The 123,917-nt window shown below is 37.4% G+C and overlaps 1 long non-coding RNA gene across 4 annotated transcripts; it reads left to right on the top strand.

The window, feature by feature from the left end:
* The first annotated feature begins 10,248 nt into the window (after positions 1-10,248).
* Positions 10,249-76,254, top strand: LOC112661749 (uncharacterized). Of its 4 annotated transcripts, none has more exons than XR_003137930.3 (5): positions 10,249-10,448; positions 12,078-12,161; positions 14,983-15,009; positions 67,568-67,637; positions 75,261-76,254. It is a non-coding gene; the product is annotated as an uncharacterized LOC112661749 (long non-coding RNA). The 4 variants fall into 4 exon arrangements; XR_003137932.3 differs by lacking the exon at positions 10,249-10,448 and adding an exon at positions 10,462-10,697; XR_003137931.3 differs by lacking the exon at positions 14,983-15,009.
* The last annotated feature ends 47,663 nt before the right edge of the window (positions 76,255-123,917 follow it).

The raw sequence follows: 123,917 nt of genomic DNA, 5'->3' as shown, positions 1-123,917 counted from the left end.
GAGGGATTCTGTTAATAATGATAATAATAATAATAACGATAATGATAAAAATAGTATAATGAAAGAAGTCTCGCAATTTAGTCAAACCGAAAAGCAAATAAATAGCATATATTTTGGGACGCCTGGGTAGCTCAGTGATTGAATGTCTACCTTCATCTCAGGGCATGATCCCGGGGTCCTGGAATCGAGTCCCACATCGGGTCCATGCAGGGAGCCTGCTTCTCCCTCTGCCTGTGTCTCTGCCTCTCTCTGTGTGTCTCTCATGAATAAATAAATAAAATCTTAAAAAATAGGATATATTTCAACAAGTGATCATGGTCTCATACTGGATGGCTATGTCTCTCTGAAGATTTTCTATGTTGTATTAAAAAAATAAATCTGATTAATCAGCTAATACTTTATTATGCCTATAAATTTAGGAAATTAATATTCTCAGGAGTGGCCATAACAATGACTAGAGTGTGTGCATTATTATTAAAAGTTCTAAAAACACATGTCTGGCACATACTATCAAAACTTGAATTCACTCTGTCTTTACTAAACTAAATCCTTACACAGATGTTCACATAGCAGATTTAAGGAATACATTTTCACATAGATTGGAGATAGTGTGGGTCTTTTACATTAATGAATTATTGTTGGAAAACAACATAATACTCCTGAAATATGACAATCATTCACTCTAAGATTTGAAAACATTTAACTATTAAGATTGGTATAACAGAAATATATGTCTTTTTTACTCACAAATTAAGAGAATAAAGGAAGTGGAATTTTTTTCAGTGTATTGGGGAGAAAAAATTATTAAAATGGAATTGGAAAATTCCTAAAGATAAGGTGTGTCTACTTGGCAATTTTATCAAATTGGAACATGTCCTAATAACTTTCTGTCAGAGATCAGAGAAACTTTACAAAACTGCATCTCACAAACTGTGACCCCGTGGCAAGAGGATTTTGGAGTCTAAGGACTCCCACTCTAACCACATAACCTACCAACTGCATATTCATTTGCTTCAAAAGTAACTTTAAAATTGGATTTGTTTCCATGAAAATAGAGAACCACTAACTCTATGCCCCTGCTATAAAATTAATTCCCATGCTTCAGGCTATATTTTCAGGCACTAAATAACACTTTTATTACCTCCTGTGGGACCAGAGTCCCTTCTTTGGTCTCTAGGTGTCATAGAAGACAACAGTATTTTTCATCATATTTCCCTTAAAGATCTTCCTTCTGATGGAGTCAGGTCATATGGAACATACACACAGTACTTTGCTCAGAAATTGGGGAACTTTTCAAGTCTAACCAGCTGCAGAAACACTTCTTAATCATGTTTGTCTTTCTTGTTTGCAGCCACTAGCTATGATCTTGGTGTTAAGATATTGTAATATGGCTCCCATTTCCCATTCCTGACATACAGCTCCTAAAACACTTGGAATCTCCAGAAATAATAAGTGTCTTTTTGTATGTTATGAGATGACTAGTGGCTAAGGGCTTATGGATAGCCACAGGATGGAGGCTGATTGCCAGAGGACTATCCAGGTGATCAGAGGGTTGGAATTTTCAGCTCCAAACCCTGACCTTTGGAGAGGGAAGGGTAGGAGGTAGAGTTAATCATCAGTGGCTAATGATTTAATCCATCATGGTTATGTAATGAAGCCCCCATAAAAATCTCTGTAGTATGGCAGTACTTGGAGAGCTTCCTACTTGGTGAACATGTAGAGGTGATCAGAGGGTGGAGAGTTTGGGGAGGAAATGGAAAGTTTGTTCCCCTTTCTCTATACCCTGCCTATGCATCTCTTCCTTCTGGCAGTTCCTGAGGTACAATCTTTATAAACTGTTTACCTGAGTTTTGTGATCAGTTCTAGCAAATGTTCAAAACTGAGGAGGGGGTTGTGCTCGATTTGTAACCAAGTTGGACAAAAGTTGCAGCTAATGTGGAGACCCACCATTGTCAATTGGCACCTAATGTTAGGACCAATCTTGTGAAACTGAGCCCTTAATCTGTGGGATCTGCACTAACTCCAGGTACTTAGTGTCAGAATTGAGATACACTGTAGGACGTACAGCTGGAGTCAGAGAATTAGCTGACGTGAGAATCCCAGCATCCTCCCACCCCGCATCCTACAAACACACTTGGAATACAGAAGTCTGCTGTAAGGGTAGTCTGCTTCTCCTTTCAGACACAAAGAGACAACAAGCATAAGAGGTCACATACAGGGCAATTCTGTGGAAGAGTGAGATTTAGAACATAAATCTACTGAACCCCATGGCCTCTTTATTATGCAATTGTGTGCCCTTGGGAACACATAGATTCTCCTTCCCACCACAATGTTTGTAGAGCATCATTAGTAGCGTTCATCTCTCAGAGGCATAACCTACACTGAAGGAATTTTAGAGCCACCATTGTTAAAATTTGTAAGAGTGAGCATCTCTTAGTGCCCCCACAAATAGATGATTAAAATCCAACTGTCATGTAAATTGTATTTAATGGGATCCCTGGGTGGCTCAGCAGTTTAGTGCCTGCCTTCACCCTGGAAGTTATCCTGGAGTCCCAGGATCTAGTCCCACATCAGGCTCCCTGTATGGAGCCTGCTTCTCCCTCTGCCTGTGTCTCTGCCTCTCTCTCTCTCTCTCTCTCTGTGTCTCTCATGAATAAATAAATAAAAACTTTAAAAAAAAATAAATTGTATTTAATGAGGTTACTGTCAGTAAGTAGGCACCTAACCAGATTTATTTGATTTCTCCCTATAAAAATCGATTTTTTTTTATTTTTTTGATTTTTCCTATAAAAATCAATTTTTTTTTGATTGTAGAGGAGAATGGAGCAATGGTGTGTAGAAGAGAATGGAGCAATTTGGGAACATGGTAATTCATGGAAGTAAGAACTGAACAACTTTCCACCAATGGAGGTCTTGGATACTCTAGGGAGCATAGAGATGTTGGGGAGAACGTGGCAGAAATAAATATATTTCCTCAATTTTCCCAATTTATTGTACAAATTAATTTGGAGCTCTGGAGGCAAATCCATCAAAATACCAGTGAAAATTATCTTTGCGTAAGTGATTAAAGCTCAACATTACAAGCAAATTAAAGCAATAAACTCCATTTATTGAATAAATAGTCACATTTTGTCAAGTGTATAGATATGAATCAATTTAAGTCCAAATCTATATAGGTTGGGGTCTGCTTACATTGACAATCTCAGGCAAGACTAGATCTTATTTAGAATGACTTGTTAGGTGAAGCCATAATCTGATGCTTACCATCAGGGCTGGCTTCATGGGTGATTGGCCAGAAGAGTTGCACAGGACTTCAAACTCCAAACAGGGCCTCCTGTTTGGAATTTAATCCCTGCGGTACCATCTTGAAGTTCTTAAAACTTTTCTTAGTGTTTTGTAAGTGAAGTCCGAAGGATTAATGGAGTATGTGCTAAGGGGCTTAGAGCTTCAGCTTCTGTGTGATTCTGCCTCTCATCACCTCTTTGTTTCCCAGGACAGGTTCTTAGCTGCTTACTCTCCAGTCATACTTAGTGACCACCACAGCCCATTACCTAAGGCAGGACCCAAGACAAAATCTTAGGGACACGTGGGCCAGGAAGTCCTTGCCCCAAGTACAGGGTCACAAAGGCAGCCCAGGTGCTAAGGAGGGTCTGCACTCACCATATGAATGGTCTAATGACCAATAAGTACAACCTTAAGTGGCAAATAATAAGTATTACAGGTGGATTCAAAAATACCGGAAAGGAAATTTTTTTCTGATATTTGAACGAAGATATTTGACACATGAAATGTCATGGTTTCATTTTGTAGAGAGCCCCACAAATTATGTAGCTGGCCCTATTTACCATTTCAATAATGCAGCAACTATCAAATATTTTCAAAATTATCTTTAGAATGCCCCTTGACTATCTTTAGATGCCTTAATCTAAAGGGGGTATTGTAAGATATGAAATAATGTTTCTTCTTCTTTTGGTTAAACATTCTACGAATCTTTTCAGTTCCCTAATTCAGGAGAGACACATGGGTTACTGGTTCACAATCCTAAGACAAAAGTTACTTAGAAAATTAACACCTTCATTTTACATTTCTATATTTTAATCTCTGTGTGAACAATAAAACTATAAAATTGATAGATGGTACATTCTTTTGAAAATAAATAATCCAAATCACATACGTAAAATACATGGCCCAGTGCTATTTTATATAACTTAGGGAAGGGACTTGGCCAATCATTTCAGATTATGTTCTGAGGACATCAGGTTGACGTGGCAATTACAGTGACAAAAACAAAAACAGAAAATCAAGCCAAGGAGATAGTATAAACTGAATGATTAAATTATTAACAGCAAATAAAAGTAAATAGCAACTTACTTCTCCTTTATGATTAAAGTTGGGAACCAGATGGAACATTATTTTGATCCAATTCATAAACCCTGTGTTCTAGTGACTTTGCCAACAGTAAGTAATTCAGACCATTATCATTGATCTTGTTGAAATGCAAATCAGATTTCACTTATTCCTCCATATCACACGTTAATAATTCCCAATATTTTCAGATAAAATCACATACACATATCTTTCTAATTTAATCTTGCTTTTTGATCCGATTTAGATACCAGTTATTCCCTCTACTTTTACCCCATTATCCAGTTTTCTTAGAAATTTTGCATTCCACAAATACCTCATGTTTCCTTACTCTTATCTTCATTTACAAAAAAAAAAAAAAAAAAGGTTTCTTAATCAGTAGAAAATACCAGTCAGTCCTATGAGCTGGAGATACAATATCAGACACTGCCCTCTCCTCTGTCGCACACATACACATACATATTGTGTATACACAATCTAGGTAGGAAAACAGATATTAGCCAAATATTCACAAAATTACATAGAATTGTCAGTTCCAATAGATGTGGTAGATAAGGTAAACATAAGAGAAAAATATAGTTGAGACCAAGAAAGCAGCAAATGTTAGAGGCTGAGGGAGGCTTTTTTTTAAGATCAGAAAACATGCCATAGCAGAATTACATGGCCTTTCATGTATGTTTGCATCTATCACATGGCATTAGTTTTTTGCAGAATTAGCATTACATGTCCTTTCACTACCAACTATGTGTAATGCACTGTAATATATAATGTGGGTAAAATATATAGAAGAAATGTAATAGGGTGCAGCCACAGAAACAGAAATCACTGAAAAAGTTTAGAGTATGTTAGTTACACGGGGGGAAGGCAAACGGGTGGTGAACCGCACCATTGGGACCTGCTATCATGCCCTGGCTAGAGAGAGACTGAAAAGCTCAAAGGTCAAGATCTTCTACCCGGAGCTATCACCATTGTGATGCTTCCAGTCAGGATCTGGGCTGTGACTAGAAGAAGGGTCTGTCTGGTGGGCTTCCGAGTCAGGGAGAAGATAAAGATGCCCCAGAAAGGCAGTTAGGAATGGCATGTTTTCTTCCCGTCTCTGAGTGCTAGTCTTCCACAAAAGTGTTCTGGGTGATATCCATGAGCCAAAGGGCAAGGAGGCTTGGTGGTTAGAATTTTGGGGATGATAGCAAAAGTTATCTAAGAGTAAAGAGGGAGTTTACTAGCACCAAACGCTTTCTATATTTATAAAACTTGCAACCTAGTCAAGGAAGATCATTCCTTGCTAGTGATGATTACATACACCAAGGATGCAAATAAACATATTTTTTTTATTCCCACAACTCCTGTTACATGCACAAGAACTTTGAACTCACATCCACATTATAAGGAAAAGTCAGCTCTAAATAAATTGCCAGATGCCTGAGGTTCAGTTATAATATTTGATAGCTTTGTTTTTTTTTTTGTTTTTTTTTTTTTAATTTTTATTTATTTATGATAGTCACAGAGAGAGAGAGAGAGAGAGAGGCAGAGACAGAAGCAGGCTCCATGCACCGGGAGCCCGACGTGGGATTTGATCCTGGGTCTCCAGGATCGCGCCCTGGGCCAAAGGCAGGCGCCAAACCGCTGCGCCACCCAGGGATCCCGATAGCTTTGTTTTTAACTCATTTTATTTCATTTGAGTACACCAACTATTGATACATGTTGAGCCATTTTTGTATATTTGAAGATGTTCTCAGATCTCTTTGTTTTATTTAAGCAACAAGTTATACTGAGCACCTACTATGTGCCACAGATTATACAACATGCTACGTATACGGAGATGACAAAGATCTACTTTATGTTGCTGAGAAGTAAAAGCAGTAGAAGCAGCATCTCTAAAAATAGTCACAATACACTATTACTGAATATTACAATAAAAGTTTGAAGAAAATTCTATGGTGTCATAATGAGAGGAATCATGACTAGCTAATGTTTCCAGAAAAAGAAGACAAAAGTACTAGCTGGCTCTTAGAAAACACTACACGAAGAAGAGACAATGGGAAAATACTTCCCAACCTAAGAGGGTAGGACTAGCAAAGAGGCCAGTAAGATCTTGACATGTTTTAGCAACAGAGTTTTTAAAAGATTTTATTTATTTATTTACAGAGAGAGGGAGCTCACACAACTGGGAGAAGTGGTAAGCAAAGGGAGAGGGAGAAGCAGGCACCTTCCTGAGCAGGAAGCCTGATGTGGGGCTCTATGTGGGACTAGATCCCATGACCCTGGGATCGTGACCTCAGCTAAAGGCAGAGACGCTTAACCAACTGAGCCACCCGGGCGCTCCGAAACAGATCAACTTGAGGATTTTTCTGCAGCAGTTGAGGAGAATGGAACTGGTGGGGGAAGCTAGGTTTTGTTTGCCTGTAAAGACTGTGCATTTAATTCTATAGGACATTTTATAAGTCTACTTTTGTTATTTTTTAAGGTGCAGAAGCTTTTGTTTTTCTTAACAAAATCAAATGTTGAAGTACAGAAAAATGAAATTGTAGCTGCTTTGTTAAATGGACTTGAAGAAGCCTATAATTCCTTTTCACTAATTTTTTCTTTGCCATTCCAAGTTAACTAAACCGTTTAATTTGTGGGCAGCATTAGAAAATCACTGCTAGTTACTACAGTCAACAGATATATTTAAATTGAGAAATTACATAATTACAGGTTTTTTTCTTTGTTTTTTGCTTTTCACAAACAAAACTCTTTTGGCAGCAAGGAGGGAAAAGCAGAAGAGGAAGAGATCCTTTCATTAACTTCTTCAAAAAATGGATGTTTACTGAGCACCAGCCTTTTGCTAAGCCCAGAGCTGGACAGTGGAAATACTGAGTGAACAAGATCCACTTTCTGCTTTCAAGATGTTAGTTAAGGAGACATATGTAAACAAGTAATTCCAGTATATGGTACTAAGGACTGTGTTTGGGATAAGTTCAAAGAAAAATGGGCATCTTACAGCATCTTGAAAAAATCAAGGAGACTCCTGGGAAAAGTGACATCTACATAGAGATTGAGAAGGGAAGTAGGGTGGTCCCCCGTTACAGAGAGGTCAGAGGAGGAGAACACCTCCTGTAGATGGATAACAGAATATTCAGCAATAGAAATAAAAAGCATAAAAATGAATACAGAGATTTGAGAGAACTACTGTTTAATAAGAGCATACAGTCTACAAAGTTGGAGAGATGAGTTCAGAAAAGTAAGATGAGTTCAGAAAAGTTAGCCAAATCAGGAATTCTTGTACATGTCCTTTAGCATCATATACTTTACCCTTGGAGAAACGCCTTGTCATTAAAGCATTTCAAGCATTTGGGGGCAGCAAAAACAGTTAGTGCTACTAATGACAGGACTGTCCACATTTGCTGAGGGATATGGAAGCGATACTATTTCAGCAGTAGTATAGTATTTGAGTCCTTAAATTTTTTGTTGTTTTTACACATCAACACATTGGTTGTTAGGAAATGATGGAAAGTGAAGCTAGCTCCACCCAAAGCACAGATGGAGAAATGTTCTATAATCCCATCTTCTTCAGTCCTTGACTATCATTCCTGAAGATAGTCTTATTCTCTATTAGACCATTTGCTTTGGCCACTTGTATTTATTTAGGTATATTCTCTTTTTTTCTTTGTCCAAACCCAGGTCTTTTTTAGAGGAACTTCTCTCTGTTCAAGTCTTATGTTAATCTTCAATGCACTTCTCTTTCTTTGTTGATACAACTGAAAATTTCACAAATTGCTAAAATATTTACATACAATGGAGTGTGTTAAAATGTAGGAGTATAGCATAAGCTGAGGTTCCATTTAACAACAGACATTCTGAATATTTAAAATAAAAATTCAGTACGTACTCAATAAATGTTTGATACATTCAGATTATTTCTTTTTTTTAATTTACTGTTTTTCTAAAGGATGGTACATTTATTCACACATTTAACAAGCATTATTGGGTGCTTCCTGTATGTCAGATTTTTTTTCAGGTACAGATTATATCATTATAAATTAAGAATTTGTATTCTTCTATGAGTGGTAAGATAGATGATGTGTAAAAAAAATTAAATGTATATTTTTTTTCAGATTACAATAAAGTTCATGAAAGAAAATTAGAAAAGAAAGTAAAGTAGATCATGAAGAAATAGAGATATCCAATTTTTAATAGGGTAGTTATTAAGGATTTCAGTGAAAAGTTCATATTTGAAAGACAGAAAGGATAACGAATGAGAATGTGGTATTCTGGGAAGAGTGTTTTAGGCTGAGTGAAGAGCAATGCAAAAATCTCAAAAATGTTTGAAGAAAAGAAGAGTCACGGAAGTGGAACAGATCAGAGGAATAACAATGAGAGAAGGAATACTTTGTAGGACCTTGCAGACTATTTTCGATACTTGTGTCTTTTTCACTGTAAGTAAAATTAAAACCATGGAACAGTTTTGGGCAGATGAAGGGCATGTTCTAACATGTTGTAACACAATGGCCCTGGATTCAGTGATAAGAATAAACTATGAATAAGGAGGAACAGAAGAAGCAAGGACACTGGTTAAATGATTATTACAATAGTTCCCTCAAACATGATATTGATTTATCAAGGTCATGATGATAAGTTTTCAGAGAATACCAGATGTATTTTAAAGAAAGAGCTGAGTATTTACAGAAGGATTGAATATGGGGCGTTAAAAAAATAAATCAAATAAAATCAAATAAAACTCCAAGATCTGGGTCTGGAAAAATGGAAATAAATAGTTTCCATTAGCTGAAATGAAGGGGGAAGAAATTTAGAGGAAAAATTAAGCCATCTTCATTTTTAAATACCTCTTAAACATTCAAGAGGGCACGTTGAACAGACAACAGGGGTCTTAACTAGAGACATAAATCAAATACTCGCCGGCTTATAAAGATTAACCATGGAACTGAAAGAGATGGCCAAGAAAAGAGGTCCAAAGAAAGAACGCTGGACACTCCAACCTGCACAAGTCCAAGAGATGCGGAGAAACCAGAAAAGATGTCTGAGAAGGAACAGCCAATGAGACAGCAATTAACAGGGAGAGTGCAGAGTACTTGGATTCAAGAGAAGCAAGTATTTCTATGCCGAAGCAATCATCGCGTATGTCTAACATTTCTCATAAACCAAGTTAAGGATTGAGGTTTGAACATTTTATGACCTTGACAAGACCAGATAGTTTGGCTAGTAGAAAAATTCATTCTGGAATGTGTATTAGTTTTCTAGACTTATCTAAGAAAGTGTCATAAACTGGTTTGCTTAAAAAACTCAGAGATGTATTATCTCACTATTCTGAAGGTTAGAAGTCTGAAGTCAAGCTGTCGGGGCCATTACCCCTTGAGGGGAAACCCTTTTCTCTTCCTCGCTCTGGTAGTGGTTGACAATCCTTGGTGGTCCCTGACTTGTGTCTGCATTAGCCTTGGCCTCTGCTATCATGTAGCCTTCTCCCCGGGTATCCTGTGTTTTTTATAGGAATTCTAGTCACAATGGATTAAGGTCCCACCCTATTCCAGTGTGATCTCTCTTAACTAATTATATCTGTAATGGCTTTATTTCCAAAAAAAAAAAAAAAAAAAAAGTGCTGTGGGTCAGGACGTCAACATTTCTTTTGGGGAGAGAGACACAATTCAACCCATCAAAGAGTGTTTTGGAGGAGAATTGTGTAAAATGATAATGAGAATTTCTTTTAAGGCAAATATATGGGTGATAGCTGCAGGGAAAGTGATATTAACACATGATATTTATTATGAACTTTACATTTAAATTCTTAAAAAATACATATTCTTATATTGATGAGAACTACACCCCCCCCCCCCAGGGAGAGGACCAACAATATAAAAAAAATGGTGATTCAGGAGAGGGAGGGGAAATTTGAGGGAAAGAGAAATGAGTAGCTGAGACTGAAGCTGGTGAACCCCTGAAGAATTTAGCTAGTTTCTTTTTCTTTTTCTTTTCTTTTTTTTTTTTTTTTTCATTTAAGGAAAGTGGAATGCAGAAAACAATGATAAAGCAAAAGCGACAAAGGAGTGGAGGAGGCACCGAGAGAAAAAGGGCGATAAACACGTCCGCTGGTAAAGTGGGGAAATGAGGGAACAGAGAGGACTAGGGAAGCAGAGTCTAGGGAACGGCAGGCAGTGGCGTCGCGGCAGGGCCCGCGGGGTCGCCTGTCCTCCGTCCAAGAGGCCGGAGCGTCAGCGTGCAGTTTTCTAAAAAGCAGTTGGGTGGGCATTGAGGGCTATATTTAAATAAAAGGACTTACTTGACTTTATTATGTAATTAAAAAAAATCAGTGTATACAGGAAAACTGCGGGACCAGCAAAGTAAGGATTCTGGAGGCAGGGGTGGGAAGGGTCTCGGGAGGGGTGTGTGGGGTGCGGGGCGGCGGGGAGCGTCCCGGGGGGAGGGGAGCGGGGGGGAGGGGAGCGTCCCGGGGGGAGGGGTGCGGGGGGGAGGGGGTGCGGGAGGGGAGGGGAGCGGGGGCGGCGGGGAGCGTCCCGGGGGGAGGGGTGCGGGGGGCAGGGGGTGCGGGAGGGGAGGGGAGCGGGGGCGGCGGGGAGCGTCCCTGGGGCCGCGGGGGGCTGTGGCCAGGAGCGCGGGAGGCGAGCCTCGGGGGCCCTGGCCCGGGGTGGGGGGGGTGGGGGGGTGCGCCCCGGGGGGCGGGGATTGCTGAGCCGGTCTCGGGGCGGAAAGCTGCTCCGCGGCAGGGCGGGGGCCGGCAGGGGCCTTGCGGGTGGCGGCGGGGGGACTTGTGGGTGGGCAGGGGTGCAGGCGACGGCGGGACACCTTGCCCGGGGCGGCGGGGCGGCGGGGCGGCGGGGCCCGGGGCGCTGTAGGGGAAAGGCGGGTGGTGCGAGCTCGAGCCGCGGAGGCAGAAGCCCGGCGGGATTAGGGAGCGAGGTGGGTCGGGGACCCTGCCGCGCCGCGGACGCCGGGGCCCAGCTCCGCCCCAGCCGGGCTCGCCGGTGGTTGCCCCAGGATGAGGCGGGTGAAGACGACCCGGCGTCCGGTGGCTGTGGCTGGGCCCGGGCGGCTCAGCTTGGCCCGGGGCTGACCCTGGTCTCCGGACGAGGCCCCGTCGGGCTCCCCCTCCCCACGGGGCGGCCGCTTCTCTCTGCCTGTCTCTGCCTCTCTCTTTCCGTCTCTAATGAATAAATAAATAAATAAAATCTCAAAAAAAAAAATAGAAATTTTGATGGTTCAAAGGAAGGAAGAGGAAGAGGGAGGGTTTGTGATGTTTTGTTTTGTGTTTTTTAGGAAAGTGCAGAGTTCTGAAGTTCTCCCTTGACTTCTGACTCTGAAAGTTGGGAGGACAGAGAAGTGCTTATATTCCAACCTCTGTGACCCTCTCGGCTTATGATAATGGAGTGTATTATATATATATATATATATTTAATTTTTGTATTTAGAATACTTTGACGTTATAAAATATCTTTCTGACTTGGAAGAGACTGGCTTAGAAGAGGCCAACCAATTCTTTGAGATAGCAAATGGCCCACCTGGAATTGGTGATTGTGAAAACTAACCATTCTAGAGCCAAACCTACTCGACCTGGCCTATGCACTTCAGGAGATAAAATTCCTCTATGCGATCACCCTGGCACCGGGAACCGGGCAAGAGACCACACCTATGGCCCAAACTCAGTGGAATTATTCAAGCTAGCCAATTCTACACTGCTTAACCCATCCTGCCTTTTTTCTTAGCCCCAGCAAAGGCTCTGGTCTGAGGCTCTCCTGGGTTCCTGTCTTCATTCTCCTGACCACTTGTGCCCACCATTTCTAGGACACGTAAGCACTCATTCCCCCGCCCCCCAGCCTCTCCTCTGTCTCCTCTTGCGGCCACACCTGACTGACCATCTCACAAAAGAATACAAAACATGGGGTCAGCATGTATTCATTGCATTGCTTGTTTGCAAATCTAATAAATTGAAGTAAAAAAATTATTTTGGACTCTACCAATTTTCAGTGTTCACACAGACAAGGACTCTTGGTCTGACCTAACCCAAGCACTCATTTCTAATATAAAATCTGTCTGGGGCACCTGGGAGGCTCAGCCAGTTAAGCCTCTGACTCTTGATTGCCCCTTAGGTCATGATCTCAGGGTGGTGAGATTGAGCCTTTTCAACCAAACTACTTGGTTTTCCATCTTAAAATGAATTATGTTGACTCCTGCCTATGATCTATATGGAAAAAAAAATCTGTAAATTGCTTTGAGTAGCACTGACATTTTTAACAATAATTCTTCTAATCAATGAGCAGAGCATATCTTTACATTTATTTGTGTCATCTTCAATTTCTTTTGTTATGAAAAATTTATAATTATCTGTGTAATTACCAGGTCTTTTACTTCCTTGGTTAAATTTAGTCCTAGGTATTTTATTCTTTTTGAAGCAATTGTAAATAGAATTTATTTCTTTTTCTGATACGTTATTATTAGTGGATAGAGATGCAGCAGATTTTTGTATATTAATTTCGTATCCTGCAACCTTACTGAATTCATTTATTTTAATAAGATTTTTTAATTGTTTTTTTGAGTCTTTAAGGTTTCTATATAAAATATCATGTCATTTTTCAAAAAGTGACAGTTATAATTCTTTCTTTAATTTCCTTTTCTTGCCTAATTGCTTTCAGTAGGGCTTCCAATGCTATGTTGAATAAACGTGGCAAAAGTGTGCATCCTTGTCTCATTTCTAATCTTAGAAGAGAACCTGACGTTTGAGCATGATGTTAGCTATGGGTTTGTCATATAAGGCCTTTATTATGTTGGGGTACAGTCCCTCTATACCCACTTTATTAAGAATTTTTATCATAAATGGATGTTGAATGTTGTAAAATGCTTTTTTTATATATCTATTGAGATGCTCATAGGACTTTTCTTTCATTTGGAAATGTAGTTTGTCACATTGACTGATTTGCATATGTTGAACCATCTACGCTTCTCTGGAATAAATCCCACTTGATCAAAGTGTGTGGATTTTTTAATGTATTGTTGAATTTGCCTTGCTTATATTTTGATGAGGTAATTTGCATCTGTGTTCTTCAAGGATATTGGCCTGTAATTTTCTTCTCTTGCGGTGCTTTTTGTATCCTGGTTTTGCTATCAAGGTAATGCTGGTTTTGTGAGATAAGTTTGGAAATGTTTCCTCCTCTTGTTTTTTGGGTAAGAGGTTGAGAAGGATTAGTTAATAGTCTTTTATGATCCTGTGTATTTCTGCGGTATCAGTTGTAACTTTTTCTCTGATTTTGAATCCTCTTTTATTTTTCCCTTGTTGATTATAGCTAAAGGGTTGCCAATTTTATTTTTTCAAAAAGCATGCTTTTAATTTTATTGATCTTTTCTATTGTCTCTTTAGTCACTATTTCTTTTATTTCCACTCTGATCTTTGTGATTTCTTTTCATCTACTAACTTAAGGTCTTTTTTTTTTTTTTCTTATTCTAGTTCCTTGAGGTGTAAAGGTAGGTTGTTTACTTGAAATCTTTCTTATTTCTTGATGTAAGCCTTTAGTAGTGTGAATTTCCTTCTTAAAATTGCTTTTGTTACATCCCATAAGTTTTTATATGTTATACTTCCATTTTCTTTTTTCTTTTTTGGTAATATTTAATGTATGTATATATGTCTGTATATATTTATTTATAAAGAGAGAGTGCACATGCACACAAGCAGGGGTGGGGCAGAGGCAGAAGAAAGAATCTCAAGCAGACTCCACACTGAGTACAGAGCCTGATATGGGGCTCAATCCCACAGTCTTGAGATCATGGCTTGAGCTTAAATCAAGAGTTAGAGGTTTATCTGACTGAATCCCCCAGGGTGCCCCTGCATTTCTAATTTCATTTATCTCAAGATTTTTTTTAAGATTGATTGATTGATTGATTTTAATTTGAGGGGAGACTGTGTGCATGCATGTACCCAAGCCACGGGAGGGGCAGAGGGAGAGAAGCTGACTCTCTGGTGAGTGTGAGGCCCTCCAGGGGGCTCAATCTTATGAACCTGAGACCAAAACCTGATCCGAAACCAAGAGTCAGATGCTTAACTGAGTCACGCAGGTGCCCCTTATGATATTTTTTGATATCTCTTTAGATTTCTTCTTTGACCCATTGATTGTTCAGTAGCATGTTGTTTAATCTCCACATATTTGTGACTTTTTCAGTCTTCTACTTGTAATTGATTTCTAGTTTCTTACCTTTGTGGTCAGAAAGATACTTGATATGATTTCAACTTTCTTAATTTAATTAATACTTGTTTTTGTCGCCTAACATATGATCTGTCCTGGAGGATGGTCTGTGAGCACTTAAGAAGAATTTGTATTCCGTTGCCTTGGATGGAATGTTCTGGTGAAATCTAAGTCCATCTGATCTAACATGTCATTTATGGCCAATGTTTCTTCATTGATTTTCTGTCTGGATGATCTATACATCGATGAAAATGGAGTATTAAAGTCCTCTACTCTTATTGTATTGCAATCTATTTCTCTCTGTAGATCTCTTAATATTTGCTTTATATATTTAGGTGTTCCTATGGCAAGTCCATAAATATTTACAAATGTTATATCCTCTTGTTAGATTTAACCTTTGTCATTATCTAATGACCTTCTTTGTCTTTTATTACAGTATTTGTCTGAACGTCTGTTTTGTACAGTGAGTATGCTGTTTTGTGTGGTATAAATATAGTTACTTCAAGCTTTCTTTTGTTTTCCATTTGCATGGAAAATCTTTTGCCATCCCTATATCTTCAATCTGTGTATGTCCTTATTTCTGATGGTAGTATATCCATTAACAAATTTTTGTTAGTTATTGCATGCATTTGTCCATACTTTTAAATTGTGCATGCAGAATTGGTGAACTTTATTATAAATACATTGTACCCCAAAGAAGCTGATTAAAAATATTACTTATAGGATAAAGTATATGACAAATCATACCAGGTTAATTATTTTATCTACATAGAAAACTATCACTTTCCTTCATCATACCATATTCAAGAATAAATTTTAGGTAGATTAAAGAGGAAGAGATCATGGTACTAGGGAAAATAATTCAGAAGTATTTTCTTTCATCCATAAAGTTTTAATGAAAGAGTTGGAGAGCAGAGCTGAAAGTAAGACTAAAAAGACAGGAGAGAAAAGACATGAAGAAAATATGAAAAATAGGTTATATTATGATTGTCAGATAAGTGGATATTACAGTATGATTTGCCCTTTCTGTACTCTAAAATAGTAAGACTAAATAATAACAGTTCTACTTTTTAAATTAAAAAAAAAGATTTTTATTTATTTATTTGACTGAGCGATAGTGAAAGTGAGAGCATCAGCAGGGCAGAGGGCAAGGGAGAAGCAGGCTCTCCACGAGCAGAAGCCTGCTGCAGAACTTGATGCCAGGACCTTGGAATCATGACCCTAGCTGAAGGTAGACACTTGACTGACCAAGCCATCCGGGTGCCCCAATAATAACAGTTTTAAAAAGAAGCAAAACGAGGCAGAAGTACAGGTAAAAAGTTTGAAAATAAGTGTGACAGTTAAGCAGAGGAATACCGATAGCCAAACATAATTATTCATTTATTATCAAGGATTAATCCCTCTTGAAGGACAATAAATAATATAGGATATCATCATACTGTAAGTAACTATGTTTTTCAGCGAATTTCCAAGAGTAAAACAAATTTGCTGTAACAAATTATGTTTTCTAGCCATGGCCACCACAATATTTCTAGTCCAATATCACACTTCCTTTCACAGACAAATGGTACCTGTGGCCCCTCCTCTTAAATCTGGAAGGGGGCTTGTGAGTGCTCCGACCTGCAGAGCATGATGGAAGCCATACTATTTAAATTCCAAGGCAAAGTAATACTGAAGCTACAACTTCCCCTTGGGTAACTCTTGGACCGCTTTGGAGCCTGAGAAGCCACGTACCAATGCCAACTACCTTGAAGCTGATGTATTGCTAAAATACAAAGAAATAAAGAGAGATAACCAAGGAATCCTTAGCCATTCTGGTGCTCAGTCAAGCCTTCCTAGCCAAGGCTTTGTATCCCAGACCCTGTCGTGTGAATAGATGAGATTTTGAATGATTACAGACTTCAGGCTTCAAGCTGTCCCTGCTGATACAAAGTGGAGCAGAAACAAGTAGTCCTGCTGAGGGGCCAGCCCAGGAACCAGATCCAGGAGCAAAATGGTTATTTTACACCACTAAGTTTTAGGGTTTTGTGTGCAGCATTAGCTATCCAAAGCATTTTCCTAAAAATGGACGGTAGGTAGAATATTTAAAAGGAAATTCCATCAAATGAGGAAAGACACTAAGTTCTTTTTGGTAAAGTGTCACAGGGCAGTGGACATTTCATGTTTGTATCTTCAGACAACATATACATTGCAGAAGAGAAGCCCAGGAAAGCGATCCAGAGGAGTTGTAAATAGGGAAGACATTAGGTTAAAAATTATCTCTCAAGAAGGTGTATATGATGTACTTTCATATTTCCAAGAGGTGCTCACTCCTGACTAAACGTTCCAAATCATCTGGAAGGTGATATCAAACAGAATTCTTACAGTGTATTTTTGTTTGTTTATTTTCTATTTCCCATCAACACCAACCTACTTGTTCAAGTTAATGTTATCAATAATAATTCATACTTGTTCTGTCAATTTTATGTAGGATGTGTAACTTCAGGGCGGTCACAAGTTAAATGTTAAGTTGGAACTCAGAATGGTTAAACTGATCTTTTTCTTGCCTTCACAAAAGTGGAAGCTGTTTAATACAACTGTTTTTGAAGATTTACTTTTAAAGGGACACCTGGGTAGCTCAGCGGTTGAGCATCTGCCTTCGGCTCAGAGTGTGGTCCTGGGGTCCTGGGATCCAGTCCCACATAGGGCTCCCCACAGGGAGCCTGCTTGTCCCTCTGACTGTGTCTGCCTCTCTCACTCTCTGTGTCTCTCATGAATAAATGAAGAAAATCTGTATAAATCAATCAATCAATCAAAGATTTACTTTTAAAAAATTAATTCACAAATGTTCTCTGAAAACTTGCTAGATTAGGAGCCATCATGCAAATATTCATGATAGAAAGATACTGCCCTGAAAGATATAAATATCTAGAAGCAAGAGTAAGACATTTTAACCTAAAACACACATATTTAAATAAATAAATAAAATGTGGACCAGGGTATGGCAAATGTTGCAATAACATAGAAACTGAAAAATGATAGTATCTGTTAAGTCAATGAAGGAAGCTTTTCCATGGTATTAGCTTATAATATATAAACATTGTTGATTGACCAAGAGAATATTTTAGATAAAGTAAACATTTTAGATAGAATATTTTAAATAGAGTTTGTGCACACTCATAAAGTTGAAGAAGCATAGAGCATAGCTGGAAAGACTGTGTAGTTGAATTTACTTTGATAAGTACATGCATTCCGAGGTAAGAATATTAGATTTTATCTTTTGGTAAAATTTCCTTTGATGGTTTGAAGATAGAGTAAGCATGATAAAAACCGTATTTTAGAAATGTATACTTTTATATTAAGGATAAATCTGAAATCTAGAATAAAAATTTACAAGTAGGAGATACATATGTGTGTGTTTATATTGTGAATAAAAGTGGTATATGGTATACTTTCAGTTTAAAATCATGGAGTGAAGATTTGTTGTCATCTCCTAAACAGAGCTAGTGAAAATAAGGGAAACAATAAGCAGAGGTAATAAAAAACAAAACAAAGTTGATTTTAACCAGAATTGGGAAGCACCAGCGCCTGCAGCATCAATACATGAAAAATGTATTGAAAGAGCGTGTCAGACTTTGGCCAGGTTCACCAAGCGACTAGGTTTTCTAAACTACAAGGCACAAACTGAGGAGTAAATCAACTTATTTTGAACAAACAGATCAACAGATCATAGAATAGAAGCTTGTTGTAGAAATCTCCTGAATTTTGATTGACAATATTTAAGTTAGAGAAGAAGCCAGAAATCATGCAGACATTCCATCACTGCAAAAGCTAGCCTTTAGTGTGACAAATTAGAGAGACTAGGGGTTGCAAACAGCCTTGCTGCTGCCAATATTTGTCAGCTGAAGTTAAATAAGAACTTAATCATCCCCCCGCCCCCCCCCACACACACACATATGCGCACGCATGCACGTTCCTTTCCTCCCACCTAGCCTCCCTTGTCACAGGGGAATGATTTGGGCTCTCTAGAATACATTCACTCTTCTCCTCATAGGGATACTTTGGCGTGGGTGTCTTTCATTTGTAGTCTCTATGGTCCAGGTAAAGCTATTTCCATCTTTGGCTTTAGAGTTGAGAATGTTAGCCTGGCATCCCCTCCACCCCCATCTCCAGACATTGTTGTTTGTTTAGGAATGACCTATCACACAAGACAATAAATAAATTAGATTGAATTTCAGAAATTTTGTAAGTGAAAGCTAGGAAGTAAAATACTGTCCCTTTCTCATCTTGTGATTTGGGAATTTTATTATTTCTATGTACCAGATATTCAACTACAGTTTCTTAAGAAAATAAGGTTTATTTTTCTTTTGTGACTACTAGAGCATAAAAGAAAACAAGTCAAGTGCAAGCACAGTCATTACAAGACTTAGGAACCTAGGCTACAGCCAGCTCCATTCTCTGTTCTCCTTATTATGTGGCTCTTATGATCATAGAATGTTTGCTCCATCTGCAGGCAGAAAGAAGGAGGAAGGGGAAGGAGTTAAGACTTGGGTCAACTCAATCTATTCAGTTATTCCAGGAAAATAGTATCATTCCTGGACCACATCCAGTAGGAATCTTCCTTTTTCATTTTAAGAACTGGCTCATATAGTCACTCCTCAGGGTCACTCAGTCTGGAAACACAAATAATGCTCAACTGGACACATTGCATCTCTAAACCAAACAGCACTTCTATTAATAAAGGAGAAAGGGAAAATAGCCATTGAATAGTTAATACATTTTCTGTTGGATTTGGTGAGAGGAGTATTAAAGCCTAGAACTCATGCAAATAGAAGAAATCTAAAAGAAAACAGGACTGAGTAACCTCCTGATGCAGGCAGGCTGGGTTTCATAACCCAAAGGAGGGGTCCCACAGGACCAGCCAAGAGGGTCTGTGGCTTCATGCAGAAAATCTTCATTCATGATAGAAATCATTCATGATAGAAATCAAACATGAGCTGGAGGAAGTAGAAACAGAGTTTATTGAATAGTGCAGGTGAGGGATGCATGGGTGGCTCAGTGGTTGAGCTTCTGCCTTCGGCTCAAGGGTGTGATCCTAGGGTCCAGGATCAAGTCCCACATTGGGATTCCTGCATGGAGCCTGCTTCTCCCTCTGCCTATGTCTCTGCCTGTCCCTCTCTCTGTGTGTGTTTCTAATGAATGAGTAAATAAAATCTTTAAAAAATGAATAGTGTGGGAGACTCAGAAAGGAAAATGAGTCTCATTGTTGCTTGGAGCTAGGGCCTTATATTGGAAAAGGGTCTAGGGGATGTGTTCCTTCAGGAATCTAGCGTAGGATATAATCAAAGGCAAGGGTCAAGTAAACAAGTAAACAATAGGTACTATTCTGTAAATTACTGAAAGTAGGGATATTGATGCCAGTGTCAGCTGAGGTTTATCTGAAGATAATGTCCTGGAATGTGTTCTGGATCTGGCTCTTCTTAGGTCTTATCAGGTGTTTGGGGCCTAAGACAAAACTCAGAGAATGATTAACTTTCTTTTTTCCCCCTAGAAGTGGGAACATAATATCTTTGGCTTACTCAGAGGCAAAATACATTGGAACATGAGTGAATGAAGCATAGTAGAAAAACAGTAGAGTTGGAACCTTTCTAGAAATGGAGTCCCTTCAGCTCCCTTACTGCACTCTAACTCCAGCCAAGTTCTGATGACTCTGATAATCTGGCTCCTGTGTCCTGGTCAGCCCTACCATAGAACTGTCAGACCCTGAATAAGAGGAATTCAGATAATTCCTTAATCCAGTTGAGTGTGTATGTGTGCACGCACGTGTGTGTGTGTGTGCATGTGTGTGTGTGTGTATTTCCTTACAACTGGATAGGTCCAAAAATAGCAGACCCACATTGTGCTATAGACTTCTGCCTATACCAGAGTAGCACCAGGCTACACTGGAGATGCTCATGAGAAAATGACAAGGCTTTAAGTTCAATGTCCCTGGGTTTTATTTAATCTCTCATCACCCTAACTCACCACTCTACTTCCTACTTTATTGTAAACTTTTGCAAAGAGCTTTTCTTGGAAAAACTTTTCAGATTCATAAGAAGAAATAAAAAGAGCAGTATCATGGCAAAAATAATTGAAAATAAGATGTGAAAATGGGTTTAGCCTCCAAAAGATGTTTATGAACATACTAGAAAAATAATTGAAAATAAGATGTGAAAATGGGTTTAGCTTCCAAAAGAAGTTTATGAACATACTAGAAACATACTAGAGAGAGTATACCATAAAGCAGGTGAAATTCAGTGTACACATTTGGTCATTATGTTAAGCAAATTGAAGTAAATATCAATGAAACCTCTTTATAAAACAAGATAGCATAGTGAGATACAAAGACTTAAGAAAAAGTGAGACAATGCAAAGAAATGAAAGATTATGTGACAAAATTAATATATTCATGTTTTTATATGAATTTCATTGGAAGTACATAAAGGGAAATATATCCTCCTAAAAATAGTTAGGGAGATAAAGGAGATAGTTAAGAAAATTGAGCCAAGTGAAATGTAAAAGAAAATTTAAAAAAAAGATTTTGGAAGAAACTAATAATTATGTGTAATAGAAAAAGATGATCTAACAAAGGTATTATTGCCGACCCTATTAAAGAAAGCAAAATAAGTAGAATGGGATAAATGAAAGCAGAAACAAATATTTTTCAAAGAGACAATTTAAGAAAATTTGCGTAAGATAAATGAAAACTTGAAGCTACATACTGAAACTATAAGGAAGTTTAGGGGGAAAAAGTAGGGGAAAAATGAAGATCAATTAATATAAGTATACTTCAAAAAGAAAATATATTTTTTATGTCACTCAGAGGGAAAATGTAATTTGACTATAAGTTGGAATAAGGCTGGGTTCAGAGCACGTGTATAACAACATGACAATTAGAAAATGAAGAAGCATTGTTCCAAGGTCATCAGGGAAGTAAAGTGGAATTCTAAAAAGAATTTTAGATTGAGCTAACGTCTTACTCAAGCATGAGAACAACAGAAAACTTTAAAAAGTCAGGAAACCTGCCCCTAGTAAGCCAATTGAGAGGACAAGCTTTAGGAAAGAGATGAATTAGGGCAGCTTGATAAAATTAGTGAACTTTAAAATCTTTATTAATTCCAATTAAGCAACACAGTTTTGGCAATTAAGATGACAGAATCATGGTTAAGCATAGTTCTGGTGTCAGACTGTTCAGATCGCAGCCTGGGCTCTGCCCCTGACAGCCCTGTGACCTACTACTTGACATCTGCATAGAGACGTGTGCCAGGGGGTTCCTGCCACAGAGGGTTGCTTAACAACATTAGACTACTGAGTCAGGCACTTGGAGTACTTAGAACAGTGCTTGGCACATGTTATCCCCTGGAAAAGTAGTCTTAACTAAAATAGAGAGTAGTGTTTAATAGGTGCTAAGTCTCTAAGACTTTGTGGGTTCAAATCTTGGTTCATACCCAGTTCTTTAGAAAAGAGAATCTAACATTCCAGTTTTACGTCTTACTCCCTTGGAGTCTCTGAAATAAAAATAGACTTAAATTAACCCACTGATATGAATTATGCTATTTTTCTCCAACTTGGAATAAAGAAGTGACTACAAAATTATTTCTTAAACTGCATGTATATCTAAGGTGTGTGTACGTGTGTGTGGTTGTTTTAATGATATAAAGATCTTTGCCTTATATTACTTTAAAAGCCATTTATAATGTTCAGTGTATATTTCAATGTCACTAATGTTCTCTTGGATATACTATAATTTATTTTACTATGATCCTTTTTTGAGATCTTCATTCTTTGTGATTTTAAAGAATGTTGTAATAATCTTTTAGTGACGTTTGTAAGTCCATCCATTCTTACGTCTTTTGAATAAATTCTTAGAAGTAGAATTGCTGTCTCAAATGGATTATTTCACTGCTTTGATAATTATTTTATTTATTTATTTATTTATTTATTTATTTATTTATTTGTTTATGTTTGTATTTTCTTCCATCTTATTTTTTTACAGCGTAGAGAATGGTTAGAATATGTTAAATCTATGGTCTCTCTTTTTTTTTTAATTTCAGTTTGGAATTTATTTTCTATTCTTTTTTTTTTTATTGGAGTTCAATTTGCCAACATATAGCATAACAGCCTGCTCATCCCCTCAAGTGCCCCTCTCAGTGCCCATCACCCAGTCACCCCCCCCCCACCTCCCTTTCTACCATCCCTTGTTCGTTTCCCAGAGTTAGGAGTCTCTCATGTTCTGTCTCCCTTTCTGATATTTCCCACTCATTTTCTCTCCTTTCCCCTTTATTTCCTTTCAATATTTTTTATATTCTCCAAATGAATGAGACCATATAATGAGAGACAAGATTCTGTCAAAATCCAAGAGGAGAACACAGGCAACTCCCTTTTTGAACTCAGCCACAGTAACTTCTTGCAAGATACATCCACGAAGGCAAGAGAAACAAAAGCAAAAATGAACTATTGGGACTTCATCAAGATAAGAAGCTTTTGCACAGCAAAGGATACAGTCAACAAAACCAAAAGACAACCTACAGAATGGGAGAAGATATTGGCAAATGACGTATCAGATAAAGGGCTAGTTTCCAAGATCTATAAAGAACTTATTAAACTCAACAGCAAAGAATCCAATCATGAAATGAGCAAAAGACATCAACAGAAATCTCACAGAGGAAGACATAGACATGGCCAACAAGCACTTGAGAAAATGCTCCGCATCACTGGCTATCAGGGAAATACAAATGAAAACCACAATGAGATCCCACCTCACACCAGTGAGAATGGGGAAAATTAACAAGGCAGGAAACCACAAATGTTGGAGAGGATGCGGAGAAAAGGGAACCCTGTTACACTGTTGGTGGGAATGTGAACTGGTGCAGCCACTCTGGAAAACTGTGTGGAGGTTCCTCAAAGAGTTAAAAATAGACCTGCCCTACGACCCAGCAATTGCCCTGCTGGGGATTTACCCCAAAGATACAGATGCAATGAAACGCCGGGACACCTGCACCCCGATGTTTCTAGCAGTAATGTCCACAATAGCCAAACTGTGCAAGGAGCCTCGGTGTCCATCGAAAGATGAATGGATAATGAAGATGTGGTCTATGTATACAATGGAATATTCCTCAGCTATTAGAAATGACAAATACCCACCATTTGTTTCCACGTGGATGGAACTGAAGGGTATTATGCTGAGTGAAATAAGTCCATCGAAGAAGGACAAACATTACATAGTCTCATTCATTTGGGGAAGATAATTAATTTTTAAAATATTTCATTTATTTATTCATGAGAGACACACACAGAGAGAGAGGCAGAGACACAGGCAGAGAGAGAAGCAGGGTCCCTGCAGGAAGCCTGATGTGGAACTGGTTCCCAGGACTCTAGGATCCTGCCCTGAGCCCCTGAGCCAAAGGCAGGCGCTCAACTGCTGAGCCACCCAGGCGTCCCTTGATAATTAATTTTAGAATATTATTCATAAAAGTTATAGTAACTTATGTTCCTTTAGTACTTAGAGTCTCTATTTATATCTCTGCCAAAAATCACTATCAGTATTAGTTTTTTAAGTTGAAAGTGATATTTTATTACTTGATTTTGCATATCATTTGTTACCTATAAGACCATATAAAATAAATGTTAAACACAGGAGTTGAGAGCCAGAAATTTTTACATTCAAATCCTGGATTTGCCAGTTTCTGGCAATGTGTCCTTATGTAAGTTAATCTCATTGATACTCAGTTTCTGCATCTGTGAAATAGGAAAATTATTATGCCTAAACCGGCCAAGTGGTTTTAGAAGCTTTCATTGATATCTTGCATGTTGAGGTACTTGTACATATGGTATATGATTAATAATTTGTATCTAATGTAATGTATCATTCATATATTAATAATAGATATATTTTAGGTAGAGGGCATTATTCATATTCATACTTTTTTAATGAGGTGTTTGTCGTACCCTCTTCTCTGTTTTTGTTTGTTTTTAGAGGGAGACTTGTTCTATGCAAATTGACCTCCAGGAGATTGGGTTGCCACCTGCTAGCTTTCAGTTTGCTGTGACTTTTTTTTTTTTCCCCCCTATGGCTCCCAGAAAAACTGCTTTGGGAAACCTCTGTTGTCACTGCCAAGCAGTGGTTGTTTCCCACATCTGTGCCTATCCTGGCTTTTCCCTCTTCTCTGCTTATTCCCTATAATCCGGCTTTCTCTGGGAGGGCAACAGTGAGTGTGGCCTCACTGTCTTCTTTCTATCTGGTCCCATCTGTACTGCATCTAATGGAAATTAATCCATATTCCTGGCAAGAGTATGCTATTATTTCCTAGTTCCTAGTTCTGATGTGGATGTCTTTCTTCCAGGATTGGTTCATAAAGAACTTGTATTCATGTTGATACCTAACTACAAGTTAATCCAGGAAATATATTCAATCAATGTTTATAAATACTGGTTTTGTCAACTTATTGACGTGTTCCCCTCCAGAGAAACAATTAATTTGGCATGAATTCTTCAGATATTCTTGGCTAGCATCCAGGTGTTTAAAAATAAGTAGATAAAAATACGCAGAAGCATGTTTAATTTTGTGTCATCTTTGAACTCATTTATATGTTCTCTGTTTAACCGACATTCTATTGAGTGTAAATCTTTTATTACTTTTGTTTTTCTTTATCAGAACTAGAAGAGAATGCTCTTATTAGACATTTAGTTCTCTACCCAGAAGTGCCTCCAAGTGAGGAAAAAGTTCACTATGATACATGACGTGATTTCTAACAAATTGGTAATTAAGATCTGTTGTTCTCTATTTGTGTGATGAATGGGAAACAAGAGTACTGAAGCTTTATTCAAACATCACAATTATTGTAGGTAGTATAAATTTTACTTAGCTCTTTTAATATCTTCTCTTACTGTTTTGTAATTTTTCTATAAAAAGAAGGGGAGGGCAGCCCCGGTGGCTCAGCGGTTTAGCTCCTTCAGCCCAGGGCCGACCCCGGATATTCGGAACCGGGATGAAGTCCCACGTTGGGCTCTCAGCATGGAGCCTGCTTCTCCCTCTGCCTGTGTTTCTGTCTGTGTGTGTGTGTGTCTCTCATGAATAAATAAATAAAATCTTTAAAAAAAAAAAAAAAAGAAAGGAGGGGAGAACTTCTTCAAATGTAGGGGGGAAATGAAATTTGAAATTTGGATTATGTATATATAAGCAGATTGCTTTTGTGTCTCTAATAGCCTCAACTGCTTTTCATAGTGCTGCTTTACTAAATCAAATTCAAGGCTTATCCTTTTCCATGATCCATATACATCAGGATTGAACAAGCAAAACTTGTTGTCTATCAATATAATACTCTTACCCAGTATTTTTGGTTAATTTTTTCCCACCCTGTGCCTGTAAAAATACTTGATAATTGAGTAGTATCAAGTAAAGAGGTAAATTTACCAAAAATGCATCCTTGCATCATTTTTTATTTCCAATTAACTTGATCTTTTTCAATTGAGCTCAAAGCATACCATCTTCCTTCCATCCCTGGAACCCCTTGAATTATAAGCATACTCTCTTTTTTAAAGATTTTATTTATTTATTCATGAGAGACACACACAGAGAGAGACAGAGACACAGGCAGAGGGAGAAGCAGGCTCCATGCAGGGATTCCCATGCGGGACTCAATCCTGGGACCCCAGGGTCACACCCTGGGCTGAAGGAAGACGCTCAACAGCTGAGCCACCCTGGTGTCCCATAAGCATACTCTCTTAATTGTTTGTTACTAAATCAACTTAAGCACTTCACAGTCTTGTTACATAAGTTTGGTCCATGGACCAATCCCAATTGCAGTGGGAGGTTTTTAAAAATGCACAATTTCAGTCTACATTTCAGAATTACTGTGTTAAAAATATATATTTTAGAGTCATGATTATATGCTCATTAAAGTATGAAAAGCTAAAGTTTGGTCAGATCAATATCTGATCCTCATCAGCCATTTGCCCCATATAATTTCTTCCTTGATTTATGTCCCACCCAATATTGAGGTTGCTTTGAAAAAGGTCACAAAAAATTCCTTAATAATCAAACACAGGTTTTTCCACAAGTCATCTCTTCTTCCAAACTTTTTTTTCAATGTATATTTCAGTGTCTGCCAACATTTCTTTCTATAGTATTGTTTCCTGAGTCTTTCATGGCAGTAATGAGACTTCTCTTTCTTCTTTTGGAACCACATCTCTTTTGTCCCCATTCCTTTATTTCTAACATTGATGTCAGGAACACTTCAATATTCTGGATTTTGTTATCATTTTTATTCTATTCCTTGATCAAATTACAATCATTCTTAAAACTTATACAAATAATTTGAGGTCCCTGACTTCCAAATATTTATCTCGGGCTTGCATTTACCTACTGATATCTCTTTTATCTTAAACAGCTTGATGAGCACCTTAGCCCGGACATCTTCAAGGTCAATGGGTTTGTATTGATCTTATATCTTTCCTTCCCAAACTAGATTTTTTCTTCTCTTTGGCTATCAGGCAAAATGTCATGGTTTATTTCTCAATCCACTGTGAATACCTTAAAGTTGTAGATCAATTTAATCTATTTAGCACTTTATAATTTGAATGCAAAATACAAAATAATTACCATATAAGTCATTTGACTAACCAAATTCTTGCGTTCACATGTCTGTTTAGTTCTGTTCTATCAAAGTGATTCTTAGGAAAGTCTGGTGAGGTTCTCTAAATTAGAGTTATTATTATAACATAGGAAAGGGTTAAATAATAGGATGTTAAAAACACCCTACAGATGTTTGGGTGGCTCAGTGGTTGAGCGCCTGCCTTCTGCTCAGGGCGTGATCTTGGAGTCCCCCATTGGACTCCCTGCAGGGAGCCTGCTTCTCTCTCTGCCTGTGTCTCTGCCTCTCCCTCTCTGCGTCTCTCATGAATAAATAAATAAATCTTTAAATAACAAATAAGTAAATAATAAAATCTCCCTACAGAATAAACTATATGGAGAATACCAAATAGTTACCTGAAGCACATGTGAATTACATATATCTGTATTTCTGTGTCTATATGTCTGTCTCAAATACCTATATTTTTACCTATTAAAAAAGACTACTGGAATATGCCAATGTGATTATAATAATATCCTCTTTGAGAACTCGGTGGAAATATTTGCCAAATATTGTAGGTGAAGTATCTATACGTTATTCATTGTATAGATTCTTTTCTTCATTTATTGTTATATTTCCTTGTTCACTCATCTTGCTAAGTATTATATTTCTATCATTTATGTTAATATAAGTTGGACTTTTCTTTTTTTAGGGTTGATATGCAATCCATAGGGAAATTTTGGATTCTTTAATGGCTCCAAATTAGAAATAAATTCAAGGTCCAATAACTATTTCTGTAACCTTTTCTTATGTTAAAGTATGTGCTTATGAGTACAGGCCCACTGCCTGTTTCATACACCAAAAAGGCTTGAAATACAGTGGAGGCTGAAATCAGTGGAAATAGAGAGCAGGTTTTGGACTTGACTTTAAATATCTGCCCTCTGCTAATTGTCATTGTGGCCCAGATAAGTAAATTAAACTTTCTGATTCCATTTCTTTACCTGTAAAATGTTGTTACACATACTTTGTGGGAGTGTTTTAAAGAATAAATAATGGTATTTATGAGTGACTAGTAGCATAGGTTTTAGGGATTAGCCAGACTTCAGTGGAAAATTTGGTTCTAATGGCTACTACCTATATAATCTTTTTTTTTTTTAAGATTTTATTTATTTATTCATGAGAGAGACACACACACACAGAGGCAGAGACATGGGGAAAGGGAGAAGCAGGCTTCATGCAGGGAGCCTGACATGGGACTCAATTCTGGGTCTCCAGGATCAGGCCCGGGGCGAAGGTGGCTCCAAACTGCTGAAGGTGGGCTGCCCTACAAACTATATAATCATGTGCAATTTATATAGCTTCTAAATGCTTCAGTTTCTGCACAAATAAAATACTGATAATTCCTCTCATTTGGTCATTTCCACTATTAAACAAGGTAGTATATGTTTGAAATCCCCCCATTTTTTTCTTATACTCTTAAACAGTGCATATAATTATATTAACTTTTAAAAGATGACCAGTTTATGTCTTATTTTCTTTCCATTTCTTAACCATTTCCATACTTTTGCTTGCTATTTAGATTGGGCTTAGGAGCTCTGATTTCAAGTACTTGTTTTTGCTGACTTACGGTGGTGCGTCAATATTATTTCTAAACTTTATATTTTCATTGTTGGAACTGGGATTATAATGCTCTGATGAGATAAAGCCTGTAAAAGTGCTGTGACAACTATAAAATGATACATAATATGAATTATTAAATTGTAGATGATATTGGTCTCCTAATTCATTCAACATATATTTACTAAATGCATAACAAGTTCTAGGCTTTGTGTTAGACATTCAGGAATGATACAAACAGGCTCTGCTTTAAGGGATTCACAAATCTGTGGATGATATAATCATATATATGGTAGCTGCAATAGTATGAGGTATTGCATAGAGACAAGATGACTAAAGGATGACTGTTCATTGAGTAGTCCCAAAATTCACTTTTCTGAATTTTACATGAAAGTATTGTGATTGATGGTTGATCATTCTCCTTTTAATGATCATTTTCTATTTTTACCTATGTGGTCATTAATTTAATGTATGAATGTGACTGGGCATAGTGTCACCCAGACATTTTGTCCCACATTATTCTGGGTGTGTCTGTGAGGGAATATCTAGGTTAGATTAACATTTGAATTTGTAGAATTAATAAAACATATTGCCCAACCAAATATGGGTGGGCCTCATCCTATCAGTTGAAAATCTGAATAAAACAAAAAGTCTACTAATAATAAGTAAGAGGAAACTCCTTTTGCCTGACTGAATAAGCTGAGACATTATTCTGGCTTTTTAATTTGAACTGAAATATTGGTTCTTACTGAGTATTGAGCCTGCTAGTTTTTGGACTGGAACATGTACCATCAGCTCTCCTGATTCTCCAGCTTGCTGACTACAGATCTTGGGCTTCCTAGTCTCCATCATCACATGAGCAATTGCTTAAAATAAATCTGCATATACACTCATGTACATTCACACATATACACACATACTTCCTATTGAATCTGTTTCTCTGGAGAGCCTGGACTAATTCATTCCATTTTTAACCCAGATCTCTTATTGTGTTTCCTGTCTAACTTTCCTACCCTTCTACCACAGGTCAGATCTATTAAATGACTGAATCAAAATAAAATAGTTTTATGGGTAATCCAGATAAAACTATTTTGGGGAAGGTATGAGACTGTAGAAGAATGTAAGAAAAAAAATGATATGTGTGCCAGTTATTGAGTATGTTTGTCAATTTTTTTTTTTTTAACAAAACACCTTGAGGCCCTATGCCATTCTCAACTCTGCCGGTATCTTGTAATTTGTCCTTTAATCTATTCTTGTCCACAAAATGATGGCCTTTATCTTTAACTTTAAAAGACTTAGTTAGTCTATCCCTAAGTAAAAATTACATAGAATCTGCTAAACTACCACTAATGCAAAAAACACTGATGCAAAAATGTTAGCTTCTTAGTCATATCCTTTTATTTTCATGTTTGTCTTCATGGTTCAAAAGATAGCAAATGCAAACTTTACAGCAGTGGCTGACAGAGAGATTCTTTGCCAGCAGCAAAATAGTTCAAGTAAGTTGTAAAATCCGCATGGTCAAATTGAATTCAGAGAAAGTTTGACTTACTCCTCGAGGCAATGATTAATTTTATTAAGAGAAAAAAAAATGCCACCAAGTTAGTCTGTCAGTCATAATGTCTAATTTCATTGAATACTTAAGTACTTCATTGAAGTACTTAAAATACTTAATACTTATATAGGATATAAGCCTTGGATCTATGTGAATTCTCAAATGGTTAATGACAGTAGAACACAAAACCAGGTACTAACAGTTAACTATGTATGAGATAGGTAAGGAAATGTAGGTGCATCTAAGAACATATTGTCTAGGCTTAACCACTAAGCAGAATTTTCCAAAGGGTCTCCCTGGGGACTAATATCTACAGGAATGCATTTAACACACATCTTTCCTTAAATAATATATGATGTTTCTAAGCACTAACTGTACTTCAAGTTTAGAATCACTATCAAAAAATAAGAAGAGAAAATAACATAAGGCTGAAGTCAGGAGAAAGAAAGAGAAAGAGAGAGGGAGGGAAAAGGAAGGTGAGGGAGAAGAGGGAAAACTTTATGAAAAGGTGCACTTCATTTGCATATCATTCCTGCAGTGTTAATTATTAATTTGTGTGTGTGTGTGTCTGTGTTCATTACACAAAGATTAGAACATTGATCTGAAAATGTCTGAGTGACCTTGTTACAAGAAATGAGGGTTTTGGCTAGACAATTTCAATATCTCTCATAGCTCCAGAATTCTAATTATCTTTCAGTATATAAAACTTCATTAATATAAAAATTAGTTTCTTTGCACTCCCTTGCTTAGACTGATGAATTTCAAACAATTACATGAACAAAGTTGATTCTTAAAAGAAAACAATGAGGATACACTCTATAAAATATAGAACTATTATATGTTGGCTTAATGTATGTTATTGGTCATCATTTCATTAATAAACCCATATTTATATCAGGTAACATAGTGTTATTTTCAAATCTTAAAATTTTACTGATTATAAGGCATTAATACCTTTTTAAACATTCAGAGGAATATTTTAAAGATTTATAGCATTAAATAATATTTATATATCTTCCAGGGTCTCATTTTAAATTTGATTGGAATTTTTAGTAATTATGGTTAGCTAACAGGGAAGAAAGAATGAGAGATAAGTGAGCAGGTCCTTTTCTATTCCCAGTTGTAATGCAAATGAAATCTTTCATAAATAAATTAAATGCAATTTTATAAACATATACATGTTAACATGTATCTGGCAAAAACTTACAACCATGTACATTTACATTAGAGTAGGAAATATGACTAGGGATAAAGAAGAGCAAGAATTTTAGATTCTAGAAACAAATATCTATGCTGGTTTTGTTTGATTCCAAAGTCACACAAATGTGATGTTGATGCAAAAAAAAATAGGAGGTATAAGTCCTTCAACTTAATTCTTTTTTTTTTTCAAGGTTTTTTTTTCTTTTTTCTTTTGGTTTCCTTGCATTTTCATATGATTTTTAAGAGTTATTTTGTCAGTTTATGCAAAAACTGGTGGCTGGGATTTGAAAGGGAATGCATTGAATTTGTAAGTCAATTAAGAGTGTATTCCTATCATAATAAGTCTTCTTATCCACGAGCACTGGTTTGCCTTATCTAGGCCTTCTTTAATTTTTTTTCAGTAACATCTTGTGGTTTTTCTGTGTATAAGTTTGAACGTCTTTTGTTAATGTATTCCTACATATTTTAATCTATTTGGTGATCCTATTGTAATATGGATTATTATAATTTCATTTTTGGATTCTTCACTGCTAGCATATAAAAATACAAATGACTTTTATATATTGATTTTATGTCTTGCAATCTTGTTGAACTTTCTTAGTTCTAATAGTATGTTTTGGATTCTTTGGGATTTTCTATTTACAAGATCACGTCATCTGAACAGGGACAGTTTTGCTTCTTTCTTTCCAATCTGAAGGCACTTAATTATTTTTCTTGCTTGATTGCTCTGGCAAAAATTTCCAGTACAGTGTTGCATACAAGTAATGGGTATCTTTTTTATTATTTTTTGGGGGAAACATTCAGTCTTTTTTTTTTTTTTTAATTTTTATTTACTTATGATAGTCACAGAGAGAGAGAGAGAGAGGCAGAGACACAGGCAGAGGGAGAAGCAGGCTCCATGCACCGGGAGCCCGATGTGGGATTCGATCCCGGGTCTCCAGGATCACGCCCTGGGCCAAAGGCAGGCGCCAAACCGCTGCGCCACCCAGGGATCCCCATTTAGTCTTTTATCATTAAATATGATGAGAGTTGTGGATTTTTATTGATGCCCTTCATTACAGTGAGAGTTTTCTTCTGTTCCTAGTGTACAATGACAAGGTGTTGAATTTTGTTAAATGCTTTTTCTGTCTATGGTGATGATTGTATAGGTTTTGACACTTATTTCACTATTTTGGTGTATTATGATGATTAATTTTCATACATCAAACCAACCTTGCATTCTTAGGATAAATCCCACTGGCTGTGATGTATTATTTCTATAAAGTGCTACTGGATTTGAAATCACATGGATTGGGCTTTTCTTTGCAGGAATTTTACTAATTCAGTAGCTTTAGTTATTAACCCCCTTTGATTTTCTATTTCTTCTTGGGTCAGTGTCAAAAAATTGCATCTTTAGAAATTTGTTCATGTCATCTAGGTTATCTAGCTTGTTTGCATACAATTGTTCATATTATTTTCCTATTATCATCTTCTTTTATTTATACAAGTGTAGTGTTTTTTATTTTAATTTTTTAAAATTAGTTTTTATGTAATAATGTGATTTTTTTTTCATTATCAGTAAACTAAAGGCCTACTAGTTTTGTTGCTCTTTCAAAGAACCAACCTTTGGTTTCACAGATTTTTCTATATTGCTTTCCTTTTCTTTCTTTATTTTTTAAAAATATTGTATTTATTCATCAGAGAGAAAGAGAGAGGCAGAGACACAGGCAGAGGGAGAAGCAGGCTCCATGCAGGGAGCCTGACGTGGGACTCAATCCCGGGACTCCAGGATCACACCCTGAGCCGAAGGCAAGCACTAAACCACTGAGCCACCCAGGGATCCCCACTTTCCTTTTCTTTAATTTTGTTTTCCTTGCTTTAAAATTGTCTTCCGGGCGGCCCAGGTGGCTCAGCCTTCAGCCCAGGGCCTAGTCCTGGAGACCCGGGATTGAGTCCCACATCCAGCTCCCTGCCTGTAGCCTGCTTCTCCCTCTCCCTGTGTCTCTGTCACTCTGTGTGTGTGTGTGTGTGTGTGTGTGTGTCATTAATAAATAAATAGAATCTTTAAAAAATAAAATAATAAAATAAAATAAAATTGTCTTCCTTCTACCTTATGTCAGTTTAGTGAGCTTTTTTCTGAATTATTTTTAAAATTATATATAAAATTATATAATTATAATATATATATATTTAGATATCTTAATTTTTAGAGCAGTTTTTAGTTATAGCAAAATTGAGAGGAAGGTACAGAGATTTCCCATATAGCCTATGTTCTCACACATGCACAGCCTCCACAATAGACAAAATCACTTATCAGAATGGTACCTTTGTAACAAGGAGGAACCTACATTGACACATCATAATTACTCAAAGTCCAAGGTTTACCTTAGGGCTCATTCTTGGTGTTGTGCCTTCTATGAGTTTAGAAATAACATACAGAGTATTTTCATTGTCCTAAAAATCCTCTGTGCTCTGCCCATTCATCTCTCTCCCTTTCCACCTCTGGTAACCACTAATCTGTTACTCTACTTCTAGTTTTGCTTTTTCCAGAATGTCATATAGTTAGAATCATATAGTATTTAGCCTTTGCAGATTTTTTTCATTTAGTAGTATGCACTTAAGGTTCATCCCGGTCTTTTCATCGCTTTTTATTTTCTTTCTTTTTGGCACTAAATAATATTCCATTATTTGGGTGTATCACAGTTTGTTTATCCACTCACTACAAGGATATCTTTGTTGATTCAAAGCTTTGGCAATTATGAACAAAGCTGCTATAAACATCGTTGTGCAGAAATTTCTATAGAGATAAGTTTTTAAGCACTTTGGGTAAATACCAAGGAGTGTATTTGCTGAATCATGTGAGAGTATGTTTAGTTTTTTAACAAATTGACAAACTGTCTTGCAAGTGGCTATACCATTTTTTTATTCCCACCAACAGTGAATAAGACGTCTTGTTACTATCCATCCTCACTAGTATTCGGTGTTGTCAGTGTTCTGAATTTTGGCTATTCGGATGGGTGTATGTGTAGGAGTTTCTCATTGTTTTAATTTGCCTTTTCCTGACATATGATATTTTTCATATGCTTATTTTCCATCTATATATCTTCTTTGATGATTTGTCTGTTAAAGTCTTGGGCACATTTTTTAACTAGGTTTTTAAGTTTTAAATGTTCTTTGTGTATTTTGAAATAACTGTTCTTCAGATGTGTTTTTTTTTTTTTTTTCAGTTGGTAAATATTTTCTCCCAGTCTGTGGCTTGTCTACTAATTCTCTTGATGTTCTATTTCACAGAGCAATTTTTAATTTTAATTAAAACTTACCAGCTTATTTCTTTCATGATTATGTCTTTGGTGTTGCAGCTATAAAGGCATCACCTCACCCAAGGTCATCCAGGTTTTCTCTTATATTATCATCTAGGAGTTTAGTAGTTTTGTGCTTTATGTTTAGTTCTATGCTCCATTTTAAATTATTTCTTTTAACATGTAAGGTCTGTGTCTGGGTTCATTTTTGTGTGGTGGATGTCTAGTTGTTCCAGCACCATTTGTACTCTACCATTTGTACTACCACTACAACTCTGTTTTGGGTACTGTTTGCATAGCATATCTCTTAAATTTTTTGTTTCTTCAACCTCTTTGTGACTTTGATTTCAAGTGTGTCTCTTGTTTGGTAGTACACTTGACCTTAAGCAATATGGGTGTAGGGTTGCCAAGTCCCCACATAGTCAAAAATCCACACATAACTTTTGACTCCCGAAAGCTTTATGAGTAGCCTACTATTGACTGAAAGCTTTACCAATAACATAAATAGTTGATTAACACATACTTTGTATGTTACATGTATTATATACTATATTCTTACAATAAAGTAAAGTAGAGAAAAGAAAATGTTACTGGGAAAATCATAAGGAAGACAAAATACATTTACAGTACTGTACTGTACTACATTTATCAAAAATCAAACAATCTCTGTATAAGTGGACTTGCACAGTTAAAAGCCATATTTTTTATAATTTTTTTAAAAAAATTATTTATTCATGAGAGACACAGAGAGAGAGGCAGAGACATAGGCAGGGGGAGGAGCAGGCTTCGTGTGGGGAGCCCGATGTGGACTCCATCCCAGGACCACGGGATCATGCCCTGGGCCAAGGGCAGGTGGTGCTCAACTGCTGAGCCACCTAGGCATCCCTAAAACCCATATTGTTTAAGGGTCCACTGTATATTGCTGGATTGTTTTTAAAAATTCTCTTTTTCAAAAAAAAAATAAAATAAAATAAATAAAAATAAAAATTCTCTTTTTCAATTTCTACCTTTAAGTTGGAGTGTTTAGTTTATTTATATTCAATATAATTACTGATTAATTAAATTACTATAATGTGACTACTTTCTTGGACTAATTCTGTGAACTCTGTAATGTGAGGCCATGGAAGTCTCTGGTTAGTTTAATTGTTAGCTAATGATTGGACAGAGACTTTCTTAAATGATTTGAACCAGTAATTCTCCCAGCCTTTGCTGAGAAGTTTCATATGTGTATTGGAGTATGTGTTCAGTGATCTGACAAGTAGTTTACAATTCTGCTTTAGCTTTTAATTGCTTGAGAAGAACTTCAAGGTCAGTCAGAAATGTGAGATTATGGCCTTCTTGTGTCTTTAGTGGGCATGCTTTGCATATATGCATGACCCTTTGATATATTCCTAGGAATATATCAAAGGAATACAACATTTCATTCCTCAGTGTTTCATTTTAAGATTTTGGTCAGCCTCTTGTTAGCCTCAACACAAGCAGCTTCAATGTTAAACACTTAGCCATGATCATTAGCCATGAATGCTTTGGGCATGTACTTTTTCCCACAAAGTAAGCTTCTAGAGTCAGGTCAAATAAAGGCAAACCCTAATAACAGAGCTTTCATAAAGCTGCCAAATAGTCAAATAGTGACATTGGGTGGGGTGTAAGTTTTTTGTGGACCTCTAAATCTGTTAATATTTCTCCAGTAGCTTCTGGGATGCTGGTTTTCATAGCCACCAGTGTTGCAAGACTATTGGTTTTCAAAGCTACTGAAAAGAGAGAGGAGTGGGATTAAGGCAAATTAAAATGACACAAAGTTCACTTTTAAAAACTGAGATTCAGATATTTTTTCTTTTGTTCTTTTTTAATGAATGCCTCTTAGATAGTTACAAGTCTTTAGTCATTCCAAGAATTCTTGAAAAGTTGATTTTGACCATTTTTGTTAGTATTCTTTTTGCTTTTATGGAGAAGCAGATTTTCAAAGGTCTTCACACAGTCATTTTGGACCATTCTTCTGTTTTCATAGTTTTTGTTCCAATGAAAGTTCATTAAATCTCTTGGCCTAAGAATATAGATAGCTGGCTACTAAAATATAAAATGGGGGGAAATCAGAGTTGAGACTGACCCTGAGAGTAGATATTGACTGGAAAAGAGGACTGAGAGAGATGTCTGGGAGTGAAGTTTATATATTTATCTTAACAGAGATTTTCGGTTACACAGCTGTAGATTATGTCAAATATCAGTGAATAAACATTTAAAAAATATGTATTTCATTTTGTGTAAACTTTATATCAACAGAAAAATGTAAATAAATACTGAACTCAAGTAATGCTTTGTTTGAAAATATTTAGTGGAAAAATTTCTAATGCCTGCAATTAATTTACTTGTAACTTATGCAAAATAAAATGGATTCATGAATGGAGGAATGGATAGTTATATGAAAGAGTAAGTTTAGTGAAAGTTAATAATTTTCAGGCATTCACTGTAAAATCTCTCAAATTTGCCTTATTTTTGAAAAAATAAAATAAAACATTACAGTAAAAGCTTAAAGATAATAGATTTGAAACATGCTTTTAAAAAAAGGGTCCCAGCATAAAAGACTAGTATCTTCTTAGAATTAAGAAACTTGCAAACACTAGTAGAAAGCTAAGGGGATTTAAAAAAAAAAAATCATTGCCAAAGAAGTAGAGCTAAAATCTTCCAGAAGTTTAGAAAACGCTAAAATAAATAAATAAAGCTACATCTCTTCTAAACTGTGAGAGGAGAAATTAGTATCATTTGCAGCCCCATATAAGTGACATTTTAGAGGTTTTTCTGTAATAAAATAAAACCATGAAACACTGCTTTCATTTTTTAGTACTATTTCTGTAAAAATAAGAGTAGTAGTAGATGAATCAGATATCAAACTTTCATGAGACCAGTGAACACAATGGTTTAGTTCAAAGCTCTATAAGAATAAAATTGGCTCATAGGAATTCTGTTAAGTGAAAATTGTACATGCCAGCATAAAAATGCAATCCAGCCAGAGTATACTGGGGCCATCTTCTTTTTTTCCAGAAACTTCATTAGCCTAAAGTTTAAATTTTAATATAAAATATAATATTGTCATCCAGATTAGATTATTTGCCTTTCTTCAAGGGACCAGCTAGGTTGTTACTAAATGTGATTGCATGATACAAAGCTTGGGATATACATGGTAAAAATGCAGCAGCAGTAGCCACCACAGCAGGATCCATTACATAATTAGAAACATGGAGTAGTGTCTTTGGAGTTAAGAGGAAGAAATTGAAGAGCTGGCTCATCATGCTGATGCACAAAGCAGGAATCAGGACTGTAGGCAGTAGCACACTGACATCACAGGTCATCCAGGCTGTGTGGATCTGTATACCTAAGAGAATGAATGGAGTCCGGATACACGGGGCTGTCTGAGTGCTCTTTAATCACCTTAGGAGATGTCTGTACTGTGTTTATCTTGCTCTCTTTTATGGACAAAGAGGAGCTCTTAGCACAATAAGTGTACCAAATCTCTGGCTGTACATGGAAAAAAGAAAAAGAACTTTGTGATAACCAGAAAAGACATTTTAATAACTAGTATCCAACACAGAATCAGATACACAGTAATGATTTAGGCAACTTTGGCTGATTAAATGAAGGCACGAGTTAATTAGTGCATTTCTTCAAAAGATGTTTATTAAATAGATACTATTTATGCGAATCGGTGCTGGATGCATTCAGAACACAAAGCTTCATGGTGCTGGGTCTTTTTTTTTTTTAAGATTTATTTATTTATGAGAGAGAGAGAGAGAGAGGCAGAGACACAGGAGGAGGGAGAAGGGAGAAGCAGGCTCCATGCAGGGAGCCCGACGTGGGACTCGATCCCGGGACTCCAGGGTCGCGCCCTGGGCCAAAGGCAGGCGCCAGACCGCTGAGCCTCCCAGGGATCCCCCATGGTGCTGGGTCTGGAGAAGCCTTCAATTTACCGGGGAAGATGAATTATTACAATTATTTATACCATAGGGCAAAACGTGATAAAAGGTGATAAGAGGCATGTGAGATAATTTGAGAGCTACTGGAGCTTATAAGGAGCTCGGGTCATCTTGGAAGACTGTAGATTCGGTTACAGTTGGACGGATGCTAAGATATCAACACGTTACTTAAGATTCTGCAGTTTCAAACACTAGAAATCAACTTTAAAAGCAGTGAAAATGAAAGTGTGGAACTTCTTTAGAAATGCTATCTCCACACTGCCCAGGGGAGTAAGTGCAATTCTAGCTTTATGAGGGTCTAGTAGAACCAGAAACTCGATGGAAACAGTATTGTAGCTTCTCTCTCAGTTTCCCACTCTGGATCCATAGTCTCTTGCCTGTTTCAATCTGCAGCCTACCTTTTCATGCTTCTTCATGGACATGGCAGACGATGCGTGCACCTCTCACCTGCTCCAGCCTTACTCATCTCCTCTTCATACACCTCATTGCTTAGTTTTCACATCTGGAACCCAGCCCATCCATATGCAAATAAGCCAGTAACCCCGCTGCCATTGGATGTCCTTTCCTGATCCCTTCAACTTTGCAGTCACTTCATATACAGAAGTTGCTAAAAATAAAATAAAATAAAAAAAAAAAGAAGAAGTTGCTGAGACACCTGGTGGGTTATGGCTGATAGCTGAACAGGGAGTAGTGGTAGCTCTCAGGACAGGGAAACATGCTGATTGTTAGAGATGTATTTCTCTCCCAGATAGGTGGGACTGGAAAGATGGATTCTCTATTTAATTATTAGCACAAGAATTCATAACTTTCTACTCTCTTACAGGAATTTGGTTAATTTTGCTCGGTTGAGACTTCCTCTAACATGCTTACCAAAATACAAATAAATTATTTTTTGCCTTAAGTGCCATGTAGTAATTTTCTAACATTACATTGCTCTGTTATTTTGAAGAGATCATCAGAATTTGACTTCTTGGTTATTTTAAATCTTGGGGTTTTCATATGAAATAAGGTTGAATTAAAACGTTAAGAAATCAATAGTGAGCTGTGTGCTTCTCTGTTGGCTGATAGAGGTAATTACCAACATTGTCTTGGGGGGAAGTTTTGATAATGTTAGTAACCCCCTTGTAATGAAGTTAATACTCTAGCTAAGAAAAGAAAAGCACAGAGATAAAATTAACATAATAAATTCTCATCAGTGTGAGGCTTGATGATTTTAGGTGGGGCTTGCAGAAAATCGGCCTTCAGATAGTAATGAGATTAGAGAATATAACACCCCATATTGGCAATACCTTATGAAAGGAAAGAGCATTCTAACAATAGGGATGATGGACTTTAACAATGTCCTGTGAATAAATACTGTAAGTCTGGATTCTTTTTTTTTTTTTTTTTTTTTTTGCTCTGGATATTTCACTGATAAGTTGCAGTTTAACTAATACCCTAAGTTTCAATAACTTATCTATGTATAGAAAATATTTTAAAATATCACCTCACTAAATTTCAAAAAAATTATTTTTCAAATAAGCTACCCATAAATGGATCAACTTTTATTTATTTTTTTTACTTTAATTAATTAATTTATTTTTTAATAATAAATTTATTTTTTATTGGTGTTCAATTTGCCGACATTCAGAATAACACCCAGTGCTCATCCCGTAAAGTGTCCCCCTCAGTGCCCGTCACCCAGTCACCCCCACCCCCCGCCCTCCTCCCCTACCACCACCCCTAGTTCATTCCCAGAGTTAGAAGTCTTCCATGTTCTGTCTCCCTTTCTGATATTCCCCACTTATTTTTCCTCCTTTCCTCTTTATTCCCCTTCACTATTATTTATATTCCCCAAATAAATGAGACCATATGTTTGTCCTTCTCCGATTGACTTACTTCACTCAGCATAATACCCTCCAGTTCCATCCACGTTGAAGCAAATGGTGGGTATTTGTCGTTTCTAATGGCTGAGGAATATTCCATTGTATACATAGACCACATCTTCTTTATCCATTCATCTTTCGACGGACACCGAGGCTCCTTCCACAGTTTGGCTATAGTGGACATTGCTGCTAGAAACATCGGGATGCAGGTGTTCCGGTGTTTCACTGCATCTGTATCTTTGGGGTAAATCCCCAGCAGTGCAATTGCTGGGTCGTAGGGCAGGTCTATTTTTAACTCTTTGAGGAACCTCCACACAGTTTTCCAGAGTGGCTGCACCAGGTCACATTCCCACCAACAGTGCAAGAGGGTTCCCCTTTCTCCGCATCCTCTCCAACATTTGTAGTTTCCTGCCTTGTTAATATTCCCCATTCTCACTGGTGTGAGGTGGGATCTCTTTGTGGTTTTCATTTGTATTTCTCTGATGGCAAGTGATGCGGAGCATTTTCTCATGTGTTTCTTGGCTATGTCTATGTCTTCCTCTGTGAGATTTCTGTTCATGTCTTTTGACCATTTCATGATTGGATTGTTTGTTTCTTTGGTGTTGAGTTTAATAAGTTCTTTATAGATCTAGGAAACTATCCCTTTATCTGATACGTCATTTGCAAATATCTTCTCCCATTCTGTAGGTTGTCTTTTAGTTTTGTTGACTGTCTCCTTTGCTTCTTATCTTGATGAAACCCCAATAGTTCATTTTTGCTTTTGTTTCTTTTGCCTTCGTGGATGTATCTTGCAAGAAGTTACTGTGGCTGAGTTCAAAAAGGGTGTTGCCTGTGTTCTCCTCTAGAATTTTGATGGAATCTGATCTCACATTTAGATCTTTCATCCATTTTGAGTTTATCTTTGTGTATGGTGCAAGAGAGTGGTCTAGTTTCATTCCTCTGCATGTGGCTGTCCAATTTGCCCAGCACCATTTATTGAAGAGACTATCTTTTTTCCAGTGGATAGTCTTTCCTGCTTTGTCGAATATTAGTTCACCATAAAGTTGAAGGTCTACTTGGGGATTCTCTATTCTGTTCCATTGATCTATGTGTCTGTTTTTGTGCCAGATGTTTTGTGTCTAGGTCTTGATGATCGCAGCTTTGTAGTACAACTTGATATCTGGCATTGTGATGCCCCCATGTATGGTTTTCTTTTTTAAAATTCCCCTGGCTATTTGGGGTCTTTTCTGACTCCACACAAATCTTAAAATAATTTTTTCTAACTCTCTGAAAAAGTCCATGGTATTTTGATAGGGATTGCATTAAATGTGTAAATTGCCCTGGGTAACATTGACATTTTCATAATATTAATTCTTCCAATCCATCAGCATGGAATATTTTTCCATCTCTTTGTGTCTTCTGCAATTTCTTTCAGAAGTGTTCTATAGATTTTAGGGTATAGATCCTTTACCTCTTTGGTTAGGTTTATTTCTAGGTATCTTGTGCTTTTGGGTGCAATTGTAAGTGGGGTTGACTCCTTAGTTTCTCATTCTTCAGTTTTATTGTTAGTGTAGAGAAATTCCACTGACATCTGGGCATTGATTTTGTATCCTGCCACACTGCCGAATTGCTGTATGAGTTCTAGCAATCTTGGGGTGGAGTCTTTTTTGGGTTTTCTATGTACAGTATCATGTCATCTGCAAAGAGGGAGAGTTTGACTTCTTCTTTGCCTATTTGAATGCCTTTGATTTCTTTTTGTTGTCTGATTGCTGAGGCTAGGACTTCCAGTACTATGTTGAATAGCAGTGGGGAGAGTGGACATCCCTGTCTTGTTCCTGATCTTAGGGGAAAGGCTCCCAGTGTTTCCCCATAGAGAATGATATTTGTTGTGGGCTTTTCTAGATGGCTTTTAAGATGCTGAGGAATGTTCCCTCTATCCCTACACTCTGAAGAGTTTTGATCAGGAATGGATGCTGTATTTTGTCAAATGCTTTCTCTGCATCTATTGAGAGGATCATATGGTTCTTGTTTTTTCTCTTGTTGGTATGATCTATCACGTTGATTGCTTTATGAATGTTGAACCAGCCTTGTGTCTCGGGGATAAATCCCACTTGGTCGTGGTGAATAATCTTCTTAATGTATTGTTGGATCCTATTGGCTAGTATCTTGTTGAGAATTTTTGCATCCATGTTCATCAGGGATATTGGTCTATAATTCTCCTTTTTGATGGGGTCTTTGTCTGGTTTTGGAATTAAGGTGATGCTGGCCTCATAGAATGAGTTTGGAAATATTACATCCCTTTCTATCTTTCGGAACAGCTTTAGTAGAATAGGTATGGTTTCTTCTTTAAACGTTTGATAGAATTCCCCTGGGAAGGCATCTGGCCCTGGACTTTTGTGTCTTGGGAGGTTTCTGATGACTGCTTCAATTTCCTCCCTGGTTATTGGCCTGCTCAGGTTTTCTATTTCTTCCTGTTCCAGTTTGGATAGTTTCTGGTTTTCCAGAAATGTGTCCATTTCTTCTAGATTGCCTAATTTATTGGCATATAGCTGCTCATAATATGTTTTTAAAATAGTTTGTATTTCCTTGGTATTGGTGGTGATCTCCTCTTTGTCATTCATGATTTTATTAATTTGAGTCTTTTCTTGTTTTTAATAAGGCTGGCTAATGATTTATCTATCTTATTAATTCTTTCAAAGAACCAACTCCTGTGTTTGTTGGTCTGGTCTACAGTTCTTACAGTCTCTATTTCATTGAATTCTGCTCAAATCTTTATTAACTCTCTTCTTCTGCTGGGTGTAGGTTTTATTTGCTGTTCTTTCTCTAGTTCCTTTAGGTGCCAGGTTAGCTTCTGTATTTGAGTTTTTTCCAGTTTTTGCATGGATGCTTGTATTGCTATATATTTTCCGCCTAAAGACCGCTTTTGCTGTATCCCAAAGATTTTGAACCACTGTATCTTTATTCTCATTAGTTTCCATAAATATTTTTAATTCTTCTCTAATTTCCTGGTTGACCCTTTCTCTTTTAGCAGGATACTCTTTAACCTCCACGTGTTTGAATTTCTTCCAAATTTCTTCTTGTGATTGTGTTCTAGTTTCAAAGCATTATGGTCTGAAAATATGCAGGGGATGATCCCAATCTTTTGGTATCAGTTAAGACCTGTTTTGTGACCCAGTATGTGGTCTATTCTGGGAAAGTTCCATGTGCACTTGAGAAGAATGTGAATTCAGTTGCATTTGGAAGTAAAGTTCTGTAACTATCTGTGAAATCCATCTGGTCCAGTGTGTCATTTAAAACTCTTATTTCTTTGGAGATGTTGTGCTTAGGAGATCTGTCATTTGTAGAAAGCACTGTGTTAAAGTCTCCCAGTATAAGTGTATTATTATCTAAGTGTGTCTTACTTTGGTTATTAATTGATTGATATACTTGGCAGCTCCCACATTTAGGGCATAAATATTCATGATTGTTAGGTTCTCTTGTTGGATAGATTTTTTTTTAAGTATTATAGAGTGTCCTTCTTCATCTCTTACTACAGTCTTTGGGATAAACTTTAGTTTATCTGATATGAGTATGGCTACCCCTGCTTTCTTTTGAGGACCATTTGAATGGTACATGGTTCTCCAACCTTTTGTTTTCAGGCTATAGGTGTCCTTAGGTCTAAAATAAGTCTCTTGTAGACAGCAAATAGATGGGTCTTGCTTTTTTATCCAGTCTGAAACCCTACATCTTTTGATGGGATCATTAAGCCCATTCATGTTCAGTTTCTATTGAAAGATATGAATTTAGTGTCATCATGATACCTAATCAGCCCCTGTTTTTGTGGATTGTTTCCTTGGACTTCCTCTTTCTTTTACAGAGTCCCCCTTCATATTTCCTGCAGAGCTGGTTCGGTGGTCACATATTCTTTCAGTTTCTGCCTATCTTAGAAGCTCTTTTTCTCTATCTTGAATGAGAGCCTTGCTGGCTAAAGTATTCTTGGCTGCAGGTTCTTCTCATTTAAGACCCTGGATATATCCTGCCAGCCCTTTCTGGCCTGCCAGATCTCTATGGAGAGATCTGCTGTTAATCTAATACTTCTCCCCATATAAGTTAGTGATCTCTTGTCTCTTGCTGCCCTAAGGATTTTCTCTTTATCTTTGGAATTTGCAAGTTTCACTATTAGATGTCAAGGTATTGAATGGTTTTTATTGATTTTGGTGGGGGGGGGGAATCTATCTTCTCGATCTGAATGACTGTTTCCCTCCCCAAGTTAGGGAAGTTCTCAGCTATTATTTGTTCAAATACATATTCTGGACCTCTGTCCCTTTCGGCACCCTCTGGAACCCCAATTAAAAATAGAATTTTTTCCTTCTGAGGCTTTCATTTATTTCCCTTAACCTTTCCTCATGGTCTTTTAATTGTTTTTCTCTTTTTTCCTCAGCTTCCTTCCTTGCCATCAACTTGTCTTCTATGTCACTCACTCTTTCTTCTACCTCATTGACCCTCGTCGTTAGGACCTCCAGTTTGGATTGCGTCTCATTTAATTGATTATTGATTTTGGCCTGATTAGATCTAAATTATGCAGTCATGAAGTATCTTGAATCCTTTATGCTTTTTTTCCAGAGCCACCAGTAGCTTTATAATTGTGTTTCTGAACTTCTTTTCTGACATCAAATTGTAATCCAAATTCTGTAACTCTGTGGGAGAGAGGACTGTTTCTGATTCTTTCTTTTGTGGTGAGTTCTTCTTTCTAGTCATTTTGCTCAGTGCAGAGTGGCTAAAAACAAGTTGTACTGGAAAAAGGAGAAAAAAAAAAGAGAGAAAAAAGAAAAAAAGAACAAACAAACAAAAACAAAATACAAAAAATAAGGAGTGGTATCCTTTGGTTCTATACACTGTAAATCCCTTGACTTCCCCTGGAGCTTCCCCTGCTGCTTGGTTAAGAACTTGCTCTTCCCCTGTCCTTCCAGATGTTCTTCTGGGGGAGGGGCCTGCTGGCTGATTCTCAGGTGTGTGCCCCTGGAGAAGCTGCCCCTCCTCCTGCCAGGTGCATGGCTCAGTGGGACCTGTTTATCCTGTGAGGCCTCTGTTTCCTGGTGGCCCCACTGTGTTCCAGGGACAGAGTTACACCAGGAGGAACAACAGGACTGGTGCAGTCAGCCCACTTAGTAACTACTGCAGCTCCCAGTCCACACTGGCCTGGATGCTCCATGGGTGGGGGGCACTGATCTGTACAGCTGGAGGGTGCCCAGGATTCGGCTTTCCTGTTCTGGAGGCTCTAGCCATGGGCCTTAGCCCGGCTCCTCATAGGGGTCCCTCCCCCAATGGATATTTATTTATTTATTTATTTATCCATCTTCCTACCTTGTTAGAAATGCAAACTCTTCTCTTTGTAGCATTCCAGCTGTTCTCTCTTTAAATTTCAGGCTGAATTCATAGGTTTTCAGGGTGATTTGAAAGTTATCTAGATAAGTTGGTGGGGCCAGGTGACTTGGGGACCCTACCCTTCTGCCATTTTGCCCCGCCCTCGACTTATGTGTTTTTGGTGTCATATGGCTAGTGTACAATTCCAGGAAGTGAAGTGAATCAGGCTATGAACACTAAGGTTCTCACAGTAAGTGAATTAATGAATGAGTACACATTCCACCATCAGAAAGTACAGTTACAGTAGGAAAATTACATTAGTTTACTAAATACAATCAGATGCAATAGAAAAGTTAGAAAAGTATGCATTGTGAAATGGATTTTGACATTTACCCTTTCTGTACATGACCAGACTGAGTACAATCCAATACCATGGAGCTCCCAGGAGCTTCCACAGCTGGAGCTCCTCCCTGCCATTAGAGGCACAGCAAAAGACACAGAGTGACAGATGGTGTCTGTTGTTTCTGCAGCAGCAGGCTCAGGTGCATCCAATAGATTTTTCCTTTCTCTAATTTTTTTTCTTTGTTAACTTTATTATGTTTGAGATTCAAAGAGATGAAAAAGATAAATTTAGTAAAGGCATAGTTGATACATCATTGCTCAGTTTGTCTTTCAGTCCATGTACCTCTTTATCAAAAGCACCAAATAACAATCTTACCATAACATCATTAAGCAGAAGTTACAAGATTATGCAACTAGTCAGAAAGTGTAGCTGGGCTTAGAATCTGGCTTTTAGAATCTGTGGTCTCAATTGTTTTACACTATGAATGCTAGCAATAGCACCTACCGTAAGAGGAAGTAACTTGAAGGGGGGGGAAGGGAAGAGGCAAAAGGACTCCCTGTCTCCCCCATTCTACTGAAACCCATTAGAGTCTCCCTCACTTAATCAGCAAGAGTTTATAGTTTAAAGCCTATGGATTGGAAGAATTTAGATAAGCCACTCACAATAGCAGCACAGTCTGTGGATTTTGGAAGCTGAGAATCATGGCTAATCATACAGCGAGTCCTAGAAAATTGGCTGCTTCAAATGGAAGTAGGTAATGGTTTTATACGTAATTAGCAAGGAAACATTTAGTGGAGTTTTAGGGACTGCAGTTAAACCAATCACTAGAATCCAGGAAATTATGAGTTTCTCAGGTTTTACATATGGGTCAGGTGAGTGGGAGTAGCCAGCAATTCTCAGCCCACATGCTTAATGGTTTTTGTTTTAATTAACCTTCCTAATACAACAGAAAAAAATAGCCCATTTATTTCAGAGATTTCTAAGGTTTCTTGGAGAGAGGACTATAATATGGATACTCTCTATAACATGTAGACTCCACTCTACTAATTAGGGGGGAATCCATGAAAGTTTGCAGGAAATATTGTGCTCGATAGTCATAACAACTATTATGTATTCAGTGAGAACTTGGTGAAAGATCCTGTGCTGGGGGCTATAAAAAGATGACACAGAAAATCTTGGTGACCTTAAGAGAGATTTAAATTTACTGGAGAGGCTACGATGTGTGTAAAAATAACTGTGATGCAAAGCATTTAAATTGGTAAATTAAATTACCATTATAGCCAGAATAAATATTTTTAGCAATAAGGGGGGAAAAAAGCTAGTGAAATGAAAATTCAATTGTTCAAGTTTAGAGAAACAAAACTGATTATTAAGGCATTTCAGCAACATTATGATTAGGAGGATGATTCAGTTTTGCACCAAGACCACTATGACCTTACAGAAATTAAAACTCAGTCTCCTCACAAGACAGAAACTATCAGATCAGATGAGAAATGAACAATTATCAGTCTATGCCCACTCTCTGACAACTCTACTGTTTACATTTAAAAGCTCATCCTCTAATGCAGTGCAGGAGCATTTTGTTAGACAATAATGCTTGGAGGTATTCAAAAGCACTTGCTATTTAAAAAAAAAAAAAAAAAGTTGTGCCTTGGGAGACAGGCATCAAACTGGAAATCATGGATACAGATGTCTATTGTTTGAAAACCTACTTATTAGTAAAGGGTAAAAACAAGGGCTATTTGTGATATAGTGTCTTTGGTGGACAATTAATAACCCTCTAATATTTGTTTCCTTTACTACATAGATTGTGCTCATGAGTATGTATATATGTGTGTTTGTATTGTTAAAAAATGATTAAAGAAGAAAATGTAATGATAGAAACTCAACTTTAACAGGCTGTCCTGCCTGAATAGACAGCATCCATTTGGAGAACTGAAAAATTGGGCAGAAGGCAGCTTTTGTAGGATGGAAAATGAACAAGGAGGAAAAAGAAGTAATCTGATTAGTGGGGGCCACACAGTCAATCTTGTTTTGGGTGAGTAGGAACAAAGAATTAAATACAGAACGCACAGCTGGCTTAGCGTTTTGGGATTGGCTGATTGGAAATGCCATATTTCTGATCAAGGGGGGCATTTACAGGGCCACAGAAGTTATCTAAGTTTCAGTCTGCTGACATGGCACCCTGGGAATAAGTGCCTCCATCTGGGGCCTTGAAAGTTATTTCAACAGTATATATTATAGTAGCTTACTGTATGGTAAGCTGAAGGAATTTTAAGGAAACCTGAAGGAAATATGTCTAAAAATAATCAGTTCTATAAGTAGCAGAAGTCATTTCATCTTTTTGCACCTCTAAGAATACATAGTTTAAACATAGTTGTAATCTACAGAATGATTGAATATATAATTTGATCTCTGGCATTTTATTAGCGTCATATTGCTGCAAAACAGATTACCACACAGTGTTTTAAAACAACAAAAATGCATTATCTCACACCTTGTAGATGAGCTTTTGGGTTTCATGGGGCAGAAATCAAGGTTTGGGCAGTGCTATGTTTCTTTCTGGAGGCTGCAGAAATGAATCCGTTTCCAACCTTGTTCAAGATGTTGGCAGAAGTCTTCCATACAGTTTGAAGAGAGTCAGTTTTCTTACTATTTGTCAGCCAGGAGTCATTATCTTCTCATAGAAGCTACTCACATTTCTTGGTTCATGGCCCCTTTTCTCAGTCTTCAAGCTAGTAAGAGCTAGATGAGCCCTTCTCCCTTCTGATTCACCTCCACTCTGCTTCTGCTGCAACCTCTCTGCTTCCAGCTGAGAAATTTCTTTGCTTTTCAGGGTCAAGTGATTAGATGGAGCCCCCATGGATCATCTAGGTTGCTCTCTGTATTTTAAAGTTAGTTGATTAGTAACCTCCTACCATCGGCAAAGTCCCTTCGCAGCAGTATCTAGATTAGTGTTTGACTGAATAATAACCAGAGAATGGGAGACTTGTAGGAACCTTTTCTGTGATTTTACCCACCACAGTCATTATTGTTTATCTGGTGATTTTAAAAACTAAATTTAAGGTACAATGTAAAGATCATCTCTTAGTTTATTGGACTGACAAATGAAGCAATTGAAAATTGAAAAACAAATAACTCCAACATGAACTGTTTATGAGTATCTTTTTTCCCATGAAGAATTAGTCATTCCTAAAATTTACCAGTATTTGAAAACCATGGTTTTGATAGTGAAATCCCATTTGGGCCTATGTACTTGTAAGAAAATAATATATTCTCCTGATTCTACTTCATGAAAATGGTATTTAGGCAAGCAAATATAAAGTCCTTCTTGTTCATTCCATTGTCTTGACTCACACATGCATCAACTTTAAAATTGTCCTGTTTGAGGAAGTCATGAAACTTCATATGTAACTTTCACTGTATTTACTAATTTCACCCAAATTCTTTATTCTAAACCTTGAAATGTGAAATGATTTGCCCAAGGTCAAATGACTGCTTGCTTAGATTTCACTTTTTATATTTACTTCTGTATCAAAATATTTATTGGTGTAGGTAACTTGTTACTAAACATAGAATATAATTTTCCCTTTGGTCAATTCACTGCTCTCAGCGTCCTTGGGTCAGTCTTATCATCTTTAAATGCTTTTTTTAAAAAAATTTTCTAATCTTTTCATCTTCTTTCCTTATTGTTACCTCTTTCTCTGGCTTGGATAATCTTCTAACTTACTGTGTAGGTGTTTTTTTCAGTCATCAAGGTTACTAAAAATGTTTAGCACTGGACCAGACTGAATTTGGCAGTGATCAATCAATAACTCCATGTGACTTTGTGACCAGTTATGTAATCTGCTAACGTGATATAATTGAACATTTTAATTTTGCTTTTCATGAGTTTAACAAGACCAAAATATATGAGTTTTGTTAATACAAGATTTTATCAAATGTTCTTTTGCCTCAACATTCTAAGCTTGTTTTTTTTTAATTAAAGATTTTTATTTATTTATTCATGAGAGATAGAGAGAGAGAAAGAGAGAGAGAGAGGCATGAGACATAGGCAGAAGGAGAAGCAGGCTCCATGCAAGGAGTCCAATGTGGGACTTGATCCCAGGACTCCAGGATCACACCCTGGGCCAAAGGCAGGCGCTAAACCGCTGAGCCACCCAGGGATCCCCTAAGCTTGTTCTTAAAAACTTTTACTGCAAAGTGATGCAGGAGCATTTTCATGTGGCTGTGCTTGTTATATTTATTGCATCTTTTAAATAAATAATTATGATTATAATCTTTCCAGTATTTTATCTTCTATGTAACACTTGCTTATTTTAGATATTACACATTTATATATTCAAATTGATTGTAATTTTTTAAACACCAAAAATCATGTTACTTCACATCCTTTTCTAGTTTATTCATCCATTTATCTGGTATTTACTGGGAAGCTACATTGTACTCCAAATGTTGGGGCCACATGATAAAGAAGATTTAAATCCTGCCTTCATGGCCTTTACTTTGTAGAGGGGAGATAAATAAGAAACAGAGTATTGGTTTCAGAGAGGTTAGGTGATGTGAATAAAAAAAACCAGGATAAACAGTAAGAAAACACATGGGGCAAGTGTGTTCTGTTTTACCTGTGGTAGCTGGGAGGGGTTGGCAGGAGACCTGCATGGTACGGACACCTGAGCCAGGAAAGGTCTTTAAAAAAAAAATCATTTATTTATCTGACAGAGGGAGGGGGGCAGGCAGGGGAAGTGGCAGGGCAAGGGAGGAGCAGGGCTTGATCTTGGGTCCTAGGATGGTGACCTGGCCACCCAGGTGTCCCCAGGAAAGTTCTTTATGGGCAGACGTTTAGCAGGTGAGAATCCTGAAGTGAGAGAGATTGCAGGTGTGAAGCAACAAGCAGCCCGAGTTCCCAGAACAGGAAAACTGACAGTATGCTGAGATGAGCAGGCCCGGCCCTAAGATGTCAGGATTGGGTTAGAGTCAAAAATGAAGGTTAAAAGTTCTGTGTGTACAGATTTAACAGTTACATATCAAGCTATTCTCATGGCCCACCCAGCATCCCCACTTCACGATCTGGACATTAGAGGGGTGCCTTCTTGCTGCTCTGGCCAGCCTGGCATCCGCAGGCCCGAGAGCACCCATCTGTTGAAGCCGAGCAGGGGAGAAGCTGAGCGTGCTCGCAGGAGTCCTGGTGCTGAGTGACCCCCCTCAGCTCACTGGAGAGTCTGACCTGTGCCAGCTCCCAGAGAGCTGAAGCAGGACGGGTTTTCCTCCCCATGCCTGATTTTGCTGACTTGTGATTTCCAGGCTGCTCTAAAAAGCCTTCAAAAAAAAAAAAAAAAAAATTACTCCACTGCAGAGAAGGCAGCCAGGCCACGTGGGGAGTCTGACCTCTGGGATAACTTGGGAGAACTCCAACTTTGTTTGTTTATTTATTTATTTATTTATTTATTTATTTTTTTTTTTTTAGAACTCCAACTTTAAACAAAGGTAGGCTTTAATTTTTTCTCAGTTGTACATCCTCCCTTGCCATGTTCTCTCTTCTAATTCCTGCTTAATAGTTACTCAATTTAAAAAAAAAAGCGTTTTAAAGATATTACAAAAGAGACCTTCTGTTTGATATTTGTGAAATACATCACTTGCTGATGTGTGAGGGCGCCAAGAGCAGGACTCCAGATGAGACTACCGGGTTGCCAGGGCCTACCTTGCAAGGGTTTTAAAGCTGCTTAGGAAACCAATTGATATTTATCTCCACGAGCTGGGAAGTGTTTTGGAGGGTTGAATCTGGACTTATATTGAAAGTGTATTAATAGAGCTCCTCCAGCCAAATGTTTTTTTTTTTCATTACAAGTTGGCATATTGCATGTTTTCTCTCTAGCAATCTTGACTTTATTCCTGGTGAGTTGTTGCATTGTATCTTCCATGATTATAGGCTCTGAATTCTTCTAAGGTGGGACTTCATCTTTGGGAATACTGGGGCACCTCTTATGACATTTTATACATTTGTTGATATGTATTTCTAAAACTTAATAGCAGTATCAAACTTGCACAAATGTTAAAAATATAATACAAATAAAACCTTTTTTTTCCTCCAGCCATTTGAGAATAGGTTGTCAAAATCAATTGCCACCAATTCCCAATACTTCCTATTCTACAAATAAGAATATCATCTCCTATAATCACAAATTGCCATCACAGGAAATTACCATTAACATAGTACCACGTTTAGTTCTTCCAGAGAAGGAACATGAAATTGAGACCATGGAGAAGTTGTGGTTGTTTGTAAGGATAAAGATCATTAATCCCCACTGGAGTGAGTGGCTGAAGTATATGAGCAGATGAGACTGTTGGAGAAGAATTAATGAAACCAATAGGCCATAGTATGAAAAGGATTTTCTATACCTGTATTGAAACCACTTATGATGAGTCATTCTAATAGACCTAAAATCATGAAGAAATCAAAAGAAATGATTTGGGGGTTAAGTAGTTTAAAGGGAATTTGTAGATTGGTTGGTAACATCACGTGATAACATGAGCTTCAAAATCGAATTTGCTGTTGTCAGGGAAAAATAAGAAATGTTGTAAAAGTCTGTGAAGGGCCATCGTGGAGAACAGTGTTATCTTCCCTCCCAGAAGCACTGGGCTGTGGGGGAGAAGACACGGCACTGCCTGACGGGGCCACAGGGAGGGCAAGGCCTTCCAAAGGGAGCCAGCATTATCTTGAACAAAAAGTGCAAGTAGAAATGATTCTTTCGGGGATCCCTGGGTGGCTTGGCGCTTTGGCTGGCACCTGCGTTTGGCCCGGGGCCTGATCCTGGAGTCCCCAGGTCGAGTCCCGGGTCAGGCTCCCTGCATGGAGCCTGCTTCTCCCTCTGCCTGTGTCTCTGTCTCTGTGTCTGTCATGAATAAATAAATTTTTTAAAAAAATTACTGCAATCCCAATTATATATTTAATATTCCATTCATTATAGTTTACGCAAAACTTTCTGTATTTTGCGTTGGGAGGTTTTTAGGATATCTGATTGCTTCATTTTTGGAAGTTTACTGAACTTTCTGTAGATAAACAGAGAGAAGGGGGAGAGTGGAGAGGGAGGAGAGGAGAAGGAGACATAGTACCAAGGAATAGAACTAACTGCATTTTATTCAAAGCTCTTAAAATCACTAAAAATATTTTGGACATGAAATTACCCTTGATGGGTTTTTCTTACTTATCTTGAACTCCAGATAGTCAACTGGGTCCTACATTTTCTATCTCAAAAATAGTCTTTTGCTCTCCGGCTTTCACCTGCCACCACTGTAGCCTTAACCAGCATCATCGCCAACATCCTTCCTGCTCTTCCTGACTCCAGTTTACAATTTAAATTTATTCTACACATTTTAGCCAGCTTAATAAAAATTAATCAAATTATGTCACTTCTTAGACTTAAACCCTTTAACTACATCCCACTCTCTTCAGTATAAACTCTACCATGGAAGGTAAATTATTCCATGAAATGTCTGCCCACTTCTTCAATGTCATTCCTCTGTAGCCACCAACAATTCAGCTGCATGGACTTTCTGTCAGCTTTAATGTATTCCAGACTCTCAGTACTACAGAAATTGTGACATATTCTCTCTCTCTCTTTCTTTGTCCCTTTCTCTTTATATATATATAGATAGATGTATCTATAGGTCTATCTATATCTATCTATCTATCTATCTATCTATCTATCTATCTATCTATCATCTATCTATCTATCTATATCTGTCTCCATCCTATTCATGACTAATTTCTTTACATACTCCTGGGTACCTTCTTACAGCCCCATCCTTTGAAAGGCCTTTCCTTACTATTCCTCTCTTAAGTTGATACTCTACTATTCTCCATCTCTGCATGCAGTGTGTTGTCTGCATAACCTGTGCCTCATACCCACATTTGTTACCTGATATTTCTTCTTATTGTCTATTTCCCATAGAGGGGCAAGCTGGAAAAAAGGCAGAATCCATGTGTGATTAATTAATGAATGCCTGGTGTTACATCATTAGGACTTAATAAATAGTTATTGGAAGATTGAGTGAATTCAGTTATCTCGGTAGGAGGTGATTAGGGAGTAAGAGAACATTTTGAAAATGAGCTAGTACTAGATGTGATGGAGGCAAGGAAAAAAAAACACTATGAAGGACTATTTGTTAAGACTTGGTTACTACTATAAATGGAGAAGAAACAAATATATATTCGTTTACCTAGTTACTAAATTTGTAACTACCCCTTCTTGACAATGTGTAAAGCGTATTAAGGAGTAAATTTTGGGCCTCTGTTAGTAGTCTCCGAAACTGCTAGGTTTTGAGCCTAAAAAAAATATTTAACATACAGAAGTGAGTTTAAACGTCTAGCTCGGGATTTCTCCTTTTTGAGATTTGAAGTTGGAAGTCCAGAAATGGATAAAATTATTGCTATTAATCTGCATGAAGGATAAAATTTTATGGATAACTAATAGTCGTTAGCCAGGAGAATTCTTTAAGCAAATTGACTTAGGACAATGTATACATACATATATGTATATCTAGAAACATGGTGCATCAATCATGATTACTGATTTAAAACCTCAAAGGTGGGCTCTGGTAAACTTCAGAAGAAAATAACTTATTGCAGGGTTTTTGAGTGACTAGCAGAGAGGATTGGAAATCTGGAGAACCTGGCTTAGAAAATTGAAAAGAATTGAATGAGCCTAAGACCTTGAGAATTAGAGCCAGAGTCTCTTGAGCCTTAGACCAGAGTCACAGAGCAGGATGTCAGGCTGTCATCACTCTAAAGCCTCCACCTCTAATCCCCTGGGAACATCTCTTTTGTAAGATTTAGTGTCTCAAGCTGGTTCTTTTTTACAAGGCCTACTTGCTTCCCTCACCAAAGTGATAACATAAGTGTGCTTTCTTTGCAAACATAAAGTGTGTAGACACTGGTAATGGTAACGTTCAAGTGACAATTGTTCATTGCACATGTTGTTTTTCTGCATTTTTGATTAGTAAAGTTGTAATGACTAATTTAATTGTATTGGCACCAATCAGTCTCATGTGAGTGTGGAAATGGTGTAGCAGATATTTACTGGGTATGGTCACTCACCATTAAGTTTCTAAGACTGCAACTGTCAAGATACCAAATCCTTAGGCTTATATCGACCTCTCCTTATCGGCAACCAGAATGAAATATCTGAATCTTATACTTCACTTTTCTCAGTAAATATTGAGAGTAGTTACTCCATGCTTGATTCTAAAAACTCTCTAATTGGTGAAGGTCACTAGTTGATTATCCAGTCTTAATTACTAATTGTTCCTGGTATAGAAGAGCAAAGGCCCTATAGAAATAATAGCCTAAACTGGACACATGGGTCTAACTTTTGTGACAGCCAAATGGATAGGAAAGATTATAATGGCACCCAAGCATCTGTTAAAACTAACTGTATCAATGATCTGTGAACCAAGCCATGCTTTTGTGATAGACTATTATCCTTTCAGAGACATAATTATAGACTATAAGGTCAAACATTTACTTTTTTAAGAGAGCACCTATGTATAAAAATTATACATTGCCCCTATAATGTTTTAGGATATTATCAAGTAGAACCATATCCCCATCAAATATAAAAATAAATGGAACAGATAGGACTCAAAAGGCATTTACCATGTGTTACTTCTGTGTAGCATGAAAGAAGTTAAAATTTTCATGAGACTTGCAGTTTGCAAATATTCCTTCTTAATAAAGCATAACCATTATTTGTTTCAGGTCTGAATGAACCACATAATAGGCATAAATCAGATAAATGCTCTTTTACCCTGGAGCCCTCTTTAGGGGATATCTATTGATGGAGATCTGTGACAATGGACACACTCCAGTAGCTCATGACTCTTAGCTGCTAAATATAGTAGGCAACAAAGATCAATGGAAAGATTAATGGTTTTAATTACCCCTATGTAACCAGTTGTGGGTAAAATTTTACTTGCTACTTTCACTTTGGGTAGCACACCACAGTCAACTTTCCAGTAAAGCTAATTTGACTTTCTGCTTGCTAAATTGCTCATTGACAATCCTGTAATGAGTCTGCTCTGTGTGTGACTGAATACTGAGCATGCTTCTGCTTTCTAAAAACAGGGAGAAAAGGCCATAAAACTGATGAATGACACACAAACTATTTCCTTGTGAAAAAATATTAGGAAATAAGACCATTTCCAGGCAATAGTTTCCCTGCTTGAGTCGTATAGAGCAACCAAAAGAGCACCAAATGAATGTTGTATTTATGGAGCTGCATGAACAATCCTAACAAATTTCGACAAACATCTTCTGAGGATACATGGAGTGACTGACAAATTACCTTTTTCTGACAAAAGGACAAAGACTGCTTTAGTCTATATGATTTGCTTATATGATTGATTATTGGAGAGAACTATATCATGACCCATGTACGTATTTGTAAGTGAACATATAAGAAAGGGGCTCTGAAAGTTTTCCATCAGTTTCTTCTGCATAATTCCTAGGTTAGCACTTATATACAAGAAATCAAGACCCTGCATCATAGTATCTGCTGCTTATCCAGGAAGAAGGTCTAGAACCATAGTCTAAACAATTTGCTTTTACTTTAGTTTTAGTTTAGGTGGTACAAAGGATGGATGTTATGGTTTTTAAAAAAGTAATCTTAAAATCATTCACCTTCCTACATTGATCTGATTGTATAATTTTTAGCTTTTTAGCTGTTTGGATGCCTGGGTGGCTCAGCAGTTGGGCGCCTGCCTTTGGCTCAGGTCGTGATCCCGGGATCCAGGATCAAGTCCCATGTTGGACTCTCTGTGAGGAGCCTGCTTCTCCCTCTGCCTGTCTCTGCCTCTCTCTCTCTCTCTCTCTCTCTGTGTGTGTCTCTCATTAATAAATAAATAAACCTTTAAAAAATAATTTTTAGCTGTCCTCTTCTCAATTAATATTAATAGAATGTTCTTAATATAACACAAATCAGGTGGTCACAGTCAAATGTTAAGAAGCTGTTGAATACAAATGCTCAGGAATGTCTGTGCTGGGCATTCAGAGGGTCATTCAAGTTGAGAGTAATGAAAGGGGTTAATAGGCACATGCATAGGTATGATATATAGTATTTTATAGTCCTAAAAGAAAATACATTTCATAGAGCAATTTATTTTTGAACTAAACTGTATTGGCTTATTTGCTCAATAAACCTGTCTACAACATGTGACACATGTGAAAACTGGCCACTCAGAGATTGTTCTTTATTTCTGAGGATAAGAAACAAGTATTATCATCTCTGAAAGCAAATGTTTATGTGGGGTTCAGTATCTAAGAGCTTACTGGAGTTCAGTTCTCATGAAGGGAAAGGGATTAGCTGGAAGAGAAAGTCAAATTGTAATACAAGCCCAATAAAACTCTATAAAACTGGTGAGGAGATTTGGAATAAGTATTTTGTCAGTTATTTGACCTTTCTACCTTGATTAGACTCTATCACCAAATGTCCGCTGCCTGGACAAGTACATGGTCTTTGGCTAGCTCTGTGGCAGAAGCAGACCTTAAAATACTTCACAGCTGAAGTATGGTTTCTTGGTTATCCTTTTTACAGTTGGGTAGCAAATCCTTCCTTGGATGAGAATGTAGGTATCACATTTCTTCATCACCGCCATCTCCATGTGCTGCCCAGAAGCACTTCTCCCTATGGATTCAGGGAATAGTCCCATCAGGATCCCAGGGGACTTTTTATCTTAAAAGAATGTAAAAGAGGGAAGTCAGTGGACAGAGTGGTTAGTCCTGGGACTGCTGTAGTTGGTTTTGTGGTCCTTCACTGCTTTGCATCCTCAATTCCTCCTACTCTTGGCTACCACCTCTGCCTGACTCAGTGGCTTACTTGCCAATATACCTGAGAGCCTCATCTCTGAGACGTCCAAACCCGTAGTCCCCATGCCTTTCTCAGGTTTGCTCTGTACCTGTTAGTTCAGAGTCACCATGGGCACGAGAACCAGAAACTGTTGACACGTATTCCTTCCAGCTCTCAGTGTATAAGAGCAGCCCTGCCTGAGGCTGGTAATCAAAGTCAACTCATCTGCAAAACTGATCCTTACTTTTTGTCTCTTGGTTTTTGGAAACAAAAAAGTGCCTACACAGCAGCAGTAGATTTATTGGAATGGTCACTTACTTAAGTGTCCCCTGGCAAAATTGTGCCTTTTTGGGGACCAGGACCTCTAACACCTGGGCCCAGAGCTGTGGGCACTGGAAGCATGAAGTCTCCTCAGAAGATGATGGGAGCAGTAAATGCAGCAACTCCTGTTTCACTGTTTGGATCTCCGAACCATATGGTCCTCCTGTTGGGAGACCAGCACCACTGAAAGGACTTTGAGTCAATGAGTATACAGCATTCCAGTGAAGAGAGTATCTCATAATCAGACTTTCGTCTTCATGATGGCTCTTCAGCTATGTTGTCAACAGGCCGTTTTTCCATCTCTCCACTTCTGTGCAGCATCTGTGTGTACACTATGTGATGTGATGGAGCCTGTGTTCACAGGCAGTCTCTAGGAGCTTCTTTTGCTGTTAAGTGGTTCCTTGGTCTCTTCGATGTTTTGGGACATTCTAGAACATTGGAACAAACATGCTATCAGCTTTTGTAAAATAGTATTGACTGAGGCTTCCATGCAGTAAAGACAAACCCTTACCTGGATTGCGTATTTATTTCTGTTACAGCAATACCTGGGCCTTCCAGGATGGGGGAGTCCGAGGTTGTCAGTTTATCATCATATGATGATTTGGTCTTAATACTACTGCTATTATTGATAAGAAATGGTGTATAAGTAATAGTAATTTATGTACTAAAAAGACTGCTAGGAGAGAAGTCAAAAGTATCATGTTTCAGTCCTTGTAGTATTAACAGAAGGAGGAATTGTAAATTCAGATTTGTTATGAATGCATGTTAATATTTATTGGAACCACAAAAAGAAAACTGAAGTATAAGTTTTCCAAAATGATCTTAAAAACTGAATAAAAAGAGAAAGTAAAATAGCACAGAAAAGGAGATAAAAGGGAACAATAACATGGGTAAAATGGAAAGCACAAGATGATGGAAATAAATGCAAATATAGAAGCTCTAATCTATGTAAATGGAACATTTTCATTTATACGATAAAAAGTGGCTAGACCAGATGAGAACACATAGATGTACAATGAAACTGTGCCATTTACAAAACACATAAAAACTTGGGTCAAAAAATATGAAAAGGAAAGAATAGCAGACAATGGTTCATAGAGATATTAAAAGAATGCCTATATAACTATTATAATATAAAATAGAATTTAAGGAACTATTAAGCAAAAAATATTCATTTCCTAAGAAATATGAACAATTTTTGACATAGGTATCCATGAAATACTTACAAAATCATGAATGAAATATGGAGATAGGCTTTTAATAGTGGAAGAAATCAGCAACACCACATATAGTGGAATTAGATTTTTTTAAAAATAGTTTATGCTGAATATATAAAGAAAACTATTGGAGAATACAGATTAGGAACAAACATGAAAAGAAACATATTAACATCTGTAAGGCCAAAATTGTAAATAAGTATTTTTAAGGGAAATATTTTATAAGATTTATTTAAAGAGGCAGAGAGCCAAAGAGAAGGGGGGGTCAGAGGGAGAGGGAGTGTCTTAAGCACTCTTAAGCCACCACTGCTCCATTGGGAGCAGAGCCATACACACTAGATGCCATGTCCCGAGATCATGCAGAGCTGAAACCAATAGTGGCTGCTCACCAACTGTGCCACCCAGGCGCCTCCTTGAGGAAAATGTTTTTAAATGACTAATCCAAATGCTTAAAAATTCAGAAAGCCTAAATGAGTTGCTTAAATAACTATGGAATTAAAAAAAAAATCTCCAAAATGATAACAATGAAAATATCACCTATCACAATTTTATGCTGTTAGGGAAACTTAAATGAGAAAAAAGTGACAATGACCCAAGCATTGAATTAAATAGGCACAGAAAGAGTCCTGAAATTATCCTGAAAGTTAATGAGATATAAAAGTATATAAAACAAAAAAACCCTACAAAACTAAGGTTGGTTCTGAAACTAATACAATTGAAAACCTTAAACATTTTATAAAGAAAATAAGACAAATGTCAGAAATAAGATTGAAAATTTGTCATAAATATATGTATATATGTATATATTTAGCAGAGATTATACAGTTAATAATTATTAAAAATTAGTTTAAATTTGAAATTTAGATTAAATTGAATTCTTTCTTAAAATATACTCAGCCCTTACTCAGAAAGAAATAGAAAATCTCAATAGAAAACTAACCATTAAAACTATTGAACTGGCAGGTAAAAAAAAATAATAATAATTATTCATGAGAGACACACAGAGAGAGGCAGAGACATAGGCAGAGGGAGAAGCAGACTCCATGCAGGGAGCCTGATGTGGGGCTCCACCCCGAGACTCCAAGATCACGCCCTGAGTGGAAGGCAGATGCTCAACCGCTGAGCCACCCAGGTGTCCAGGTAAAATATATTTTTATCCCCCAAAATAAATACCAGGCTCAGATAAAATGTGGTAGATGTAATTTTAAGCTTAATATGATTTTTTCTAAAAAATGGGGAAAAAGGAACTCTCCCAAATTTTGTGGCCAACATAGCCTTAATATCAAAACTGACAATGATAATATAAAACAGAAAAAAAATACAGATTAATCTCATGGAGTAGGTATGAAAACACATTTATAATAATACAAAGTAAAAATACAGCATGGATTAAAATGACAAAATAGTATGACCAAGTTGAGTTTATCCCTGCTAGTGCCAGACTAACTTAACTTTAAGAAAATCTATATTGTAACCATATTAATACATTAAATGAACAAAAGTGATCTTTTCAATATATGTAGTAAAAACATTAGATAAAATCTACTGTTCATCCATAAGTTCATAGCTAAACTAGAATGAAATTGATAAAGGTTAAATAATGGCTCTAACATAGAGCAAGCATCATACTTAATAATGAAGACTGAAAGGTTTATTTTTAGATAAATAACACCTGCTATCACTCTATTTATGGGGGGGAAGAGAAAGACCAATACCATATGATTTTACTCATATATAGAATTTAAAAAGCAAAACAAATGAACAAAGAAAAAAGACCCAAAAAGTAGACATTTAAATACGGAAGAGAAACAGGTGGTTGCCAGAGGCAATGTAGGTGAAGGGATGAGGGAAATTGATAAAGAGGATTATGAGGCACAAATGTCCAGTTAAAAAGTCAGTATAGCATAGGGGATAGAGTCAGTAAGATTATAAATATGTTTGGTGACAGATCATGGCTATACTTACTGTGAGCAGCACTGAACGATATTTACTATTGCTGAAGTATGTTATACACTTGAAATATAACTCTCTATTGTTTATCCCTCAATAAAAATAACTTTTAAAATTTGTGGTTTGGAAATTTGACTTGTGTTCACTGGAATGGCTCATCCCAGCTCTGCATGCCATTGGCTGGGCTTGATCATGCATTTGTAGAGAGCTGGTAGTTGAGTTTCTCCTTTCGTGACTCTACGTGGGTTGGCTATTGATATGAATGAGGAAGTTAACTGTGCCTCATCACCCAGCCAAGGAGCCCAGGTTTGTTCATATGGTGGTACCCACAAGGTTCTAAGGAGACCATTTGCAGAGAGATCAGGCCTTATCATCCTATGATTTTGAAAGCTTCTCTGTGCTTCATGTTTTTTGTTTTTGTTTTTAAAGAATTTATTTATTTGAGAGAGTGAGTGCAAGCAGGGAGGGGAGAGAGAATCTGAAGCAGGGGCAGCCCGGGTGACTCAGCGGTTTAGCGCTGTCTTCAGTCCAGGGCGAGACCCTGGAGACCCGGGATCGAGTCCCGCCTTGAGCTCCCTGCATGGAGCCTGCTTCTCCCTCTGCCTGTTTCTCCCTCTGCCTCTCTCTCTCTGTCTCTCATGAATAAATAAATAAGATCTTAAAAAAAAAAAAAAAAAAGGAATCTGAAGCAGAGTCCACACTGATCATGGAGCCTGAGGCAGGGGCTGGATCCCGTGACCATGAAATCATGACCTGAATGGGAACCAAGAGTTGGTTACTGAACCGACTGAGCCACCCAGGCACTCCCCACCTACCCGCCTTTTTAATTTTCTTTTTTTTTTTAATTTTTATTTATTTATGATAGTCACAGAGAGAGAGAGAGAGGCAGAGACACAGGCAGAGGGAGAAGCAGGCTCCATGCACCGGGAGCCCGACGTGGGATTCGATCCCGGGTCTCCAGGATCGTGCCCTGGGCCAAAGGCAGGCGCCAAACCGCTGCGCCACCCAGGGATCCCCCCGCCTTTTTAAAGTAGGCTCCCCACCCAGCATGGAGCCCAATACTAGGCATGAACTCACAACCCTGAGACAAGACCTGAGCTGAGATTAAGAGTCAGACACCTCAGGGTCCCCTGTGTGCTTTGAGTTTTTAAAATGGCAATGTATTAGGGTTCTCTGTAGAAACAAAACCAATGGGATGTATATATCTATAGAAGGAGAGTTGTTTGTTCATTCGTTTGCTTATTTTTAAGAAACTGGCTTACAAAATTCTAGGCAGGGTGAGTCCAAACTTGCTGAGCAAGGCAACAGACTAGAGAACCCAGAGGAAAGCCCCACATTGCAGTTCAGGTCTAAAGGCCCTCCACTGACTCCTAACCCTGGGAAACGAACAAGGGGTAGTGGAAGGGGAGGCAGCGAAGGGATGGGGTGACTGGGTAATGGGCACTGACCGGGGGAACATTGAAGGGATGAGCACTGGGTGTCATACTATATGTTGACAAATCGAACTTCAATTAAAAAATATTTTTAAAAATAAAAATAAATAAAGCCTCTCTGCAGCACGTTTCTCTCTTGCTCAAGGGAGGTCAGTCTTTTGTTCTACTCCAATTTTCAACGGATTGGATAAGGCTCACCTATATTATAGAGGACAATCTGCTTACTCAAAATCCACTGATTTAAATAATAATCATGTCTGAAAAAACTTTTGTTTTTCAGAAACCTGTAGAATATTGCTAGACCACATATCTGGGCACCATGCCTAAGCCAATATGACCTAGAAAATTCACTAACCTAGTCAATTTGGCCAAAAAAAACCCTGATCGAGCAAAGCCCACATTCTACTTTTTCAGTAGAATTGAAATTCCCACTGCAGGAAAGTATACAATATAGGAATGGGAAAATGTGTGGCCATTTGGGGGGTAATATATGCATATGTATACAACTTAAAATCAAAATATTGTGGTCTATATTGTCCTTTCATATAGTAGGAAAGTTTGGAACTTAGGTAAAGAAAATCATGATTTTCGATTATTACAGCTTGATTAGAATTTGTTACTATAAAGGAAAATCTTGTATCTGCAGCACATATTTTTTATATCATAATAAAGCTGAATTTATATCATGTGCAAATGGTCTTGTTTGAACACACAATGCAGCCTTGGTACTTAGAAACTGCTTATTTCAACAAAGACAAAACACATGCATGCACACGCACAGAATTAAACTATCTTTTTTTTTAAAGTTTTTTTTGAGTTCATAAAGTATTGAAAGTAATGTCTTCAAAAAGACACAATTTTTCCTAATAACTTGGCTAGTGCAAACAAAACAGGCATATTTTAAAATAAGAAGCAGAGACTTATTATTCAGATATTCTTGTTTAAATCATGTACAAGTGTGTAAAAACTAAATTATGTATAGGTAGATTGTGGGAGGTTAACATTAGAATGCTTAAGACATAAAGCATTAGTTCTTTCTTTTGAGGTAATTGATGTGAACCAAAATGTGATTGGACTACCAGATGCCATGCTTATCTCATGCTTATTTTAACGACTAGAGACTACGTGCCATTAAGAATGAGACTAACTGGTAGTGAGATGCCCTGTTTCAATCCCTAACTTGCAGATCTCTGCAAATTATTCAGCTTTCAGGGCCCTGATTCCTCATTTCTAAAATCGAATCTCTGATCTTTCCCTCAAAGAGTCTATGGATTAGGATTTTAATGCATATGAAAAGACTGACTTTTCTATTTTTTGATGGTGTGACATCCCACTCAATTCTAATCAGGAAAATATTTTAACTGCAAATAGCAATACATTTTATTTCTAATTTCCTAGCATTTGAAACTCAAATGGTGCTTAGGAAACTTTCTGATTGGAAACTAGTTGTAAATAAGTTACCACTCATTAGGATCTGTCATTGAATTATTTTTCATATGTACTATTTCTTATAAAGCAGGGTGAGTTTTTTTTTAAATTCCATGATTCTCTTTATTTAATGGTGGCTTAAAATGAAACCAAAGTGTTTACCTATTGGTATTTTTCATATCATATTCATAATTTTATGGTATACATTTTTGTTGAGTAGATGAATAATTACATACTGATTTCTTTATCCAGTTTATTAATGAGCAGCTGGCCAAAATTATCTTTTTACTATGTTACACTGTTTCCAATCAATGTGTTGTATCCTAGCTGAGGATTGTTTGTTTTCAGGGAAGGCAAAGCATCTTGTAGGGTGGAACAAGCTTAAAATAATCTTAAAAGGCAAAATAAGAAAAATCAGTATTGAAATGCTGTTGTCCAGGGATGCCTGGGTGGCTCAGTGATTGAGGGTCTGCCTTTGGCTCAGGTCGTGATCCCGGGGTCCTAGGATCGAGTCCCACATCAGGCTCCCCGCAGGCTCTGCCTTTCTCTCTGTGTCTTTCATGAATGAATAAATAAAATCTTTGAAATGCTGTTGTCCAAAGGCTATTGTAACATATTTTGGAATAAAGTCGAGGATATTATTTTTAATTATTGTAATTATATTTTTGACTTTATATTATTTTAATTACAAAGTTTGATGAGGTTTCTGAGCATATCACCTTCTAAAGTATTTGTAATGAGAGGTAAAATTGGTGAGTAAAAACTTGGACACAATAGCCAAAGGGAGAATAACACCTTATGTATAAGAAATACATGCATGTGTTTGCTGAATTTATATCCAAATGGACTCCATCATTGGCAGAATGAAGCACTATGATAATCTTGCATCTAAAATAGACTTCAATCTGCTATATGAAACAAAAATATTGAGACAGATGAGTATTAATTGAACTTATGGATCCTTTATTTTGATTTATTTTAACGTACACAACCAAAATACCCTAAGTAACATTTGCATAATAGACAGAAACATACTCAAATAGAGGTATTGCCACAGAACCACCATAGTCCTGCTGACCCCTGTTACAATAGCTGGCCATACCTGGGAACAAGGCTTCCTTTACCTGATAATGACTCACTTGCACTCAACATGTTTTTTTGCTCCTTTTTCACTATTTTATATCATCTAGAAAAAAAGAACTTAACTAGAATTCTTTCAAATATGCATTTGATAAGAGACCTTATGATGAAGATTAGCATCTACTTGAGACACATCTTGAGAATGATCTCAGGGGTCAGTGACCCAAGCCAAACCAGCAAAGAGACAGTGTGTGACCTCTGCATTCTCTGCCACATGCATGATATTAAATAATGTAAGCATCAAAGAACTAAGTTTTTTAAATATTGAAATTGTGCTAAATACTATGTAACACTCCAGCATTCTTGAGGAAGATACTGCCTGCCAGTTTGTGTTTAAAGGAATGCTGCATAGAGGGGAAAAATGCTACATAGGGCTTTAAAGAGTGTAATCTTCAAGCCTACATAAATTGTTAATTTCAGGTCACATGGTATCTTCAATATATAATCCTAGCTTTTGTGGGAGTGCACTATGAATATGATGGCAATTATTATGATTATATCTTGTCAGTGATATTAATAAATTTTACAATAATAAATAATTACTTAAATGATAAATTACCTCACTGAGTAGGGTTCAAGGTAAGGGCAGTGAGTATTGATTTTGTATTTATGTTGAACCATAACTAGAGAATGTCAATATACTTGTGTTCTGAGGAATCTGTCTTTCAGAGTTAATAAGAACACAATATAAGGAAATAGGAGTTTATTGCACTGTTTATCTGAAGACTAAGATTTCCTACCATAACTCTATTAGGAAGATTAAGAAATGAATTTATAAGACACCTTGTACCCAGGAGTACCTGAGTGACTCAGTTGGTTAAGGATCCAAATCTCAATCTCAGGTCAAGACTTGATCAAGGTCCTGAGTTCAAGCCCCATGTTGGACTCCATGCTGGAATCTACTTAAAAAACAAACAAACAAAAAACAAAACAAAAAACAAAAAACCTTGTACCCAAAGGATAGTAAGTGGTAAAATTACAGGAATTTTTATTAAAAAAACTAATATTCTGTAGTAGTAAAATGTCAGTTTTAACTAGGATTTTCTTTTTAATTTCTTTAAAATTGGACTAATTTTTACAATTTTTTTGGTTCGTTAAGGGTTCATGTATAATTTTCTTCAAATAATTTTCCTGTATTTTTCATACACTGCATTACTTCATAAATAAAATGATTAAAGTTTTAAAAATCATATATAAAATATCTGCTAATGCAACAAAATTCCCCCTATGCAATGGACATATCAGCAGTATACACAAATTTTGTTACAGAGACCCATGGAAAAAATAACTTTTCAGGAGTCTGCAAAACTACAACATAAACTTTGGCCACTGCTCCTTGTACCTTAGCTGGTTCTTTTGTTAAGCTCAATGACCAGTGTGATTATAACCTGAAGGTTTGAATAAATAGACTGCTGTGTAATTGTGTGTGTGGGGTCTGGGTTTGGGGATGGAAATGTGTAAAAGAAAGTAGAAAGCGAGAGATACAAAGGATTGTCTTAAATTGAGTTCCCTGGAGGCAGAGGCTGAGACAATGAGGGTGAAGGAGATTTACTGAGGGAGGAAGTGTTCTCAGGAGAAAGAGATGGAAGGAAGCAGGAGGGTAATGAAATAAAAGCATAGTGAAAATGTGTTTGCATCTGGAGACTAGCTTCTGCTTCATCCTGTAGGAGATTTTGAAACATGAATTGTAGCTCAGAGCTGGTCTCCACTTGAAGTATTCACACTCTAGCCTGTGTAAATTAGTACTAAGCTTCTGGCAGTGACTCTTCTGCAAGAGCTTTCTTAAAAAAGGAGGTACCTAGAGCTGTTGGCAGTCAATACTCAATGGCTGGAGGATTAGTGGCACCCACTAATTAAGTGGCACCCACTCAATTAAGGACATATTGGTGGAGCACCACAATGAGACATTTAATGTTTGGAAAACCTGAGTTTTTGTTTTGTTTAAAAAAAATAGGAAAACAAGATCTCTTAGAGGAAAGAACATGAACCATCCCATCCTAGCCTTCGCAAGTCGGTAAACTTTGGTAAGCTTCAATTTTCTCAATTATGCTATGGCATTGTTAATTAAATGTATTTCTAAAAAGTCTTGGAAAGTGCCTGGAATATCCTAGGTGTTCAGTTAATAGTAATCACTTGCCTTGTGATACTGATCATTTGTGTTAACATTGTTGATTCCTTAAAATTAGCTTATATTTGTAGAGTACCTGAGAGTTTGCTACATTCTTCTGTACACATTAACATATTTAAACTTAAAAAGACCTCTGAGGTCAGTAAGTTACATATTATCACCTTTTACAGATCAGCAAAGGCAGATTCAGAGAAGCAATATGGGAGACAAACTATATTAGCTTCCTTCTGCTAGATAATAAACTACTCCTAAGCATAGCAGCTTAAAACACCTCACATTTATTATCTCACAATTTCTATGGGTCAGGAATCAGAGTATACATTTACTGTGTTCTCTGCTTCAGGAGTCTCACAGACAGAAATCAGAATGTTGACTCATGTCTCTCTCACAAGATGGCAATCACCATATTGGTAGGGGCTGTAGACGTCTCCAGGTTCAAACAGAGCACAATTCACTTCCAAGTTCACTTAGTGGTTGTTGGAAGAATTTTGTTCCTCATAGTCTGGTAGACTGAGGGTCTCAGTTTCTTATTATACAGGTGGAAAAAAAATCTTGGAAAAAATAACTTTTCAGGAAAAAATAACTTTTCATTTGCATCTTGCTCTATGAAAGTGAGCAAGATGAGGATACAAATTTGGATGGAAAGAGTGCCGGTAAGAAAGTAGTACTGGCAAGAGCAAAATTGTGATCTTTTATAATCAACAAAGTGATATCCACCTTTTTTACTGTATTCTGTTCTTTGAAAGAAAGTCACTGGTTTCAGTTCATATGCAATGGGAGGAGATTATACAAGGGTGTGAATACCAAGAGGTTTGAATTATTGTGAGCCATGTCAGAGCTGCCTACAACAAAAACCAGTGTTTTCTTGGTATCTGCTATGTCAGAAATTGGTCTAATATAATATAGACTGTAATCCATATTTTGATTATTTTTCTCTTTTTGCCTTTGGCAAGAGGACACTTTTGATTAATTTTATAGGATCACATTGCTAGTAAGTTGCAAATCTGTACTCAGATTGCAATGATGAAAATTCAATATAAGTTGTCTGACTTGTATTAGATGTCAAGAATGACATTTAATCCTTTCTTGTGCCTTGCAGAGTGGCTTTTTTATATAGTTAACATTCAAAAAATTGAATATAAACTTAACAAAATGCTAACCAGAAGGATATTACCCTTTATTTTCTTCATTAATCTTGTTGAAATTCCAAAATAAAACTTTTCCAGATATGTGTAGAAAGTGAATATAATAAAGACAATTCTGTTAGATGATGACTAATACCTTCAATGTCCCCTCTAACTCTTCAGCATGAGGTGGGAAATTTTTTTCCTTACAAAGGCATACTGAACTGAATTCTGCCCAATGTGTCAATGCTTATGATTGCTTTATTATGCAGGCTTATGTCACTCATAGCTTATCAGATTTTAAATTACCATATAAATTTCCATAGTTAGACAATATAAGAGACATCAGTTTAAAAAGCATCAGATCTTATTTTCAAAGTTAGATAAGAAACAATCAACACTTTAGAATGAAAGTGATACCCCTAAGCTGGAACGTGAGAGCCTATCAGTATTATCTAGACTAATCACCATTTGCTATCACAATCATAGTACTTACAAAATAGAAACACTGGTTTAATTAATTGTAACACCTGCAGGGTAAGAAGATGCAGAATCTGCTGCTTTTTTGGGGACATGGGGGCTGGCCGAACATATCCCAGTTTTCACTCAACAATCTATAAATTATCCTAAATACATAGTAAAGGGAATGCAAATACCATCCTACCTGTGAATTTCAGTCCTGTATCTATTCCTATGGCAACAGTTTTGTCTTCCACCTATCCTTTTTAATATAACTTTTACATCAGTTCAAATTGTCTTTTTATCAACTTAACTCATGTTACCACAGGTGGCCAGGTAGGACTCATTAGCATCTAAGAAAGCAATAGGACAAATGTAATTAAACTACAAAGTAAAATTTATGTTTCATTTGGAATTTTGTAGTTGTCTAATTTCCGATTCTGTTCCCAGCCTAGATTATATTTGACCGCACATGTGACTTTCTACCCTATTAGATGGCCAACCACTTGAAAGTAAGGAATAAATCCCATTTATTTCTTTCACAGCATATGACAAAAAATCTTGTATCTATGTCAGGATTTAATAAGCAAAAAAAAAAAAAAAGACAAACTTTGTCATAAATAAAAAGTTGGCAGTGTCAGGAACCTCCAGCATCCCAAGAATGGAATAAGGGAATCCAGTTAATAACAAGAGCATAATAAAAGGAGTTTCAGTCCAAGGAAATGGTATTATACAAAATAAAACAATGCTTAAATAAAGGCTGATCTACATGCTTATTCATAAAAACCATATGATCAGAATTCAGCTACTATCTCTAGAAGGGTTTCTCCGTAGCTTGTAGAATCATTAATTATTCAGTTATAATGGCTAATGAACGTTTAAAAACATTCACCCTAATAATTAAGGAAATGAAAATTAAGATCATAAAATGTGATTTTCACCTATAAAATTAACATTTTTTAACTGCAGCAGTGAAGTGCTAAAGGATGCAGAGAAATCACTCACTCGTGCACACACACCACACATACACACATTTAACTTAAAAGTGAACAAATGCTTCATAGTACAGGAGTGAATAATATCACAGTGGCAATAAACATTAAATAAACTGTAAAATATACAATAACCTATTAAATCAAGTAGAACCAAATCTAATGAAAGGTGTTCAAGACAATGAAACAATATTAAGAGAAGCTTAAAAAAAGACATCAGTGGAGAATGTATGATGATCATGGTTTGAAATATATTGAGACAGAAAGAGGCAAAGAGAACGGAGAAACCTTGAAGACCTTATCCTCAAATTGACTGATAGATTCAGCAAAATCCCAGTGAAAATCCCCGCAGATTTGTGTGAGTATGCATTTGTCAGGAAACTGAAAAGCTGATTATAAAATTCATAGGGAAATGCAATTGCCAAGGCATTCTGAAGAAGCAGAAGGGGCAAAACTTAACTCCATAAGGGATCAAGATATGCTGTAAAGCTAGAATGAGTGGCATCAGTGTAAAAATAGACTAATAAATCATTGGAGAATTAAATGGAGCCTAGAAACAGACCCATGAATATGTGTATTTAGGAGTAGGGAAATAAATTATTATAGATTCTTATGGTGAAATAATTGAAAGACTTAATTACATGAGAAAATACTTATGTAAAAAAGGATAAAAAGTCTATTAATGTGGTTTTAATGGTTTAAAATATATGTACATACAAAGAAAAAATATGACCAAAATATTATCAGAGAGCCTCTCTAGGTGATAAAAGGAAATTTTTTGTCTCTTCATACCTCTTTTGAATTGCCATATATTGTATATATAATATTTAAATTTTTTATAATCAGAAATTGCCTTAAGACAGAAGTACAAGGCAAGAAAAACTGTTTAAAAAGTATATAATTACATTAAATAATTTTCAAATTAATAAGTTTGGATATGATCATTCTCAATTTGTTTTCCCTAAAATCTTAGAGAATATGAAAATTGGAAGTAAGCAAATATTCAGGTATTTTAGAGGTGAATTTTTAATGTACAGGTCAATGCTTATGACTTTGATGAAGGGTACTTGGGATATATGACACAAAGCAAATATTGAAATGTAGGTGACAGAGACTGTAAGATTCTATTTCTAGTTTGAATATCATTCTCTTCAATAAAAATATACACAGAGCTACCAGTGGCAAAATTCAACTTCTGCAGCATCCTTTAAGTCTTGCAAGATTGTGTGTTAGGACAGCATAGTTTTTAAAATTTTACAGAAAGTTCCTTTAGAAAAAAAAAATTATAGACTATTTCCCTTGATCTAACTTATTTAATATATAGAATTTTTATAATGTTATACTTTATTAAACAAATCCTCTAAAAGGGAAATATTAGTGATTTTTTTAATGTGATCTTTAGTTTTCTCTAGTGTATATAAATAAAGGGGTTGAAGGTATTATTCATTTAAAACCATTTTTTTAATTCATATATCTAAATGCTCTAAACTTGGAAATAAGTAGCAAGCATTGGAACATTGGAAAAGAAATCAAAGAGAATATTGAAAAGAAAGGAAATTTCATTGTACATTGATAAATACTCATGTAAGTCCAGGGTTTCTTTAAGTTAACAGTCCTCTCCCTCTCTGTCAACATTTCTGACTGAGGCCGGCCCCAAACCCTAGTACCACCTATGGACATGTAACCGAAATTTACAAAATCAGATTATTCACCCACCTTCCCCTGATCAAGTAATTATTTGGTCCAAGTCTAGAGATGGGATAGATTAATAGCTATTCTGTGTGTGTGTGTGTGTGTGTGTGTGTGTATGTGTCTGTGTCTGTGTATGTGTGTTTTATGAATGTATGGGCCCAAGAGGAGAGAAGGTCTTTTCTTCAAATACTAAGGTAGAACTCCTGATGTTGCTTCTTTTTTTCTTTTCTTTGCACTATGTGAGGAGTTTTAAGAATGAACCAACACCCAGGAAAATAGGAATCAGAAGAGAGAATCCTGATGACATAGTTTGAAACCTGTATCTAGACATCCCAGAATTCTTAATTGCATGTACCACTACACTCTTTTGGCATTAAAGTAGTAAACTGGTTTTGTCACTTAAACCATAGTGTCATATTCAGGGTCATCTATGTAACAGCAATAACAACAAAATCTGTTTTTCTCTTCCCATTAACTCCTCAGAGTGGGCTCAACTCTCTGACTTTAGTAAAGGTCAAAGAGAGAAAAAAAAATCAGTTTTTACAGTTGCTATGTTTCTCATCCAAGTTTCACAAGAAGAAATAGATCCATAATTTTTAGTCTACACTAGAGCTTCTTCCAAGTAATGACACTACCACCAGTGGTAGAATAGGTGAGGAAATTGGATTCACAAAAACCATTGCTTATCCAAGATATAAATATCAATGGGTAAAATGTAGAGGGCACCAAAGTTCATGAGCAAGCAGTCTTATTACAATACCTTCTATTTACAATCCAAGTCTGAGCATTTATATGTTGTCCCCCGCCAAGTCCCTGTCTAGACCTTTCCCAAAGGTGGAGTTAGCTAAAACACAGATTATCACCCCCTTACTACTATTTACTTCCTTTGCACATGGTTTTTCATATTATAATCTTAGTAATGGCAGGTAAAGTCCTCAGAGCTAGGACAGCCAAGAGTGAGGCTTGCACGGTATTCTTGGCTGTTCTTACTTGTGTGACAAATTCTTCCTTATTCTGTTTTCACTAGCTGGTTATGAAAGCACCTCCTCCTTATTATGCTGAGCAGGAAAATTCAATACAGCAGCAAAGAACTCAAATCAACATATTTCTCTTAGCCCCAAATTCTTACTTATAAGTAGCATAACAACTAGGAGCATGGACACTGGGGTCAACCTGTGAAGTTGCAATACTGTCCCCGATTACTAGGAGTGTGATCTTGGGGAAATTCATGAATCAGTTTATGTCTCAATTTCCTCATCTCTAAAAAGGGGAGAATAAAAGAGGCTAATTCATACTGATTTTGTCAAGATTAATTAAATTATATTTTTTATTATTTGAGCTGCATTACATGACCTCTGTATATTACATATGGAATATACTCCTTATATTTGCAAGCTTATTTATCTAAAACCAATTTAATTACGTATCTATATGTATATTCCATCCTCTGCTGTAGGGTGAAAGAATTTCCAAATGGGTGACGAGAACTTTAATCACAACAAAAGGGTTATAATTATTGAATTAAAACTATAAGTCTTTCTGCAGCACCTTGGTTGAGAAGCTCTTCTTTGAATAAAATTATATTTGATAGTGTTAAGGCATTGTCTTTACATATATCTTTGCTGTTAAGGAAAATTTGAGACCCTCATAAATTAAACTTCATAGTATTTTGATTGTTAGGGAGGAAAGATTTGTCTTTATCTTTCAAGATTCTTCTGGCTGGTCTAAGAATCAAATTGACATGACACAGATTAACAAGAGAAAAATCTAATTTAGTTATATATGTAGGGAGAATTCAAATAAATGAGAGATTTTGGAAACAAGCAAAATGAATTATTTATGTCATTTTGGGCTAACATGAAGGGAGTATGAGTCTGGGGTTTCAAAGGGAAGAAAGGAAGTTAGTTCACTAGGAGAATGGAAAAAGTAAATGTTGGTTAAACAAATCTTTGCTTGACCATCCAAGAACAATGCGTCATACAGAGGAAATTTTAATTATATATTTCGTTCGGTTTCTCCCTGTCTACAAATACCTAGTTCATGTTCTACTATAGTTCTCTTTAGTGATAGCTCCCCTCCTGAAACAGATTCTCTATCTAAATTCTTTTAGGTAATCAGTGGGGAAGCAAAAAATAAAACAAACCTTGAGACTTTGATTTCTTAAAAATAATCCAACTAAAATAGTCCAAATGCCAAAGGGACATATTTAGGGGTACCAAATGTTACTTCTCTGTATATCAATTATAAAATTAGATGCATAATTCTTTATATGAAGATTAACTTCTTAAAATTCCAGGTTAACTTCTAAAATAATAACTTCAACTATTCTATTTGATGTCACAAAATAAAAGTATGATTATTTGAAAAAAACATAGCTAAGCATTTAATTCTATCAGTTGCTGAACATGTCTATTTCTTGTTTTAATTTAAATTCATGTAACCAAGATATAGTACATCATTAGTTTCAGAGGTAGTGTTCAATAATTTATCACTTCTGTATAACACCCAGTGCTCATCACATCATGTGCCCTCCTAAATACTCATCACCCAATTACCTCATCCCCCTTGGGGGGGTCTCCCCTCTAGGAACCTTTGGTTTGTTTCCCAGAGTTAAGGGTGTCTCATGATTTGTCTCTCTGGTTTCTTCACATTCAGTTTTTCTTCCCTTTCTCTATGATCCTCCATGCTGTTTCTTATATTCCATATATGAGTGAAACCATATGATAATTGTCTTTCTCTGATTGACTTATTTCACTCAGCATAAGCATGTCTATTTCAACTTTGCTTTCTGAAAATGAGAAAGCAGAGACAGACCTGGACCAAAACTCCATTTATCACCTGACATTCAAACCACAGTGCCCAGAGTTTATCATCACTTCAACCCAGTATCCAGTAATCTCATTTCTTTTCTCCAGTTCAGTTACATGGTAAATGATTTCAGGTCCCTTAGGGGAAGTATCTAGAAATATATACTTCTAGAACTGTCAGTCTTTACTTACGGTGACACAGTCATTTTTAAAAAGAGACTCCTAGTATATAGACTGGCTCAGTCTGGGCATTGAATAAAAGACCATGATTGTTTGTTGTATTGATTCATATTAGGCTTTTGTTCACCAGACCTATTTTTGCTTTGTTTTTGGTATGCATTTCAAGTCGGGTTTTGAATCAATTGCCTATTTCTGTCCTAGAGATACTAAAGTCAGTAAACTACTACAAAGATCTAATGGTCATATTGTTCTGATCTCTGTCCAGGCTGTGGTGCCTTATAGTAACCATGTCCACCATCTCACGACTCTTCCTGACATCAAGGAGCCCTTTTAAAGTATGTATTGTCCACTGTGATTTAGTGTCCACTGTGATTCCTGCCTGAAGAATACAGCATTTCAAGGATGAAAAGCTACAGCGGATGTACTCAATGTAATACTCAATGACATAATGAAGAAGTGATTAGAATTTTAACACTGTTTAATAATTATATAGCTTGAAATTATATTTCAACACTCTTTGTAAATCTCTTTCTGTTAACATTCTGAATTCAGTTATTATCCTTTTGGTACATTTGAATTTCTGCATAGCATTGGTGGCTGTAGAGTCCTCTGCAAGTCAGCACAACATAGACTCTAGTCTTCTACATTCCCATTGAGTTACATAGCTAGTAGAATTGCTGCTAAAGGACAGAAAACGTTTAATGTCAATGAAGTTCTTAGGTTTGTGTGTGTGTATTAAATACAGGCACATAACCATATTTTTATAATCCTGTGACATAGTAAACTATGAAAATAACAAACAATACTTTTTTCTCCCTCCACCCTATTGGGTTGGCACCAAATCGTATTTGGTAACTAAACTTGACTATGCTAACATTACCATTGATATTCTTATTTATCCCACTTAGTGTGAATATTGAGAAACAATGTGTTAAATTATAAAGTATGGATGGAAAGTTTATGTAATATATGCTATATGCAAAATCCATTAACCGAGGTTTCAGATAAGAGATTGTAGAACTATTATTTTGTTTTTTTCTGATTTAATGTGATCATTATTTTCCTATTTTTCACCAACTCTAAAAGGTATATATATATATATATATTAAATATACATATTTAATATCTACACATTTTTGTGAAATAAAACCTGATGTTGTTGACCTTATTTGTTACTTTTATTGGTTGACTGATTTTATTGATATTTATGAGACTTAATAACAAATTCATTTTAGAAATTACTAAATACTTTCAAATAATATTAGTTGCTATAATTGAACCATATTTTGTTCTTTCAGAATTTTAATTATTAAATTAAGTTTAAATTTTCAGTATTCTGTATTGTTTTATTTCAGCCTTAACTACTAAAATGTTCATGATTTACTTGAAATTTACATGATTTACAACAGAAGATCATCTCTTCTGTTTTATGCGGTTTGTAAGAAATTTTTAGAAGTCTGTATTCTGAAAGTCTGTATTCTATAAAGAACTATATTTTCCTACTGAAATGGACAACACTTTACTAAAGATATTAAGCTACAAAAACAATTTTAAAAATTTTTATTTAAATAAAAATTATTAAAAAAATTGTTTTCTCCAGATTAAAAGTCTTATTTTCATTGGAAACTATAGCAGTTTTCCTCATTGGAGCCAAGCCAACTGTGCCAGCATTTATATAAAAATATTCAATTGTTAGCCCTAATATTTAGTCTCTGAGGTATTTGGTTCTATAAGACCACAATTCATAGATTTGAAATGAAGAAATAATGGGAAGAAATGCATCCCCTCCTATTTGAAAACACTATTCTCTTTGATTCTTTTGTCTTGCTCAAGGCTTTATATTTCCCAGTGAACAGTTGCATCCAGCTGTCCCTGCTGTGGTCACTTCCAAGCTCTGGGATTGTCAGTTCCTCCTATGGATAATACTAGTAATAAGTGCGAATGTCACCTGGTGCTCTGTACATCACCTCCACCTAGGCTCTCCTCTGCACTGAAATACACTCCCTGCCTTGTTCCATCTCCTCATTCAGGCTTCCTGATCCTGCCTGCTGCGCTGGTGTGAATCCCCTCCTCTTTCAGGTAGCACTTCTCACTCATCTGGGAAAACATGTCCCAAATTTGTGAGAACTCACATAGGCTGTCTGATGTTTTCTCTTACATCTCTCAGACAAGAAAATTGAAGAATTGATCCCCTAGTGTGACACCTTGAAGTGCAACCCAAGGGAGGTCAATAGTTTCTCATCTCTCCCTCAAAGCTTCCCCTCACCTGAAGAGTGCGGACATTGAATCTTCCTTCTCTCTTGAAGGAGATTGGAGTGACCTGGAGAAAGTAGTTCAGTCTTCTATATATTCTTGCATTTTGGCAACTCCTGCTGTTGCCCATCTAATATGTGGTAGATAATGAGGTGAGGGATTTCCAGCTTCTATTCATGCTAGCTTTTGTCTCAGAACTTCCTAATTAATAAATATATCTGTTCAAACCCTGAAAATCACTCATTTTCTCCAGAGAGGACAATTTCCATCTACTGTAGGGGCTTAAAATGCATATTCAAGAGTGTCCATATCCTGCCCTCTCATTGCCTCATCCCCCTGTGCTTTGTTACAAAGCAGCCATTTTATTTTAAACACAGCAGTACTTTCAAGTTTTCAAGGATCCCCAAGTTTTGTTTTTAATCCTTGACTTATAATAACTTTGTATATCTATATTCTATTCAAAACCTGCATCTAAAAAAAGAATAATAATAAAACCTGTTTCACAGGCTTTATCCAAGCAAATCTACTTCCTGACTACTATTGTTCTTCATCTTTAAGCATCTGTTATAAAGCAAGTAATGCATGCAGAGAGGCACTGAACACACCGCATGCTAGGTGTTTATTTGGGTACTCATTTAAAGGCTAGACTGCATGGGGTAGAGCGTAGAATGGTCCCAGCTCTTGCTGTCCAACATTCAAGAAGTGTGAGCTGATGTGCTCCTGTTGAACTCAATTGTAGAAGTCTGCAATACTTCACGGTATTTAGAGATATGTTAAATATCTTTAATTCGAAGTGGACTGAGGCTGTCCCTTAGAAACAAAAAGGAAAGTGGATGCTGAGTAAGGAGCAATCTGTGACCTAGATTTCAGAGTGAGGGGGCCTTCCACTGACAATCTATTAAGAATGCCTATAGGGGAAATACAAAGTGAAACACCTGAGGGTTCAAATACGGAGAATCAGTGGAGACATTTACATTGTCAGGTTTCTTCATTTTAAAAGACCTTTTATAGAAAAGAGTTAAAAGTAAATGTACTAGAGTCTGAATAGAAAGGGTTCATTAGCACATTCAAAGGGACATCAGCCTAGATGGAGAGAAGAAAACTGGAATTAAATTTTCTCACCAGGATTTTCTAATGTGTCACCATCTGTGAGGAGACAGCTACAGAGGGAAAATTCACATTTACATTTTCTCACTAATTTGGGAAGCAAAGAAGAGGCAAAAAAAAAAGGAGAGAGCTGGTTAATTTTCTAGTCTCAATTGACTTTGTTGCTTCTCTGAGAACAGGGTGAAGAAGGCAGAAGGATGTACGTATAATAAATCTAGTCGTGCTCTGTTGGCTAGGAGACAATATTGCTATGCTAAGAATTCTGGGGGCATAATCCCATAATTCAGTGGTTTCACTCCAATGCATGTTCTACTTCTTTTCCCACTGAGCTAATTTATAGTCCCAAACAGTTTCTTCCTGTCACTTTCCATTTGTGTCACCGAGTTCCATGTTTTTTTCTTTCCTTTGGAGATTGTCCCTGTCACAACCCATCTTACTTCTGACTTGTTGTCATCTTTCCTTGAGCTGTTCCAACCCCTTTTTTCTGCTGTCTCCCTCAGTTGCCATCACCTAAAGGTTAATGAGGCAGACTGTCTCCTGGGTGAAAATGCTCTGTGTGGACTTTCTTCGCGTGAGAATCATGACTGTCTTTTCCCTGTGTTTATGGCATACCTCAGTTTTAGGAGTTATGAGCTGTTTGGCTTTTTAGTTATCTTGATCAAAATGATAAAGTTATTCTTTGAAAAATATAAAATATTCAGAGACTTTTTTGTGACCACTTCCTTCACTTCCTTTTATTTTCCTTTCCTGCTTTACTGTCATGGAATTGGTGGTGGGGTTGTGTGTGCTTATGTGTGCAGGAGGGCCCCTTCCAACAGGGGCTAAGGTTGCTTCCATACTATTTAACATGTGTTAGGAAGTATTTTAGGAAATACCCAATGTCATAGATTTTAGTTAACTGCATTTCAGTTTGTACCCAAAGTTCTGACTTGTTCTCTATCTAGCAGGATTTTAATGAGACCATTCAGTTGTCCTCTCGTGACTATAAACATAAAATAATAGTTGGTGTTATACATACATAAAAGCTTGTTAAGACTTACCATAAAGTAATTATCATTCAAGATAGTTTTCTCCAAATCCAAACTCATCAATTAAATTTATGACTCAAAAAGTAATACATGCATACTTATTTAAAAAACACAGGCATTATAGTTAAATATAAAGAAAACTTTAAAATTTCTGTAATGGCTGTTGTTTCTGAATATATATTTTGTCACTAAGTACTAAGTACGGGAGTGTGGTACCTACACATATACAAGTAAATAGTATCAAAATGTTTTTCTTTTTTTAATGTGAGCTTTTTTATTTTTAGAAGTTACCTAGAAGTTATATGCTCCTTACTATATTTTCTTCTACCATTAATATTAGCATTCTATGGGGGGTTACCCTACTGCTCCAACATTGTCTATAAAACTAAATTATGTACAGTACTTGTACAGATACCCAGATATTTTAAGGGCTACTGTTTGTATAGATTAATTGGAACTATTATTATCCATTGATAATAATTTAAAAATGGAACTATTACCCATTGATTCGATCATGGAGCTAGATTTTCTGGGTTCAAATCCTAGCTTTTCAACTTATTAGCTGTGATATGTTTGTCAAGTTGCTTAACTTCTGTGTCTCAGTTTTATCTTAAAACTATGAAGATAATAACCATAACTACCTCTTAAAGTTGTTATGAAGTTTAAAGGTACTAATACATATTAAAACAGCCTAGTATCCAGCAGAGTATTTAGTACATGTTAACTATTACATTTTTAGGATTACAGCTTCTCTGAGTAAACCTAATTAATATTTCTTACGGTTTCATTTATTTCTTTTGGCCCTTGCATAAGGCTACACATTTTCTTTATTTGACATTTAAAGACAAGATTTACTATGGTCATTTATTAGCAAATCAATATCATGGATTCAAATATGATATTGAATTTCAGTCTCAGGGTGTCTGCGTGGCTCAGTTGGTTAAGCATTAGACTTTTTTTTTTTTATAAATTTCTTTTATATTGGTGTTCAATTTGCCAACATATAGAATAATACTCAGTGCTCATCCCATCAAGTGCACTCCTCAGTGCCTGTCACCCAGTCACCCCCACCCCCTGGGCCCACCTCCCTCTCTACCACCCCTAGTTTGTTTCCCAGAGTTAGGAGTCTCTCATGTTCTGTCTCCCTTTCTGTTACTTCCCACTCATTTTTTCTCCTTTCTCCTTTATTTCCCTTCACTATTTTTTATATTCACCAAATGAATGAGACCATATAATGTTTGTTCTTCTCCTACTGACTTACTTCACTCAGCATAATACCCTCCAGTTCCACCCACGTTGAAGCAAATGGTGGGTATTTGTCATTTCTAATGGCTGAGGAATATTCCATTGTATACATAAACCACATCTTCTTTATCCATTAAAAACTCTTGTACAAAACTGATATAATTCTTCACTCCAAGGGCTAGGCTGTGGGTAGGAAAATGGGATTTTGGGCCACGGGATTTTCCCCAAACTTATCCCCATGCCCCTGACATTTCCCTCTATATTCCCTTCTTCCAAGACTCTCTCAGACTTGTAACTGGCATGCTCTCTCTCTCTCCTTTTTCTTTCCTCTCTTTTAAACCATGCATTATAACTTTGAAACAAACAAACAAAAAAAGGACACTGAGGCCCCTTCCAAAGTTTGGCTATTGTGGACATTGCTGCTATAAACATTGGGGTGCAGGTGTCCCGGCGTTTCACTGCATCTGTATCTTTGGGGTAAATCCCCAGCAGTGCAATTGCTGGGTCGTAGGGCAGGTCTATTTTTAACTCTTTGAGGAACCTCCACACAGTTTTCCAGAGTGGCTGCACCAGGTCACATTCCCACCAACAGTGTAAGAGGGTTCCCTTTTCTCTGCATCCTCTTCCACATTTGTGGTTTCCTGCCTTATTAATTTACCCCATTCTCACTAGTATGAGGTGGTGTCTCGTGGTTTTCATTTGTATTTCCCTGATGGCAAGTGATGCAGAGCATTTTCTCATGTGCTTGTTGGCCATGTCTATGTCTTCCTCTGTGAGATTTCTCTTCATGTCTTCTGCCCATTTCATGATTGGATTGTTTGTTTCTTTGCTGTCGAGTTTCATAAGTTCTTTATAGATCTTGGAAACTAGCCCTTTAACTGATAGGTCATTTGCAAATATCTTCTCCTATTCTGTCTTTTAGTTTTGTTGACTGTTTCTTTTGCTGTGCAAAAGCTTCTTATCTTGATGAAGTCCCAATAGTTCATTTTTACTTTTGTTTCTTTTCCCTTCATGGATGTATCTTGCAAGAAGTTACTGTGGCCAAGCCCAGAAAGGGTGTTGCCTGTGTTCTCCTCTAGGATTTTGATGGAATCTTGTCTCACATTTAGATCTTTCATCCATTTTGAGTTTATCTTTGTGTATGGTGAAAGAGAGTGGTCTAGTTTCATTCTTCTGCATGTGGATGTCCAATTTTCCCAGCACCATTTATTGAAGATACTGTCTTTTTTCCAGTGGTTAGTCTTTCCTCTTTTGTTTAATATTAGTTGACCATAATGTTGAGGGTCCACTTCTGGATTCTCTATTCGGTTCCATTGATCTATGTGTCTGTTTTTGTGCCAGTACCACACTGTCTTGATGATCACAGCTTTGTAGTACAACCTGAAATCTGGCATTGTGATGCCCCCAGATATGGTTTTCTTTTTTAAAATTACCCTGGCTATTCAGGGTCTTTTCTGATTCCACAGAAATCTTAAAATAATTTGTTCCAACTCTGAAAAAACTACATGGTATTTTGATAGGGATTGCATTAAACGTGTAAATTGCCCTGGGTAACATTGACATTTTCACAATATTAATTCTGCCAATACATGAACATGCAATATTTTTCCATCTCTTTGTGTCTTCCTCAATTTCTTTCAGAAGTGTTCTGTAGTTTTGATCCTTTACCTCTTTGGTTAGGTTTATTCCTAGGTACCTTATGCTTTTGGGTGCAATTGTAAATGGGATTGACTCCTTAATTTCTCTTTCTTCAGTCTCATTGTTAGTGTATAGAAATGCCACTGATTTCTGGGCATTGATTTTGTATCCTGCCACGCTACCGAATTGCTGTATGAGTTCTAGCAATCTTGGGGTGGAGTCTTTTAGGTTTTCTATGTACAGTATCATGTCATCTGCAAAGAGGGAGAGTTTGACTTCTTCTTTGCCAATTTGAATGCCTTTGATTTCTTTTTGTTGTCTGATGGCTGAGGCTAGGACTTCCAGTACTGTGTTGAATACAGGGGTGAGAATGGACATCCCTGTTGTGTTCCTGATCTTAGAGGAAAGGCTCTCAGTGCTTCCCCATTGAGAATTATATTTGCTGTGGGCTTTTCCTAGATGGCTTTTAAGATGCTGAGGAATGTTCCCTCTATCCCTACACTCTGAAGAGTTTTGATCAGGAATGGATGCTGTATTTTGTCAAATGCTTTCTCTGCATCTATTGAGAGGATCATATGGTTCTTGTTTTTTCTCTTGTTGATATGATGAATCACATTGTTTGCTTTATGTGTGTTGAACCAGCCTTGTATCCCGGGGATAAATCCCACTTGGTCATGAAGAATAATCTTCTTAATGTACTGTTGGATCCTATTGGCTAGTATCTTGTTGAGAATTTTTGCATCCATGTTCATCAGGGATATTGGTCTATAATTCTCCTTTTTGGCGGGGTCTTTGTCTGGTTTTGGAATTAAGGTGATGCTGGCCTCATAGAATGAGTTTGGAAGTATTCCATCCCTTTCTATCTTTCGGAACAGCTTTAGTAGAATAGGTATGGTTTCTTCTTTAAACGTTTGATAGAATTCCCCTGGGAAGCCATCTGGCCCTGGACTCTTGTGTCTTAGGAGGTTTTTGATGACTGCTTCAATTTCCTCCCTGGTTATTGGCCTGTTCAGGTTTTCTATTTCTTCCTAATCCAGTTTTGGTAGTTTGTGGTTTTCCAGAAATGTGTCCATTTCTTCTAGATTGCCTAATTTATTGGCATATAGCTGCTTATAATATTTTTTAAAAATCGTTTGTATTTTCTTGGTGTTGGTAGTGATCTCTCCTTTCTCATTCATGATTTTATTAATTTGAGTCTTTTCTCTCTTCTTTTTAATAAGGCCGGCTAATGGTTTATCTATCTTATTAATTCTTTCAAAGAACCAACTCCTGATTTTGTTGATCTGTTCCACAGTTCTTCTGGTCTCTATTTCATTGAGTTCTGCTCAAATCTTTATTAACTCTCTTCTTCTGCTGGGTGTAGGATCTATTTGCTGTTTTCTCTCTAGCTCCTTTAGGTGCAAGTTGAGCTTTTGTATTTGAGTTCTTTCCAGTTTTTGCATGGATGCTTGTATTGTGATGTATTTCCCTCCTAGGACTGCTTTTGTTGTATCCGAAGGATTTTAAATGGTTGTATCTTCATTCTCATTGATTTCCATGAATCTTTTTAATTCTTCTCTAATTTCCTGGTTGACCCTTTCATCTTTTAGCAAGATGGTCCTTAATCTCCACATTCTTGAAATCTTTCCAAGTTTTTTCTTGTGATTTAGTTCTAATTTCAAAGCATTGTGTCTGAAAATACGCAGGGGACAATCCCAATCTTTTGGTATCAGTTAAGACCTGATTTGTGACCCAGTATGTGGTCAATTCTGGGAAAGTTCCATGTGCACTTGAGAAGAATGTGAATTCAGTTGCATTTGGATGTAAAGTTCTGTAACTATCTGTGAAATCCATCTGGTCCAGTGTGTCATTTAAAGCTCTTGTTTCTTTGGAGATGTTGTGCTTAGGAGATCTGTCATTTGTAGAAAGCACCGTGTTAAAGTCTCCCAGTATAAGTGTATTATTATCTAAGTGTGTCTTAACTTTGGTTATTAATTGATTGGTATACTTGGCAGCTCCCACATTTAGGGCATAAATATTCATGATTGTTAGGTTCTCTTGTTGGATAGATTTTTTTTTAAGTATTATACAGTATCCCTCTTCATCTCTTACTACAATCTTTGGGATAAACTTTAATTTATCTGATATAAGGATGGCTACCCCTGCTTTCTTTTGAGGACCATTTGAATGGTACATGGTTCTCCAACCTTTTATTTTCAGGCCGTAGGTGTCCTTAGGTCTAAAATGAGTCTCTTGTAGACAGCAAATAGATAGGTCCTGTTTTTTTATTCAGTCTGAAACCCTACATCTTGTGATGGGATCATTAAGCCCATTCATGTTCAGAGTTCCTATTGAAAGATATGAGTTTAGTGACATCATGATACCTAATCAGCCCCTGTTTTTGTGGATTGTTTCCTTGGACTTCCTCTTTCTTTTACAGAGTCCCCCTTAATATTTCTTGCAGAGCTGGTTTGGAGGTCACATATTCTTTCAGTTGCTGCCTGTCTTGGAAGCTCTTTATCTCTCCTATTCTGAATGAGAGCCTTGCTGGATAGGGTATTCTTGGCTGCATGTTCTTCTCATTTAGGACCCTGAATATATCCTGCCAGCCTTTTCTGGCCTGCCAGGTCTCTGTGGAGAGGTCTGCTGTTACCCTAATACTCCTCCCCATGTAAGTTAGGGATCTCTTGTCTCTTGCTGCTTTGAGGATCCGAGGATCCTCTCTTTATCTTTGGAATTTGCAAGCTTAACTATTAAATGTCGAGGTGTTGAGCGGTTTTTATTGATTTTAGGGGGGATCTCTCTATTTCCTGGATCTGAATGCCTGTTTTCCTTCCCACGTTAGGCACATTCTCAGGTATGATTTTTTGAAATACACTTTCTGGACCTCTGTCCCTTTTGGCGCCCTCAGGAACCTCTATTGAACGTAGATTTTTCCTTCTGAGGCTGTCATTTATTTCCCTTAACCTATCCCCATGATTTTTTAAATTGTTTTTCTCTTTTTTCCTCAGCTTCCTTCCTTGCCATCAACTTGTCTTCTACGTCACTCACTCTTTCTTCTACCTCGTTAACCTTCATCGTTAGGACTTCCTGTTTGGATTGCATCTCATTTAATTGATTTTTAATTTTGGCCTGAATAGATCTAAATTCTGCAGTCATGAAGTCTCTTGAGTCCTTTATGCTTTTTTCTAGAGCCACCAGTAGCTGTATAATAGTGCTTCTGAATTGGTTTTCTGACATTGAATTGTAATCCAGATTTTGTAACTCTGTGGGTGAGAGGACTGTTTCTGATTCTTTCTTTTGAGATGAGGTTTTCCTTCTAGTCATTTTGGTCAGTGAAGAGTGGCCGAAAACAAGTTGTATTGGCAAAGGGAGAACATAAGAGAAGAGAAACAAGAAAAGAAAAAGAAAAAAGGATAAAAGAAAAAAAAAGAAGAAAAAAAGAGAAAAAAAGAAAAAAAGGGGGGGAAGCAAACAAATCAAAAAACAAAGGGGAGTATCCTCTGATTCTCTATACTGTAAATCCCTCGACTTCCCCTGGAACTTTCCAGTGCTGCTTGGTCAATAATTTGTTTTTCTCCTGTCCTTCTAGCTGGTGTTCTGGGGGAGGGGCCTGCTGTGCTGATTCTCAGGTGTGAGCACCTGGGGGAGCTGCTCAGCCCTCTGCCTGGTGCAGGGCTTAGTGAAAGTTGTTTAATCTGTTTATCCTTTGAGGCCACTGTGAGGCTCAGTGGGGGGTTTTATCCTGTGAGGCCCCAGGCTGAACAACAGTGGCGGCAGCCAGCTCTCCAGCCCTGGAGTCAGCTCCCACAGTAACTACTGCAGCTCTCGGTCTGCAGGGCCTGGATGCTCCGGGGGTGGGGCCGCTGATCTGCACAGCTCCGGGTCAGCGGGTGGCAGGAGTGTCCTTGCTGCCCTGTGTCCTCCAGGCCTCTGCCTGTCCGGGGGGCGGGGGGTGAGGCCGGATCCTGGGCTGTGTCCCCGGCGCCCTGGGCTCAGGGGCCTGTGCTGCTAGAATCGCGCTCCCGGCAGCACAGCCCCTCTGCGCGGAGCCTCTGCCCAAGCTGCTCCCAGCTGCTCTTGGGTCCAGCCTGGGGTGTGCTGCAGCCTTTTAGGGCGCTCCGCTGCGTGGTCCGCGGGGTGTGGAGCACTCTCCCCCCGGGGCGCAGGTGTCTGTTAGTGTCCCCGGAGCCCGAGGGCATCCCCGCCCTCCCGGGTCCTGCTCCACCTCCCCGCGAGCCCCTTTCCCCCGGGAAGGTCGGTGCAGCTCCTGCTCCTCCGGGACGGGGCTCTCCTGTCCTGGGGACACTCGCCCCGGCCTCAGCCCGGCTCCTCGCGGGCCCCTCCCCCTTGGAGGCCTTTTGTGTCTTTATTTCTTTTTCCCCGTCTTCCTACCTTGATAGAAGCGCGAACTCTTCTCACTGTTGCATTCCAGCTGGTCTCTCTTTAAATCTCAGGCCGAATTTGTAGATTTTCAGGATGATTTGAAGGTTATCTAGGTAATTAGGTGGGGACAGGTGACCTGGGGACCCTCCTCTTCCGCCGTCTTGCCCGCCTCCTCAGCATTGGACTCTTGATGTCAGCTCAGGTCATGATCTTGGGGAGGTGGATGAGCGCCCTGTCAGGCTCCACATTCAGCATGGAGTCAGCTTGTCCTTCTCCCTCTGTTCCTTCATGCTCTGTGTCTGTCTCTCTGTTTCTCTCAAACAGAGCATGAGTGAGCATGAGTGGGAAGGGCAGAGGGAAAGCGAGAGAGAAACTCAAGCAGATTCCGGGCTGAGCATGAGCTCAATTTCAAGCTGATCTCATGCCCCCAAGATCATGATCTGAGCCAAAACCAAGCGTCAGACACTTAACCAATTGAGCCACCCAGGCGCCCCAAATAAATAAAAATCTCTTAAAAATTTTTCTCTTAGTCTTTTCTTTTAATGTAGAACATGTAAGTCTTGTGTAAACCACCCATATAGCCCTCTGCAAGCTCATCACCATCTTCTGATGGTAAAATTCGCCCAGATGTAACGTAATAATAATTGTACTTCCTGTCAGTAGAGTTCAAGCAATTAACAAATGGTGATTATGTATTTACCTGTAAAGAGGAGAATCTATGAGTGGGAAGGTGAGGCAGATCCTTAGTTCACTGAAAGGATGGCATCACCTCTAAAGATGTTTATGAACAAATTCTATGATGTGATTTTTTTTAAGTAGATGAAACTAATTTTGGAAGGTTGGGTTATGAAATGCCACTGGGGCTTCAGAAAAGTTCTGAAATGGAAAGAGGCTAAGAGGAAAGGAATTTCATTTTCCCGTAATAGTTTTTGTTTATTCACGTCTCTCCCCCTGCCTTTTCAAATCTTTTTAAAATAAGCCTTAGAAAAAAAGTTGAGCCAAAAGAAAATAGGCTCTTTAATTCTACCTTTTTATAATTCTGAAGCTACAACTGACCCTCCTCAATATGGTCTTCCTTTTTAACATTAATTACCTTGTTATCTGAGAGATGCAGCTCTCCCCTGTCTGCTTAGGAAGAATGCCAGCAGGGCAACAGTTGGAAGTGAATTACCATGATTGTTTGGGGCTTTAGAAAGCCCTCTCTGCTGTCTATTCTTCTTAGATTCCTGGTAGAGTCACTTGGGTATGTTTTCTAATTCAGTATTCCTGTGTCCACTGTCCAGTAAACGTATGTTTATACTGTATGTATATAACCAATTATACTGTGGCTAGGGGCAATGTCTCTTCTGGATTCTTCACATGCCAATGATTAGAAAACCTGGTGTAGCACTCCTGGGCATGCCCTCAGTCAAGAGGTAGGGGGAAAGGTTGATGCCATTTGCCTACATGTTTTGCTCATTCAGATGATTGGCTATGACCACTGGGGTGAGCAGGCATCTTGCCTTGTGTTCCCCGATACTAATGCTTTTTCACTCTGCAGAGAGACTAGTGCTTATTAGCAAAAGTGTTAGGATTCGGAACCATAATAAGGATATTGAAGTGAACACACCCAGTCTATTTACTTAGTTTGATTATTTTGACTGCATCCATTTGTCACTTCAGCTTAAGGCCAGTTTGGCCAATTTGATTAAATTGACTGGTTCTTTCACTGAAGTGACCAGTCAATGCTAACAAATTGTTTATGTTTGTAGAAACTCATTAGGTTTTATCTCTTGCATTGTGTCTGCAACAGATATGGAATCAAGAATTTGACACAGTCTTGCTTTTAGCTCTTATGGCAAGGAGTGTGGAGAAAGAATCATGTCTGGAATTTTATAGATTTGAGATAGGGAAAAATAATCATTATTGATTTAGGCTACAAGCTAGCCCCCAGGCATTAATTATTATCAAGGCAATCATGTTTGTGATTACTTTGTGCTTTCTTGAAAGGTTTTTTTGTTTTTGTTTTTTTTTAAATCACTTGGTGTTACTCTCATTACTCTGAGCACCTGGGTAGTCAATTAATGTGTGGCCGGGAGGAAAGTAATGTCTACAGCAAGTGTCATGCAAATTGTTTCTTGGAAGAGGAGAAACTGCTTTCTTGCCAAGAGGAGCAGTGCTGACCATCAACATGATTCTGGTATTGGAGTTTCATTTATTTCAAACTTCTTGTTTGCTCTCCCAAGAGCCACATATCTTCAAGGCTTCTGCACGTCAGCTGTGTAATTGCCATAATAATAATCTGGTACAAGAGTCGGTAGCTTTTTACTACCCAGCAAAATAATTTTCTGGCTTTTTTTGTGTGTGTCCAAGCAACAGTTTTAACTACTACCTACATTAATCACAAGGAAAAATTTATAAAAATAGATTAGAAGATGAGTCTAACACCATCTTTTTGTGCTACTTCACTTTCATTTTAAGTAAAATATACTTGTCTCAGTGCTTGTTGCTGGGAACAGTAAGGCATGCTCTGAGCCCAAGGAATGCAGTTAGTGCCTCCGGAAGAATCCATGGTGTATGTTAGGAATTTTGGACTGCAAACAAAGGATACTGAAGCTAATTTAAGCTAAAGGAAATTTCTTGGGGTGATTTATGGAGCTCCCAGGGATAGCTGGATGCTGAGAAAGTAAGGAACAAGGGCAGAACCTGGGTTTCAGGTAGCAAGAAGTAATAGGTTTTTTTTGGTTACCACTGGGGGGTATGAATTTATGATCAGCTTTTCCAGTCTTTTTTTTTTTTTTTTATCTTGATTGATCATATCATCATCTGGTAGTGAGAAGGTCATTCTTAGTACAACAGTGGAATGATTACAAGAAGAATAGGAAATGGATGTTGGATCGAAATGTAATAAATGTTTTTTTTTTTTTTTTCTTTAGGGACGTGGGGTAGTCATTAGAAATGAGTGGAAAGTTTCAGTGTCCTCAAACTCCAAATGGAGACTGAGGTCTCTGGCATTATGTTATGTAAACACTTGCATTTCTCACAGAAACAAAACAAAATGAATTGTTCTTAGGGGTCCATGGTAACTTTGCTATTTTTTTAAACAATGAAGTGAGTATTTACAGAGAAAAAAAATAATGTAGTTTTTGCTTAAGAGGGATTTTTGTTTATCTTATTGCTATATCAAGTAAACTTAGTACAGTGCCTGCAACATGTAAAAAAAAAAAATTCAGTGTTGTCTGCAATAAGCAACCTTTTCAGAAACCTTGCTTATTTTTTAATATACCTGGGTCCTTAAAAATTTGAGAACGAATTTCTTTGTATATAATAAATTGAAGTTTTACTGGGATTTATCATGGCCCACACATTAATCTCAGGAGAGTAATCCCAGTATTTAGAACAAGCCTTCTTTGGGCAGCCCGGGTGGCTCAGCGGTTTAGTGCTGCCTTCAGCCCAGGGCGTGATCATGGAGACCCAGGATCGAGTCCCACGTTGGGCTCCCTGCATGGAACCTGCTTCTCTCTCTGCCTGTGTCTCTGCCTCACTCTCTTAAAAAATACAAACAAAAAAAACCTTCTTTGAAGTTCAACCTCTACTGAATTTGGGCTACAAGGTGAAAGCAAGACCATTCTGCCATCTATCTTTAGGAGCCTAGTTCATATAATTGAATATGCCCACCTTTATATAGACCCCATATATCACATAGAATATTGCCTAGGCATTGTATTTGATAGCTTCTATCTATTGCAGTCCTGAATATTCCACCTCTTTGAGGGAGGAAGGAAAAAAAAAAAGATTCTAGCCTAAAGAAGGAACATATTACTAACTGGTAACTCTCAAACATACCTAGTAGGTTGTCCAACAAAATGATCAACCCCCATTAGGATTAGCATATATTAACAGGAAGCTGGCATGAGTGTGGCACTTTCATTGATCTTGGGCAAGGCTGTGGGGGTATGACTAAGGAGGCTGGTGAAAGAGAGATAAATGAGTTCAGGGTATGGCTTAGGTTACCAGGTGGATGGTAATGTTATTCATTAAGATAGAAACTATGTGAGGAAAAACAGGGTCAAGGAGTACCCTGGCTGCCACTCAGAGTGAGTGACCATTCCTCACCTTCTATAGGCTCTTTCAATAACTAATCATTGTCAAGTACTCTGACTTCTATGATGACTCTGATTTTTATCTTAAATGCCCATTTTAAATACTTTGTGGGCATTTTTTGCTTTTGTTTTTTAATTGTGCTTTATATCTTTAGTTTGTGTCCCTGTTGAGATTTGTCCTGTTTCAATTTTTTTTGGGGGGGCGGGGTGTATGAGTCATGAAACAGATCTCAGGAAAAGCCCCTATACTTCCACAGCACCTCAGGTGCCTCTTTAGTCACACAAAATACAGTGTCCTAGTTTAGGATTCACTAACTTAATGATACATTTTGGCAGGTCTACATCATAATTTTTTCATTCAGGTATGGAAATTACTCCCAAATAAGTTCTTGGCATAGACTAGAAAAGTCTGTTTAATATTAAAACCACTGTAATTAGAGAAATACAAAATTTACTGAGAAAAAAATATTCTTCACTGGAACCTAAAGCTTCATTTTTAGAACATGTTCTAAAAAATTCACTGTTCTAACAGTGAATCTGGTTGTAAAAACAACTTTTTTTTTCAGTATAAATACATTCTTACGCTAGTTTTGTTTTTTCTTTTTCCCTTCAAATCAATTGTCAATGACTACGGGTCATACTTTGCCTCAAAGAACATCAGAGACAAGTACATTCATTCTTTACTGTATTTACTAAATAGAAAAGTTTATTCAAAATGAAATCTTAGTAACCTATTTATGTATGGGTGTGTGTTTCAGAGAGGCATTCCCTAAAAGCACTACAAATATATATTATTCTGATATTGAGTGGTCATTCTCGTGTCTGTCAAACTACCTGTATTTAATCTATCTGCTAGTGTTTACTGTTTCTACCTATCCAACACTTCCAATTCTTCCAATATAGAAGAATCAATAAAGGAATCAGACTTTGGTCTTTGAATGATTCACAGATCTGTTTGCTGTATCCTTCAACTCAATACCTTCGTCTAATAGAGAACTTTCCCATTGTTGGCAAGGGTTTATAGGGTCTGAGTTTTCCTAATCTCCATCTTCAGTCATTTTTATTATGGTCAAAGTTAGCTGTTAAAAACTAAGGGGTGGGCAGCCTGGGTGGCTCAGCAGTTTAGCTCTGCCTTCAGTCCAGAGCATGATCCTGGAGACCCCGGATGGAGTCCCACATCAGTCTCCCTGCATGGAGCCTGCTTCTCCCTCTGCCTGTGTCTCTGCCTCTCTCTCTCTCTCTCTCTCTGTCACTATGAATAAATAAAATCTTTTAGAAAATTAAAAAAAAATAAAAACTAAAAAATTTATTTAAAAACTAAGGGGTGAAAGGATGAGTACTTTTACATTCTTGTAAGTAGAATGACCATATTATTTCTTTTGGAGATCAGAACTCTTTGAGAATAAAAGAAGAAAAAACTAGTCATAAGCCAGGATTATCCTAGGCACACCAGGATATACGTGGACCTGACTTGTAGGTGGTATGTCTTTGGACAACCTGGCTAAGTATTTTTGACAACCCAATAAAATTGCTGTTCTTAATTCTTCTGCTATTGTTCAATCTAAAATAAATCGGTGAAGGATTAAGTCATATGATTAATATCCAGAAATAATAAAAGCCAAGACCTGCCAAGAGGGTAATGTAAGGCGGCATCTATTCAAATATGCAATGTTTTGTTAAATTCTTGTTAATTCACCTACTTGAGTTTCTCCATCTTTTTGAATGTTGTGTTACCTCTAGGTAAATGTATGCAAAGCAAGAAGAACTTTTTGTTTTGCTGTTTTAGTAACTGTTATCTTTATCCAAATACCTAGGAAATGTTTGCTGTAGAGAGAAATACCCTAAAGCAGAACCCAACTTTTTCACTTGCAATTATATTAATTATTGCCTATCAAAAGCACAAACAGTAGCTGCTATTAGATATTTTTGGTAAACTATGGTTCATGCCCTGGAGTGTTCACAGACCAGTCTTTTGCCTGAATAGTCTTTAACTCTGACATGGCTGCTTCAGTGCAGTCTTCCAAACCCCTATCAATAAATTTTAGTTATCTTCAGCCAAATAGATGCTTTCTCATGCAAAGCTAAAGTTCATTTTCCAAGGTCAGACTTCCTTGGGTGAGCAGAACTTTATCCCTGAATAATGTGGAGTCACCAGGTCCTACAGCTAATTGCTGGATCTTCAGTCAGGCACTCCAAGATTTACCTTTGCAGAATATATAATGCCAAAAAAAATTAATTAAAAACAAAGTTTTAGGGAAGCCCTGGTGGCGCAGTGATTTAGTGCTGCCTGCAGCCCAGGGAGTGATCCTGGAGACCCGGAATCGAGTCCCACGTCGGGCTCCCTGCATGGAGCCTGCTTCTCCCTCTGCCTCTCTCTCTCTCTGTATGTGTCTCTATGAATGAATAAATAAAATCTTAAATAAATAAATAAATAAATAGCAAGCAAGCAAAGTTTTCCCAATACCTCAATCTGAAATCACAGGGCAAGGGGGGAGAGGGAGGAATAAAACAAACAAACAAACAAACAAATCGGAAATAAAGCCTACAAGAATGTGAAAACTTATTCTAAGTAGATTAAAAACCATGGGATTTTAGGGCAACATATTAAGGTTTTAGCAAACTTTTTTTTTTCCCCCTATAAAGCCTAAGGAAGTGCATTTTCCTTCCATTTGGCAGGAATTGAATAATTAAAAACCTTGGCCTTAAATTCAGGTCTCGGCTATCTACCAGCAGTTTAAGAAGGAGGCAAATTTGAATAATAAATGTTTTGATAAGTATATATGTTTATTATTGCCCTTAAGAGTACATATAAAGAACTTACTCAACTTTATTAATACAAAGTATAAACTCTTTAAATTTAACACTAGGAATACTAGCAGGTTGCTCTGAAATAAAATCTTTAGGGTTTCTTCTTTAAAAAGTTTTATTTGGGGACACCTGGGTGGCTCAGCAGTTGCCAGCTCAGGGTATGATCCCAGTTGGGGATCAAGTCCCTCATGGAGCTCCCTGCATGGAGCCTGCTTCTCTCTGCCTGTGTCTCTGCCTCTCTCTGTGTCTCTCATGAATAAATAAAATAAAACATAAATAAGTAAATAAATAAAATAAAGTCTTATTTGTAAGGATTTATATTTCATAACTTTTATTCTTTTAGAAGATCTTCCAATGAATAAAGAGAAAATATACATTTTTAAAGAAATAAAACAACTTTTATCTTGCTTTTTCCCTAAGTGCCAACTGGGCCCTTTCATAAATATAAGATTTACTATGGAACCTTGGTGATCTTTTCCCATATCTTGTGTGCATAAGCACATCTTCCCAGGGAGATTCACAACCTGGAGCAGGACAGGGAGAGTGCAGAGATGGTATCTGCTGGCCTCCCTGTCTCTGGAGAAAATTACTGTCAGTCCCTAGTTTTGTCTTAAATTAGGAGCCTGACCTTGAGCTGCAGCTTTTAAGATACGCAAATAGACCTCTTTCCAGGAAAGACTGGGTGGGGGGAAGGGGATGGGCATTTCAATCTGCTTCCTCATCACTGAGCCCTGGGAGGATAGCCAAAGTGAGTCCTAACAAGCCCCCAAATTATTTGTTTGTTGCCTGACTCCTGGGTATCCTGGACAAAGTTCCATTGGCTTTCAGAGCTAAGTGTTTTGAGGGCCTATCCCTCAGGTGGAAGGAATAAAAGATGAGGCATTAGATATCGGGCCCAAATCCTTCAATTTTCAGAATGAAGTGAGGAGTTTTAAATTCCTTCTAACCATATGTTGCCATGCTAGGAGTAGGGTTAATGGTAAGTTTTTTTGTCTGTGCCTCTTCCCATTTTGCTGTGGGTTTTTTCTCTTTTGTCTAATATGTAGGAGTCACTCGGCTTTCTGAATTTCTTTGAGAGGGAATTTCTCTATGTATAGCTAGATTTGGTCCATCTGTGGGAGAAAGTGGGCTCGGGGTCTCTATGTTGCCATCTAGAACTGCAACGTGCCAAGTTATTCTAATACAAATGAAAGTAATATGCAAATGGGAAAATGGTGGAATCACCTGGTAGAATGATAGAGTAGTGAAATAAATGACCAGCTTTGGATCATTTGTCAGTTTGTCTTATACATTGCCTAAAGGATTGCTTCTTTCTTCAAAAATGTTTTAGGGAAATCTGGTGCCACCTTCCTTGTAGTATTTTAGTTAATTTGAAGTTCTCATTGAATAGAATTAAGAACTCTAATTTAAAAAAAAAAATACTTTCCATCTGTAATGGCAATGAGTAGGACATGAACAAAAGAAGACATTTCAAGATTATTAGGTAATAAGAAGATAAATGCAGAGCAAGATAGTGCACCTAAGATTCTAATGATATTGGTGATGTTGAAATAGAAATCTCAGATTATATGCCTTCAGAATACTGTATGTTACATGAATTTCCTCAGACTCAAGTATTAATGAGTAACACTGAGTCACAGGACCATCATTTCTAAGGACAGAGAAGGAAATACGATATTCTCATGCAGTTTATAACAGAGTTGAGGCATGCTTTTTTCCTTACAAAACATGTGATGATATTTTCTATCTTTTTGATAGTCACTGAAATGTACTTGATATATTTCATAAATGAAAAAATGCTGAAGGCCAATGTAATACAAAAGGATTGAAAAGAAATTGATCAAGTGGAAATGGAAAACGATTAATTGGCTTCTTTAATTGGTGTTCATAGACCTAAAAAATGTTTTATAATTATGAAGCATAAATCATGGCCATTCTCTTTAAAAAATATTATGAGCAGTCAAAATATTTAAAGGCATTAGGTTCTGGTGATTAAAGTTCAAGAAGAAGAATAAGAGCAATGACAAACTAGAACCCGTTAGAGCTATATATTGAAATGTGGAATCAGTATTTATAAGATGGGTAGGTTTCTGGTCCATGCCTAAAATTTGCTGAGCAGTTAGATGCATGTATGCATGTATTTATTTATAAAAATGTTTTATTTATTTATTTAGAGAGAGACTGCTGAATGCAGTGGGGGGAGTGCAGAGGCAGAGGGAGAATCTCAAGCAAACTCCCCACGAAGCATGTAGCCCAACCCAGGGCTTGATCAAGATCCTGAGATCATGACCTGAGCTGAAACTAAGAGTTGGTCGCTAACAGACTGAGCCACTCAGGCACCCCACGCAGTTGGAGGCATTTAAAGGAGATTGACCAAAGAGCCTGAGTGGCTCAGTCTGTTAGCTACTGACTCTTGATTTTGACTCAGGTGGTGATCTCGGGGTCCTGAGATGAAGCCCTTCATTGGGCACTGTGCTCAGTGGGGAGTCTGCTTGAGATTCTTTCCTTCTGCACACATTTCACCCTCCCCCAAGTTGCATGCATGCATGCATGTGTGTGCACATGCATGTGTTCAGTCTCTGTCTCTCTCTCTCTCAAATAAATATATTTTTTAAATCCTGGGTGTTGTCCATTTGAGGTATGTACCTTCAAAAAATATGGAATAAAAATAATGGTATTCTATGTTTAAAATCTTATTAAAATTTCTAATAAAGCTGATTTTCACTATGTTTTTAAATCTATACTGTAGGGATGCTTGGGTGGCTTAGTGGTTGAGCACCTGCCTTCGGCTCAGGGTGTGATCTCATGCCTGAATCGAGTCCCACATTGGGCTCCCTGCATGGAGCCTGCTTCTCCCTCTTCCTGTGTCTCTGCCTCTCTCTGTGTGTCTCTCATGAGTAAATAAAATCTTAAAAAAATAAATCTATACTGTATTTACAAAATATCTGAAACGTATTTATTTTAAAAGAAATGGTTAATTTGATTCAGGGTAAATTATAATGAATTTTTCTGGCATATTGGAGTTACCTTGTCTTAACCAGACTCATAATGCTTGAGCATATATATATATATATAAAGTGAAAATGAGTCTGTAACTTTTAGCTTCCTTTCTTCTCCTCTCCCAAATGATATTAAATGGAGAAACATGGCTATTAAGTGACTATGGATTATGTGTGCTAGTACATTTTGAGAGCTTAGATGGTGTGGCAAGATATTCACATTGTAGAATTCCTCACTTGAAGTAATAAGTAATTCCTATTTGTTGAATTAATTGATTATTTGAATATTCAGGTTATTAAATGAAATTGTCCCTATGGCAGTAAGTAGGCTTAAAATCTTTCATATTAGTATATGAGTATACTGTAAGACTTGAGATATATGTAAATAGTATTTAACACTCTCTTACAGAAACCAAAGCGTAACCTACTTTATGTAGTATATAGCACTCATTCCTACTGACCTTACAACAAGAAAGGCTTTTGAAAGAAGCTGTTTGTATAAGAGACTGTTAAAACGTTTTGGCAGAATTGACGAAGTGAAGAGAGCACAGGAAACTGCATTCGTTTCACACTATCAGTAATAAGTTGTGAACAAATTAGCCCTTATGAGCCACATATTTTCTTTTTCGTCACCAGTAAAATGAAGGACGGTATTATGATCTCTGAATTCCCTGCTACCCCAGAAAAATCTCTATACCAATATCTTACATGACCCTAGGACCATCCAGGGACTCAGTCTTGGCCAGTCTCTTCTAACTTAGAACTGCCCCGGAAGGTGCCTAATAATTATAGAACTTGCTGGAGATGGCCTACAACCTGAGCAGTTTCTTCACTCATTATTGCTCTATCCTAAACCCTTTATTCTTTCTTTATATAAGATGACTGAGTAATGTGAGTCTTTCCCCTTAAGCTGTGTAATATGAAAATAGGCCCAATTAGGATGGTCCACTATTATAAGTCTAGTGACTAACACAATTTCTAACATCCAGTTGGAGCATAATAAATGTTTATGAAATAAGGACATAAGGTAATGTACAAACATAAAAGAATATTTTAACTTTTAGTTTATTTTGTTTTCTTTTCTTCTGTCAACAGGAGAAGAAAAAAACAGTTCCAGAAATTCAGGTAGCACAGTAAAATATCAACTTCTGGGGATTTCTGACAACTTATAAATATTATTCCTTTCCCCTGCAAACTAAATCTATTTCTCATGCTTGCTTGCTTGCTTTCATACCCACACACAAACAATCGGATTTTCTTGATTTCCGACTCCAATAGAATCAGGTCAGCAGTGAGGATAGAAGCAATAAATCTCTTTATCTCTGTTGACTTTTATGGAACTGACATCTCTTAAAATATTTTTCTTGACTTTGGTGCTCTTTTACTGACTGATTAGGCAGTAGAGCACAGCAGTCAATTGAATCTCCCCAAATCTAATATTAAAAGCGAAAAAGGAAAGACCTGAGGGGCAACAGAATAAGTGAAGAGGACCAAAGGAAGTCCAATAATTCCTTTCCAAAAAATAGGAAATTGTATTTAAGTGTTAGCCTTTCTGTCTCCCAGAGTTACTGTCTTTGTGGCTCTGACATTCTGTTTTCTATCATCAAGGCAGCATTCCACTGTTTTAAGTTAGTAATAGACTCAGCTCCTGAAAACTGATTGATAATAAACATATTACGAAGTAAAATGTACGTGTCTAATGCCAAGCAGGAAAGAAAACATTTCTCCATTGTGATGGAATAGACAACTTATCTAAGATAATGGAATGTGCAGAACAGACACATAAGCTCTGGGAAATTGTGTTTGTGTTTTGGGGTAAAGCTTTTGATTTGGGCATACTGGCATTTGCAAGAATAAATAACCAGTAAAATCGGGAACATTAAACTGCAGACCATTCAAGTACTGCCTCTTTCTAGTAAGTGTAGATATGGATGACACCAAGGGCAGTAATTGAATAGTAGCCAGATGCTTGAAGACATAATTAAATTTTAAAAAGCCACACAGAGATTTTTGCTAAAGCATCATGTCACTTAGCCAACTCTTTATAAATAATTTCCAAAGTTGCCTTATTTAAATCCCCTGGATGATATGAGAGCCAAAAACAAAACAAAACAAAAAAAAAAAACAATAGTTAGAACACTTACATGCTCCTCCCACAAGGAAATAAATCTTTTTTCTTTAAGAACTGGTCAATATTTGTATAATGACCTAAATACTGCGTGGTATAAGGAAGTATGACAACTCCATCTTAGAGGCTGATATCTAAGAGCTTCTAATTTCTTATCCTTTTCATGCAGTTCTTTACAGCTCATAGAGAGGGCGTAAGTTGGAGGCTGTCACAGAACTTAATAGCTTCTTGTTTATTTGTCCTGAAAGGCTCAAGAAGGCTTGGAAAAGAGCCATTCAATTTTCCTTTTTGTATTTTTATTGTAACAGCTTTCCAAAAATATCCAGTAACACAAAGAAAGGTAATTAAGACACATGGTTGCAAGATGAAAAAATTAGTCTATATCTGACTTTTCTTATATAAAGGTTTTCAATATCGTGAAATTTGCCCACCTTCAAATTCAACCTGGGAACTGGAGCACCAGTTTGAAGCCATTTAGAAGATTCCATGTAGCCACAGTCAGAACAAAATATAACCATGAGACCCAGGTTTGTCAATCTAATTATTCTTACAGAAATAAAATCTCCTGATGGAAGAGAAAAAAATTTTGACATTTGAAATTCCACCACTGAAGAGAACTTTATGATGAAAATTATGAGTTCCTGATGTTTGAGCCATCTAACTCTGGAGTTTTGTGGTATGGTTTTGGGGTTGGTCTAGAAATCCCCTACAGAGTAATTCCACCTAGAAGACCCTGGTCCAGCAAGACTTACCTAGATTTATGTTTGTACTGCTTCCTGTTTTAGTGATGCTTGAGGGTAGAACTTGAATTATATCGATTCCAGCACATCACTTGCCTTGGTATAGATTCAAGTCTGTACTTATACCAGTAACCTAGAGCCAAGTTTCTAATCTCGTAGACCTTGTTTAACTAGCCAATAAAAGGAGAGATTAGGAAAGGAGAAAGTTCACTAACCTTTCTCATTCCCAAAACCATTAGATTGTTTGACCTAGAAGTTGGAGCACTGAAACAGAAGTGAAACACAGAGCTACGGTTAAAAGGCAGCGTGTTCTCTTGCTTCCTTGTTTTTGTCCCATATCTTCACTTTCAAGATGTGATAAAGAAATGAAAATTGAAAGAGGCAATATGCAAGATTTTGAACTCATGAATATTTGGTGGTGGGAATATAGCAGCTAAAATAAATTATCTGAGATCTAGGTGATTATCTAAAATAAATTTCTAAAAAAAAACCATTGTGTACTCAATCCTTTTTTTCCCTTGCAAGTGTGTATTATTACCCTAAGTTTTAAATTGTGTGCACAGGATGACTTATAACAAAATAATGTTAAATGTGTCCAGAAATCACACTGTATATACCCATCACCATTTTGTTGACATTTATTTGGATATATAATCATTGCTTCAGAAACTCAAGTTCATATGAGAAATAATGGTAGCACTTATAAAACTGTGAACTCAGATCTTGAGAGAGGAATGTATATACTGTTGAAGTCGCTGATATCAACTTGAGTTACTTAAATTCATATTACAGTTGTTAATGTTGAGATATAGATAAGCAATATTACATTTTCTTTCAAGGTAGCTTTGAGAATTGGCTAATCAATATAAATATGAAAGCATATTTAGGAAACATTAATTCAGGGAAAAGGAAAAATTATATAAAATTATAATTGTTTTTATCAATACTTGCTCTTAGAAGTGTTACACAAGAAAAGTTTTTTCTCTAATCTCCAAAGGTTCTCCTGGCTGGTCTAAGAATTCAATCAACATAAGACAAATTAACAAGAGAAATAAAGTTTTGTACACACAGGAGCTCCACGTGCATGAGAGGGTCAAAGACAGGAACAATGAGGTATATATGTCATCCTGAGCTAAGGAATGGGATTGGGGCCTGAGGCTTCAAGAGGGAGGAAGACAATAACTGGGAGTAAAGAAAAGAGCAGATGTTTGATAATTAGATATTTGCTCTGTCATTCAGATGGGTCACTCAGATCAAATTTTATCTCTGGTAATGACACTTATTCTGGGAAAGATCCCCAATTTAGATTCTTCTAGGTAGTTAAGAGAGAGGCAAAAGTCTCTCTAGAGCCCTCAGTCTCAATTGCTGTAAGGTCAAAAAAGCTCACATGCCAGAGTGGCACATTTTGGGGAGACTTGTTCTCAACCCCCTGAGAAGTAACAGAATTTCATTGGGTTTCATAATGCTAAAATGATCCTTACCACCCATTTTATAATGCACATCATCAAAGTTTATACTACGCTTCCTTTTCTTGATAGATGAACTATATTATACCTTGGTTCTTCCCTTAAGCGTTGCTCATGATTGTTGTTAATTTTAGCCCAGTGGCAATTAAGAATCCTGGTTTTCTCACCAGCTGCAGAAGAGTTATTCATTAGCTAGGGCACCATGAGGAACGGATAAGTGTCTAAGGATAGATAATTGAAAGACACTGCAATTCCCCTCAAATACTTTACCCACCTGTCAGGTTCTCTGGCATAACAAAATTATTTTTGTGTCAATTTTTCAGTTTCCTAATAGCTTGGGACATTCTGAGAGAATATCAACTGATTTAATGGCTGAAAAAACATCTCAGAACATCAGAGATTTCTGTTTCTCAGGGAAAATGATTAATTTGCTAAATATAAATAAAAATCTAATTTGCCTGACATTTTGGAATATCTTAAAGTAAATATGCAAATTTGAAAATCTTCTTTACCAGTGTTGCACTATCAATTGGATTTTTTTAGAAAAGGAGAGGAAAAAGCAGTGAATTTCAAATTATTTTCCAAAATACTTTTTGCTATTGGCCACGCCTGCCGAACCACATCAACCCTTTGCTTTCCTTTCTCCAAACTTTCTCCCTTTGAAGTTCACAGCTTTGAAATGCACTATTATTATCTTGTCTCTTATCTCTCCTTTCCTGCAGCTTCTTTCTATTACCTTTTTGTTAGATATATAGGGGAAGTTGTGTTTGTGGGTGACCTCTGAATGTTTTTGGCTTCAGGGATATACATTTGTTTTTTAGCCTGGTGATCTGGGAAGAGGGCTTGAGAGCTTGGTAAGTGAATATCGATCAACTTCAGGTTGGTAGTAATTTTTGTCAGACTCACTTTTGATGTTTATGCAAGTATATATGCATTCCACTACAGCCCCTTGTAACTGAGAATGATATCTCCATTCTTCAATTTAGTATTAAGTACAAAATCAAAGCACAGAAAGCTTAAACTAGTATGTTCAAATCACAGCCAAGCATTTCCCCCTAAATTTATGGAGCTTGTCCTCTCTTGTATCTTTTCTCAACTTAAGTGGATCTTTCCCTGGTCATCTTGTTCCTCTCGTATGTTCTCCCCTGCACATTCGGAACAGAGAAGAGCTCTCAATGTGTGCAGAGCAGCATTGTGGACGTATGCCTATTCAACCTGCCCCATCAGTCTAGACCCTGGACATCATCATCATAACACTGACATTTCATTAGTGACCTTATGGCCAACTGTACTTCCAAATTTAGCCATCCTGCAACTTTCACAACTATTTTTAAATTAAAGGTAAGATTTGATTTGTAATATTGCTGTTAAATTTAGTCTTATTCCTTTGGACTAAGCATTCTAGCTTGTTGAGATATGTTTTTTTTTTTTGAGATATGTTTATATCTGATTTTTTCATTTATCATCTCTCTCAGCTGTATGCCATTTAAAATTTGATAAGCATACTTTGTGTCCAAACCTAGTCATTAAAATTTTTTTTGCTTGTAAAGAATAAGACCAAGATGGAGCCTTTCATCAAACTAGAAGAAACTTCTGGTTAGGTTGACATTAATATGCTTTATGTATTTCTCTATCAGTTATACGTTTATTTCTAATCCTTAAAAGTATTAGAGTCCTGTCAAATATCTCAACAAAATTAAAATATACTATATGGTAGTTTCTAAATTGATAATACTTGTAAAATTGCTAAAAAGCAAGTTAATTTTCATGTGACTGTCTATAAGAAATCTTTGCTGATTTGCAGTTGTTTTAATTTTATTTTGTAGGTGCCCACAAACTTCCTGTTTAATAATTCTTCTATTCCAGAATTTCATATGACTATTTTAATCACTTTGACCTTAGAGATATATTTTTTAAAGATTTATTTATTTATTTATGATAGACAGAGAGAGAGAGAGAGAGAGAGGCAGAGACACAGGAGGAGGGAGAAGCAGGCTCCATGCAGGGAGCCCGACGTGGGACTCGATCCCGGGACTCCAGGATCACGCCCCGGGCCAAAGGCAGGTGCTAAACCGCTGAACCACCCAGGGATCCCCGACCTTAGAGATATTTAACATGGTCTAGTGAGGCCTAGTTTTTCATGGAAAGAAATCCGAATTTTATCATAGAAGTCATCTAGGAAAGGGAATACACGTTATAATTTATTTTCCTGAAATGCATACATTCTGGTGAGAATGAACGAATTTACTAGAAAGCAGTGGGTAAAGCATTAGGGTTTTTTTCTCCCCCCTTCATAGGGTGACTGAATCAGTCAAATAACTACTCTGTATTCAGTGATATGCAGTAGAGAATGTGAAGTAAAATATGACTTTTATAAGTCAGTATCTTTAAGGGATATAAAAACTAAACATTAAGACACAAATAGCGAATTAGTAATAAGAATGCAAATACAAAATAGTATTACATTCTTGCTATTCAATTGGTTAGGGACATCAATGGAAGTTATTGTCAACAGAAAAATAATAGATTAGTATAGTAACTTAAAGATCATATCTGTGTACTTTATTTCATTTTATCAGAAGATTTTATGGGAAACATAAGACATAGTTGTGGAGGAAGGCCTAAGATTAAGGTCCAGTATTATGTCCTGCACTGACATCTGAGCTCCTCAAACAGCCATTCTGCAAGTTTCCTTAACCAGCCTGCTCCTGCACAAATACGGTTCCCTAGCCAAACAGTCCTCCTCATTAAATGGATAGGTAAATTTCTTACTTATTCCTGAGTAGTCGTTTTCATTTCCTGCTAGACCTAGAACTAATTCAAACAAGCTCATCATGTCTTTCTTTTGGAACCATAATGAACTTTACCCTCTTGATACTACAAAACCTACTTCCCACAGCTATTGGTTGTCCATTCTGGTCTGAAGTACATATGCTGTGTGTCCCTGTGACATAGTGCCCTCCTCCCCTGGGCTGAGTATATGTGGCTGATAAACTGCTGTCCATATCACTTGTCTAGAGCAGGGTGTTGTGTGTTCTGCTATTCTCATAACCTTAGGACAAGAATCCATCCCTCACCAATGGGCTAAATAGAAAGTGCTTAAAATAGTAAGGCAGATCTTGAAGAACGCAGGCCTTAGCCTACACAGAAAATTAAGAAGGTGTTCTGAGTTGGTGGGTGCAGTGGAGAATGGAGGTAGTATGACCTCAGTGTGTTGTGGCCCAAGGTGAAGACTGCCCGGGCTAGAAGGGAAGATACTTTTGAAGGATGTATACGTTTAAATAGAAATAATCAGTCATAAGAATCTTTCAAAGGAACTTGATATGATTTAAATTAATGAGCCTTTGCAAAGGCAAGTACCTGAAGAAAGTATTTGAGAAAGATTGGAAATATGGATGCCAGAAAGTCATAAAATCTCAGGGTAAGTAGAAATTCCAGTCCTGTATTCTTTCAAGTACTGGGTCTTCCTCTCTCAGGTTCCTGCCATGTAATAATCCAATATAAGCTTAAGCTTGAATATATACTGTGCCTGCTGGCCACACCATTTTTAGGTACCTCTGACACGTAGAAGCTTTGATCTTAAATTAAATGCTTGTACATGGTAGTCCTATTATAACTACTGAGATACAGGAAAACAAATTTAATTATCTTTTCATAGGACAATTTCTTAAAGAAATCTTTTTTGTACTCCAAGTAGCTTCCAATAGAAACTAACTGAATTGCCTACCTATTCTTTAGGCAGTGAGGTGTAAATCAGAATTCAAACCCAGTTTTTCCAATTAGGAGTCTATCACACTATGGTTATCATTGACACAGGGAAGTTTAAACACTTATCTATGGGTTATTTTACCTTTTTTGAATTGAAAAAAATCTAATTTTATGGTGGAAGCTTAAAATAAAACAACTAAACATATTATGTTTTTATTTTACATGTGTGTATTTGTATTTTTTTCCTTGTCTATAAGGATCACTGGATTTTAACATCCTAGAAGTTTATAAAGTAAAAGTAATTACTGCTTGTTTTTCAATGTAATTGGTTATAGTTTCTATTCTTTTGTTTTGAAATAATTATAAAAAGTCCTTTGAAAAGATGGGTATTCATCTACAAAGGGAATTCACTGTTAATAATGACTCAGTAAAGTTTCTGTGCATTAAAATTATTGACTAATTTTAATTCCCACATGGAAAATATGCAAACCCTTTCAAATACTTTACATCCCAAAACTACAGAAACTGATCCTTTATAGTTGTTTTGTAATTAGTAATCAGCATAATTATATTAAAAATATGTATATGCAGGTGAAAACTTTCTAGTGGTAGCTTTCTTCTGTGAGAAGAGTGGATGGCTGTACATTTTGTACTATGCTTTGTGTTAGTGGATTTTGGTGTTGAGAAATACAGGCATTGTCATGAATGGGGTAACCCTGGCTTATGAAAAGGCATCTACCTTTTTTGTTTCTTTTGGAAGATTACAGGTATATCTTGGTATGTAGTCAAGTGTAAGTCATCTGTTTTCTTTTTGCCTAAACTGGAATCATAAAGTTGAATATCAATCACATTAAGGTATGCATTTAGTTATTCAAGTGATATATATATATCACTTGAATATATATATATATATATATATATATATATATATATATACACACACATATATATTTTAACACAGAAGCATTCTGGAGCATTAAATCTCTCTCTCTTTCTCTCTCTCTCTCTTTCTAATATTCATCTTGATAACTAGAAAGAGAACTTTGTAGTGGTTGCTTGAAAACAAAAACTGCAGGCAGGTCCGGTGGCGCAGCGGTTTAGTGCCGCCTGCAACCTGGGGTGTGATCCTGGAGACCCGGGATCGAGTCCCACGTCGGGCTCCCTGCATGGAGCCTGCTTCTGTCTCTGTGTCTATGAATAAATAAATAAAGTCTTAAAAAGATGAAAACTGCTAGGAACTGAGGGGAAAGTAGATGTGTGCAGTTTTTTGTCCTACTTCTTCGCTTGCGGAGTACATAATACTGCGATAAAGAATAAGTTCTGTGGGATTCTTATGCCTTTATCACAGAATATAGAAGTCTGAACTTGGGGATATTTTCCATTTTTATGACATTGTAATTTTCTGGAGAGATAAATTCCAAACTCTGAGGAGCAATCTAATACCTTTGAAACAAAGACTGAAAGTAACAAGTTACAAACAAAAGGAAGTTTGTAAACTCTACAGTAGGACTTCAGCTCATCACATTATTTTTCTTTTCTTTTAAATATTTTATTTATTTATTCATGAGAGACACAGAGAGGGAAAGGCAGAGGCAAAGGCAGAGGGAGAAGCAGACTCCATGCAAGGAGCCCGATGTGGGACTTGATCCTGGGACTCCAGGATCATGCCCTGGGCCGAAGGCAGGGCTAAACCGCTGAGCCACCCAGGATCCCACATTATTTTTCATACTTTTCTTCAAAGCAGGCAAATGTTCTCAGTCTGAATATGTTGTTAATAAAATATAGCACCAAGTTTCATGACCTTTTATTGATCTGTGTTCATCTTCTGATATTGGCAAAAAGCTTCTCAAGAAACCTCAAGCCCAAGTACAACAGGTTCACAGGGTCAGGGGCATGACAATGGGAATAAGAGAAACACGTGGGTACTAAATGAAAGCTCTGACCAAGGACATGACACCTCATTCATAAGTTAGTATTGCCCAAATGAGCAAATTATAGGTCTAGCAGGACATATTGGGCTAAGTGCTGAGTCCCACATAGGTACCATTCTTATGATTGTTTTCCTCCTTTGATACCTAAGGAAGCTTTCCCAATTCTTTTTTGGGGTTAAGAGAAATAATGGGTATAGGCATACACAGATCTACTTCTGGAGGTAACACACAAATATCATCATAGGGTTGGGAAGGAGGTGATTTTCAGAGATACTCTAGCCCTTCAACTATTGATAACCTTAGGAATGGATAGAAAGCATCTTTGGCAATATATCTGCACTCAAACAATGTTTACTGTCATTATAGAGAAGATAAAATGTATTGAAGTGGTTTGGCTGCTAAAGGATTCCAACAGTGCAGCTCAAGTAGGATACCAGAGGTGATGGTTTATTAGGAATACAGAACATTTTTTGGAATTACAAGATTTAACATAATCAGTCTTACCTTTAAAGAATCAAAATAGCTTTAGACCAAGCATAAGATTCAAATCAGGGTGACTAGTCAGGAGGCTATTGCAATATCTACTTAAAGTGTGGTGGTATGAGTCAGAGGGGCTGCTGTGGAGATAGAGTCATATGAATAGATTTAGGATTAATTTAAATGTATGCTTAACATGATTGTCTGCTGGAGCACTGTGTGATGTGAGCGAGAGAGAGGGCAAAGATGACTTCAGCTTTTTCACATTGAGTAGATGAACGGAGGAATTGCAGACCATGGGAAAAGTAGATTTGGGGGAATGAAAAACTCAAATATTTAGCTTCAGACATGTCAAGTTTGCGATACCAATTAGACATCTAAGAGGAGAAGTGAGCAGGTGGAAATATGAATTTTGTATTTGGATGATAGGTGGAGACCAGAGAGAGCTGTTGGAGTGTCATCAGTAGAAAGATATTTAAAGTCATGAGACATGAGAAAATAGGAGTCAGTGTAAGTCATGATGGGGATTACAGGAATAAGTCTTTTGACACAGAGAAAATCTGTGGTAAAGACTATCCTCTGAGTCCAAAATCTGCCATGAAAATTGCTGCCACAGCCATGAACATTGCTAGACTTCCCCAGTACCAGGCTGATAACTCTACTGCTCCTATGTTCTAATCTTTAGGGATATATTTTGTTTTCCTTAACTGAATAAGGTTTTACTCAAGAGGAAGTCCAAAGCTTTCTTTAAATACCAACCAGCTTTTGCTCAGGTAAAGTTTCATAAGAAGTAGTCAACCTTTTGTTGGTTTAGATATTTGGAAGCCTAGCCCTATACTTTCTGACACACAATCATGTCAGACATATTCACCCACCTTCAGCTATCCAGGCAATCAATATTTCTCCTAAACTATGGAATAAGATATCTATGAAATGAGATAGAGGTTTCAGTAACATCTAGGAGCCTGGCATTGACTTTATGAACAAGAGCGGCCCGATGTTATTTACTTGTTCCCCACTCTACCTGAGGAGCTTGTGGAGGACTGGGCAATAAGAAACAATGGGTCTTCCACCGCTTCTTGATATGTATAGAAAGAATGTGTTTTCTTTGAGTGGTATAGAGGAAAAAAATAATTGTATTTCTACCCTTTTGAGTTCTTGGTTGAGACCCCTGTAATAAAATATTAATAAGAGAAGAATGCACAAAAGTTTCTGAACTTGTATACCTCATGTAAATAAACATGGAGGTACCCAGGGAAAAGGGAGTGACTCTCCAGAGTGGTTTATAATTCAGGATTAAATAAATTTATCTTAATAAGGAAAAGGAAGGGGATATGGGTATCTTAGGGAAAGGTGATTTTTTGGAAAGATGAATGGGCTCTCAGAAGAATAAATGGGTGGTGTGACATGGTTTAGATGTGATGGTTTGTGTGGGTGTGGTATCAACTTCTAGTCTCCTTTCTCTTGATAGGAGTCAATCTTCCTTGGCTGATCAAACTCCCAGGGAAGGCATTTATGACTATTGAGTTTCTTTTGGAGGATCCACCTTTAGGCAGATAAAGGAAATTTATCTGAATCTCTTCCTGAATTTTTCAAGTGCCTAACCTTAAAGTAATATACCAACACAACACATTTTGGGATGACATATCTTGCTACCCTTCACTGGTTACCGGAGTTACTCAGTTATCTATAGCCTCTGAATGGCTTCACCTGTGTGCCACATATGGAAAAACCTTCTGTGAGCATCAAGGTCAGTGCTAATACGCACCCCGTGTCTTATACTGTAGCTTTTTGGCTTTCAATGTCTACTCTCCCAGAGGATAGTGCTCTGAGCATCTGACCATGAAACATAAGGATGTTTTGCTTCAAGACTTTTGACACACTTCTATTGCAGAGTATATTTTGTGGTCCTGCATTTCTGTTGTTCTGGGAACTGGGACTCTTACAAGTTTTTCTTTTGCTGTATAAGAAAATGCTATAAAATCTAGCTGCTTAAAATAACCATTTTATTAAATACTGTGACTACATGACTGAGGAATTTGGGAAGCTTGGTTAAATGATTCTTTTGCTGTGCGTGACATCAATACGTTATCGCAGGTCACAGGTACTGAAGAAGGAATTAGAACTGATTTTAATAAGGAAGAGCTAGAATTTTGAGCTGATATTATAATGAAATGAGATTTCTGGGGAATGTGAGAGAAGATATCTTACATTTAGGATGGACACAAATTAGTGGAGGCCAGAGGATAGAGTGTAGTAGGGAGTCATTTCTATTGCTTCCAGTGATCTCTACCTCTTGGAATTTCTGCCCATGTGTAATTCCCTTTAGAACATACCTGCATCTGATGGTTTGCTTCCAACAAGTAGAATATGGAAAAAATTATATAATGCCACTCCCGTGATTAGCTTTTAAGAGACTGTGATTTTTATCTTTCTACCATACTCTCTCTATTGCCTTCTTAGCATATATGTTGTTTGGTGGAGGGGGGACAGGAAGGGGGAGAGGAGAAGCAGAGGGAAAGAGAGAATCTTAAGTAGGTTCCATGCCCAGTCTGAAGCCTGATCGTGGGCTCCCTCTCACAACCCCGAGATCATGACCTGCGCCAAAATCAAGAGTCAGAAACTTAACCAAATGAGCCATACACGTACCCCTCAGCATGTATTATTTTACAAAGCAAGCTGCATTGCTGGAGAAGCCCACGTGGCAAGGAACCAAGGGCAACCTATGGTGAATAGTCAATGAATACCTGAAGCTCGTTTTGACAACCTTCGACTAATGGAATCTTGCTATCAATCACATGATCTTAGAAGCAAATCTTTAGCCAGTTGAGATTTGAGATGACTAAAGACCAGTTTTCATCTTGTTTATAGCCTGTGAGAGACTCTGAAGTAGAGGTCCGGGATAAGTTGTCCCAGATTTCTGGCCCACAGAAAACCTGAGATAATAATTATTGTTCTAAGCCTCTAAGATTTGAGGTAATTTGTTATGCATCAAAAAGACAAATAATGTAGAACCTTTACTCTCATCTCTTTATTTTTGCTTCTCTCTGATGTTTGGTTTGACTTGTATTGTGGTTCAGCTTCCTCCACAATTTGAGGACAGGGCCCCCAACTACTTTTATGTTTTATATCTCCTAGGTTTTGCCATCAGAAAAGACCGATGCTTTCTCCCTAATGATGGTAAGCATTTAGATACATAAAACAAGTGGTACTGTTGCCTTCCATAAACCTCTGACTCCCAGTGGCTTCCCATTACACTTACAATAAAGCCAAATTTTCCATAACCAAATACCTTACCTGAGTGGGCTGTTGCTTCTCACACTCCCCACCCCAACTTCATCTTCTTTTATCTGCACCGCCATCCCCTCCACCCCCCTCCACACATACCCTATGAATTCTCCACTAATTATTTCCTGTTTACTCTTGTCCTTTTCCCCCTCTCAATCATGCACACTCAGCCCTCTCCCGCCCCACTAAGCCATCTAAACTTCTACAGCTTTGTCTCAATTTTTCTTCCTGATTTTTATACTCCTGAATCTTTCCATTCTTCTGGTTTTACCAAAAATATTTCCTACTCAGAGTTGGCCTCACATTCAAACTAAAGTACCACATAACTCTATTTAAGACAATCTGAAAGAAAAAAAAAAAAGACAATCTGTATACATTTTCCTGCTTAACTTTCTAGATAACATTTAATTGCTATCTGAAATCACCTTCTTTGTGTATATATTTATTGTTTGTTTTCCTCTTAGTAGACCATAAATTCCTTGAGGCCAGGGGCCTAGTCTTTTGTATTTCATTGCCATAAATACAAGATTTGTAAGCAAATGATGAGTAAATTGAATAACTACAAAAATATTGGACTTACAATATTATACTTACAACTCAAAGCATGATTTCTTTTTTACAGAATTAGAGGCTATTTGAGAAGTCAGTATAAGACTGGCAGTGGCCTGTCATGGAGTTTTGTAAAAAAGAATTTCATAAAGAAGAATATTGTCTGAAATAATATCATCTATGGAATAGAAGGAATTCTTTTTGTGTTGGGTACAGTTAACAGTAAAGAAATGCCAACTGGAACATTATTTTGCAATTTGTTTTCAAGGAAGAAGATGGTGAGTTTGCTTTTGGGCTTTTGGGCACGTTAGTTTCAAAAGGTCTTGGAGATATCTTGTATATGACAAATGAAGATTGGATATTAGGTTTCTCAAACACAAAAGACTGGTTCACGATTATGATAGACATTTGTGTGTTTTGTGTACAGAATGAAACTGACCATGGAATGGATGAGATCTCCTAGGGAGAGTGTAGGGAAAGCAAAAATAGATTAAAGCCAGACTTTGATGTGGTCCATTATTTAAAGGTCTGGAGGAAGGAGAGCAGTCAGCAAAGAAGACTGAGGAGAGTTCAGAGATATTAGAGAAAGATCATAAACAGAAGCTGGGGGAAATAATATTTCAAGAACAAAGTAGCAGCAACATGTATCCAAAGTTAAGATGTCAGATAAAGTAAGAAGAAATTGGCCATTCACTTTAAAGTTATAAAGGTCACTGTAACCTTAATGAAATAAATTTCTGTGAAATGGGAGCTAAAGCCAGACTGAAATGAAATGAAGACAATGGAAAAGTTAGAACTAAAACTTTATGTCTGAAGAAAAATTGAGAAAAATAGAGAGCAATTTGTTGATGGTGACAATGTTTTTGACATGATTCAATAATCTTGAACCTTCTATATCCCTTTCAGGAGAAAGTCTGGCCGTTTCATTTTATCCCCATATGGTGAAAGCAAATGTAGCTTTTGATGTATATTTTTATCTGAATTTTTTTCTTGGATTGCATTTATTTGTCTTTGTTTCCCAACATCTGTTTTCTCTTCTTTATTCTTTAATAATATACTGAGAATAATGGAATTCATCCAGGAACTGACTCTGAATTGAAATAAACCTGGAAGTGAGACTCCAAATTCAGCTTTAATATGATCTAAATGTTTCTCTTTGAATAAGATACTTACCTGCAAGATAAGCAGGTTTTACAAACTCTCTTTGTATCTTTCAATTCCTTCAATTCCATATGAATATTTGAAGACCCACATTTTACTTACAGCCACTGTGAGTAATTTGCATTTTTAGTTGTGAAATATGGGCATAGATAAACAATTACCCAACATTCTAGGGAGCTTTTTAATTTAATTATTAGAAATCTACTCACTTATTATTTGTCTTCAACAGAAAAATAATTAACAGATGTTATATTTTCCACATAGATTTTAATTTTCTGCAAATAAGTTGACATTCTATCTAGGTAAACATCACAGGCATACCAAAATGGGTTATTCAAATAAAACCAGATGAGAGTGTATTCACTTTTTAAATAAATAACATATAGTTAATATTTTATTTTAATGTAAGTCACTTCCTACATCCAGAACACTATAAAAGAAATGCCATTTTAGATTTCACATAAAAGTAAACCCACAAAGCTATCCTCATGTTCAACTAAGGAATTTATCCCTAATTACGAATTTCGTTAAAAAAATGATTTTCTCCTCTAAAGAATAGAGACAAAGACTTTTGTGATGTTTTTTTTTTTTTTGGCAGACTGCATTTTAAATTTTCCATCAGCATTTCAAAATTAAGTTTGTCAGTATGAGAGAAGAAAGACAATACAGCCGCCCACTTTTCATGATGCCTGCTATGTTTTACAAATTATGAGTTTGGCACTTATGGTTTGCTCTAGCAAAAAATGAAATAAAAGTAAGGTTTAGATAAGTTCCATTTCTATAGAACTTATCTGAAACTTCAAGATGACTGAAATAAGACTGAAACATGTCCACATTAATATATTGGCATCCAATTCAGTATTTTCTCTCCCAGACTCAACGATGCTATGTAGATCTTTAGAATCAAGTATTGTTAGCACATTTATGGACACACATAGAAATTTGCTTTTATAAACTTTGAAGGAAATGTTTAGGTGCATCAAAAACCAAAATCTTGCTTCCAGAATAAACAGCGGATAATGTTATCATTATGGCAGGTTTAGAAAATCTTTTTATATATATATATATATATATACTAGTGCCATAGCAAGCTTATTAGAGTTCAATAATTTATTATAAGAAAGGTGAAATAAATCTTTGGTGAATATCCAAACACACTACCTAACCTCTCCAATGTAGAAGTAAAGCCTACATAATTTTAATAACTTTCCTGGGGACTCAGTTTTCTTGGAGCACGTCCAGGAATAGCAAAAAATCTGACTCTTCACTTGGCCATGTCATATTTTACACATCAATACCAATTGTCCATTAGAAGTTCATGTTATTCTTAAAAATATAAATGTCACAACACCAATGACTTGCAATTTAATTCATTAGGTCTCGGGAGTGAAAAAATAATCTCTGATTGTGTTTAAAGAGCTAGGGGAATGACTGTTGTAATACCCAAAATTGTCCCTAGAGGTCACAGAATATTAATCTTGCTTGATGGAATGGATGTTTATTTAAATTTTTTTTAATTATTTTTTTTCTTTATTTATTTATGATAGTCACAGAGAGAGAGAGAGAGAGAGAGAGAGAGAGAGGCAGAGACATAGGCAGAGGGAGAAGCAGGCTCCATGCACCGGGAGCCCGACGTGGGACTCGATTCTGGGTCTCCAGGATCGCGCCCTGCGCCAAAGGCAGGCGCCAAACCGCTGCGCCACCCAGGGATCCCTGGATGTTTATTTAGAAGTGTATCCACCTTAAGATCAGTAGCATGCTGAGGATATGTTATCCATGGTATGGAACGCTCATATCATCACTTGAGAATCAATATTTTTCTGTTCTTATAGCTTTTACCCAGCACACATGTTGTTGCTACGGAGGCAAGACCTAGCTTGAGGTTAAGAAAATCTTAGTGGGTCATAAGTATATTTTGTATGTGTGTGGGTGTTTACCTTTTTCTGAGTACCAGTTTTCCACTGAGAGAAACATTTAATATATCAGGCTTATCTTTTCCTATCAGCCAAAACTACAGGTGTTTAAGCCTTTTTTTTTCATACAAACTAGAAGACATAGATTTCCTTTTTCCTTCTCTCCCCCACTCCTCCATGTTGTCTGTTATTAGATAACTGAATACTACTTCTGATCCAATATTTTTATTCACCCACATTCTGGGTGGAAAGAATATCAAGTATAAAAATATGGCATTGGTTCTACACAATTGTTTTTTTTTTCTTTTTTTGGACATTTTTTTTATTGGAGTTTGATTTGCCAACATATAGTATAACACCCAGTGCTCATCCGTCAGGTGCCCCATCAGTGCCTGTCACCCAGTCACCCCATTCTCGCGCCCACCTCCCCTTCCACTACCCCTTGTTCATTTCCCAGAGTTAGGAAGAGACCACATCTTTGAAACCATTGTTCTCCCTTTATATTCCCCACCACCACTTCATTCCAGCAGGCTTCATCATGCTTTGAAAAGATTGATCTACATGTAACTGTCCTGGGCTCTCTCAGGGAGCACTGTCTGGTCCTTGAGCTCTGGTTCTTGAATTCTACATGCTGCTTTATCAGTGCTTCAAAGCAATGGATCTCACACTTGAGTATGCACCAGATTTCCTTGGAGGGTTTGTTAAGGAGTGTTTAGTTCAGTAAAAATCAGATGAGGCCTGATAATCTGCATTTTCTACAAGTTGTCAGGTGATGCTGATGTTACTGGACTGAGGACCACATTTTGAGAACCACTGCTCAAATATAAGAGACGCTTGGTTTGAAATTCACCCCACTCCAGCTAACTTGAATATGCAGACTGATTCTTAAGCTTTTGACACTCCTGGTCTTCAATACCCATCCATGTCCCCAGACCAAAGGTATATTTCCTTTAGCTTTTAGGTACATTATTCATGTAGAGTTTCCCTGAGCATCCTCTCTTTAAAAAAAATATTGGAGTTCAATTTGCCAACATATAGCATAACAGCCAGTGCTCATCCTGCCAAGTGCCCCCCTCAGTGCCCGTCACCCAGTCACCCCAACGCCCCGCCCACCTCCCTTTCCATTACCCCTTGTTCTTTCCCAGAGTTAGGTGTCTCTCATATTTTGTCACTCTCACTGATATTTCCCACTCATTTTCTCTCCTTTCCCTTTATTCCTTTTCACTAATTTTTATATTCCCCAAATGAATGAGACCATATAATGTTTGTCCTTCTCCGATTGACTTATTTCACTCAGCATAATACCCTCCAGTTCCATCCATGTCAAAGCAAATGGTGGGTAATTGTAGTTTCTAATGGCTGAGGAATATTCCATCGTATACATAGACCACATCTTCTTTATCCATTCATCTTTCGATGGACGCTGAGGCTCCTTGCACAGTTTGGCTATTGTGGACATTGCTGCTAGAAACATTAGAGTGCCAGTGTTTGGCGTTTCACTGCACCTGTTTCTTTGGGGTATATCCCCAGCAGGGTAATTGCTGGGTCGTAGGGCAGGTCTATTTTTAACTCTTTGAGGAACCTCCACACAGTTTTCCAGAGTGGCTGCACCAGTTCACATTCCCACCAACAGTGTAAGAGGGTTCCCCTTCTCCACATCCTCTCCAACATTTGTGGTTTCCTGCCTTGTTAATTATCATCACTCTCACTGGTGTGAGGTGGTATCTCATTGTGGTTTTGATTTGTATTTCCCTGATGGCAAGTGATGCGGAGCATTTTCACATGTGCGTGTTGGCCATGTCTATGTCTTCCTCTGTGAGATTTCTGTTCATGTCTTTTGCTCATTTCATGATTGGATTGTTTGTTTCTTTGGTGTTGAGTTTACTAAGTTCTTATAGATCTTGGATACTAGTAGCCCTTTTCTGATAGGTCATTTGCAAATCTCTTCTCCCATTCTGTAGGTTGTCTTTTAGTTTTGTTGACTGTTTCTTTGCTGTGCAGAAGTTTTTTTATCTTGATTAAGTCCCAATAATTCATTTTTCCTTTTATTTCCCTTGCCTTCATAGATGTATCTTGCAAGAAGTTGCTGTGGCCAAGTTCAAAAAGGGTGTTGCCTGTGTTCTCCTCTAGGATTCTGATGGATTCTTGTCTCACATTTAGATCTTTCATCCATTTTGAGTGTATCTTCGTGTATGGTGTAAAAAAACGGCCTAGTTTCATTCTTCTGCAAGTGGATGTCCAATTTTCCCAGCACCATAAATTGAAAAGACTACCTTTTTTCCAGTACATAGTCTTTCCGGCTTTGTAGAATATTACTTGACCATAGAGTTGAGGGTCCACTTCTGGAATCTATTCTGTTGATCTATGTGTCTTTTTTTGTGTGCCAGTACCACACTGTCTTGATGACCACAGCTTTGTAGTACAACCTGAAATCTGGCATTGTGATGCCCCAAGCTATGGTTTTCTTTTTTAATATTCCCCTGGCTAATTGGGGTCTTTTCTGATTCTACACAAATATTAAGATGATTTGTTCCAACTCTGAAGAAAGTCCATGGTATTTTTATAGGGATTGCATTAAATATGTAAATTTCCCTGCGTAACATTGACATTTTCACGATATTAATTCTTCCAATCCATGAACATGGAATATTTTTCCATCTCTTTGTGTCTTATTCAATTTCTTTCAGAATGTTCTGTAGTTTTTAGGGTAGAGATCCTTTACCTCTTCGGTTAGGTTTATTCCTAGGTATCTTATGCTTTTGGGTGCAATTGTAAGTGGGATTGACTCCTTAATTTCTCTTTCTTCAGTCTCATGGTTAGTGTATAGAAATGCCACTGATTTCTGGGCATTGATTTTGTATCCTGCCACGCTGCCAAATTGCTGTATGAGTTCTAGCAATCTTGGAGCGGAGTCTTTTGGGTTTTCTATGTACAGTATCATGTCATATTCGAAGAGGGAGAGTTTGACTTCTTTGCCAATGTGAATGCCTTTGATATTTTTTTGTTGCCTGATTGCTGAGGCTAGGACTTCTAGTACTATGTTGAATAGCAGTGGTGAGAGTGGACGTCCCTGTCATGTTCCTGATCTTAGGGGAAAGGCTCCCAGCGTTTCTCCATTGAGAATGATATGTGCTGTGGGCTTTCCATAGATGGCTTTTAAGATGCTGAGAAATGTTCCCTCTATCCCTACACTCTGAGGAGTTTTGATCAGGAATGGATGCTGTATTTTGTCAAATGCTTTCTCTGCATCTATTGAGAGGATCATATGGTTCTTGTTTTTTCTCTTGTTAGTATGATCTATCACGTTGATTGCTTTATGAGTGTTGAACCAGCCTTGTGTCCTGGGGATAAATCCTACTTGGTCATGATGAATAATCTTATTGGCTAGTATCTTGTTGAGAATATTTGCATCTGTGTTCATCAGGGATATTGGTCTATAATTCTCCTTTTTGGTGGGGTCTTTGTCTGGTTTTGAAATTAAGGTGATGTTGACCTCATAGAATGAGTTTGGAAGTACTCCATCCCTTTCTCTCTTTTGGAACAGCTTTAGTAGGTTTCTTCTTTAAACGTTTAATAGAATTCCCCTGGGAAGCCATCTGGCCCTGGACTCTTGTGTCTTGGGAGGTTTTTGATGACTGCTTCAATTTCCTCCCTGGTTATTGGCCTTTTCAGGTTTTCTATTTCTTCTTGTTCTAGTTTTGGTAGCTTGTGGTTTTCCAGAAATGTGTCCATTTCTTCTAGATTGCCTAATTTATTGGCATATAGCTGCTCATAATAAGTTTTTAAAATAGTTTGTATTTCCTTGGTATTGGTGGTGATCTCCTCTTTCTCATTCATGATTTTATTAATTTAAGTCTCTTCTCTCTTCTTTTTAATAAGGCTGGCTAATGGTTTATCTATCTTATTAATTCTTTCAAAGAACCAACTCCTGATTTTGTTGATCTGTTCCACAGTTCTTCTGGTCTCTATTTCATTGAGTTCTGCTCAAATCTTTATTAACTGTCTTCTTCTGCTGGGTGTAGGTTTTATTTGCTGTTCCTTCTCCAGCTCCTTTAGGTGCAAGTTGAGCTTTTGTATTTGAGTTCTTTCCAGTTTTTGGATGGATGTTTGTATTGTGATGTATTTCCCCTTCAGGACTGCTTTTGCTGTATCCCAAAGATTTTGAATGGTTGTATTTTCATTCTCACTAGTTTCTATGAATCTTTTTAATTCTTCTCTAAATTCCTGGTTGACCCTTTCATCTTTTAGCAGGATGGTCTTTAACCTCCACGTGTTTGAAATCCTTCCAAACTTCTTGTGGTTTAGTTCTAGTTTCAAAGCATTATGTCTGAAAATATGCAGGGGACAATCCCAAAATTTTGGTATCGGTTAAGACTGATTTGTGACCCAGTATGTGGTCTATTCTGGAGAAGTTCCATGTGCACTTGAGAAGAATGTGTATTCAGTTGCGTTTGGATGTAGAGTTCTGTAACTATCTGTGAAATCCATATGGTCCAGTGTATCATTTAAAGTTTTTCTTTGGAGATGTTGTGCTTAGGAGATCTGTCATTTGTAGAAAGCACCATGTTAAAGTCTCCCAGCATAAGTGTATTATTATCTAAGGATGTCTTAATTTTGGCTATTAATTGATTGATATACATGGTAGTTCCCGCATTTGGGGCATAAATATTCATGATTGTTAGGTCCTCTTGTTGGATAGATCCTGTAAGTATGATAGAGTGTCCTCTTCATCTCTCACTACAGTCTTCGGGATAAACTTTAATTTATCTGATATGAGGATGGCTACCTCTGCTTTCTTTTGAGGACCATTTGAATGGTAAATGAATGGTTCTCCAACCTTTTATTTTCAGGCTGTAAGTGTCCTTGGGTCTAAAATGAGTCTCCTGTAGACAGCAAATAGATGGGTCTTGCTTTTTTTTATCCAGTCTGAAACCCTGTGTCTTTTGATGGGATCATAAAGCCCATTCATGTTCAATTTCTATTGAAAGATATGAATTTAGTGTCATCATGATACCTAATCAGCCCCTGTTTTTGTGGATTGTTTCTTGGACTTCCTCTTTCTTTTACAGAGTTCCCCTTAATATTTCTTGCAGAGCTGGTTTGGTGGTCACATATTCTTTCAGTTTCTGCCTCTCTTGGAAGCTCTTTATCTCTCCTTCTATCCTGAATGAGAGCCTTGCTGGCTAAAGTATTCTTGGCCGCAGGTTCTTCTCATTTGGGACCCTGAATATATCCTGCCAGCCCTTTCTGGCCTGCTAGTTCTCTGTGGAGAGATCTGCTGTTAACCTAATACTTCTCCCCATAAAGGTTAGGGATATCTTGTCTCTGCTGCTTTAAGGATTTTCTCATTATCTTTGAAATTTGCAAGTTTCACTATTAAATGTCGGAGTGTTGAATGGTTTTTATTGATTTTAGTGGGGGATATCTCTATCTCCTGGATCTGAATGCCTCTTTCCCTTCCCAAGTTAGGGAAGTTCTCAACTATGATTTGTTCAAATACAGTTTCTGGTCCTCTGTCCCTTCAGTGCTCTCTGGAACCCCAATTAAACATAGATTTTTTTCCTTCTGAGGCTGTCATTTATTTCCCTTAACCTTTCCTCGTGATCTTTTAATTGTTTTTCTCTTTTTTCCTCAGCTTCCTTCCTTGCCATCAACTTGTCTTCTATGTTGCTCACTCATTCTTCTACCTCGTTAACCTTCATCGTTAGGACCTCCAGTTTGGATTGCATCTCATTTAATTGATTTTTAATTTTGGCCTGATTAGATCTAAAGTCTGTAATCATGAAGTCTCTTGAATCCTTTCTGCTTTTTTCTAGAGCCACCAGTAGCTTTATAATTGTGTTTCTGAATTGCCTTTCTGACATCGAATTGTAATCCAAATTCTGTAACTCTATGGGAGAAAGGACTGTCTGATTCTTTCTTTTGTGGTGAGTTCTTCCTTCTAGTCATTTTGCTCAGTGCAGAGTGGCTTAAAACAGGTTGTACTGGAGAAAGGAAGGACAAAGAGAAAACAAAGGGGGGAACAAAAAACAAAAAATAAGGAGGGGTATCCTCTGGTTCTATATACTGTAAATCCCTAGACTTCCCCTGGAGCCTTCCAGGGCTGCTTGTTTGAGAACTTGCTCTTCCCCTGTCCTTCTAGCTGGTCTTCTGGGGGAGGGGCCTGCTGGCTTATTCTCAGGTGTGTGCACCTGGGGGAGCCGCCCCTCCTCCTGCCAGGTGCAGGGCTCAGTGGGAGCTGTTTATCCTGTGAGGCCCTTCTTCCTGGTGGCCCTCCTCCATCCCAGGTACAAGGTGACACCAGGAGGAACAACAACAGTGGCGGAGGCCAACTCTCCAGTCTTGGAGTCAGCTCCAACAGTAAGTGCTGCAGTCTCCAGGTCTGCAGGGGCCTGGATGCTCCCGGGGCTGGGGGCACTGATATGCACAGCTCCGGACCACCTGACGGCAGGAGCGTCCTTGCTGCATTGTGTAATCCTGGCCTCCGCCTGTCTCGGGTGGAGCATCGGATCCTGGGTTGTGTCCCCCGGCGCCCTGGGGCCTGTGCGCTGGAATCGTGCTCCTGGGGCCACGCAGCCCCCTCCCGTTGGAGCCCACCTGAGCTGCCTGAGCTGCTCTCTGGGCCCGGGAGGCCGCACTCCAGCCCTTTAGGGAGCTCGGCCTGGGGAGTGTGGGTATTCTCCCCGGGCCCAGTTCCTCTGTTAGTGCCCCTGGGAGCCTGAGGGCATCCCCGCTCCTCCTGGGATCCTGCTCGAGTTTCCTGCGAGTGCCTTTCCTTCTGGGAAGATTGGTGAAGCTCCTGCTTCTCCGGGCCTGGGCTTTCCTGTCCTGGGGACACTCACCACCCCCTTTAGCCTGGATCCTTGCCGGAGCCCCTCCCCTTTGGATGCTTTTCTATTTATTTATTTTTTTCTGTCTTCCTACCTTGATAGAAGCATGAACTCTTCTCACTATAGCATTCTGGCTGTTCTCTCTTTAAATCTCAGGCTGAATTCATAGGTTTTCAGGATGATATGAAAGTTATCTAGGTATGTTGGTGGGGACAGGTGACTTGGGGACCCTACTCTTCCGCCATCTTGCCCGGCCTCCTACACAATTGTTAATATTATTTTTTAAATTATTATTTATCCATGGGAGACACAGAGAGAGAGGCAGAGACATAGGCAGAGGGAGAAGCAGGCTCCCTGTAGGGAGCCTGATGTAGGACTCGATCCCCAGACACCGGGATCATGCCCTGAGCCGAAGGCAGACGCTCAACTGCTGAGCCACTCAGGGATCCCGTTAATAGTTTTTTGACTGAAAATTACATAGGTAAAAAATTATTATTTAACAGAGAGAGACATAGGCTTGGATCCTGTCTTTAATGGTTTCTAGTTTGATATTTTGCTCAAGTTAGTTAGATTCTATAAAGTCTTCATTTCCCTTTAAAAATAAAATGTTTAGTATTTTTATTTAGGAATTGCACATGTAATAGTTTCTGAGAGCTACCACAGACTGCCATACACTGGGTGGCTTACAGCAGAAACTGATTCTCTCACATTTCTGGAGGTTTGATGTCTCAAATAGGCATCGGCAGGACTATTCTCTCTCTGTCTCTCTCTCTCTCTCTCTCCCTCCCTCCCCCCTCCTTTCTTCCCTCCCTCTTTCTTTTTAAAGATTTTATTTATTTATTCATGAGAGACAGAGAGAGAGACAGAGACAGAGACATATGCAGAGACAGAGACAGAGAGAAACACAGGCAAAGGGAGAAGCAAGGCTCCCTGTGGAGACCCCAATGTGGAACTCTATCCCAGGACCCTGGGACCACACCCTGAGCCAAAGGCAGACGCCCCACCACTGAACCCCCCCAGGCATGTGGGCTATGCTCTCTCTGAAGTTCCCTTCCTTGCTTCTTCCAGCCTTGCTGGTGTTCCTTGGCATTCCTTGGCTCATGGCTATTCTGCTCCAAACTCTGCCTCCCTTCTTCCATAATATTGTTTCTAGATCTCCCTATGTCTCTGTCTCCAAATCTCCCCCTTTTTGTTTCCTGAGACCTAAAGTGAATTAGTTTAATTATGTTTATGCTACAAATGCAACAATTCTTATTTTTTATGTATTTTGTTTGTTTCTGGAGTAGAATTCAGTGATTCATCATTTACAAAAAATATCCAGTGCTCATCACTCATCATAACAAGTGCCCTCCTTAATACCCAACAGCCATTTAGCCATCGTCCCTCACCCACATCCCTCCAACGTCTTTATTTCCTAAACTGTAAAATTAAGATAATATTCACTTTGCATATTATCACAGCACTAAATGTGAGAAAGCATATGAAATAGTTATCATACTGCCCAGACATATAAGTCTGGTTATAACCATTACTAATAAAAAAATCATTATTGCATAAATCAATATAAATGAAAAATGAATATAATATTCATAGCAGGATTCTTGCTATGTACTGAGTGTGTCCCCCCAAGATTCATATGTTGAAGCTCTAATCTACAATATGACTATATTTGGAGTTGAGGCCTTTAGAATGTAATTAGGTTATGAGGGCTCCACTAATTACTGAGAGTAATTAGTGCTCCTATGATAAGATACACAGAGATGATCTCTTCCTCTGCCATCTGAAGACACAGTAAGAACTGTTGTTTACACCACCCAGCCTACTGAATTTTGTTACAGCAGCCAAAACTAAGACAGAAATATTGGGGTAATACTAGGATATTCATAGAAATAAAGAAAAAGATGGGGAGAAAAGTATAGGAATCATGGGATCCATGAACCTTCTTGATATTTTCCAGAAGTTTAAAAACTGCCACTTGGTCCACATGGGCCGCATGTGTCCGCTTGGACCCCATGTTTCTGCAAGGAATAAGAGGAGGAGTGTGTGTAGTGGTAGGTATATCTTTGATAGTTCTGTGAAGAACACAGGGAATGCAAGAATTGTTCTGCATGCAAAAATAAGGATACTGATTTTTATTTTTTTAATTTTATTTTTTAAAAGATTTTATTTAGTTATTCATGAGAGACACAGAAAGAGAGGCAGAGACACAGGCAAAGGGAGAAGCAGGCTTCATGCAAGGACCCCGATGTGGAACTCGATCCTGGGAATTCGGGATCAGGCCCTGAGCCAAAGGCAGACATTTAACTGCTGGGCCACCTGGGCATCCCAAGGATATTGATTTTTAAAGAAAAGGGATGAGATAGAATGGTTAGACAGTAAGTATTTGCTATACTTATTCCTTGTGTGTTTAAAATATAAAAGCACATTCACACACATATTTCTTTCTGTAGATAGTTTTAAACTATCTCAACTTTATATAATTGTATTGTTGTGTGTACATGCATGTACTGTATATCTTATCTATACAGGGTGATGGCATGAATCTCAGTGATAAGTCCTTGGCTTTGGGTGATATTCCTATCTCCTGTAGAATGTTATAATATGATGTGATAGTCTATACACTCTGAACCCAGAGGTAAATAGGTAAATTGATGTACAACAAATATACTTTATATATATATATATATATATATATATATATATATATATATATTCAGTGGAAGGGAAGATTGGCAAGACATATGATTAAAAACATATTTAGATCGTGAAGTGAGAACATGATTCTGTAACTGGTTGGTTTTCTTCATACGGTATAGGTCATCAATTAACACATCCATTGAACCATACTCTTCCTCCAGAAGCTGGTAAAATCAACCAGCAAACTTCACTTCCCAGATGGCCTTGTAGCTAGGTTTTTGGATATGACTTAGTTTTCACTGATTGGTACATTTATGTAAATTGTCAAATTTGTATGAAGTTTGGAAGGTGCAGTTGAGGTGAATGACTCTGCTATTCCTCCTGCATAAAGGGCTTACCCCAGTCATGGAGATGCTGGATTTTTGGTGTCAACCTACAAGAGTGAGGGTTAGGTGTTTTATGTGTTCCTTGATCAATTGACTGTCTATGCAGATTAAGAAGTAGGCATAGTTGTAGAACTCAGTTGCAGGGTGGTAGAAGTTTCTGTTTCTCTAAATTGAAGTGAAGGC

Source organism: Canis lupus, chromosome 31 (genome assembly GCF_003254725.2).
Source record: "Canis lupus dingo isolate Sandy chromosome 31, ASM325472v2, whole genome shotgun sequence".
NCBI classification, from domain to species: domain Eukaryota; kingdom Metazoa; phylum Chordata; class Mammalia; order Carnivora; family Canidae; genus Canis; species Canis lupus.
Note: the sequence above shows the minus strand (reverse complement) of the source record. Positions and strands in the feature narration are given on the sequence as shown.